At 46.2% G+C, this 119,584-nt stretch overlaps 1 protein-coding gene across 6 annotated transcripts; it reads left to right on the plus strand.

The window, feature by feature from the left end:
• Window positions 1–49,626: 49,626 nt before the first annotated feature.
• JCAD (junctional cadherin 5 associated) lies at window positions 49,627–116,195 on the plus strand. Of its 6 annotated transcripts, XM_056336610.1 has the most exons (5): window positions 83,278–83,337; window positions 83,963–84,023; window positions 96,066–96,424; window positions 102,988–106,646; window positions 110,651–116,195. In XM_056336610.1, exons 3-5 carry the CDS (start codon window positions 96,126–96,128, stop codon window positions 110,683–110,685), a joined length of 3,993 nt encoding a protein of 1,330 aa, XP_056192585.1. In that variant the 5' UTR covers window positions 83,278–83,337; window positions 83,963–84,023; window positions 96,066–96,125; the 3' UTR covers window positions 110,686–116,195. The 6 variants fall into 6 exon arrangements, with proteins under 6 accessions (XP_056192582.1, XP_056192581.1, XP_056192580.1 ...); XM_056336605.1 differs by lacking the exon at window positions 110,651–116,195 and having other exon boundaries at window positions 83,276–83,337; window positions 102,988–107,105; XM_056336607.1 differs by lacking the exons at window positions 83,278–83,337; window positions 83,963–84,023; window positions 110,651–116,195 and adding an exon at window positions 49,627–49,749 and having other exon boundaries at window positions 102,988–107,105.
• The last annotated feature ends 3,389 nt before the right edge of the window (window positions 116,196–119,584 follow it).

The following is a 119,584-nucleotide window of genomic DNA, read 5'->3' on the forward strand; positions in this document are numbered from 1 at the left end:
AGAAATTACTGTAACACAGATTATCATACAGATGCAACATTGATGTTTACTGGTTTTGTTTTCAGTATTTTTAGATTCTTTAATGTTGCAGTGGTATATGATTTTGTGTAGGCTTTCTTTCTAATGTTTTCTGAACAGTTTAAAAGTGTGTTTTCTCTTTTCCCTGAGCTATTGTTTGTTGGAAGTACTGTGAGCAGTAATGCATACTTCCCAAATACTTGTAAAAACAAGGCAAGGAAAAGTACTGTCCAGCAGTTCGCAGACTAAAGGGTTAGACCTTGAGATCAATTCCATATTAGTTTATTCAGAGTTTAAAATAATACTCATATGTGTCCATTTCTGATTCATAATTGTTTTCTCAAATAATGACTCACATAGTCAGTATCTTGGTCACAGGTATTAATTCTTGTATTAACTTCTTCAGGATTGAGCCTTGAATTTCAAACTTAGTTTTCTACCTAAATCCTGGTGCTAGTGTGTGAACTTCTTTTTAGAGGTTGATACGAAGTTTATTGTAGCTTGTTACTGGTGCTAAGCCAAAGGCTTTGATAGCAAGCTTGGCCCAGATGCTGTAAGGAGCCTATTGCTACCTTAATCTTTACAGAACCTAGAGATGTATTCTATGCTGCTTCTCCAGCAATAGACTTTGAAGCTTTTTGAGGATTAGGGCAGTACTCGAGTACTTGTGAGTTTTCTTTTTTCCAGCTAAACAAAATGGGTAGTACTGCGGTGCAGTGAGTTATCAGGGACAGAAGCATATAGCAGAATGGTGGCAGTGTGTATGTACTTGCATTATGTTCCCAGTGACATAGATAGGAAACATAAGAATTTTGACACAGATGCAGGATGCTTGTAGTCAAATAGCAATAAACTTTGTAGTTTGGTTGTACAGTTGAGCCACACTGAACCACATGATTCATTTGTAAATGGGTACAGGCGTTCAAGCTGCTCAGTGTTCCTTAAAAGGCAGGGCAGAACATGGTTGCTGTACATGCAGCGCCTTTCAGCGTCACTTTTCTGTTTAGGCTGCCTGTCCCTTTTGGGAGTAGTTCTGAACCCTTGTTAGGCTGCAGGCCAACTTCTGAAAAGAAAAGAAGGAGTCCAAAAGCAGGGTTGTAGCAATGGAAATGCACAGCTGATTGTTTCAGATGTCTGCCTGTCCACGGAGCTGGAGACCAGCTGCTGAGTGAAGCCTAGAGGATTCAAGGAGCAGCTATCGTTGATGATATCGATAAGCCCAATGGGCAGCTTTCATAGAGGAGGCTGCTAGCTGGGGCTGGAGGGCTGACTGAAAGCTTTCCCGGAGCACGAGCTGAGAGAAGAGCTGCGTGACACTGGTGGAACTGAAGCTACCTGTGGAAGAGAACCAGACAGAGGAGAGGAGGACCAAGATTTGAGGGGGTATAGTTAGCAAATCAAGAGAGATGGTGTGATTATAATTTCCTGAAGGCAGCAGCCTTATCGTATTGAAGATGGTTAGAAGCAATCAATATGGTTCTGTCAGTAAAAACAAGGGTTGGATATTTGTCAAGAAAGGACTATGGTGGTGGTCTGTATTTTAGAGGGAGTTCATAAGGTCCAAAACCATGAAAACAATGTCTCTGAAAGAATGAGGCAGTAAGTTTTAGTTACTCCTCAAACTTGGCACTGGTATGCTATATTGTAGGGTAGAACTACTGGGGAGGCCACGTGTAAGGAACATCAGTGAATTAAAAGCATTTTGGCCTGTCTGCCCCTTCCCCTCACTGGGAATACTTTTTAATAACAGTCTCACATTCCCTGGTTCTTAAGTGGTTGGGGAAACTGAAAACATGTAGAACTTCCTTGCCCTGAGAAAATGCTCTTTGAGACAATAACTTCAGGTTAACATTTGTTGCCAGGGATTATCTTCCCCCCTGCCCCCGCCCCCCCCCCCCCCCCGATGTTTGTTGTTCACAAGAGTTGCAGGAATGGGTTCTGCTGCAACTGCAATTGCTCCATCATTCCTCCAGCTTCCTGGAAAACTGCAGCTTCGGTCTACAGTTGGCTGCTGGGTCAGTACCTGTGTGTGATGCTCATAGCTAAGACGCAGTCACAAAACAGACTTCTTGGCTGGTAGCAGGTGCTCTCTTTCTCTGCCTCAATTTCAGATCTACAGTTCCTTCTTGGGATTGTGTCCTTTAGGCGTCGGATCACAGTATGATTCAGGTTGGGAGTGACTTCTGGACCTAGTCCAGCTGCTGCCTCAAGTGGAATCAACTGTCAGATTAGACAAGGTTCCTCAGAGCTTTACCTAGTCAGGCCTTGAAAATCTCCAATGATGGAAACCACACAGCCTCTCTGGACAACTTGTTCCAGTGCTTGGCTGTCTTCATCACCCTGGGAGCTGGTCTGCAATACCCTCCCATATCCTTGTCACTGGCTTCTTTCCCGATGCTCGCCCGGACTCTCAATCAGACTGGCATCCATCACAAATGTTCAAGCTGCTCCTTCATGTAAAGAGCCTGCCCAGTCTTCCTTTCTTCCTTCCTGTCTTCCCTGAAGGGGTGGTACCCATCCATCACAGTGCTCCCACCATCATATCTGCTATTCCAACAGTGCTGTAGTAACAGCATGAGGAGCTCTAGTTCCTTCTTGTTCCTCAGGCCGCCCCGTGTTTGTATCTGTACATTTGAGGTGGGTACCTGTTGATCCTTTTTATTCATGAGGTCCCTCTTGGTTCCCATCACCCTGTATCCTTTGATTTCAGTCCGTGTTCATTGCTGCATCCCTTAACTGTGGGTTAAAGTTGTCCTCCCTTACTGTTCCTGGAAGCCTTGATATGGCCACTGCTCTTACCCAGCTTATGAAGTCCCCTGGTGCATCTGCAGAGAAGCACACAACACCATGCAGACACTCGTGTGGGTGTGGAGCAGGGTTCTGCTGCCCAGCAGAGCTTGTCAGCTTGGGTTTGGCACGTTGCTGGTGCTGTGTTACTTGTGGGTCCACAGCAGGCAGGCTCCCAGCGTAGCTGTAGTCCATGGTCATGCTGGGTCTGTGGTCATTGAGGAAGCGTGTTCTTAAAACAGCATGTCCTTGTTCTTGCAAATTTATTTCCAAGTTTAATTTCATTTATACTCTCTGGGGGGTATAGGCTATGTTTTTACTTGACACAATCTTGTACCTTTGGAAAAAGGAAAGATGGACAAAGAACCTTTATGTAAATAATTCTGCCAACATGCTAGTTAAAGGTCCATGCCAAGTTCAACTGTAGCAAGTTTAGGATTTCCCATCTGGGCTGCTTTGGAGATCCAATCAATCAACAATTAGGAAGTTTTTCAAAGTGAAATCATCTTGCTCACAGGAAAGCTCTCTCATCCAAATGCTTTGTCTTAGCACAAAATTATCACCAAGGTTCTCTTCTAGAACAAAATTCCTTTTAATGTCACAGGTAATTTGGGGTCAGCTTGTTTGAAACAAGGGTTAGGATTTATACAAGGCTAACCTGTGCCTGGAGATAAAATCTCTTCCTCTATAAATCCTCTCAGTTGAAAGTCTTGATTCACTGCTTTTGCAGACCTGTTTCTCATACTTTCTTCAAGTAGAGGTTGGTTTGCTTATTTTGCAGGACCCTCCTGCTTCTTTTCCCCCTCCCCATTGTCTTTTCATCAAATCTCTGATCTGATCTGTAAAAAACAGTGTGTCATTTGGCCCATAGTGTTTTGTGGAGCAGTAGTGAATACAGCTGTATTCATAAAACAGGTATTTTTTAAAACATGGCTCTCATATTGCAATGTAACTTCTTCCAACTGCTTTATTTCTGGTATAGTTTGCTTCTCCATACTATCTTTTCCATGGCTTATAGAAGGATCAGTTAGCTGGGCTTCATGGGCCTCACCTACACTGTTCACATATTTTTTGGAAGTCTGTTCATTTAAGAGACTTAACACGGTCTGTAGTATTAGAAAGCAGAAGTTCCCTGCAACATTTTTGGTAGACACTTTACCCTTCAAAATTATTTCTGGTTTTGCCTGTTGTTATGGGGAAGATGATGTTCAATTTGTTTCACAGAAAGACTTCAGAGATAGGTTTTTGTTCCCATGCTTAGCTCTCTTGTGCATACAGATTTGTAGTCAATGTAAACAGTGCAGCCCCGTACAGGAATTTTGCATGGAACAGCTCCCAGAATATGTCTTCTAGGTATTATCCTTGCAGCCCAAGGGGAGAGGTAAAAGCCCCATGAATTACCAAGGCATAGCCTCCCAATTGTATTGCTGACTCCAGAGGATGGAACAATTCCCGTTATTCCGCATTGCTTTTTCTCATGCTGGACACAGGCAAAACTCTACTTTCCTGCAGAGAAAAGGTACGTATTGTTAGGTTGAAAAGCAGTGTTACTTAAATTCTGACTATTTACATCTTAAGTTTGATTTTCTAAAGTCCTTATCTAGGAACTATTGCTAGAGACTTTCGGAGTGAGAGAAAGAACTGGGAGAATACATAAAGGCTTCATATTTCGAGTAATTAGAGAAATGGTAGTTACTATTAGATTAATTATAAAAAATAATTACATAGTGGAAAGTAATACATGTAACAATTCAGCAATAACAAGGAACACTGCCTTACCTCTTGGAACCAATTTTCCTCCCCTAATTTTCTGTAGTCCTCCCAGTGGTGCACTACTTTTATAAAAGAATGGGCTTTGAGAAATTGTACAGAATGGAGATTAAAATATCCGATAGATGGGAAGGTGAGTGAGTATTTAGCCATCGCAGTAAATAAAAAAAAGCGTTATTGACTCCACCATAAAATGAGATTCAGAGATTTCGTGACTCCAAAAATACAATATAGAGAACTGTTCTGTGGATCTTTAGGTGATTCATACTTCCTTTTGAAAATTATCTTTGGACACCTATCAAAAGAGGGTTTGCTGTAATTGCTTGATATCTGAGCTTGCAAAGTAAGATCTCATTTGAAATGACCATGATCTGTTTTCTTGAGACACAAAAGACCTTAGCTATTACAGTTCTGCACTAAAATCCATGTTTAAGAGGGTTTGCATTGCAGTTGGTTTAGAAACATGGAATGTTATAATTTTCAGTTATCCTAAAAATGCACATGCTTACAGATAGCAACAGACTTTCACACTTCTACTTGGGCTGTATGATTTTAGTTCCCTTTTTTCACTGTAGACAATACTTTCAATCTTTGAAACATTTTGCAGCAATTAATTTTATATTTCTTCTAGAAGATAAATAATAAAGTCAAAGATCTCTTCTGTATTTGTTCAGTAAGTTGCTGTTCCATTGTGCTGCTGAAGTCTTTGATGAGATAAAGAATGGCGTATCTGGAGCTTTCCTTCCTCAGATGCAGGCGGAGGTTTGTTGCATACCGAAATGAGGATGCATTTCATAGAGCAGTGTTTTTGAACTCTGAACCCCTCTGTGTCCAGGGAACTACGTCTGAAGAACTCACCAAAAAAAGCAAGAAAAAAACCCTTAAAAAGCCAATCTAATGGTCAGCCAGCTTCAATTCACCCAACAGAGGTTTTTAAATTTGGGGATTTTTTCCAAACAAAATAGAGGTCATACCAAATGCTGTTGAGTCATGGTTGGAGATGCAGCATTTCTTGCATTCCGGCATCACTTTATGATTAATAATCTGTTTAAGTAAGTGGTAGTCTGTGAAGAGTATGTCTCTGTTGCTTACAAAACATGGTTTCTAATGAAAAGAGCAGAAGTAATATCTTGGATGTCTGACAAACTCTGAAAGATATTTCTTAATGAGGGGAGAAGAAACGTTTTCTAGCAGGATATCTAAAGTTCCTGAACCCTGCCCTGGCAAAAAACTTGCCTTTTACCCTTATAAATTATAAAGGGGGAATATGGGTGTCTCAGTTTGTCATGATCTAATTTTATCCCACATGTATAGGGTTACAAGTATGTGGCAGTTAGGCATAAGCAATAGGATTTTATGCTCCAAATGCTGTTGGGAGAGAAGCCTGAACATCACATAGGTTAATACAGGCTTGATTCAGACACCTGGTCCAAATCTCCTACACTGTTCTAGACCCCACCCACTGTGGCAGCAGAAGACTATAAATAATAACTACTGCCAGCTGCTTGCTCCCAGTGGGGATGCCTTCCCCTGGAGTTAATCTTTCTGATTCAGTTGCCAAGTTGACCCAGGGACTTCTGAAGCCTGAGAAGGCAAAGAACAGTTTGTCATCCCCATGCCCCATTCCTAGCAAGATTTTTTTCTCCTCCTGACTCCAGTAACAGCAGGACACAACCCTAAAATTCCTCTCGGATACAGAAAGAGAGGACAATGGTGTTGTAGCATGGCCATTTCTGTTCCTCAGATTTATGCAATTTATATAGTTGCAAGGGGATGGACATTTTTATCTAGCATCTGTATTTTGTTTTTCAAAAAAGATTGATGAAAAGATATTTTTTTCTCCCCCTGGAGTTTAATAAGCTAGAGCTTTCAGAGTTGTGCTTCACTTCCTCCCGTGTTTGTCCTGGCAAAGAGCAAAATTTAGAGCTGAGCCTTTTTCTGCTGAGTGTTTTTCTTTTCCGTGATAAACACAAAATATGCCATTGGTGTCATAAGAGCAGTAGGTGCGGGATTCAACTGATGCTTCCCAGCAGAAAGCTCTCCATCTTGCCAGGCCATTGAGGAGACGTGACAATGATTCATTTCAGTGATAACGCTGCAGGAACACAAGTCCAATTGTTTGCTTTGTAGGTCAGAATGGGGGGTGTTGGCATCTCTGTTCGCAGACTTTACAAAGAAGTCTGGGAATGGAAAGCATGGCCAGAAAAACCCTATTCTGATACTACTTAAATTGTTCCCCTGGCAGAGGTAGGCTATAAACAGCTTGCTGTCAAATACTTGCTGTCTAGCTGGCATAGCTGGACACTGTCTATATGAGGAGGTTTAATTTTTCAGATTTAACAGCTCATTTACTCTTTACCCAAGCTCTGCGATTGAAGTCTTGGTCTGTGTCAAGGAGAAGGCCCTTGGAAATAGTCAGGCTGCTCCAGTGTGAGTTCCTGACAGCAGCTCATGTTCATGTAGATATGTCATGTACTTCAGAGCCAGGGGAAATTGCCAGGTAACTTGGTTAACTCAGGGCTTTTCTTGCAGCCCTGTGTCTTCTAATATCTGTAATAGTACTTCAGACACTTGTTCACCGGTGTGTTTGGGTTTTGCCTGTTAGTCAGCATGGGCTTTGCAAACTGGCAGGAGATGAAGTTCTTGGGGACATAATTTTGTGTAACACATTACAATATTTTATTGCACATCATGACGACCTGTCTTATTGTGGGAGTCTACCAGCTCTCACCTGATGTCTCTTCCTTCCAGGAAAGCCTCTGCTTACTGACGAAGAAGAACCAAGATTTCATCTCTCTCCCTGTGTGAGTACTCCAAGGGAGGGACCTGGGCCTGTCTCTTTGGCAGGTTTGGACAGTAACACGCACCCTTCGGAGGATGGTGTGTCTCTGCACGTGCCCATGCAAACACCTCAAGCTCTAGTTTCCAAGTTTGTCCCTCTGGTCCTCCATTGCTGTTATGTAGAGAAAACAGCAGCACTACAGCTAATACTGCTCTGTAGCTAGGAGAAGCTGAGGCACGTGTTGTGCCTTCCTGTTTTGGGGAGAGTAACTCTTTCCCAAATGATGCATCTCCTTGAAACTGACTGTTAGCTGCTTCTCACACCAGTGAGTGGGAGAAATGTGCAATGCCTTACAGCATGGATCAAATATATATTATGGCAAACATTACAGCCAAAACCATATTTTTTTACGTTCCACACCACACACATTCAAGGAGAAATTTATTCTCTTTGTCCTATATCTTGAGAGCTGAATAGATTTTTGAAGGAGTTGGAGACAGTGTTCCAAGATCAGATCATGTACCCTTTTTTTTTTTCCTCTGGAAAGAAGGAAATAAATCCTGATGGCTGGACATGATGTTGTCTAATGATCATACTTTTTCTTGGCATGTTTATTAGCACAATGTGGACTCTGATGAGACTGTTTTCTTCCTTCCATCAGTCCTAACCATTTATAGCAATTCTTTTCTCTGGGGTTCAGTTAACTTACGAAAATGTCTCATACAGGAAAGATACCAAGTCAGGTGATTATAATAAGTTTGGAATAAAGATATGTGCAATCAAAGATTTTAAGTTGCAGCACAATTCAGAAGTGGAGTGGGTGGTAATTGATGTTTTAATTTCAGCCTCATCATGAGAATGTGATTTAATATTTTTTTTTTTCTTGCTGGTGAGGCTTAATTTAAAAAAAAAAAAAAACCAGGGAAATTTTGTCTACCTGCCTAAAGGTCAGATTTCTCTTCTAGTAGGGCTAAAGCTCTCTCCAGTATTTGTATAAGTAGCTTAATGGCTTTCAACAGAAGTCACTAGCTGAGGATCTTCATTGTTCTTGATTATGAATAAAGGCATAGAGAATAATAATGGAATGGGATTTTGATTTCTGCTGCTGCACTGTTACATGAAATGCATGCAAGCACAGAGCAGAACACCACGTTCTGACATAGAGAAGCATCTGTATGTAAATGCAACATGAATTTTCAAAGGGCTCCAGTGTTGAATCCCAAATCTTTTCCGCATCTTTAAAAAATCGCTGAAAAATCAATTGCACAACAGTTTATGCTGGGAAGAAGAAACGGAGCATAAAGCATCACACTGTGATGAATGGCCAGTAGGTCTGGTGAGCCAGCCGACCATTCCAGTCCAGTCTTTGTTCCTGTAAATGAGCCAGTGTGTATCTGGAAGAATGGGAAGTCGTCTGGAAACTTGATCCAACTGATCCAACAAATAGCTCAGTTGACACTGTGATAAAAGCATAGCTGACTATTTCAAATGTTCAAATAATGGTGATGTTTCTAATTAAAGAAGATATTATAACCTTCTTTAACACTGCCACTCCTGTTTGTTGCTGAAAGAAGTAGCAAAAAAGGAGTATGCATCATGAGCTACACTCTAATCCTCCCATTTAAATATCTGTAAGGCCAGAACAAGGAGTAGCATAATAGTATGAAAAAACATCTTTTAATAAGACTTTACCACACATGTTTTGACTGTTAGGCTTAAAGATTGTATTTAGATTTGGATGGTGTAATAATTTCTGCTATGTTAGGCTATTTTTATATGCATCTATTTAATGCATCAATTTGAAAAAAAAAAAAACCCAACCACAACCTACTTTTAAAAAGTGGGTTTGGTCTGAGTCCAATAAAAATTAAGAGAAATGAGGTCCCTGTTGATTTTCTTTGTTGGCACTAAGGATGTAGCTGAGAAGGTCTCCACTCCTCACCACCCCACCCCCACCCCCCAAAGTTCAAGGCTGGATTTCTCAATTGTTCATTAAAGTTTTCTTGTTCTTCCCTCACAGTTCTAAGGCATTTTACACACATCTATAAGCACAGGCTTAGCACCAGCCAAGACAAGAAAATGTTGGAGACTGTTAGATTTCCCTGTGCCTCTGGAAAGAGCCTTGTGTGTTGCCTTCCTGAGAGTTCTGGCTGTAGCTGCTGGAAGGCAGCAGCTTTGTCCTTTCTGCTGAGGTTTGCACACCCTTTAGCTGAGGTTTGCACACCCTTTAGCTGAGGTTTGCACACCCTTGCAGCTGCCACTGCCACCCAGGGAGCTGCCCTGCCCTTGTTCCTGCTCCTGCATTGCCCTCTGGTGTGGGCACACGCGTTGGCCTGGCCAGGCAGTGATCACCCCTGGGAGAGGAGCCATAGAAGTGACCCAGACACAGCCCACAGCCCCCCTGCTCCTCTGCCTGATTAACGAGCACAGGCTTGGGTTTTGTTTGCTTTTATGAGCTCTTGCAGCCTGTCAGCAGTAAATAGCAGACTGGTTTCTAATAACTTCTGTTCTCATTATGTTTTAATCAGAAAAAGACTGACGTGGGCTTTATTCCCAAGGCAGCCGCTCCCGCCATGGCTGTCCCGTGCCTCATGTCCACACAGCGTCCTGTGACGCAGAGAGCTTCTCGCAGGCCTGGCCTCAGCAAGCTGCACTCCTCCTTGGGAAATCCCCCTGCATAAGCCCATCCTTCTTGTGCAATAGCATGGACCTTGCAGCTTTCGCTTTCCTAGCTGTAGAAGAGGTAATGTGGAAAGCGCTGTCCTTATCCAGCCTGACTTCGGAGCTGGGAGCCGTTATGCTTCGATGCTTGAACAAGCTGCAGCTCTGGCTGAGGAATTTCAAAATGTCTTGTGCTCTATCAGGAAGTTTTAGGGTACATGCCGTCTCACAGAGACCTTCTCAGCATCCTCCCCTGCTGCCCCTCCCTGGGGGACCCCCTGGGCAGCACAATTTGCCAGATCATCTGAAGTCCCTAGGGATGGGGCAGCTGGCTGCTTTTCTTTCTGTTGGCAGAGAAAATCACCCCCAACTTTCCGACAAGACAGAGAGGAAACTTTGATTGCTGTAATGCTACTGGGTTTTGCTCCAGCTCCAAAACCCTGGGCAAAGTGCTCCATTTCTTCCGGGAAATGGAAATTCTGGCCCTGGGAAGTGAATAAACGTTAACATGGGAAGGGTCTGGCTCCCTCCTTTGCCCGTCTCCCCCGCAAAGTCCATGAGTGTGTTTCTATGCTGCTCAACCCTGTTAGGGATACATGCAAAACACATTTTTCTCTCAGTGTATCAATGGAAGGAGAAGTCCTTTCCTACATGGACAGTGTGAAAAGTGTGCCAATCCTGTTTTCTTCCTTTTAAGACATTTACATAGCTTGAAGAAATTTCATTTGTATTTCAAAACCAGTGAGCAAAGGCAGGCAGGTTGGTGCTGTCAGCACATGGTTTGACTCTGTACTGAACCAAGCTTAAGAGAACTGCACACCTGTGATACCGAAAAATTGGAGACAAAACTCGCTAATACCTGGTCTGGAGTGTTAGAAAGCAGGCAAATCTAAGATAAATAACAATGCAGGCATAGACTCGAACCAAGAGTCTAATTCAAGTACCCATGTTGCTCACCCAAACGCAGGCACAGACTCAGACAAGAGTCTGATTCAGGTGCCTGTGGCACAAACAAGAGTCAATTCAGGTGCTTCTGTCACAAATGAGAGTCTAACTGGTGTACCCATGTCACCCATGTGAACACAGGGACAGACTCAAACCAACAAGAGCCTAATTCAGGTGCCTGTGTTGCCCACACAAACACAGGTACAGACTGTCGAATTCAGAGATGGATCCAACCCACCCTGCAAGGCATCTTACAACACCAGGAACACATCCTGACATGGATAGGACTTCAAATCAAAATTAAAAATCAAAAGAATGCCTTTACCTTACCGGTGAGGTTCCACTCATGAGACCGGCGGAGCTGGGGTGGGGATGTCCCCGAGAAATCCTCTTGGTGCCGGCTGGATGTCCTGTGATCCCATACTCAGTCCAAGCTCAGAAGCAGGATCCCATTCTCATTGCCAATTTGATACCAAAAATTCAGAGACAAAACTCTCTAATACCTGGTTTGGAGTGTGAGAAAGCAGGCACGCTTTATTTTTGGTGCCAAATGCACGGAGGATAAGTTCCGCCCAAATGTGCTGACTTTGTTCACTGTTTATTTTTATATGGCCAATCTATACAGACTAATGACATTTCTGAGAAACTATTAGCATATTCATTACAGCTGCAAGAACTACTTATCACATCTACACTCTTACTGCACATGTGGTCTAATGGGTCAGGGGTCCTCTGACGGTGGTTGTTTGGGACATCTTCATTCTTTCTTCATCCTCTTCTCCAACTTCTTCTTATTATCCTTTTGACAACCTTTTCTTCTGGCCCTCTTTCAACACTCTTGGCTTATGTCTTGTTTTCAGACCGGTTCTTATCTACTTGGTAGCTAAACATGCAGCATTCTACTCTTAGCTAAACTACACAGTACCGCCTTGTACAGCTCAGCCATGCCATGGACACATAGTTGCAACATTTACAGTTAAGCACATTGGTAAGATTCCTCTGGTATCACCTGAAAGCAGGCACGGCTGATGGACCCAGTCTGAGGACTGACTTGCTATGAGCAGCTGGGTTTCAAAACAGCTGGCAGTGATTTTCTCATCACCCACTTCAGTTCAAAACAGGAGACATTTTTCCGTCATGGAAAATGGTTGCTCTGTGAGTGTGCCGTGGGATAGCCCACAAGAGAAAATCCCTCTGCCTTTCAGAGAGGCTCTTTTTCCCATCCAGTGAGACTTGAGGGGGCGGTTTGTGAGGCTGTGGTGTGTAAATGTGAAGCTTAATCTCGGTAAGTAATTAGCTTCACACTGGAGAAGCACAGGCCATTTACCACCCATCTGAAACATCAGTGCTTGACAAGCTGGAGCCCCACTCCGCTCTGGGATGAGGTCCTCAGGGTCCTCAGCAGTTCACTCCTTCTCCGTGCCATGGCTCCGCTGCCCTGTGTGCCCGTGCCGGTGCTGCACGTGTTCCCTGCACGTGGTGTGTGCACTAGCAAGCGCCCACGCCAGCATGTCAGCTGTCTCTGCTGCCCTTTGCCATCCAGCCTGTGCTGGCAGCACCACTGCAAGCCCCCACTGTCCCTACATACCTGCCACTCGTTTTCTGGGAGCCTGGCAGGGAGGTAGGGATACACCAAATGGTCAGGGGCATCCGTGGCTTCCTCTGTGGTTTGGGGCAGGGCATCCTGCAGCCCACGGCAGGCACTGCCCTGCGACCCCCTGTGATTCTCTGTCTTTTGCTTCATGCTTTTCATGATGCTAAAAGCACACAAGTCGGGGCCTGAGCTGTGTGCCATCCCCCGCTCCTCTGGCCTGCTCACACCTGCCTGAACCTGACCCTCCTTCTCTCCCTCATGCTGGGAAAAACCCTGGCTAGGTTCTTTATTGAAATAAATAATTCCTGCCCTCGGTCTACTTTCTCTTTCACCTATCAGCTTATTTAGTGCTGGACTGCTGCATCACTTAAACCTTGCTGGTATTAAGTCCGTCGTGGACAAATGTTATCCCTCTTCTGCATGTTCAACAGCTGGGAGACGGGCAGATCCTCAGGGTCAGAAGACAGTGAAACACCACCTCCTGTCTTGATTTTGAGTTTATTCCCAGCATTAATAGAAAAAAAAATTATCTGCATTGCATTTAACCGTAACCAGTCCTTTTCGATGGCAAAGGTAATGGGTTGGAAAGCTCGCTGTCCTGCAGTTTGTAGGGGCAACCATGTGGACTTGGCCTTGCAGTAGCCTGCAGTAATGCTATGAGAGATTGGGTGGTCTGCTCTCAGGAGCAGTAACTCAGTGGGAGGGGAGATGCTGTAGATCATAATTTTGGATGACTTCAGTACAGCACAGAAGACTAAACTTCACACTGCTGTTCCTTGTCAGAAAACATTTACTGCTTAGCTGAACCACAGCCGAGCCTCCTCATCGCTGCTCCATGAAGTCACATGTGGCACCACGCAGTGCAGGCTGTCCTGCTGTCAGGGTACACGGCACTGTACCAGCTGAGGTGCAAGTGGTTGACCAAGCCGAGCACATCTCCCCACTGGGGCATGTGCTCCCAGCCAAGCAACGACTGTGTCAATGCGCTTTACTGGAGGGTGTTTAGAAATGTTCCACCAGAGCGCTTGGAAAACTTGGAAAAGCAAAGAAAGTGTCTGGCTCTGCCAGCAAAAACATCTCCTAAACAGAGAAGATAAATTATTTTTTCTGTGTGGTAGGTTCACTTTCCAAAAAGACAAATGCCACTGATAGCAGCGGGAGGGATAACAGAGGCAGCTCGTATAAGGAGGTGATTTCTTTCAGCATGAAATTATGCATCTGTTCTGCCTGCCACAGATCTCACGGCATCAGCCCTCCCTCCCTCCGCTCATCTCCTCTCTCTCAGTGTGATGCTGCAAGCTGCTGTGCAAGAATTAGGTATTTTTAACATGGAATAGCTGATTCTGCAGGAACACACGTCAAAGGCACCAAAGCACTCCTTGCAAGCTCTGAACTAACCTGCCTGGCCTTCTCTCCTGAGGCTGGAGCATGAGGCCATTGATTAGAAAGGGCTTTGCTGAAGTCCCAGGTGAGGTGCAAAACCTTTCCCATCCCTCCACAGATTCCTCTAAAACTGAATCTGGGGAAAAAAAGGTTCCAGAAGCTGTGTTCATACCTCTGTAAGCATGAACCAGAATAATGATATTATTTGTTCTGTGGTATTTTCCTACAAAATTCTCATTTTTCCAGGGTAATTCTTTCAAGTTCTGTCAGGTACATGTGGTAGCTACATTGTTTAATCCCTGTGGAGATCTATAGATTTTTCTGTTTGGACTGAGAACTGGTAAAGTCTGGCCTATCAGATGCTTCTTGCCAACAAAAAGCTCATCTGCCATTCACTAAAAGATCCTTCTATCAATGACTGAATGAAGAGATAAAAATCATAACAACTTAAAGCTGGGTAACATCAGAATCACAGACTGATAGGGCTGGATAATATTGGCAGGGACCTCTGATGATCATCCAGTCCAGGCTCCTGCTCAAAGCAGGGTCAGCTAGAGCAGGTTGCCCAAGACCAGGTCCAGTTGATGTTGAATGTCTTCAAGGATGGAGCCTTCACTACCTCTCTGGGCAACCTGCTCCAGTGTTTGACCACTCTCACAGTAAAGCAGTATTTTTCTTGTGTTTAAATATAATTTCTTGCATTTCAGCTTATGCCCATTGCCTCTTGTCCTGTCACTGGGAACCACCGAAAAGAACCTGGCTCCATCTCCCTTAAAGCCTCCCATCAGGTCTTTATACATAATGGTGAGATCACCACTCTTCTTCTCCAGGCTGAACAGTCCCAGATCTCTCATCTTACCCCTCTTTAAGAGAAGCTTCAGTTCTTTAATCGTCATCATAATCACCCTTCATTGGACTCTCTCCATGGTGTCCATGTCTCTTGTACTGAGGAGTCCAGAACTGGACACGGCACTCCAGGTGTAGCCTCACTGGTGCTGAGCAGAGGGGAAGGATCACCTCCCTCCACCTGATGTAATGCTTTATCTAATGCAGCCCAGGATACCATTGGTCTTCTTTGCTGAAGTTTTTTGGCAAATCTTTTTGGGGAGGAACATTTGCTTTCTTCCAGTCTTCAGGAATGTCTCCTGATTGCCATGACCTCTCAAAGATTATAGAGAGTAGCCTTGCAATGACATTGGCCAGCCCCTCAGCACTTGCGGGTGCCTCCCATGAGGTCCCATGGGCCTGGGTATGTCCAATTTGTTTAAACCTTCCCTAACCTGACCACTTCCACTGAGACTAAGTCTTTCTTGCTCCAGATTTTCCCCCTGGTCTCAGGGGACTCAATAACATCCTATAGCAAGGATACAATTTTCTGTTAATTCTCTGCAGTGCTCACAGCATATTCATTTTTCCCCCCATTCGGTTCTGTAGCATTCTTCAGAAAAAAAAAATTACCTCAACAGCAATGTTTCCATGTAATTATAACCTCTATATGTCTACCTTCCTTCCCTCCCTTTTCCTCCCACTCATCTCCAGCACCTTATTTCTAAATTTTCTTCCTTTCTCAGTGCTTGCAGGAGGAGATGGGCTTTGGAGCATGTCTGTGGACTCACATTTCCCGCTCTGAGGAGCACAAGGGTTGCACACTTAAACCCCTGTGGTGTATGCTTGAAAATTTCAGCTTCATTTTGCTGAAGGAGAGCTCTAGTGAAAGTTTTCCATTAACCTTATCCCAGCCCCAGTGCTAACATCACCAAATCCCCAGCAAGGGGTACCATTGCTGCATCTTTGCAGTGAAAATATGAAATGATTCTGTTTAAACATACAATTTTCTATCCAGAGTGTGCCTTAGAATACTGCAGACTTTCCCTGAAAGATTAATGATGTTAAAAAGTGCTAACAGCAGGCGAGAACAGCTTTTAGCTGCACAGCCATCAGAGGTGTCACAGGCTGCTGAGCTGCTGCCCTCTGAGGCTGGGTGCCCTTGTGCCGGCTGCCCCATACATGGGATGGCATGGCATGGGAGTCCACCTGCCCTACCACAGTGAGCCCAGCATGAGTTGATCGTGCTCCCTACAAACCTTGGGCAGGCTCGGGGAAGAGTTCCCGGCAGTTGCTGTCAAGCATGCCGGTCCTCACGCTTCCATGGAGCAGGCATACTCTGAAATGACAGGTTTTTTCCAAAGTGCTTGTCTGCCTTTTATGTGTGCCTCCTCAAGCAGAAGAACACTCTCTGCATTAATACACCACTGCAGCTTTTTCAGAAATATCGGCCTGGCCTTTGCCTGTCTGTCTGCAGAGCCTCTCGGCTGGCTGGTGGGAAGGATGAGCCCCCCTCCCCATTTCTCTCTGCATGTGCCCAAGTCACCCCAGCAACCTGCCTTGGCCCCAGCCTGCTCCCCATCTTCCCATCAGGTCTGGGTGCCAAAAGCTGCCTCTCTGCCCCATGCTGACACTTTTTTCCTTCTCAGCTCTTTCAGTGAGACCGGATCCTTCCATAGTTTCAGCCATGGTGTGACAGTTGGATTTTGGACACTGCTAGCTGGAAAGATTTTCTGTCCAAGAAAATATTAAGCACTGTTCCAGGACAAAAAAAAAGGAGAAAAAATTTAGCAACTTATACCCCCATGCTGGGAGATCCGTTGACCGTGAGCATGGAGAGCCAGGCTTCACCTCCCGCTTGTTCCTACACTCCCAGACTGTGGTTGCAAGTCCAGAGCAGGCTGCATTTGGCACGAACCAGATGTCTAAAGCCAAGTACACAGTCAACCTGATGGGCACACTGAATCCCCTAAACAGGCAGAAGCATGGGTCTCTGATTTCAAGCCCATGCCCCTGTAGTTTTAGATTCTTCTTAAATGTTTTCAATTACATCCCCTGTTCTGGAGCATACAGTTTTAACTTGGAGAGCGAGAAGGTCCTACCTATAGGCTTGGCAAGAAAATGAGATGCATCCTGTAAGGGTGGGGTGTTTTTTTCTGTGTGTAACAGAAAATTAATTACATGGTGTCATTCTCTGTTAATCTGTGTATGACCAGAGTGATTTCTACAGAATCCAGTGGGTTAACCTCACTGCCAAGGCCTGCCCTGCTATGCAAACTGCCCAGCAGGGCACCAGAAACTGTTGTGAGGGCACTGGTGGGGCAGAAACCAAATGGACTATGAAAATATCTGCTCCTGGAGGAGCCATAGGCAGGAAAACCTCACCACAGTGAGCCGGGTGGCTCCGGGGCTGGATCCACGCACAGCCTCTGTTCTGCCTCTGACAGGACGAAGAAGAAGCACTGCAGCTATCGTTTGTGCTCTGAGGTTGATCATGTCTGACTTTCTGCAACCACACTCAATGGACAGAGATGATTAGAGTAAATTCCAGTGGTCTTTGGCTCTCCCCAGTGCTGGGATGCTGATAAGCAGTGACAGTTGCACGACTGCTGTCCTTTTCCATGGTGGATATCAGGGATGTAAGGGCAGAGACGAGGTGGTATGTGCCACTTCTTGAAGCCCAGTTCTGGGAAGCTTTTGGCCCTGAACATCCTCACTGCCATATAAGAGAAATAAGAATTACATTGGAAGGTGCCTGGAAAAGCAAAATACTTGTGTGGATCTATAGACACATATATCGATATTTTTATCTGTATTTCTCCAAGGAGATGTGACAGATTTGTTGTTTGCTTTCAGGAGGTGGAGGAAAGGTCAGAGTGGACACCTTACCTGGCTGCACCAGGAGCCAGGTAATGCTGTGTTTGCTCTGTGATCACTCTTTTTGGACCTGTGTCACCAGAGCCAATATGCCCATGGTAATACATATTCCCCCAGCTCTGGCCTCCCAGATTTTCTATCCATGCAATCACTTCTCTTACCTAATGGTACAGCACAAATCATGATCACACCCATAATCATACACCATTCTTCTGGAGCCCAGTGGGAAATAATCACAAACAATTCATAAATGCAATAAAAACATGGAAGCCTGCAAACAGTTCCAAAATCAATGAGTCCACACGTGCCTGAACAGCTTGTGAAGGATGCTGTGGGCACACTGGTGTGCCTGCACATGTGCCTGCTGCCAGAGGGCTGGCTGGAGACCAGGCACGTGCTGCTGCAAGGTGAACGAAGGCGTCCAAGTGGTGCTGTCAGCACAGTGGTATTGGGGCTGAGGTAACCCACCGCAGGTGATGTCAGTGCTGGCAGCAGAAAGGAAGCTACCTGACATCTTTGGAGTTTGTTTACAAAGCCTTAGTCTCAGTTGGTGGCAGCCATGCTGACATGGCCAGCAGGAAGGTGGTTATATTTCAGGCTTCAGAAAAAAACAAAAAAGCCATTTTCCTGTCTTCCAAGACACTGACATGTATAAGCACTGTGTTTGCAGGAGGTGCTCTGTCTCTTCAGGGGGAAAGAGCTTTTAGTGAAGCAGCTTCTCATCTTGCATCAGTGCCATATGGGACACTGAGCAGCAAAAGGCCAGTAGGAAACCCAAATGAAGGACAGCACATTTTGCTTTGAAACTTCAACTGGTTACAGAGAGAAAAGTTTCAATATAAGGTCGAGCGCATCCAGATTTGGCAGTGGAAACTGCCCAGTGGAGTTTTAGCTGCTTTACATATTTAAGACCAGATGTGAAGCTGAAGTTCTGTTGCTGGGCATTTCTCACCTGTTCTTTGCCATGGGATGTTTCATATGTTTTATACCCCAGTGCACTTCCCCTCGCATTGCTATAATCCTGAAACATTTAACTTAAACCTTCATTCTGTAGAAATGGAGAAAGAAAATGTATCACTTGTCTTCCATCACCCTCTACTGTCTCCCCTATCTCTCCTCTCACACATAAAGTTATTATCCCAAAGGTGGTTCTGGGTTCTCTCTTGGTCTTTGTCATGCATGAGGTGGAGGTTTGGTGCTGAATGTTCTGCTAGAAGAGACTGTGGTCATTGCTACTGTCTACTTCAGCTGTGCCAATGCAACTGCTTTTTGGGGCTATGTGCATAAACTATGTCACTGGAAAGGTTTGGGTCAAGAAATAGCAAACCAAAGTGGGGAAGCTGCATCTATTCAATATACGTTCTCAAGCAAAGCAAATAGTTTACTGTTCTTACCCGTTTTACGGAAGTGAACTAACTGTCTGCTGGCAAGCGAGGTGTGACACCGGGCTAGCTGTGGCCAGCAGCTGTGCAGCCCCTGGGCACGGAGGCTCCATGCTGGAGGCCACTGGGACCCCCGGGAAGGTCTTGGGATAGGAACTGACTGTGCTGATGGTCGCACCCTTGCTCCAAATGTGTAATAAGCTGCTGAGCCAGTACGTACTGGGACCCACATGCTAGCTAATGAGGGATGGGTTTGGGGGTCACCAGCACCAAAAAACTCACTGGCAACAGTGTTGCAAAATGTGCCACCACTGGTGTGGCAAAATACAGAATAAAACCATGAAAATAAATACCCCAAAAGGAGCAGGGGCATTATAGGGTCTCACAGTTCCTCTCCCCGTTGCTCCTTTCAACATGCCTCGTTTACAGCCTGGGACCCTGTGCCATATCCTCCACTCGGCTTCTTTCTTGTGTGTCACCAAGGGGTGCTGTGCCTTGCCACACCATCAGCCACAGTCACAGCAGTGCCTTTATGTTGCCTCTTTCTTTGCCCTGCTCTCAGCTTCTCTTCTAACATTAACAGCTACATGATCCCACCGAAAAAAAGAACAAAAAAATATTATAATTTCCAGCAGCCGGTAAGCTGGCATATTTCTAGTTATAACAAAAAAGTGACCAAAGCCTGATTTGTACCGATAACTTCCTTTAGTTAGGCCAAAAAATGTGACTATTTCAAAGCTGATTTAAGTTTCTCACTGAGGTCCAGAACCTTAATCTCTCCTACTGTTTTCTCCCATCTACCTTGTGTGCAAAGCGAGGAATTAGGGTCAGAGGTGGAAGTCAGAAGGAAGAAGGATCAATTGTTCCTATTGCAAAAGTAAACAGGAGTAAGTGCTTAATTGTTTCTGTATTTTTTAATGAAGTGGGTTTTTCAGGCTGGTGCAAAGAGCTGTCAGTGTGGAGCAGCACAGTCTGAAACCAAATCAAGTCACGTCCTCCTCCCCTCTTCAGGTACTTGTTTTTCTCGTCATTGGTCCAGGGTGAGGACAAGGTCTTCCAGTGCTCTGAGCCTCTGTGCAGAAGAGGACTGCAAGAAACCCACTTCTCAGTGGATCAAAACGGTGATATACAGCCTCAGACTGGGACAGGTCTGGAGAAATGTCAGGAAATCCTGCTGGGTCACCTTCTGAGTGCAGCAGGGCAATGCAACTGTACGATCAGCTCAGAAAACCTTGTGCTGCCTTCGCATCTGTCACCAGCATCAAGGGACCATGGGACAGGGCTCTGACCGCCCGACAGCCCTTGAAGGCTGCAGAAGAAAAACAAGCTCATGCAAAAATAAGACCAAACAAGCTCCTGATGCTTTGTTTCCAATAGGTTTGTGTTTTGTGCTTGCCCTGGGAAAGTGTGCTCTCTTATGCCTTACTTTCCAAAGTGGGTGGGCTTCACCTGCAAAGAAAAAGAGGGTTATCCTAGGAGCCTCACTCCATTTTCAGCATCAAACATGGTCTATATGCCCTGGTCCCAGTGCCAGCCAGGCTCCATGGGGGCGTCTGGATGGAAGCAAAGCACACAGCTTTGAACCACACACCAGTGCCTGGTGCTCTCACTGTCTGCAGCAGCTGAGCACCATGGAAAGCATCACCCATTTTGGAAGAAGCCCTCATTGGAAATAAAGCCACAGGCTGGGCTCCTGGCTACCTGCATGTTTATATGTCTTTCCGTCACACCCAGCCTGCCCAGGAATTTCCCCTCCAGTGGGATTTTTAACTGCTTTCTGCTTGCCCTCCTGCACATGTGCTGTTTATTTTAGCCCTAGCACGTGTCCTTCAGGAACTTGTGTTCAGGTAACTGCGGGACTTCAATCTGATTTCTAGCAGACTGGCTGTGTTTGGCAGGAACAGACCCTGTTGCCCAACCCAGCCCTCTTCTTCAGCCTCTCCCAGAGACGCTGGAAGGTGCAGTTCCCCCAAAGAGAAGGATGTTTCATGCTCTGGGACTGAACTGAGCTGTTGTGGTGATGAATGATATTCCTGTACTTGAGATGGCCTTGTGAATGGTGAGACGGAGAAGGGCTGGATGAGTTTCCAGAGGCTGGCTGTCCTGTATGTCCTACAGATGATTTTTTTTTCCCTTCCTATTTTTTTCCCAAGGTTTCATGTGTTTTGATACACAAATATAACCAGGATGCTGAGGGATTAACAAGGATCAGAAAGGCTTTCATGACTGTTGGTGATTTGGGCTGTTATATTTCTTCTGCATTTCTCAGAGCCACTGGAAGGCTGCCGTGCTCCTGTATGGGACGTAACGGGTATTGTATAAACCCAGGCTGCTACACTGCAGGTTAACTGTGAGCAGAGGAGAGATGAAGAAAAGAGTTTAGCTTGGGCAAGAGGCACACCCTCTATTTTGGCAAGAAGCAGTTCAAATTCTTACTCTGATTTACGCTAGTTTATAGAAAAGGCAGTACTGAGCTCTTAAAGCATGTGGTAGTATTTAACTGTATAAAACTTGGAATCAGCTTCAAGTACTGCATGTGGGGAGATCAAAGCTAATACACTATACATTTTATATAGGGAATATCTGTGATGAAGAAACAAATTCATCTTAGTGATAGCCAACAGGGAGACCCTAGTTCAAAAACAAAGGCTGGTGTGGCAACATTCCTCTGTTCACTTGATTTACAGGGAGATTGTTTATTAGAGTCACTATTTTAATATAAACTCTGCAAAGGCTTGTGTATGTTGCATGAAGGCACTCCTGCTCTCGAGCTGAGGCGTGCGGCAGCAGACGGACTGGGGCTCGCTGGACCCATGGTGCTGGGGGCAGCAGCCCTGCCCTCCCTGCCAGGGAAGGGATGGGGGCTGTGCCTTTCCTCTCAGGCAGCAACATGGAAAATACTTTCCTCCTGGTGTAGTCAGGCTGATATAACTGCTTCTGGCCATGTTTTTCCAAAAGGGGAAGAGGGAGAAGAAAACCTTCTCTTGGCTGTTTTTTTGCTCAGCTGATGACCAGTGGCCTAGCCCCATCTCCATAGGAACTGAAGGTCACCTGCAATGCCTGCCCTCGGGAGCCTTCGGAAGGCCATGGTCCTTCTGCACCCCTTGACACTGCTGCTGACATTCCAGCCATTGCCACAGAGGGCCCTTCACTGCAGAGGGTGGCAGCTGTGCCTTTTGCCATCCTCTTCTGAGACCTTCCCTCTCCCCCTCCCCACTTGCTCGCTCTCACCTTGTGCAGTTCAGCTTGTATGTCCTGGTTATTTATGTGAAGCAGGCTCTCCAGAACTGCCCCGCGTGGTTATTTTAGTCATTTCCTCGAGCAAGTTCCTGTGATTGTTGGGCTGGCATTGTGTGAGTCACCGCCATGCTTCCTCCCACCCTCCCTCCCAGCTGGGAAAAGCCTCCTCCTGCTAATTTTCCTTTGTTAACCAAAGCATCCTGAAGTAATTACACCTTTAACAGCACAAAGGCCATGCTTGGCTATGGCAGCCCCCTGCCTTGCAGGTGCCTGCGCCTGCACCAGAGCAGCCTGGTGAAGCAGCGTGGTGTGGACAGGAGAAGCCAGCTGGGCTAACCTGCCCCTTCGCTCCCTGCCTGCTGCTCCATGCGGTCACTCAGTGCCCTGGGGTCTGTCTCAGCTAGGAGTAAAGCCAAATTTCAACCAGAGAGGGACCCAGATCTATGACTTCACTCCTGCTCTTGTGAGTGCAGCCTCAAGCCTGCCAGGGAATGAACGTCCAGCTGCAGTGACCTTCCTCATGGCCTCTCCTGCTCAGAGGACACCTGCACATTGCACCCAGCATCTGCTAGCCCTGGCATGCGCAGTGGTGTGTTTCTAAAACCAGCTGAGACTGTCTGCTTTAGTAGATATGAGGCACAACAAACTATGCAGCGCAGAGCCACAAGTCTCTGTGAACAGAAAGCCATTTTGGTGACCGGGGTGCTAGGTGCTGGCTGTCACCACTCTGTGATGGAGAGCAGGGCTGGCAGGAGCTGCTGCAGCATGCCACATGTGCACAGGGCAGCAAGAGGCTGCACTGTGCATCTGGGCACCACATGGCCCTGAGAAACCACAGCGCACACCTGGCCAGGCACGCTGGCTTGGCTCCCCTGCAAATGAGCTGCTAGCGTGTAAGCACTGAAAGCATCCAAAACATATGCAGGGCAGGTATCTAAATATATGTGATGGGCAAGTGTTAAGAATCTGAAAGAAACCACCCAGCATATTTCTTTAGAGTTCGTCATGTTCCTTTTCATCAGTTTGTTTTGCTTTGGGCTTTTTGATGTTGTCATCCAAAATAAAAAAAAAGCATTTTTTCCCCACTAAGCACCAGACTGGTATGTGATTAGCATTTCTGCCCCCACAAGAGTGGAAAACATTGGTAAGCTGGAGTCCAGCAATTCCTTCCTTTTATTTGATGGGGGCATAATGTTTTTCACCTTTGTGCTGTGCTGGAAAGACTAATCCTCAGGGCTGCTGCTTGCACACCAGCCTTGCCCTCCTTCACAGAAGTCTAGCATTGTGCTTGTAGGACCGTTACCTCTGGCCTGTGATCCCCACCGGAGGTGCCTAAGGGCACCCCGCCACCCCAGTGTTGCTGCCTTGTGCTTTGTGGGTGAGATGCAGCAAGACAGAGCCAGCAGCCCCACAGCAGCCAGGCAGGGGAAGGCATGGACCACGAGCACGCTTTCCTTACGGCCACCCAGGTGGTCGCTTTTCTGAAGCTGTCCCTGAAAAACTGGGGACCATACATGGGTTTTATACAGTTCCTCCTTTATACAGGAGTAAATCTGGCATTTCTCCCCCATTACTAGCTGAGGACATTGGCTTGGCTGATGTTATTTCTGCTGCTTGTTGGGTTTGCTTTTCAGTAACCAGTGACAGGTTTCCCACTGGGAAGATACTAAAATCATCACCCAGTTGCAGGGGATAATTATAATTTCTGCTGGAATGACCCTGATATTTCTTATTAGCACCAGCGGTATGTGTGGAAACCTGCACTTTGGAGGCAGCAGATGGCGAAAAGGTCCCCTGAGAGTACTGGGAGAGAAAGAAGGCTGGGCTGCCACCAGCAGAAGCATCTGCCAGCTCTGTGCCTGGGTAATGTGATCCTGGGCATCACTAACGTGAGGTTTTTCTAGCACGTGGAGACATGGCAGAAGGTGGGGAGAGAAGGAGAGGAAAGGAGTTTAGAAGGAAAGCTCAAAAAAGGTGACCTGTGAGCAAAATCCTATGACTTCTGTTCGTGGCTTCACTCAGGATGCACTGATCCAGTAGCAATGCAGGAGGGAAGTCCAAGCTGGTGTCATCTGGGGGGATGCCATGAACCATGGGTTGGGCTTTGCCTGTCCTTCAAAGTCTCACAGGACAGGGCCATGAAGGACAATTGGTTTAGGTCTGAAGGAGGGTGCATGGTCTATTCTTACTGCATTCTTTTCAATGCATATGCAAGGGTCCAGATTTCCTCTCCTGAACACTGCGTCATTACCCCGTAAGGAACACAGGGCCACCCTGTACATATGAAAAGGCAGGTGGCCCATCCAAATTACTTCATTAATCTCTGGAGACATCAGTTGTCCCTCCACTAGACAGCTGCAAGGAAGCTGTTGGCTCTGAGCCTGGTGCAACAGAGCAGCAACAAAAGAGTAATACACCCAGGCCTTTCCTTCCCTTGTCATTTCTCAGAGCAGCTGGGATCTTACTTCCTAAAAAAACCAAACCCAAATCAAAAAATCACCTGAAGCTTATCAAAATCAGGAGACTGGGAGAGTTGAAAGTGCCTCCTCACTGCTGTTTGGGGTTGTGCTACACCTGGGGGCTATCCCACTTTGGAATTTGTTTCTCTAAAGCCTTTTGGGATGGTTGTTGTTGGAATAGACTGCTGTGGGGCCCCAGAAACACCCTCCTGTATTTTAGTGCCACACAGGTCCGGCTGATCCTTGCTGAATTGCTCTCTGCTGCCTTTCAGTAGGGCTACTGGGCTGTCACAACAGCAAGAGCATTAAGGAGTGCATTTCCTTCTGAATTTAGTAGGTTTGAAAACCCTGAAAACTCTGGGATTTGAGGTGAAGAGGCTGATGAGCTGCAAAATGTTTGTTTTACTCTCAGTCCTGCTTCCTCTGACACTTGAAACAGCAGGAGAGACAGTGAAGGATTCATTCCCTTCGTATCCCCTATGCCCACAACTGTGTATCCTTGTCTTCTCTGAGGGCTACGAAGAACAGGATCCTGAAGGTATTTTTTTCAAATATGAACTTTTCCAGTGCAGCCAACAGTTAGCATGAGTTAAAGACCAAAAGATGCAAGAATCTGAGAAGTCAGATCCCAGGCTTGCCTCACACAAAGCTCTAGTTTTGTGCAGATCTGCATCTACTACCCAGGTCAGTAGAGTAGGCATCTTAACTACTCAGGTAGTTATATTAACTGTAAGACTGGAGCGTCTCACAATGCTGAAAGTGGTTCTCACATGAGCTCCCTTCTACAGACAGGAGTGGAAAAATCATAAGGGAAGAGGGTCAAATGAATGTTTGCAGTAAAGTGGGGTCTCCTGAGTTCCTGATTGCCACCAAAACAAGACCTTAACAGTGCTGCACGTGTTACCACTGGGATGCTCAGGGCTGATTTAGACCCCTTACAACCTCTGTGCAATCTGAAATGGGTATGCCTGCTCTGCTTTAAAGCCAGCCCTTTAAGCTTTAAGATGTCCTGGCACTGGCACAGGGATGCTCCAACTGACCTAATTCTACTGATCTTCCTCATCTATAACCTCCACGGTCCATTGACTACAGGGATCTCTGGGTTTCTCATTAGCAGTTAGAAAGTAGTTTTATGCTCTTGTTCATTCATTACAAAACATAGAGAAAAATCTTCCAGAAGGTTATCCTTCTGCGCAGGTCAGGGCTGCAGTCCACGGACAAACATGCTTCTGCTGCAAACTCATCCCTTTTTCCTAATAAAGGTGCAGCCAAGGGAACTGGATTCAGACCTACGGTACTCACATAGAAAACTCCCTGTGTTGACATCTTATTTTTTATGCAAGCTGCTCAGACTTAGGCTTTCTTTAGTCTTTGGTTCTGTAAGCACATAGTCCTGAACTACTATTGCATCTCTCATTGCATTTTTGGGCGGTGGAGCTGGCTTTCACAGGTTGGCACTAGAGATTTTACTGATGTGGGTGATAGCACAGGGGCTCTGGGCTGTTCTGGCACCCCACCCTCACTATTAATCGAGGCGATGCTTTCCAGACTCCTTTGCACCAGCTCGGGTGAGGCTGTGCAGCTGTGGGGGGAGCAGGCAGTGTTTCCTCCAGCCTCCACCCAGAGCCCTTCTCCCCGGCCATCCCAAACAAGCCATCCCAGACTTCCAGGTTTACTCAGGGAGAAGGAGGTGCAGCGTGAGGATCCTGCTATCTCTCTGCAAGGGAGTGAACGCCCTAGCGTCAGCGAGATAAGAAACAGGGCTGAGGTTACCATGAAACTGCCTCTCCCAGCAGCTAGCGGGCAGTGGAGGTTGTATCCCATTTCTGGGACAACGCTGTTCCCAGCACGTCCACATCCGTGCTCTTCTTTTGATGTCCCATGGCCACCCACAGGCAGGGTCTCTGCTGGGGACCCTCACCCACTGGGTGCCAGTGCTGTGCCAGACACCACGTTGCAGAGCCCACGAGGGGGTGGCGAACAGCCGCACCGCACTACACTGAAGATACCCTGCGGGACATTTCCCATTCTTCATACACTATGGTGCTTCCCTTGCTGTTTCTTAAGGGGGGTGGGGGGCACAACTATCAATTAAGCCTAGGATTTCACGAATACCTTCTTGAAGGCTTTTGGTGAAGATCAAGTGTAGTTTAACATTAAATATTTAATGTTTTAATGTGTCCTCTGAAAAGGGATTTGATCTTTACATATGAAAAAGGGATGAGACTTAAAGACTAAACAGATCTTTCTAATATCAAGCTTCAGTGACTCAGAATAACAATGCAAGCAGCAGTGACTGAAAAATTTACATGTTGGGGATTAGGCACCGTGATTAGGCATCAGGGACAGAGCACAGGTCTGGGGAAGTTGTGCCGTATTGAGGGTGTCACTGGGGGAGTCACAGAGGTACCTGGGAGGAGGGGGCATGAGGCTGGAGAAACACTGACAGCCAAAAGGAGAGGGGCAGGAAAACAGTGACAGTACACATGAGGAAGGGTTGTGTAGCAGTTAGTTGTGGTGGCCTGATACTCTCCCAGTTGGCTGTCTAACAAACAACCCATCCTATTACACTACTACGGTATGTCTCTGTAAGCACTGAAGCCCAGGATTCTTCCCAAAGGACTCTGAGGAGTCCCTCCTGCCAGACACTGGATCAAAACCACTGCCTCTGCCCCAGGTAGTATATTCAAACAGAAGACTTCGTGCCATAAGTACGTATGTTTATACACACACAGGTGCATGCAAGTTAAAAAAGAGAATTTGTGAAATGTGTTTCTCAAGCAGACCAAAAGAATATTTCAAATTGCAGAAGAAAGGGAAAATCACAACAAAAATCTTTCATGCACAGTGTGTTAAAATTAAGGGTTAAAACGGAGGGATGCCCCCACTGCCACAAACCCTTCTCTTTTTCTGCTTTTAAGCAAGAAAGCTGTGAGACGAAGACAGCTCATGTTAAAGCCAGCAGTTTGTTTCTTTATAGCTCTCTGTGAAGGCTTAACTAACATGATGTGGCAGTGACATGAGGTACAACACAGAGCCCTGCCTTGGTAGAGACCAGCCAGACACGGCCAGAGCTGTGAGGAGGCTGCACTTCGCTGTTGCCCTGGCTCAAGCATATTTTTCACTTCAGTCTTTCCTAAACAATGCACCTATAGTGCTCAGTCTGGAAAAAAATGCTTGTCTGACCTTCTGTGAAGTTGTTTTCAGCCTTTTTCCCAGTCTAGCTCTGTGCCATTCTTGTGTCTGATTGAGCAGTAGCTACCTACATGGGAAAAAGTCGGTGGTGGCTCAGTCAGGAAAATAAGCATTCCCCAGCCTTTCCACAACATCCCCATTTCAATTATGTCCCATTTTGTTCTTTGGAGCAAAACCCTGAATGATTTCAGTCATTTCCCTTTCAAAATAATTGCTTTCCTGGCACAGCCTTGGACAGTCCAAGCAAAGAAATATTTTTCTTTCTAGCAGCCCCAGTGAAGGAGTGGCAGATACTGCAAATGGAGCCGTGGTGAGCTCAGCATTACTAATGCCTATCAGATCTAGTTCTCATCACTGTAGTGCGGCAACTTGCAAACCTTAGAAAAAATGTACTAAAGCTGGTGAAACCTGTCCTCGGTTTGCCATTTAGATCTGCCGAATACAGAATCAGAAGAGACTGTTATAAACATTTACTCTGACTTCCCAGGCAACTCAGGCCAGAGCTTCCCTGAATTAGTTTGACTTCAAACTAGAGCATTTCTGTTTAAAAATGCATTATAGGAAAATGTCTGGGTTTTGAAAATCCACCCCAGCCTGTGCTAAACCATTTCTGTTGGGTTGATGTCATTCCTAAAACACCTTCTTTTTGATCTAAACCCCCCATGCTCTGACAGCCAGCTCCAGATTTTGCTGCATTTTGTGTTCCAGATTGATGAGATTTTCATTCTCTTTAGCACCACTTACAGTGGGCTTCACCTTGCCTTCCTTTGGATAGCTGCAGTGGGGACATCTCCAGCAGAGCAAGTCACCACAGGCTCTTTATACTCAGTTGAGGGAAACAGATATTTTAAGAATGCAATCTTTGTCACCAGTTTTAGACCTCTGCTTCAGAAGAAGGGGAATTGCACCCCTAAAGTGTTTATTTCTCTGCATTGACTTCAAAGGGACTCTAAAGAATAAGCTTAGATACATCTGTGCTTAGTCAGATGAGACCCACCCAAGCAAGCGGTGATCCCAGCCCTCTGAACTCATCTCTGACAAAATCCAAGACCACACTGAAAGCCTCAAACACTGTTTTACAAAGCAGAGTTATCACTTCTTCCAGTTACACCCATTGTCCTTCCTCAAGCCTTTACAGTTTCCCAAATCCTTCCTGCAGCAGTTGCTACTATGATTCACAAGGTCCCACCACATCTCACTAGCACAGCAGCCCAAGCTAGGGAGCAAGCTCCCTACCCATGACAAGGGTGCAGCAGCAGCAGCATTCTTTGAGAGTTTATTTTTACTGCCTTGCCCGTGTCCGTGGGGAGCTCCAGGGTCTATTTAGCAGCTCCATGTTTGCAATGAGGCTGCCACCTAAATACGCACGACCTGCTCCCAGGGCATGGCACGTCTCTTCTTCCCTTGCAAGACAGCTCTGCTACACTACCCCAACCAACTCATCCAAAACACTGTGATGTGTCGAAGACATGGAATAGAAAGGGAGATGTTGTTGACTCAAGGCCAGAACGGAGTTTCCTCAGCCCTGAGCAGAGATTAACCAGTGTGAAAGACAGTGTCTGCAGGAAAACGCTGTCTTCCTGCCAGCAGCGCGGGTGCACATCTGGCTTCCTCCTCCATGAGATGCCCCACGGCAGAGCAGGCGGCTCCGCAGCTGCAGCCATGCCAGCGCCAGCTCCGGCCACCCTGCTCCTGCCCTGGGGACAGGCACTTGAGCCACTGGGCAGTGGTAGTGCATCCCTCCCTCCCTGCTTCCCCTGGACTGCTGTTTCCCTCTCCGCTTTATTCCAGGTCTTCCTCTTGGAGAGGCTTTTTCCTGGATACCCCTCGCCTGCACCGTTTATGTGTACTTTCAGCTCATCCAAAAGTGCCTGTTCCTTCCCAGGCCTTTCCCCAGGACACTGCAGACAAGAAGCAATCAAACAGACCAACTGAGACCAAAACAAGAGGGTTCATTTTAATTCCCCTCATCAGCTCTTGGGACATTTTGCTGCTTCTGCAGATTCAGAGCAATCCTTGCTTACTGTGGGGCCGTGTCTGGGTCTTTACTCAGTGCCTAGGGTGTCTGCCATTCCCCTGGCAGCTAAGGGGAGGAAGAGTTTTCCTCTTCTTTCCCAAGCAGGAGTACCTGCCTACACCTTAGCTCAGCCTGCACGCCAACATACAGTTCCTAAATGAGGGACTGGAATTGCCGCCACTACAAAGCAGCCAAGCAACGTGCAGAGCAGGAAGAAGCACAAAACAGACAATAAATGCTCCGTAAGTGGATGGTTTGCATATTTGAGAAGATCACCTGGAGATATTGTTGACACCCCAGGCTCTGGGCAGCTTCAGGCACTTCAGAGCCAAGAGCGCAGATCCACTTGAGACATAGCTGCTTTATGAGCCTAGAAAAGCCAGCCCTGTCCCTACCAGTCCTGTTCCCTCCATCCCTGTTTCCCCAGCCCTGTTCCCCCACACCATGCCTCCTCCAGCCCCGTCCTTTCCTGAGGTGTACCCTCAGCCCTGTCCCCTCCAGACCCAACCTCCAGCACAGCCAATACCCCCGATATTCAGAAAACCTCTAATGTCTGTTAGGTCTTCTCACCCATGCCCATGTGGGCAGGGAGAAACTTTGATATGTTTGCAAATTCATATTGCTTCAAAAGTAGTAGTGGGTTATATGAATATTAATACAAGGAATATTACTGTCACAGAACTGCTGGGCTATTTTTCTTCCTGGCCTTGTTTTGACAGTGTCCCTATGCTTCTGTTGAACCTTTCCCCCATCAGTTTTACTACCATTTCATCCCATACTGACATCAACTGTGTCTTAGCTTTTGCTTTTACACAGTTCATCAATAGCAGAAAATTCCCTTAAGAAGAAAACAAAACCTTCATTGTCTGCAAGTATTTGCTGCTATTTTATTCTGTATATTCTTCATCATTGATCCCTGGGAAGGTGGGTTGTTTTGTTTTAAAAACATATCTATTGAGGTAAAGTTAAAAGGAAATAAAACAACCTACTGGACAAAACTCTTGAAGGCAATAAAGGGTTCACAACCAGTGATGCTCCTTTTCTTGCTAAGAAAAGCCCCACCAGTGGAACAGCAGTTGAACACAAGTGTGGGGAAATGCGTTTCCCCAGTCATCTTCTCGTAATACAGATCTTGTAGGTCTGAGCCTTTAGTCTTCCAATCATTTCCTTGTGTGTGTAATTAGCATTGATTCTGGAATACAAATCAGTCCTTGAGAAGGATAGTATCTGCTAAGTAAATTGCATTGTTATGTACAAGTCTATTATGCACATCTTTGAGAAAGACAAACCTTAAGGCTTCATGTATGTTTGTATAAAGACATCATACCTCCTTGAATAAATGGGGAGAGTATTGATAGTGAAGCTGTTACTAGAATACAACCATTTAAAAAAAATCCATCTTTGCTCTGATACATGGAGCAGAACATGCACACGCTCATTGCAGGCACCAAGGCACCAAGACAAGGCAGATGGTTTTGGTGAGGGCTGTAAAGAGTGGCGCAGACAGAAAAGAGTGGGTCTGGTGAATTAAGAGCAAACATCAAATAGAAGTATGGGTAATGTTCCTTTGCAAGAAGTGCCTCCACCTGTCTCTGAGGCAGAGTCCCCAGAGGTGAAGAAAACTCATTTTTCCATTGAACTGCATATATTGAAGGGCCATTCAAATCCATCCCAATTGTCAATGACATTTTCTTTTCACATAACCCAAGCTAATATAATGCAGCAGCCTTAGACCGAATCCAAACCAAGAACATAGTCAGGTCACTTATACTACTTCAGTTTGTGATTGCCCTTGTAAGCCCTTCATGAAATAAGACAACTGTATCTCAGGTAGCTTGTAGATGACAATGCATGCTGATTTCATGGCCTACTAAATGGATTATCTAGAAATCCCATCAGCATATAGAGTGCAAGAGCACATTATTACTCTGTCCATGCAATCATTGGGGTGGGTAAAGCTCGTTAGGCACTGACCCTTCATTGGGGCTTAAGGCTGTTCCCTGCACACCAGCCTTTATCTTCTTCCATCCAGAGTGACCCACAGTGGCACATTCCCCAAGAGACCCCATGCCCAACATGACCAGCTCAGGGTGGTGGTTGCCAGCCCACAGGCAGTGGATCCGTGAGCCCTGTGGCCACTCTGACAGGGAAATCTGGATTTCTGCAGCTTGGCATACATGCAGCACTGATGCCAGGGGGCTTAGGGAAAGAAAGTCAGGATCTTTGATTTAAAGCTCTTAAGATCAATTGTTCTCTAATTAATTGCCTATTTAATAATAATAATAATTACTGAACTCTTATCTATTATTTTCTTTAGTAGAACTGAAAGCTCAGTGCAGAAAAGGTCACTATTCCCATTTTACATGAGTTGAAAGTGAGGCAGAGATAGGTGCATTGCCTTCCCCAATACCACACATCAGTTTACTGGTAGATTGGGAATAAAACCTCAGTTTTCCAAGCCTTGGTCCAAGCTGGAGCTGCCAGGTTTCTTGATGGAGTTTCCTGAGTGCCCATGACTGCTTCATGCCTTTCCCATTGAAGCTTTTCTGGAAACTGGAGGAAACCACTTTTGGGCCAGGATTCACATACTTCAGTTCAAGGTCACACTGAAAATCAGCTACTAGATAAGGATTTTCTCCAGGGGAGCTGATGGACTGTCTCTCATGGCAGTACACAGAGCAAAGCCAGCTCTCTGGATGGTTCAAAGGCCTTCTGAGGGACATGTTTCCTATTCCGAAATGGACTTCACCTCTTTCTCTCTCTTCTTTCCCTGTGTGTGCCCTGTACCACTACCCAAAACCAAACCACCACACACATTGTCCCCTTGTGCTGTGGTAGCATTGTTTCCACACACCCCTCCCCACATTTTATTTCAAGATCCACCTTCTTTCTGCAGCCTCTTGACTCTTTCCCTGGCTCTTTTGTATGAATTGGTTGTGTATCCTCATGTATGTGTTCTGCAACACCTCTCCAGCTGGTGTTTATGTTCACCCTGAGCCACAGGCAGGGGGTGGATTTAGGAGAAACGCTCTGCTCCGTCCACCTGTGCAGCATAAGAGGAGACATTTGGTGAACGGTTGTCTCACCCCTTGTACACTATTTCTGTATCACTCAATATTGCCAGCTTTAATGTGGGTATTAGGGGTTTTGTGGAGTTTGTGTAAGGACAGCAAGTCCTCTAGGAAGCCTGTTACTAGAGATTCAAGGATCATTAACTGTAAAGGTATATTTGGGTGGGTGTTTGTTCAAACTGAGATTTCAAGTATTTCTCAGATTTGATCAGCTGAATTCTTATTTCATAGAGAAAAAAAATTACTTAAAATTCACTCTCCAGTGAAATACTGCTTGCATCCTCTCTATCAATGAGTGAGCTCCTGCATATCTGATTGCCAGAACAAAGTTTTTTGAAAAATCTCCTTCAGGCAAGGCTGTAGTTTCCTGAAATATAACAGGTTTAAGTAACCGTTTTCTAGCTGGATATGCCTCAATTTGCCTTGCCTATCTAACTAGAAAGGAGAGATGAAGAACAGCTTTAAAAAGATGGGAGAAAGTGAAGTGTTTCTGTATTAGTTATTAGCAGGTCAGAGGCTTTTCCTAAGGAAACCTGCCCATTTAAACACAAAACTGAGAGCCACAGAGTTTTTTCCTCCCTCTTCCCTGCAGAGAGCGAAGTGAAATCTAGGCATTATGGCAAAATGTTTTCAATTTTTTGTACTGGCTTTACATAAGTAGCTTTTTCTCCTCCATGTCAGTACACTTGACAGCCGTTAAATACCACTTTTGTCAAAACAGGCCCTTGCCCCTTCAGCCCTTATCCCGGTAAAACTGCCAGTTCCCAGCTAAAATCATGATTCCTATGCTACAAGTGAGCTGCTGGTGTCTGTGGTCCCTGCATACGGGCTGGCAGTGAAGCCCCAGCGGGCTGCCGGGGATAGCACACCATGGCCAGTCTGCCCAGCCCAGCCAGGGCATCCTGAGCTCCCTCCTAACACATGCCCCATCTTGCTCTTGTGCTTAAGAAAGTTTATTAAAAAACTATTTTTTTATTTTTTATAATTTTAATTTAATTTTAAATTAAGAAAAAAAAAACTATTAAAAAGCTATTTCAGACTCTTCGAGTGCCTGAAGACGACTACCAAAATAACTCTCCCCTCTGTTAGAGCACCCAGTGCCTCTAACAGAGTGGCACTGCATGCTGCAGGAGAAATGAACCTTCAGCAAGATTAGCTCCTAACCGATAGGTTCAGAAAAACATATTGAAAGTATCAGTGATGAATAAAGTTGCTTTCACTATCCGACATCTTCTGAACACTTTGCAAATGAACCTTCAACCACTGTCTGAGATACTTAAGGACCCCTTGCATGTTGGGTCCCTCCCAGGGACTGAAGGGTCCCCAGCATGTCCCAGGGGAGACCCCCTATCCAGAGGTCAACATGGGTAATCTGGGGTCAGGCCTCAAACCTTAGGGTTAGAGCCCACGTTCATCTACAACAAGGACACAAGCACTGCCCTCGTTTGAATGTAACATTTAGTGAGGAAAGGAGTGGAGGCAGATAGGTGCTCACCTGCCCTGGGGCTGGCAGCACATTTCAGCTGACTGAACTTCTGGCTGCTCCACCAAACTCACTTTTGACCCCACCAGGCTTTGGCATGGTCTGGTGTCCACCCAAAGGAGGATATGCACCAGGAGGAGATGGCTCTTTGTCCCACAGGCCTGGCTTTCTGAGGCTGAGATCAAACAATTCCCACCACTCATTAGCAGGGCTTAGCCATGGTGACCCTCCTCCTGCCCAGGCAAGGAGTACGAATGAGCTATGAGTAACCAGGTGACCACCATCAGCTGCTGCTGCTGCTCTCTTGCATTGCTGCCAGCAGGACTTAGACCCCAGCAGAGCTGTGGCGTCTCTGGGCAGAGGAGCACTAAGGACACCTGCTGTCCACCGCTGTCCTTCAGCTAATGAGTAAAGACAAATTAAAGCACATTATATTTAGGAGAGTGCCTGCCAATATGCAGATATGGAGTGTCCTCGTGGTGCGAAGGGGCCCTGTAAACTACATGAGACAGCCCCTCTCCGGTGTCTTCTGCATTTCTGGCGTTGCTGCAGTCTCCTCCATGTGCCGTGGAGGAGTAGGTGACCCTGCTCCCATGGGTACGTGCCAACTTCGTGGCACCAGCCCTCCTTCCAAAATTGCCTCTCCAGGGGGTGAGATTACCAGCCTAGCTGGAAAGAGCTTTTCTATCTCCAAAAGCCCTGTCAAGAGCATACATGTGTAATTTGGCCATTACACAAATAGCAAAAAGAAAATGTTGCTTACTTTCTGCACCATTTTGCCCTGGTGTCCTTTCTCTGTTATTTTGTTCTTTTTCCTCACTGCAGTCATTTAAACAATTTCCAGTCTCACATTGAAGTGAAGTCATTTTAAGACGGCTTCCTCCTGTTTAAATTAGGGGAGGAAAGAAAGGGAAAAGAAAATATTTCTTGCTTTGCTGTCAGCCTTCCAATATGAGCAAGTAACAACTATGTTCAGTGGTGCTAAGTCCTTTCACTGCTCTGGCATAAGCACCTTGCCTATGGAGGTACTGTCACACTGCAAATCTGAGATACAGACTTGCAAGGCAGTCCCATGAATCTAGCTGCCAGGCCAAAAATATCTACCTGCTCTTCTTTCAGCAAAGTTATGGTGGTGGTTATAAGCTTTCAAACACAGTATTTTCATTATATTGGTTATTTTCCAATCATATGTTGAAATATATTGGTAGTTTAAAAGGCTGATATTGGTAAGAGGAATTATACTTTTCAAAATCATTACTCTCTATTAAAGATCAATAAATAAAATATTCAAGGAAACATATTAGTTCTTCAATGAGGGACAACAGCCACCAAAACAGAAACAACCACCCTGCAGTATAGCTGCAGCAGCAGAAACTAACCAGGACCCACTCCTCAAAGGGCTGGAGACCCAGAGGAGAGGATGTCCCAGGGGTGCCCAACACCTCTTTGTTCATTAGCTACAGATGTGACCAGTGGGGCAACTTGTATTTTTAGACCCCTTCCTCTGGCTGATCAGCCTTGCCATATCTGCTTCTAAACTGGCAAAACTTCTTGGGTCAAATTTCTGGGTTTGTTGTTTTTTTTTTTTAAATATCACTGCTAATTGACTGCTCTAGGAGATGGGGGAGATAAAGGACTTAAACAGATTATGATCCAAGTATGCAGGAAAGGGTAAGGATAGCTTTACGGCTAATGCACTGGGCGAAGGCTTGGGGAGCCCAGCTCATCTGGGGGCATGGGCACAGTCCCTCGGCATGACTTTGAACCAGTCATTTGCTCTTCTCTTATCTCACCTGCAAGATGGCGAGGACATGTTCATCAGTGTTTGAGAAGTTCACAGAGGCTGGGGTAATGAACACCACTCGGGAATGGAGGCTGAAAGGGGACATGATACTTCCCAGTTCTGGCTTTTGGGACACTCGTTCCAGCCTTTCCTCCCCCGGGAGGACTCTGAGGATCTCTGTGAGCAGTGGGAGATGCTGGGGAGCCGTGATGCTGTGGCTGGATTTAAGCTGCCTGGCCAGGGAGAGGCGCAGTGAAAGCACAGCATCCCAGAGCATGGGACCAGCTGTCTCCATCCATAGCTCCAAGCACTCCCACAGCAACTAATCAGTGTTGTTTATTAGTGCTGTGTTCCTCTAGCTGGACACACTGCAGATTGCTTCTGTTATGTCCCTCCCTACTTCCCCAGGAGAAGACCTGGAAGGAAATATGCCTTGCAGTGTGCCCTGCAGGTCAGCTAATCCTGCTCCTGTGGGACCGGAGTGGAGGACTGAGCTTCAAACAAGGAAACCTTGTGCAAAAAAGCATCTGTGCAAGGGAATTATTAAGAGTTTTCTCTTCTCTGCAGTGAGGTACTTCTTGCTGGCTAATAAGACCAGCCTCACTAGGGCTGCTGAAGCTGTGGAAGCTAAGAGTGATGTAGCAACATCCCCTTGCCGGCACAGCCTGAGCCGGAGCTGGTGGTGTGAAACCTCTGTGAACCCTGGATGAGCCGCTCCTGGTCCACACCACAGCCTCCCCAGTGGGGCTGCTAGTTCACAAGGCAGATTTGCCTTCACACCATGCAGCTAGGAGCCCAGCAGACACCGTTCAACATAGATGCCCAGCAAGGAGCCTGGTGAGAAACATGTCAGCAGTGCACCACAAGCACCATGCTGCTCCAGAGATGAACACCACATCAACGGCAACATCTGCTTACACTGCATCTACTGCTGGCTTGTCTCTACAGTGACCACTGAGCATGCAGAAGCAAATGCTCCAGGGGAAAATTAAAGAGCATTTTGGTTTTGTCTGGCTGTAATGGGCAAAAGAGGATCCATCGTACATGCTCCTGTATCAGAGATTACTCTCACAGGAGAGAGGATGGGACCTCAGCTGTGCCTAAGGCAGGACTGGTATTCAGGAGACTTCTCCACGGGGCTTGGGTGAGTGCAAGCTCTCCATCTCTCTCGGGAAGCTCGTGCTTCAGCAGCCTCCTGTGCCATGCCCACTGCCCTCACCAGGGGGGCTCCTGCCCAGTTCAAAGCCGTGCTCCTGCTGCACCCCTCACCCCTCATGCTACACTCCTGGTGCAGGCACCCTCGGCTCAGCCCGTGCACACCCCTTCCAGCACAGCCAGGCCAGCAGCGGGCTGCCAGGCTAGCCTGATGCTTATTTATGATCAATATATTGTGTTAATTGTAGTTCACAGAAGAAGTGCATGTGGCCTGTGGCTCAGAGAGCTTCCCAACAGGCAGGTGAAGGTCTCAGAAGGGAGAGAGCACCTCACAAGTGAGGTGCAAGCTAAGGGGTGAGCTAAAAGACATCACCCAACAGCTTTTTAATTTGCCACCTGGATTCTGAGTTTCGCATTCTTGAGCTTTTCTCCTCAAACAAGACAGCTAGTAACATTTTCCTTGAATAAACTTAGGTGTTTTTGCATAATCAGATTATTCCAGGAACTGGAGCCTTGAAGAAAAGCCAGAGCCTGTTACACGAGGTGTGAACACAGAATCCCCCGAGTATCACAGTGCTGTCACTTGGATAGATGGGAAGTACAGTTTGCAGGGAGAGGGTTATCCTTCATTTTTAAGATTTGCATTTTAATCCAGTTAGCTTCTTGAAAATTTAGCAGCCTCTCCCAAATTTTCTCAGAGCCTCAAGGGACTGGTGGTGGGAGAGAAATGCAGGAGGAGGAGAACACACCAGAACAGCATAAGGATGCAGCAGACAGAGAAGGCGAGCTGTGAAAAGAGCAGGGTCACTGGAAGGACAGTGCTTGGGTCTTGGCTGTGGCAGGGAGTCTAATTTGATGCTAAATTCTGTGAACCCTAGGTTTTTGCTGGTGGTTTTGAGCAAGCATCGGTAAGACCACCAACACCAGACCTATCACCTGAATTATTCTGCTGTGAACTCCTGGGGTAGCAGTGTCAGATGAATCAGGCACAGGTCAAGAGTTGCTCTCTGAGTTGTCAATCTGACAAGGACCCACAGTGTGTCTTAAAGCCAGCAATTTAACCTCCCATGTTTTCTGTTTCTTTATCTGCAAAATGGAGCAAACAGTATTTCACTCAAAAAGCATGAAACTTGTGTATGTGTGGCATATTGAAAAGGAGTGTTATGAATAATCATGTATCTGCAGATGCATAGGAAATGAAGTCAAACAAAACACTCTGGTCTTTGGTTTCCTAAATTCAGAAATAATTTTTATCCTCAGATCGATGCAGGCAACACTATGTTGCCTTTCTTTAGGAGGCATGAAGGGTCAGTAAAAAGTAGGTTGGGACTCTGAGTGTCTAATTCATGCAATTTTTTCTCTGCCATTTTGCTTAGTTGAGCTTAAATGGGAAAAGAAGGAGTGGGTTTGTTTTCAGGCAGCTTGGTTTGCATGGGACTTTATCGATTAATTAACTTCTTTACCACAACAGCTGATGTGGACTTGCTACAGTCATATTCATGGCACTGCCTGGGTTTGCTAATGCACAGATTTTTGCTATCTTAATGTACCAATGCTGGCTGCAGTTCATTGTTAAGGCTTCTCTTGGATCCGTTTCCTTGTGAAAGCTACGCCAACCTCCAGTGCATAAATAGTGTGTCAGTGCAGCGCATTGTGAGGACTAGATCCGGTTGGGTATTTTCCCACTGAATATTTTTTTTCCATCTGAAAATGCCAGTTGGTCAAAATGGGAATGTTCTGCAGGAACGTGTCAATTTTGACAGATTGCTAGAGCCTGGGGAGTTAAAACCCATCAGTTTTGCCATGGGGGCTACAAAGCCGCTTGGCACCACAGGGCCCCAGATCTCCACAGCAGCTTGCGCAGTTGCAGGGCCGCAAACAGGAGCTGATTTTGCCTGAGGGCTCCCTCCCTGCTTTCCTCCGAGCAGCCCTCCTAGGGGAGCTGGGCTCATGCTGGCAAACCAGGCAGGAACCTCTGCTTCCTCACGACAGAGCTTTCCTAAGCTTTTTCAAATCTCATGAGTTTTCCCAGAGTGGGAGACTGTGTTTCTGCCCTGCTTCAAAATAAGAAGCCTTTAAAAAACTCTGTTTATAGACTTTCTGTCATTCTGGAATACCAACACACAGATGCATTGGAATAATCGCTGGTTAGCTGCTTTGCTTCTGAGTATTGATAACAAGTGCAACCATATCTCCTTCAAATGAAGGTGTAAACAAAAAGGAAAATAAAAAAATTAATGAGATCAAGGAGACAAACTTGATTAATAATGGAAAATGCTGCATGGGCCTGAATTTTGACAGCACACCGCCTTGCCTTCCTCTCTCCTGCTGCCTTTGGGCTGCTGCTTGCTCACATCTGGGCAGCGGAGCCACCAAGCAGCGGCAGGGCACAGCAGCCTGGCTTTGTGCCCAGAGAGCCAGTCATGCTCTGAGAAGAAATCGCCTGTGATATGTCACTCATGTCCTCGTGTGGCTGTGGACAGGGCAGAGTGTTTCTTTTTGCCCCATCTGCAAATGGGGATCAGGATTCTGGCTAGGTCTGCTGCCAACCCTGCTGTGACAGCGTCACATCTTCTGGAGCCTGGCCTAATTCATTTAATTTGAGCTGCCAAGTAGTTCTCAGAGGGTAAGAGCTTCAAAATGCTCCTGTCTTAAATAGATTTGAAGAGATTAGCTAAAAGTGAAAGACTCTGTATCCAGGCCTCTCCCTACATACAGCCCAACACAGTCTGATACTGCTTTTCTGTAGTGATACAAAATGCATTGCAAAGGGGGTGGTAAAGAAAGAGACCCATGCTTCAAAACTGACCAGCCTCAAACTCAGGAGAACCCGTGTGAGGGCATAATGCATGCAACTAAGATATTTGCACCTTGGTTTTACTCAGGTGATTTTTCCCACTCCTGTCTTCATAGTCTTCTATGACATTAATGGCAATTAAGCACTGACAGCTTGCATTGCAGCGGCAGCGAGGGGGCTAGCACGGGGCTGTGGCTCCGTACTCTGCAAAGACATGTCATGTAGATGCAGCCTCTCATCTTTTTGGAATGCTTTTGCCGTACTGAACCAAGCAGTGCCCAGAATAAGACTTGTGGCCTCCTGTGAGCTTCTGACTTGCTGTGGGCAGGTGGGAACAGCAGGCCAGGAGACAAGGCTGACCCTGACTCCATCAGCAGCTGCTTCATTGCAGGGTCCCCAGGAGCTAGTGCAGGTGCACCCACAGCACAGTCTGCAGAGCAGGCAAAGCTGCCCATAATGTGCCAAATGCCCTGCCTTTAGAGGAAGCCATTGGCACTTATAACTTTCCACAAGGCTCTCAAGATTTCAAAAATATCGCAGTCAGCCCTGCAAGCTGTGTCTGTGAAGGATGAGCTGGGAGCTCATCTGCCAGTCTCTGCTTCATTCTCCTTAATTTTACCATGTTTTCCTGTCATTTTTTGGTGGGAAAGGTTGCTGTGAGCTCTTTGGTCTTAGTGCAAATCTGAGTCTGATTATCAGAACTTTGCCAAAAATATCCTTGGTTTTTCTCCATTTCCTCTAAACATTTTGCACTGCCAATTAATGGAGGACCTACATCGACAGTGTGAGGCTTTATTTCCTGGAATACAGACAGGTAGGAATGAGCTTTAATCTGCTAGGGGCAGTGTATAATTTGAGTGCAACTACCTTTGTAGCTTAGCTTGTGAGTAAGCTTCCATAGCTCAGAGGAACAGTTCCAGCAGCTGCAAAATCATATGCTAAACATCAGCTTCAGAAAAAGCTCAAGCAGAATTATTGTGGCCATAAAACTGAGGAACATTCTGTTTTCTCTGACCTTAAGCTCAGCTTCTTTACACTTCCTGGGAAATCCTGGTGTTTTGCTCCTTCTGGTACTCACTCTAGAGAGAGCACACTCGTCCTTATTCATCTTTGTCATGAAAAACCTGCAAAGGATTTACATTGCCTTTCCCAGAAAACGTGCCTTCCAATCCTCCAAGTGTACAAAGCAGAAATAGGTCCCAAACACCCAGGATCTTACAAGAGAAAACAGATGAAAGTCCATCAAAGAGGAATCTAACATGGTGTTTTATTTCCCTTTCTAGCGTCCTCCCTCTGTGCAGTTTGCTGCTTTAAATTAAATTCCTCTTCCCAGCAGTGTGTGTTTGTGTAACAGGGGCAGGTAGGTGTGTGTCAGAGGTTCATGCGTGGCCGTGCTAGAATTTTTGGGACACCTCACATCAGAAAGGTCTCACCACCAGGAACTAATGGTTGGAATAGAAAAGCCAGACAAAGGGCTCTGAGGAAAGATGGTTTCTTTCAACATGCAGATGGGAATGAGGCAGAGAGGTGGAGGGATAGAGTTTCTTAAGAACTCGGGGCTGCCAAGCACGGGCAGATTTTCAGAAGAGCTGAGCTCCCATTTACTAAGTAAAATAATGGGCTAATTCTTCCAAAGAACTCCGGACAAGGGGAAATGAGCTCTTCTGGGGATCTTGCCTTATATAGTTATTGTAATGACTTGGTCTTAGTGCCAAGTGTATGAAAATCCATCACAAAGTGACTTGCCAAAGTGATACAGGGAGCCTGTGATGCATCTGGGGATCAAATCGTGATCTCTGAGAGAAAGTACATTATTCAGGCCTCTTGTCTGGAAAGCTCAAGGTTTAGCTTTGGCTTGGCTGTCTTGCTTTAGACAGAAAAAAAAAAAAATAGCTCAAAGCAGATCTTGCAGTTCCTTAGGAGCCTTTTGTGTGTTTCCCCAGGGAGCTCTAGCGAAGGACCTGATCTCCCTGTGAGGAGCTGTCCTCAGGGCTGGTATGACTGGGATGAGGCAGAGACAACCCCACCTCATCCTGCCCACCCTGAGCAGCGCAAAGGGCTTCAGGGCTCAGCAGGATTTTAGCTCTTCCATGCACACTTCATAATTTTTGAACAAATTCCTCCAGGGCTGCTGGGCATGATGAAGGCTTGGAGAATGCCTGTGAGCAGGCTGGTGAAGCATCTTTCCTGAGTCTTATAATATCATATGCACGATACCTTTTCTTACAAAAAACAAAGCCAAAACTTAAATGATGCTCTGCAAACAGTGTGAGGGGTCAGCATTGGTGTGGTGCCATACTTTCTGCGTTTTAGTTCTGACTTACCTTTTTATTCAGTAGGATCTCTAGCACAACAGACAGGCTTTCACACTGCAGCCTGGACAGCCACTTGGCTAATTGTAACAGAAACAATTACAAGTAAGTAGCTGAAGGCAAGGTGTGGGAACAGAGGTTTTCTTAGAGATGCAGGCTGCAGTGCTGGATGCATTAAAAAGAGACTCACTCCCCTCCCAGCTGCCTAGATGCCTCCTGCCTTGCTGAAATCATCAAGAATTGTCACATGAAAATAGCCACGGAGCCACAGAGGCCAAAGGATAGGACTCCAGTTCGTGTCAGACCCATCATTACTTTCATTAGCAGCAATTACTACTCCTGGAGGAGCAGCCATCCGGCTGGACTTGCTTTCTTCCTAGTGGCTGGCTCTGCATTTTGCTTTCAAGGCATAAAGTGACAAGCCGTAACCACTACCAGACATCAGCAGTGCGATGGCATCTTCCACTAACATGGCTCATTTCATTGTCTGTGACACAGGGACCCGCCAGAGGTCTTTGGGCTCCTGCAGTCAGAGGTGTGAGGAAAAAGAGGAACCACTTTTGTTACCTAACAATAACCATCACGTGCTTTGCCTGAATATCAACATTTTCTGAAGTTCAGCAAAGAGCTCTGCTAACTCTGTTTTCCTCATTAGCCTCTTTTTTCAGCACCTCTGAGGTTCCTGCTCCAAACCCCTGGTTTCCTTTCCTCTCAGCCTGCTGTTTCTCCATTTTCTCCATAATGTGCCTTGACACCTCCGGCTGAACAAGGACCTCTGTTATTTGCTCCTATCCAATTAAATGCATCCTCTAAACCAGGAGCTTTATCCTACCACCTTGCAGCTAAACATGTTTGTGGGAAAGAAGCCTGTGGGCTGTGGGGAGCATTGTGGTGACCATCTTTTTCTTTTGAGTCACCAGAAGTGCTGCACACCAGCCTCCTGAAGCACACCATGCTCTTATGCTACTTCTATTCATGCTTTTGGTATGTAGAAGACAGCCAGGCAATACGTTGCTCCAAGTCTGGTTTTACAATCAGGATCCTAAATATACACACCATCACTGTGGGCGCGATGGCACGGTCCATGCAGAGGTGAGGCATTGCTGCTGTGGGAGCACATACAGCCCTCCCCTGTGTGCTGGGCTGACCCTGGCTGGACGCCTGGTGCCCACCCAAGCCGCTCTGTCCCTCCCTCCTCAGCTGGGCAGGGGAGAGAAAACACGATGAAAGGCTCACGGGTCGAGACAAGGACAGGGAGGGCACTCAGCAATTACCTTCATGGGCAAAACAGACTTGACTTGGGGAAATTAGTTTATTACCAATCAAATCAGAGTAGGATAATGAGAAATACAACCAAAACTTAAAAACACCTTCCCCCTACCCCTTCATTCTTCCTGGGCTCAACTTCACTCCTGAATTTTCTATCTCTATTCCCTGCAGTAGCGCAGGGGGACAGGAATGGGGGTTGCATCCCATGTCTCTGCTGCTCCTTCCTCCTCAGGGAGAGGGCTCCTCACACTCTTACGCTGCTCCAGTGTGGAGTCCTTCCCATGGGAGGCAGCCCTCCAGAAACTTCTCCAACATAGGCCCTTCCCATGGGCTGCAGTTCTTCTAGTAGCTTCTCGTAGAAACCACCTCTGCAGCTCCCCTGCTACCAAAACCTTGCCACGTAAACCCAACACAGCCTGTATTGTGAAGGAGTTCAGAGAGGAGCGCAAGAGTGGGAGAGCCCTCCAGCTGCCCCAGTTTGGCTTGGTCCTTCCTGGGCCTAGATGAGCACTGCCATGGTGGCTTCTACTGCATGTGCAGAGAAGCTCATGCTTAGGAGGGTGCAAGATAAGACAGAGGGGTTCAAAGAGGCATTTCTTACAAAGTAAAGCAGGAGCTGACACTCCTAAAACTACCTGATGCACCTGAAAATGCCTTTGGTTTGGGTATCAGTATGTAACACATTGTTAAAGATACATGTACCTGACTGCAAGAACGTGACTCCTTTGCTGATGCAGTGAAAACCCTTAATCTCAAAAATCAGAACTCAGTTGCCTTCATTCTTGATCGTGAATGTCACAATAAGTAATCTTCCTTTCTGCAATAGAGATGAGTATATAGACATTGCAGGAGACGCAAAGAGCTCCTCCTGTGACAACAGAGCTTTCTAATAATGAAAGTTCTCCAAGGCAGAAATTTCAGTTTATAGCAGTCACATATCTAGTGCAAATGGTCCCTGCTGACAGATTAGCCTGACTGTTGGGATTTAATATGCTTGAGGACCTCAGAAGGCACCTTATAAGAAAGGCATATGCAGTAGTAGCAATCACATATGCCCATCTAGTGGGACTAGGGGAGAAGATACCATCTAGAGCGGAAGGTCTCACTGGGCAACTTCTCTGTTGCCGGGCAAAACTGGCTCTTCTCTAGAACTATTTTCAGTCTTGTGCCCAGCGAAACTCAGCTGTCTATACAGACTGGTTTTCAGCTGTCTAGCTCATCCAAAAGCCTCCTTCAGGAAACACATGTTCTTCCTTATAAGATCCAGGCAGATTTTCTTGTTCTATCTCATACTCACTGCAAGTCAGAAAAGGCTGGGAGATGCGATGTAGAAGAGGGGCAGAAAAACAGACAGGGTAAAAAAGTTTAAATAAGACATAATAAGATCACAATACCCCTTTCTAACTTATAATAAAACACTTCTAACTAAACAGGAATTTTCCAATCAGATCTGTTAACTGAAATCCTCCCACCAAAAGTTTTCTGAGATCCACCAGTGCAGGGTAAGAAGAGCCTGCACCATTGCAGTTAGTTCATATTATACTTCAGGTTTTGCCCAGCATTCATGTACTAACATTCAACACAACTTCAGAGGTTTCCACTATGTGAAACAAAGTTGATGGTTGAGGCAATGATAGGCTGTGACACTTAAATATTCCTCCACAAGTACTCGTTCCAGAAGGAGATTGATTTGAATTTGTTCATCATGCCAGAGCCACGGCAAAGCCTGAGGATCTGGCTGTGGTGCTCAGCCCACCCCAGCATGTCCCTGCTCTTGTTCAGCAGACCCAGATCTCCTGGGCACAGGCTGGGGGTTACGCCCGCTCCATGTCCTCTGGACCTGCCACCTCTCCATGAGTTCCTGGGGCTGCCTGCATCAAGCAGTGTCCCACATACGGGGGACAGAGTCGTAATGCCTTTAACTGGGAGGTGCTTCTTGCTGGGTTGGCTGCAACTTCCTCATGGTAGGGAGAAGACCTGCTGGGTTTGGAGAGGGGAAGCAATGCCCACGTAGGGTCAATGGCTGCCAGCGCCTCTCCTGTGATGGCCAACAATGCCTGAATCCCACAGACCAGGCACCCACCTGTTTTGTTTTGGGCTTGTCACTGAGAGCTGCACGCACCTAATTTAAAGGGAAACTCTTTGGTGGAGTTCCCTGGGTTAATTTGCAATTAACTGTAAGCTCATTTGGGTTTATCTCACCACGTCATTTGGTGGTTTATGTTCACCGATGGCTGCAGTTGACATAATATTAGAAGTAAATAGAACAGAAACAAGCACTGCAGTCCAAAAAGAAAATAATTAAAGACACATAAGCTTAAATTTTAACAACTACCACAATTTTGTGTCTTATGGGACTTGATTTTGGGAGGGGCTTGTTCAGGGCCTCAGTTCCTAGAGTACTTTGATTAAAGAAAACATTTGCTTTCTTTTACAACAGAATTAAGTACCAGATGTCAAAACTGCAGAGCAAAAGTGTGAAAATGTGGTCTGCTACAATTCCCAATGGGCTTTTTTCCCAAAAGCTTGTATTCTCCAGATCAGTCATGGTTTTGTGTAGATCCTAATGGAAGATCTTCTAACAGTGGGGATTGGCAATATCACTTCTAGGAGTGGTTCCCTAACTCAAAAGAAATAGAAACTTTTTATCTCTAACCCTCAGTTGATGTCATAAAAAAGGGAGAAAAATTGCAAAATAGATGGATAACTATTCAGGTTCCTTTAACATGTAATTTCCCATCAACAACGTCTATTATGAATTCTTGGTCCCATTATCTTGGAAGGAGAGGCCAGTGTGGGAGTTGCTGCTGCTGCGAAATGGTACTTCATTGTACAGTTCATTGTGCTTCACATTTCCTTTCATTTGTTGCTCGATTTATCTAAGCGCTGACTGAAATGCAAAATCGAATCCTTAAATAGTCCTAGCATGGGCTTTGTTTTATTCTGCAGGCTTTAGCAGAAGGCAGGGGAGCACCACAGCCTACAGACCTCAGCTCAGCATGATTATGGTGGAGAAATATCCAGCATCACAGAGAGGGTGCTGAAAGCGAATGTTCCTCTCACAGACCAAGAATAATTTGTTGCTTGGGAAACAGCCATTCCAGCTAAGATCCTTAATGTTAGGGTTGGATGAAGAGAGAAAGAGCTCTAGGAAACTATGCAGAGCTGACTTTGTTTCAGAGGCAGTGGGCAGGTTTGTGGTCTGCACTGCAGCAGGAGGACATGTCGGGCAGGGAGCAGGTCTGAGCTGCCCCAAGGCACAAAAGGAAAGTAACAAACTTCATCAATAGGCAGGTGTTCAACTTCCAAGTGCCGGCTGCTGTGCCGGAGCCTAAATCTGGCAAAGGCTTCCAACAGAATAATTTTATTTTCTTTTTGATAAAAAATGAAGACTTGAAGGAACCGGTTTGTAAATTTGTGTCCAATTTGTTGACTTGTCTAGGAGGAGAAAGGAAACGAACGCTAAATCCGTCCCTCTGTTACTACTTATCTCCGCATCCCAAAGAAATAGCAGCAATGTGGAATGCTGAAATGTCTTGCCTTGACATTTTAGAAATTAAACTCTTTGTTCCTGTTATGTTTGTTTTTAAATTGCTGTTTCTTTGTAAACTGGATAAAGTGTGACCTGAGAGATAAACTAGAAACCCAAACCATGCGTTCAAATGCTTTCACTTAATTCAAAATTATTTTTGCTTTCTCTCCTTCCGTTTTGTTGGTTTTTTTAGTTTCTCTGGGAAAATGTGCTCTTTTCAGGTCAACCTGCAGCACAGCTTCTGCTGGCCTCTCTTCCTCCTGCTGTTTCCTATCAAGCCAGCTAAACAAAAGTGAAAAATACACCGCTCTGCAGCACAGAAATTTCCTTTGTGCATGCAAATATCCTCCATCCAGGTGAAGGAGGGAGCACAAGAGAAGGAGACAGGTTGTTTTCTTCCTAAAGTCGTGTCTGGCAGCTTGCAATGTTGGTGCGCAGATCTGATGCTTGTCATACCAATATCTCTGCAAACTAGGAGACCTGGGGTCTTCCAGCTGGACCCCTACCCCCCAGGAGTGCTCTAGCAACACCTGCCCCTGCCCCAGGAGCATTCTCATGCCTGCTGTCCTTGTGGCGTCCCATACAAGGATGAGGTAGAACCTGTATCTGGGGAACATCAGTGGGGTTCATCTTACAGCAGTTACAGCAATGCTGAAGAAAGCCAGCTGGGGTGGAGTGAGCTGCTCAAGTGGTGGAAGGAAAAGTTGGTTGATGGGCCAGAGGCACGGTGGTGGGAGGTGTGGGGACATTCTGCTTCTAGCTCAGGTGCACATCCCTGCCCGTGATACAGATGCTTGGTATCCCAGTGGTCTACCCAGCAAAAGCCCAAGCTCAGGTGAGTCAGACTGAGCCAAGCATCCAGGTGGAACTCAGAGAGCTCAGCCTGAGCTCTGGGAAGGAGGCTAACATCCCTGGAGATGCTCCAGTCCATTCTGAGAACCTGAGGGCTGAGCTGGGCAACAGGCTTTTAACCATGCTGGCAGTTACAGATACCAGTCCTGTGCATCACCACAAACTCTGTACCTGGGTGACCCGGTAAGATAATGCCCAGTGCTCCTGGCCAGCACCCCAGGAGCCAGGCACAGGCTGTGACAACCCAGCCAGCTGCCAGCTCCTGCTGGAGGCTGGATGCTCCGCTGCCTCTCCTGCAGGACACCGTCCTCTGTGCCAGGGTGGGAGGTCCGCCTGCGGTTTTCAGATGGGATGATTATGTCTGCAAAGCACTCGGGAATGCTTTGGGATGAAGAGCGTTATGTAAGTGTAAGATAATGCTATTTATAGAGCCAGGTTTTATTCAAAATGGAATTAAACTTGTCTTCCTGAAGCCTCTGCTGTCAAAGACAAATTGGAATTTGTCCCCTTTCCTCTGGTGTTTTGCATCCAAATTGTTTTCCTCGGTTCAGTCCAAAGTTTAAGAATGTGTTTTATTTACAAATCATACCTCTCAGAAAGTTAATAGATCTCTCTTCTGTCAGCTGTGAGGTGGCTCTGGAAGCCTGGACTGTAGCCATGCTTTGCAACCACAGCAGCTGTGGCACAGAAGTGCCATAAACTAGGAAATGAAGGCAGAGTTTGGATTAGACAACACAAACCCCAAACCAGTGTCCTGGGCACGATATTTTGCCTGCATTTAACAATCCCCATAGCGATCCATGAGTGGCAGGGAGGGTATTAAGCTTACATCCCTGATGGAGATGGCATTTGTTCAGTGGGCTAATGTCTGTGCTCCTGCAGAACTGCAGACCTCGTGGCCTTTTAAAATCTTGCCTTATTACCTTAAAGAGCTTTATTTGGTCTTTTGAAATATTAGATTCAAATCCTTCATATCTGTACTTTTTACAAGCCATGAAAACCCAGATTGCTAGGATGCCTGCTGAAATCCATGCTAACAGGTGTTAGGAATATTGTTTTACAAGGTACGGCACCTTACATAGGTTAGTTTGCGCAATTCATCTGCTGCCCCTCACTTGCCATAGTATCTAGCATGAAATTCCACACATGCCTTTTATTTAGGAAAGAACACAAAAGTATGTTATCTTATTCCTCTGGAATTTTCCACAGTTATTTAGTCTGTTAGTTTAAGCATAATTGGTTAGCGGGCTCTTGAAATTTATATCTTAGCAGTACTTATTTACATCAGGCTTAAAGTAGTTCGTTTCAGTTGAGGTAAATGTGAAGCATTAGATTGCAAACGTACCTAATCCATCTCTCCTCCCCCATGACTAGAAATCCTGTGGTTAAAATAACACAGCCTCTATTCAGAGCACAAACTTAGAGCTGCTAGTGGGAGCAGGCTTGGGATTTAAACAACTCTCAGCAGATGAGTCTGTTCAAGGGTCTCTCTTGGGTTTGCTTTTCATCCTACTTCTGATCCATGAGAGGAAACCAGGCATTCTCCTCTGGGCATGCAAGGTAAAGATTTTCTGCATTCTGTATATGGTTGCATGTTCTTGTAAAGGAGTGTATAAATGTGATTTCAGAAATGCCGTTGCAAATGCAATTGTAAAAATATTGTTGCTTATAGAGCAAGAAGTGTTTGGCAAATGGCTTCACAATCTTTAACTGTTAATCTGGTCTTGTGGCTATTTCTGTATGACAGTGAAATGATGAAATGATAATCTTGCACAGAGGAGCAAACAGCAGTGATTCTCTGTCACACATTAGAGAGGCTGAGCATGTAGGCAATGTAGGAAATAAACCCAGTACTATTGCAGTCAAGCCAGATGAAAGCAAAACTGGCATTTTGTTGACTCTCAGGTATAGTCCCTCCTGGGTTTGTCCAGCTGCTGTAATCCCCGTGTGGGAGGCTGGGGCTGTGCCGCAGGATGGCACCGAGTCTGTTTACAGAGTATATGCTAATGCTGTTCCAGCATGACTTACAGTAAAGGCAGAGCGGTGCTTTCAGAAATGTTTCGATGTGGCATGCCAGATAATTAACTGCCTTTATTTGCTCTTATTGCTTTCCAAGTCACAGGGGATGTAGGAAAGCATCATCTTTTCCTTGAATCCTTATTTTATTTGAAATCCAGGAAACAAGCGTGATGTCTGTGCTGATGTCCAGGGAACTGTACTCCCAGTGCCGGAGTCTGTTAACTCTCCCAGCCCCAATGCTCTTGCTTTTCCTCGTGCTGTGATTCACAGGGGATCCCGAGTACCAGATCGGTCCTCCCACACCATGGTGTTCAAACACAGCAGGTCATGCTGCTGCATAACACAGGAACACCATTACTCAGATTTTTGCTTAATTTAAAAATACACTGCCCCTCCCTCCCCCGAGGCATGGGGCAGGGGGTGTGTGGTGGCGGGAGCACTTATAATGTCCCTCCATCAAGACAGCACTGAATGAACACTGCTCCAGGTGATACCTTGCCAGTGCTGGAGAAAGCCTTGTCTCCCACCCCAAGATGTTCCTTTTCCTCTTCTTTCCACTTCCCCTTCCCTTCCCTGAGTAAGACAGGATGGTTTCACAGTGTCCTGCCTGCAATAACTGGCCTCCCCTGGTCCCCGCTGTCCCACAGCCGTGTCACTTTGCTAGCACGCACTCCACTCCTCTGCTCCTCCAGAGAAGAGGAGGACCCTGCTTGGCACGCCAGGTCCCTCGCAGCGCAGAGCTGTCAGGCTGCAGGGAAGCCTCTTGGCTAGCAAATGTGCCCTCGTCCCCTGAGCCAACAATGCTGCTTTGTCCTGGAGGAAGAAATGCAGCTTTATCACTTGAGTGCCCAGCGCAGGGAGGGCAAGCAGGGCTGTAAGGAACACAAACACAGTTTTTCATGATACTCATGTACAGTGCGCCGTAGCAGAGAGGCAGCTCGGAGGAGAGAGAATACGCGCAGAACAAAGAAATGTGGTCAGGCAGTAACTATAAAATTTCAATATAGAAAGTGGAGCTGATGTCATTTTAATGTCCCGAGCAGTGCCAAGAATTCTAAGCTCTGTATCAAGATTCAGTGCAAATCCCCCACAAACTCACAATTTGTTCTTGTGGAAAAATGAACTTTTATGGAAAATATGTATGGGAACCTGCCAGAGGAGTGTGTTGCTTTATTTCTTTTATTAATTTTGAATGCATTAGTTCAGAGAGCAATCCCATTTTATCATCAGCTGCCTCTATCCAAGAAGCTGAAGCTCACATGCAAATACTGGAGGCGAGGGAACTATGGGTTTTTGTTTGATCAGTTGTTAGATGGGAAGAGCTCTTTGAGTAGGAAGGGGTGTGGGAAGCCTCAGTGGGATGACTGAGTTAAAGTTTTTTACCAGTGACATATCTGAATCGTGATAAGACACACTTGAATGGAACAGCATCATCAGCTATTATAACTCTGAATAGATCAAAGGTGGGATTGCTTGCAGCTCCTATGATTAAGTTTACTTATATGTGTCCTGCTATAAGACTGTATTTGCAGTTGCTTATAACTTTGCCAGGCTTGAACCGTTTAGACTGAGTTCTTCCAACTTGATTGTCTGCCTTGGGCTAAGTTCTTTTCTGGAAAATTTCAGCCAAAACTCTCCAGCCATTTCCAAGAATGAGCGTAGGGAAAAAGGCATTGTTGTCCAACTGGAAAAAAAAGAAAGGAAGAAACAGGAGGGGGGAACCTGGTGATCCTTTCTGTGGGTAGTTCTTATCCCTCTGCGCTTTGGAGCAGAGATCTGAAATTTGGCAGCTTTGTGTTAGGACTGCAATATTATTTTTTTTTCTTTACTTTGTAGATCTCCTCCAGTTTGGCTTAGTGATAGACTTTGAAGGGAAAAAATAGCAACTTATTAGGGATGTGCTAGGGCTGAGAAGTCAAAATCTGCTGAGCTTCCTTCCCACATGAGCGAGATCAGCCCAGCATCCTGGCAGCTCCCAGTACTGACCCTAGTGCTCCTGGACACAGTTGGTGCTACCAAGTTACTGCTGCTCCTGCTGCCTCCCCACAGCTTTGCAGGGTCTGGACTACCCTTCTGCTCTTTCTAGGAGCAAGATGAAACTGGTCTTTCCTCGTAATGCTGCTTAAGGCAGAGGGGTGGGGCAATGGAAATGCAGGCAGGGAACACCGCTTTTGACACCTTCCCTGCACAGCCAGGAGGCATCCAGGGGCCCTGGGGATGCTGGGCTAAGGGAAGGTATGGTACTGAGATGCTAAAGCTGAAGGATAGCATGGGACTGGGATGGGGAGTACATGGTACAAGTGAGGAGTCAGGGGCTCAGGAGGTTCAGGAACAGGGTGGGGAGATGTATGTCAAGGTGTGAGCCATAGGGAGAGCCCAGACATGCCAGAGCCTGACATGAAACCTGAGCTGCCCCATCCATGGTCCTCTTAGGGGGTATGAGTGCTGCTTTGCAGAACTGGCTTCAGTCCCGCTCTCCCTGCGGTCTTTCGTGGCGGGTCTCTCTGAGGCTTTCCCTAGCCTGCAGTCATCAGCTGTGGGGTTGCCCCGCTGTCTGCATGTGCCGTAAGACCCTGTTAATGAAGTATGCTCCTGGCGTGGCACCCAATGGGAGCTCTGCCTTGAGGATGTCCAGCACCGCCTGATACTGAACACCCTTGCACAGCCCCAGCCCCAGCTATATCTATTTGTTGACCACACTTGGTCTCAGCTCATGACTTTGAAGCACTGTGCTGTGGTGCTGTGAATCCTGCAAGGGTGGGTATGGGCATAGGTCTTGCTGCAGGGAAGACCCACTGCTTTGATGGGGACAGCTGGGATGGGTGACCAAGCCAGACACCTGAAAAACTGGTGGTTGATGTGATCAGCCTGGTTGCTTGCATGCCTGTCTCTTCCCTGTTTCTGTTTTGTTCAAGTGGCTAAAGCACCACCACACCCCTTACATAGGTACCAGAGACACTTGTGAAACACCCAGTAAACTTTGCCAGTGTTCAGAAAATCAGTAATTTCTATTCAGAGGAGGACTTGGGTAGCAAATAAAGCCTAGGATCACACTGAACACTAAAGATGAAACAAAATTCTACATCTTCTCCAGTGAAGACAGTCCATCCTGTACCATAGGATAAAGCTGATACCTCTGGCAAAGCACTGTGTGATCATTTAATTAGCAAGTGTATCATAACACATAGCACAAGGGAGGCCTAATTCTGGCATCTCTTGCCTCATGGGTTTTTCAGTCTTAGCAGTTTTCTTAGAGCCTATTTTTGTATGCAATATATATGCAGCATTTGCAGACAGATGGTGAAATCTCAGTGTTTCCGTTTTGCCACTTGACGTGATTGCCACATTGCAAGATGGGGAGCTGCAGGCTGCTTGTTTCTGCCCCTGCTGACGTGGCAGGGAGAGGTGGTTTCCTTCACTTCTTTTATGGCCATGGGTTACGAAGCACCCTGTACAGCCTCTCCCACAAATCTAGGCAATAGAGTGTCATCATCTCCGTCAGCTCCCGGGAGCCTCATGCACACCCCAGAGCTCAGCTGTAGACGATGTAGAAGCAAAGGCCAGAAGAACAGGAGCTGACAATGTGAGAAGACCAGAGCTGCTTACAGACAGCTACTGAGAGATGAAGGAGTTCTAAGAGGCTGTGAGACAGTGTGGGCCAGGATTGCAGGCAGGGCTTGCTGCAAACGGGCATCCTCGCCTTTGTCAAGGACGTCACAAGAAGGAGTCTTAAGCAGGGGGTTGCAGAAGAAGTGAAACAGAAAAGGAAAAGGAGTGGCGGATGCTTACGGGCTTCTGCTCTGAGTGTCATGGAAAAAAGAGAAGAAAGTACGTGTATGGACACTGTGGCAAACAGTGCCCTAAACTTTGGTGCTGGATGAGAGCAGATGGATGAAGTGGAGACTTACAGTCAAAGGACCAGAGATCCTTATTGGGGATGTCCTTGTGGAAGTTGTCACAAAAGAAATAAATCTGGGAAGCTGTTGGTGTTACAACGTCGATGTGATGTTTACAAGCAACATCACGAATGAAGCAGTCAGGTCTGTGAATAAGGTTTCTTGCACAGCTCTGGAAGAGCTGGTGTCCTAATCTGCAACCCTGGCTGGTCCCACCAGCTCCTTTTGCTGCACACAGCCCAGGGAAAGTGTGAGATCATCTTATGAGTGCTAACCAAAATCTTCATTGCTTTTTGAATAGCTTGACCTGCTTGAGACCCAGACCTTGCTCCTACCCCACCTCTATTCCCAGCCAGCTACTGGCTATATTCCATCATGGTCTCCCTGCAGTTTTGGTCTGAATTAAACCAGTATGTGTGACATGCCTAGTTCAACAATCACAACACTGTGCCTTGGGACTTAGCCTTTGCTGGAAACTAAAGTACATGCGATTAATTCTGCAGCTCCTCAATGAACAAAATGGAGCTTTTGTGTAATTCCTATTTCTCATTTGTTCCCAAATGGTCATGAATCAAGAATTATTTTGTTTTGGAAATTAATGTTTTTTTTCCAAATGATCTGCTTTGACCTGCTCTGCAGATCCCCATGTCTCCACAGATTGTGTGGGCCAGGTTTTCTGTCCTGAGCCATGCCAGGGTCTTGGGTTTCTACAGGTGGTTGGTTGTACGGTGACACTGAGGTCCTCAAATCCTGTGCCTGGAGAGAACTAGATTGATCCCAACACTAACAGACGCTTACTGCCTTCCCACGGTCGCACCCCAGATGTAAATTTGTCTTTGTGTTATTCTGCTGTCCAGTGACATGTGATGGGGCGTGAAACATCAAAGGATTTTTTTTCATAAATGGGTGCACAGATTTTGTCTCCTGCCAAGATACAGCCATGGATGAGTACTCTTGTAGCAGCCATCTTGATAATCCGAACAGTGTTCTCCTGTATAAATAATGTCCTACTTCTTACAGGGAATCTGCCATGTCTTCAGATGTGTCCATGAAATATGTGTCACCTTTACAGAATACTCCAATTTTAAGGACACTTTGGAAAAGTGATTTGTTTGGTGGTCTGTTGGCTTGTGACTTAAATTCAGAAAAGGAATGAATACACAGTTGTATCAGAAAAGAAAAACTCATTTCTGATAAGGTAAAAGCCTTACCTTTTTCAAAAGAAGCAGACTAGCACAGGGTGATGAAAATGAATGTTTCAGCCTTTTGCACTGGTGAAGACCATTTGGAAAACTCCTACCAAGACATAAATTCAAGTTTCCTCCCCAGAGGCGAGTGTCATGGGGTCCCCTAAGTCCCCTAAGTCTATCAATTCATTTATAACACCTTTGTGAATCCCACAGTCCAACTCTATGTATTAGATTTATGACACACACAGGTTCCTAATAACCTCAAACTCATTGAGGGTTTTTTAACTGCTTACAGCCTTTTAGCATGTTTTCAGTTTTTTGGGTTTTTTTAGATGTCTTGTCCCTCAGCAGTGAATTTACCTTGTTTTCTCTTCTTTTCTGCTACTGCCGGCTGGATGTTTATGCCCTTGGCATTTTCTACCTGCAGGGCAGAAAGCACCTCCTTGTACCAAACCTCTGACTGCACGGCACTGAGCTTCGGCTGTGCCAGGCTCACCGCACAAGGTGACTCCAGCTCTGTAGCTACAGGGCTCAAGAAACTCTCACCTGAGTTGTCATCCCTGAGCCTCAACCAAACCAAGCAGGCTTTTAAAGTGAACCTGTGTTGAAATGTGCCACCCTCTAGTATCAAGGCTGTGATTGTGTGTCTGTTGAACCGTTGTGCCCTCCTCCTTGGGCACACAGTCCTGCTGCTGCGTGTCGGGTCGCTAGCTGCCAGGCAGGGTATCGCTTGTGGAGCTAAACCCTATACTTCTACCCCCTGCCATCTCATCAGGCAAAATGTCAGTGGAGCTTGCAGAATGGCTTTCTCACACAGCACATCCACTGCCGGGACTGCCAGGGTTTGTACCCCTGCTGCACTTTAGCACCAGGCAGAAATGACGATGTCAATAACGTATCTTGGAGAAGCAATCAAATGAAATTACTTTCTCCTTCTTCACCGCTTTTGTTCTTAATGGTTTGCTTTGGCCTCTTGCATATGTGTAATCAAATGCTGCTGCTTTCCATATGCTACAGCTCGCTGTGTTTAAGTTGAGAGGATTCTCCCTTAAATATTTATTTAAACAATAGCACCCCTTCAGCTCTTTATAAATTGCTGTACAAAACTGCCCTTTGTAAAAGACCCCATCCATGTTTTTAAGATTTATTTGAACTGTTTTCTTGCCTCACTGCTGTGCTGTGGGACAGTACCCTACTTCCCAGGGTTGCAGATCCCACAGCTCAGAAAGCTGGTGGCTGCTCCACAGAGCTTACAGACCCAGCCTCAAATTGTGCCAGCAGCTCCCAGAGTCGCAGGGGAGAGTTTCAGCAGTCATATTGGTTTTGTCCCAGGAACTCAATGACCCTGTAACTTCCAGGAATAAGCTCCATCCAGAAAAGCTTCAGGAAAGCTGCTCTGAGAGTTGTCTCTTTCTACTGTTATCCACATACGATGTCTGAGGCTGGAAACACAGGGATGCCAACCCTCCGCAGTTCTCGCCAGCCAAGGGAGTGGAGGCTGCTGATACCTTTCAACAGTATTTAAACTATAACTTCAGAACCTGTAGTTCTGGGCATTTTCTGAGCAAAAGAACTTCAAGGCACATAAAAGAAGCTCCGTACCATTCAGTTGGAGTCCACAAATCTATAGAAGGACTCACCATCCAAAATAAAAAGATTTTTATATTGTACATGAAAGAGAGGATTCAAACTCTTCACTTAGCAGGCCATTTATTTGTATTTAATTTTAGCTGAAGGCATATTTTCACCACAGTATTGGTTGTATTAATGCTAGCTGTTAAAAAGTTTGCCCAAAGTTGTCAGTGTTGAAGAATAAGTGGCAAAGAGCTACAGGCCTTCTGCATTTCTAATTCCACATTATTCCAGCATCTTGATGAATCAGACACTGGCAAACTCTCTATAGTCAACATGAGTTTGGGTAGAAATTAGATTACTCACCCGCTACAGTAAGTGCAAAGGAGATAATACATTATGCTGTTCCTTAGCTATAATTGAGGCTCATCTCCCCATTCTAGGCTCTGTGTGGGTTTAATCACGGGAGCTAAACAGGGAGGAAGTACCAGAGCTTCTCTGAATCACTTTTATTCTTTGTCAGTAATTACATCGAGGCATATTTCCATGGAGACTGAGAGTGGTGCCATCAGCCTGCTGTCCCTCAGGTCCCCCTGAAACCTTCACTTGCTTTGCTAAATGCAGCGTGTCTCTGGATGGTCCCTTGGGAGGTAGAGGCAGGCTGCGTTTTGCTCAAGATCCTTCTTGTTCTGAGTGCAGATTTCAACTGACTACATTAAAAGATAGATCCTTTTGAGAGCAAATGCTATTGGTGAACCTGGGGGATCAATTAGCCTTTTCTGGTGGCTGAGGATTATTGCAGAAACAGTTTTGAACATCAGGAGGGCATTGAGTATTACTTTCCTCCCACGGTGAATGCAATATTTGGAAAGTCTGCCTCAGACATCCTTTTCCTTTTTCCAGTCTGAACTGGAAAGACCTCCTTGTACTTTTCTCTCCATCAGACAAGGCCATCGTCAGCAATATAGATGTAGTATCACCGTTCAATAATTTCAAATCAATACTTCATTACTTTGGTCTGTTCAGAGGAAGCACATTTTTCGCTGCATGGGTATATGGAGCCTTTATCCAGCTCGCATCCACTCAGTCCTCTTGTGTCAGTGTTAGGGTCAATTCCTTCCTTTTAATTTCCTCCCATTCTTCACTCACAGCATCTGGAGTAGACCTTTGACAGTGAATGTGTCTGAAAGAGTGTTTCCAGAATGAAGTTCTTAAATATTTTTTTTTTAATTTCTTGCCTCTACTAGTCAATCTGAACAGCTGCTTGGTAGCAAGAAAGGGTTCTTTCTTCCTCTCCTTCCAAGCTTTTGCCTTTCAGCTGTAGCTTTTGCATAGCTCCTGCATTGTACATGGCTGCATTTGGCCCATCATTCCCATTTCGTGGGAACTTCTGAACGATGTACCTTTGTCTTTGTACACAATCGGGTCAGAAAGTCAAATTGCAGAAAATTTGAGGGAGCTGCATGGTCCTGAAAATGCTGTTTCAGCAGACATGTCCAGGTCACTTAGTTCCAGGAACAAAATATTTTGATGGTTCAGAGCTGAAATAACTTGTTTCCAGTTTGAGCAGAACAACAGGACTGCTGACTTCTCTCAGCTTGACATTAATCTGTGCCCTCTCTTATCTGCTTTGGCGTCTCGTGGGGGCTTGTGCTTATCAGCAGTAGCTATGGCTCACCAGTTGGGCTGCATGCACCCATGAACCACAGCAATCACACTCCTCTGTCCTTCCACTGGAGGTGGGAACACCTCTTCCACCAAGGAACAGGCTTTTGTTGTGATCTTGCACACTTGTAGTGGAAAGTATTCACCCAGAAAAAGGACTTCAGTGATGTCACCCAAAGCACTGCAGCAGAAATCCCATCTCCTCCTGGAAGCCCCTGGAGTCCTGAGAGAAGACACTGAAAAGGGAAAGACTGAGGAAACCCACCCATGTACCGTGACCTGAAGCTGTGCCAGAAGAAGCAAGGCCACTCATTTCACTTTACTCATGCAGGGGCTGGAGCTGCCTCCTGGACGTGGTGAGACTGCCTTCCCAACCTCCATCCTCCCAGATCTGGAGAAGAGGCTTGAAGCGTGATGCCCCACATCTGCACTGGCTGTCCTACCCACAAAGCCAGCCATTGCCTTCTGTCCATTAAGTGCTGGAGGGCTGTGGACAGGACAGGCACGGGACAAGAGCAGAACCAGGCACTGTGACCACTGTACAGGGCACCCCTGCAGAGGTCCCTGACATTTGCACGGCCAAGGTAAGCTCAAAGAAGCATTGATTTAATTCAGCCATGTTTGTGTGACTGCATGAGCACTGAAACAGTGTGAGTCCATATGATTAACTGTTGTTATTTATTAAGTATATTACTGCCCAGTGCTGGACCTGAACTCTCCAAAACGAAGCCCAGTATATACAATCAGTCTTGCCTCTCTCCAAACAGGGCCCAGCATCAATCATGACACTGTAAATTGTTTACACTGAACTGCAGACACCATAACTTATTAAATAACTCTCTTGTCAGTCAGATAAGTAAATATTTCGAAAGACTCTGAACACCCGGGCAAGCTCCAGCTTCCCAGCCCAGCTCCAAATGGATCCAAGTTAACAGGGGACCAGATTTGCCTTGCCTTTGATGTCCCTGCTCCAAATCGGGTCGAGAAGGGCTCTGAAAACAAGTTTCCCTAAGGGAGGCTAGTGCAGTTTTAAAGATGCTCAACTTTCTGTAGAGGTAACGGGAGGAAGAAAACCACGTAAAGTGTTTGCAAAGAAACTGTCTTCCTGAAGCTGTAAATGTGAACTTTTGGGAGTCAGAGCCTCCTCTTCCTTCTCCGCTTAACCCAGACAAACGAGGTGGATGTCAGCAAACCTCTGCTGCAGAAAGGATGGAGCGTTCACTCCCTGGGCTGTAGCTAGAGACTGCAGTGGTGCATCTCTCACACTGTTGGTGAAACAGGTGGTGGTAGCACCTTCACACAACTGCCTTGTGGTGCAGGCAGCAGTTTCACGGGCTTTGCACGTGGGAAAGGGAAAGGTGTTGGCATTGATTCCCACACCTCCATTGCCTGCCCGTGGTAAGGCACTGTGCTTTTGAAAGCACGCCATTTCACAGCTAACTGCTTCTGAAACATTCAGCTCTGTTTTGTTTAGGATGTTGTTTTACAAGATATTTCTTTCCAATCATTTCCAACAATTATTTGGGATCTCTTTCCTTTTGAGTTCACCGAGTTGTACCAGTTCACCACCTCCTCAAAAGGGATCGTGTTACAGGCAGGAATGCAGAGTTGAAAGGGCCTGAGTCTTTGCAACAGGAATTTGTTTTGGAAGCCAGCGAGTTGGAAGGAGTGGAAATGGGCAGCCCACCAAGGGCTTCGACAGGATTATCCCACCCTTTCAGCAGGCCACAGCCGGGGCAACCCATGGGCTGAGGCTGAGCCCGCTTCCAGGGGAGGCAGGGACAGACAGGCCACTCTTACCAGCAGTTTTATACAGCACAAGATCTGGTCCTGTTGTTTGATACCTCATCTGAAAAATCTCCTTGGGCATGGACCTCACTAAGGTGGCAGCCACCATGCGTGCTGGAAACCTTCGCGTGGGTGCAGCCGGCTGCACTCTGCTGCTGCCGGGTGGCAGGCGTGCTGAGGGGGCAGTTTTCCATGCAGAAGCCCATCAAAGGCCATGCACAAAGTTCATTATCAGCTGAAAACTCATTGACTTGAGGCTAACCTGATGCTGAGCCACTGGCTCAACTGCATGTTTGACGTTTATTCATTTGGCACCTGACCAGGACCTCCTTTCCTGAATTCCTTCAATGAGATTTTAATTCTTCGCCTTTTTAGTTACTTTGGTACCCCCTGCTGCTGGTGCATCTGGGCAGTTTTCTTAAAATGTATGTTTCCATGCGCTGTGTGCATTACTTATTTAATGTCAGAGGCATGTGTGAGGCTCTCCATGTTTGCAAGAAGACAGGGTTTTCATCCCAAGACTAAATCAAATGCTGCCAAAACAACGCAGTACAGACATAAATAAAACATATGTCATAGAGACAAAATGTCCCTGGTTCTCATCTCCTTAAATATCTATTTGTGTTTGTGCACAAGCATAATTATTGGCACTCCTACCTCAATGTATTCAGTACAAAATGATGATTAATTGAGAAAAGAAGTTAAAAAAAAATAATAGTAATTTCCTCCTGAGGTAGCACAAGTGGGTAGATGCAGAGGGGAGATGGGAAAAGGGTACAGAAGTAACATTGATCTGGTGGCACACACACCAATGTGAAATAGAGCCAATACAGTCAATATGTTCATGTCCCACAGGTGCAGAGAGATTTCACACATTGGAGTAAATGTTTCCTAATTCCTAGACACACATGATAAAAAAGGACAGTGCACAGAAGGAAACATATTCAGGGAACCTGCCAGAAAGAAAGGTGCTATTTTTTAAAAGAGAACTGGAAACACTCCAGCTCTGGATCCAGACCCAGCTCTAGCCTCCAGCCATGAATACCAACGCATACTAACGCTGCACCGTGCAAGCTGCCACCACTGTTACGGGCTACATCCCTGTACTGCATTGTTTACATGGCTGTCAGTGAATGGGGTGTCCCAGTGTGCTGTATGCACCTGTGGATGTTACAGGAGGAATATTCTCCCAGCACCTGGAGCCCTAAAGCCCCAGGACTCCCATACTGTGCAGGACCCTGCAGCTCAGATAGCCCATCACTGGCATGTCCCCTCTCCCATGCTGGGGAAAGGGATAATCCATCTTTTCCATCACCCACTGCCTTCCCCTGGATGCATACCCTGCTGGCTTCTTTATGAGTTGGTGATAAGTTGGTCACTGGTACATGAGGCTTTTGTGTAAGCTAAAGGTAGAACGCAGCTGCCTCTCTGTCACTGTTCCTATTGACCAGCACCTACAAAGGGAAGTTTGCAATGGTGGTAGATTTGCCCTTAACTAAGTGCATTTCTTTTCTTATCTCCATTGTAACATGTCACTGTTTTTTCAACCATTAGTGATTTTTTCCCCCCTCTTAACATTGTCTCTGATTTCTGTGTCACGAGGGGGAGTATTGTCAGATCGCATTCTCGTGATGGGAGAGGCAGAAAATCCGTTCTGTATATCATGTGCCCTTGGCTCCCAACACCACAAAGGATTTCTTCAAGCCCTGCTCATTATCTCGTTTTATACTTTAAAAGAAAAGCTAAAATGCTGGTGACAAATGGCCTCGTTTATCACATTTAATTGACTGACTGTTCTTTTAAGCCTCTGAAATACACACTTTGGGACAAAGCACTGGAAAAAGAACATGCCATTTACCCTGGTCTGCTGCCAGGTCACATTAAAAAATGTTCAGGAGGTGTTTGCTAGACCAGTACATGGAGTACACTTTCTCCAGCAGTGTGTCTCTGACTGTATGTGTTGCTCTTCGAAAAGGAGATTGAGCAATTGCTTCAGAGGTACTTTTTATCTTTTTCTAATTGCACTAACAACTTTACTAGGAACTTGTGGATGTGCAGCACAAGACCTATTCACTCTGGAGAGGACAGGACTTGGCAAAAGGTGCAAGGGTCCATGAAGTGGAAACATAGCCATTCTGGAGGTGCCCAGCTATATGCACAGCTTTTACCATGGTGAGGTTGCCAATATTGATTACAGTAACAGAACTGAGTAGCATGCACTGAAAGGGAGCACCTCGCTTCTAACTCCTGCTTCCCAGCCCCTCGCATGTTTTGCCTTGCCACAGCAGAGCCCCTGCCCCATTTGAAGCCCTGCCTGGGCCAGCCCATGTGTGGCTCTTTGGGACACCAAGACTGGGGTACAAAGCTTTCCCACAGCAGGGCCCACGCTCTGAGTAGCTGCTCCGCCTTCTCTCTCCTTGGTGCTGTGCAGCCTGCAGCTCCCACAGCTCCCACTCTGCAGGTGCTACCTGCTGTGCCACCCCAGGCTTCACCTGTGGGGTATGTGGGTGCACTCTCACCCCAGCACCTTTTCCTCCTGGTTTCTACCAGCCTTGTCATCCCTTACATGAGCAAGCAGAAATGGGGTTGGAGTGAAACTGCTATGGGAAGGGTGAAGCCATTAGGGGTGAAGGGTGAAGTTGTATGTGGAAGGTGTCAATAATTCCACGTTTTCTAGGGGACTGCCTAGAATGGGACCCTGGAGGTCTCCCTTCATCCCAGAACTAACCTGCATGTTGACTTACAGCTGAGGCAATGGCAAAATAGACCAATGTGCTTGTTGCAGTTGCAGCAGGGCTGCGCTGGCTGTGGGTTGCAGGAATGACAAACTGGAGATAGGGACTGAAAAGCCCTAAGATGCAGTCTGGGAGGGATGAATGCACAGCTCTTCCCAGCATCCCTGAGCCAGGCTGGTGCTGGCTGCCTGGGCTGCTGCTGGCTCTGAGGACCTGCGGCTGTGATGGGTCACAGGCTGACTAAGTACCTATAATATCTTACTGTTGGGAAAAAAAATCCCCCAAACTCCACTGTGGAGTATATAAATAGAAATACAGCATGCAAGACACCTCCTTTCCATCTGTTCAGCTCCCCCTGTTAGTGTGAGACTTCACCTAGAGATTTTTTTTTATGGATGGGGATGCTATTCCTCAGGAAAGGTGTATTCAGGTATGTGCAGGAAGGTAGGCTAAAGAAACTGGGTTTGAATAAAGAACAGATGTCTGAAGGGAGAAATAATAGCTTTCAGACACATAAGGGGCTGAGCAAAATGGAAGTAAATAACTGCTCTCTGTCCCGGCTGTAGACAGCAGCCACATGCTGCAGTTTCAGGGAGGGTGTGTACTGCCTCTGGCTGGGAGGGAGTTAAGAAAGAGTTAGACAGATTTGAGAAATGTTGCTAACAGTAAGAGTAGTAAAACGCTGAAATACTTTGTCTCAAGAGACTGTGGAGGTTCTGTTATTAGAGGTTTTTAAGAACAGGTTATCCAGACATCTGTAAGGACTGGCTTAGGCATGGGGTGAAGGGATGGACTGGAGCCAGTCCGAGTCCCCAGGGACCCTTCTGCATGCCATTTTCATCATATTAATGTAAACACATGAGACTCCTCTTATAAAGTACTAAAAACGTAACCCCGGTTTCTAAACAACCCCCCAAAAAGGTTTCAGTCTCGACTGAGCCTGTGTCCAGTTTGAAGATGGAAAGCTTATGACTCCTTTCCCACCCCACCCTTAGACAAACCTGCTGCAAAGGGGCCACTGAACCCCAAAGTCACAGAAAATTTCTCCCCCCTCCTGTCCTCTGCTGCCCTGGGAGACCCAAGCTGGAAAGGGCAGCGGCAGGACCCTTGCCCTGAACGTCACCAGAGTCCAGTGCCCGAGGAGAGCTGGTCCCACATTCCTGCTCCTCCCCATGGCAGCACACACAGGGCACCCCAAAGCCCAGTGCCACCCCCCATGGCTGCTCATCCCCAGGGGGACCCAGTCCCTTCCCAGCCCCAGCCACCCCATGCTGCCCACTGCAGGACTCAGCATCACATCCTAAGTAAAAGATTGACACCAATCCCACTGCCCTGATTAGCAGACCATCTAATCCCCGTGATGTCAGCAGGGTTTTGCGTGGCAGGATTTGGCCCACTGCCCTTGTGCAGGTGCTGCTGAAGGGCTTTAGGTTTCATTTCCCTGTCTTCTGGCTGGTAGCGGGCGGGAGGAGGCTGCGGCATGAGCCTGCAGTAGGAGCCTGTGCTGGGGTTTTAGCCACCCAGCAAAATTCACAGCCAAGTTTTGTTTATCTTGGTGGGAAAATGGGACAGAAGGGTGTTTCCTGAAAAATGCAGAAAAATCCCACCATGCAGATCCTCTTTAACTACACAACATATATATGCATATATGTATGCATTTGATTATATCAATGTCTATAAATATATATATTGCATTTCTACTGCTTTCATGCTTCCTACAAGCACAGTTTCTGGGGCTAACACAAGGTAACGTGTGGCAAGGGGAGGAAAAGGAGAGACAGAAGGAGAGGAAACTGCTGCCGGACACAGAGGCTCTCCTCTAACCTCCATTTTTTACACTGATGGAATGTACCCAGAGACTGTTTCTACTATTTAAGGAAAAAGGTTCCTATACAAAATCCTGTGGTTTTGAAGTGATCCTTTTATAGGCATAAAGAGATTTTTCCACATCCCTCTATTTGATTTCTTTTTTTACTCAGACCTGGCTACTCAAGTAGATACTTGCAGAATATCATGCACTGGAATCAGACACTTGGTTCCTATTCTTGGTACTGGAGATCAAATATCTCACCAGTTTACCACATAAAACCACAGGGATGCAAAATGAAGTCAGTTTAGCTGTAGGGCAGTGCAAGAGAGAGTTGAATTTGGTCCTGTACCCATCCTGAGGGATTCTGAGCTGGCAATGCCCCATCACAGACTTGAATCTACTGTATGTTCTGCAATGGCATCGCCATAGTCATCTCATGCTTCTCAAGAGTAGCGAACAACGGCATCTGTAATCTCATTTGGAAATAAGATTAACTGTATGTTAACATTGAGTTAATAACATGATTTTTTAGGGTGTGTAGCCTAAACAGCAGTTGGATGCAATGCACAACCTGCCCCTCGCGCGGGGACCTGAACGCTCATCTGTCCCAGAAGTGGGAGATGTGGCATTCATGTCCGTTTGGGCCCAGAAAACAGTCAGCACACCCTGCCTCCTGGACAGTGAGTTGTCAGCAGCGGTGTGGGATGGGGAGGTGACGGGTGCCTGGGCTGTGGTTGTGAATGCTCTTGCAGGAAGACTTAGCCAGATAGCATGCATCACGTGTGGGGTCTCAGGTGTGAGACATCCAGCCCAAGAGCAGATGAAGAGAGGAAGCAAAGCAAATCTTAGGGAGTAAGCCCACAGACACCTGAGAGCTTCCCAAGTCCCTCTTCATGCATCAATGTCCCTGGGAGCATCTGGGTACAAGTGCAAAGCTGTGGACCTGAAAGCAGGGTTACACAGCTCAGTGCTTCATGAGGACCAATACAATCTTTAATTTATTACTCCAGACCATAGTCATATACTGTGCTGGAGGTAGCTTTTCTGTACAAAAGTATGAAACAAGGGGTGTACAGAGCCTCAGTAACCGCTCAGTGCCAGATGTCTATTATCTCATCACATACATATGCTGCACAGCGATGCCGGCAGTAATACTTTCCTTCACTACCACAGAGACATGCCTGGTACCACCAGTTTGCACCGACATAAATAACAACCTGTCCAAGCATCTTCCCAACAAGAGCTGGAGGAGGGGGGAGCGACATATGTTCCAGATGGAAATACAGCCAGAGGTTGTGCCCTCGGTAACTTCAAGTTGTATAATTTTATCTCAATGCCACCTGAGTGGGAGTGATTCCTCCACAAACTGCATCGTATTTGCCTGCTTGCACACTTACTTTTTTATGAAAGTAGGAGGGCTGGTAATAGGGATGGTGACAAAACTACTGCAGAGCAGCTGAGACCCCCCAGTATATCAAAAAAAACATTAACTTGCTACATGGTTCCCCCTTGACAGATGAGGCATGTACTCTGCTTTAAAGTCATGCAAATCTCTGACTTCTGAAGAATAAATCCTAATTTACTCCCACACTGAATGAGTGGAAAATGCTGAAGTTGGATTTTGGATCAGTGGTACGGGTCTCAACTCTCCAGGTTTTGTGGACTCTCAACTTGAAATCATCTTTTAACTGCATATTGGGCCACCATGGAAAATTGTGTGATCCAGCTATGTTTCCAGCTCATCTAGAAGGAATGATTAAGGACAGGCTGAAGAGATATTGACAGAACGGGGATGGAGAACTAAGTGATGCCTGCCCACAGAGGGACAAACTCATAGCACTCTCCCAAATTGTGGGTGGTCTATTGCGCATCATTCTAGTCAATGAGAACATTACACTCATACATGCAAACCTAATTTGAAAAACCATTATTCAAACTGAACAATGAATGTATTGTAACCTCATCATTCGCACACACTGAGCCTCAGCCATCCGTTTTTCTCCAGTACATAGTAGCCTCTTCAAAATCCTGCAATTTGATTTAAAAAAAAAAGAATGCCGTGGGCGTAAAGTTAGCTTAGAAGTACACAGACCACTGATGACTCTGTTCTCATCCACACAGAGCATAAGGCAACCAGATGATTTATTTTTATTGGCACTGCAGGCAGATAAGCTTCCACTATTATGAAGGAGAGAAGTGCTGGCTGGCCCGGGCTGTCAGTCAGAGCACGCCCAGCAGAAAGACTACAACCCCCAATTCAATAATTACAACCTCCTCAAGGACATATTGCGGAGGCAGGCCAAGATCCCTGCTTCTCCCATTGCACGCAGAAATAACCAGGAGTGGTTCTAGTCAATGAAGGACTGGGACTGTTGTTGATTTTTGTAAATGTTGTAGCATGTCATGGGACATCACAGCTACGCTGCAACTGAGTCAAAATGTCAAACTTAAAATAAGAACTAAACACTGAGGCTGAAAAATAGAAATCCTCTATAAAGGTGTTGAGACCTGGTGCCACAAACCCCCCTCCCAGACTTTGGCAAGGCAAGGGCAAGGTAGAAGCTCTGCTTGGAGAGCTGCAGTCCTGGGGGCTCACCAGCTCCCAGGGAGGCTCATCAGCTTCTCCTTCTCTCAGGCAGGCTCAGCTCCATGTGCCCCCCCTGACAGTGCTTGTCAAACCTCTTTGCAACTCCCCACAGCCTGGCCTGCTGCCCACCTTGACTGCCTCACTGCTGTGCTTCACCTCCCGCCTGCCACGGGCAGGGAGAGCAGCCTGACACTGTCCTCATTTTCCCCCTGCGACCACTTCAGCAGGGCTTTCCAGTGTGCGGAGCTCACCGTAACACATCTTTTCCCTTTGGCTGTAGCTCTCCTGGTTTCTACAAAACAAACATTTCGTCATCACCTGGATCTGGAATTAAGTGGACAAACTTTTGATGGATATTCCCACTCTTGTTGGATTGTGGCTCCAGATCCTACCCTTCCCTTGAAGGAGACCTTGATTATCATGCAAATGACATTTCCACCCCATTCCTCTGAGATCTCAAGTGGGAAATGAAATTTTTTAAAATTAAAAATTGCTAGAGAATTCTAGCAAGTAAAATGACTATAAATACAAAGGGATGATCAGGCATGAACATCAATGATATTAACGGCCCTGCAGAATTGCTCCATAGCTTTAAATTTCAGTGTTGCAGGTCTGTGTGCCTCCACAATTGTACTCACACTTCTTAGACAGTAGCATCATATTTTGTATCCCCTTCAGCTGAGGATGAAACAAGGTAGCTCTCCTGCAGCTTCAAGGCCAACAATGAAAAAATCGTAAAGAGTAAATCATAGCTCTATATACACATGCATGTTTTGGGCATGTCTGACAGCATCTGCAGTGGGGAGAGGAACTAGTTGAAGTTTTGTGACTTAAAAACGTTCTTCCCAAAATAAGGGGCTTTGTCATTGTTTTCTTAAGTCACTTGTTGCAGGAAAATGTTGCTTTTGAACAAGTTTTTCTCCAATGGGTTTAAAAAACAATATCTGTACTTGAAGTTTCCAATTTCTGAAAAACAAAATACCTTGAGACATTTGAATTTCATTTGTCAGTGTCTGGTACCAGGTACCTAACAACTTGAAAAAATCAAGGAGAGTTGTTCCTGTTTGTTGTTTTCCCCTTGTTTGTCCCTCTGCCTTTACCCCCAAAGCCTTTGCAGTTGTCCAGGTGCCTCCTGCCTTTCCTGCATGCCTTGCTGAAGCAGTTCACCGGAGGGGCACCAGGAGCACAACACCAGCGACCCTCTGGCACAGCCTGCATTTTGGAGAGGGATGAGCATCCTCCCGTGCCAGCTGTGCAGGGGAGCAGCTGCACCCTGGATCACCCATGGGCACTGATGGGCCTCCCCAGCTCAGCCCCTTCAGGGGGTGCTGTGTCCAAGGGCTGCTTCTACATTCTTTCTCATCCCTGTTTTGTAGCCAGAGCTTAGCAAAGGTCTGAGTTTCCTTTAGCTGGCAGCTGGGCGTGCTTGGTGCTTTCTGCTGCTGGTATTGAAGATCAGGCCTCAGAGGGCAATGTGCTTCCCACGATGAAATCTCGTTGGAAATAGTAAAGATCTGAGGGCTCCCTCAGCCAGAAAATCAGATCCGGCTTACCTGAATGTCAGGTCATCTGGGCTGGAGTTAATAAACAGCTCGGGACAGAAATGGACAAATAGTGATGGATTTGCTCGTAGGAGCCTGTGAGGTTGCTTTTCTGCAGGGTATGGCTCTTCATGATGCCCTGGCCACTGCTTTATGGCTCCTGCTGCCCTCCCCAGCAGCCAGCACTTGCCTGGGCAAAGGGCAGCTGGTGCTGGGGACGGATCCATCTCACTGTAAGTCCCAAGCCCATGGGGACTTCATGGCCTTGAAACATCTCCCCATCAGGACTGGGAGAAAGTGGTTGGCAGTCACATGCTGCCAGAGGCAGATGGACAGACCACAACCTCACCAGCCTCCTCTTGGTGGGAAATGCAGCTAAAACATCTAACTGGTTATTTGTACCTGCAGTCAGCAGGCCAGGTCCCGCTGCTGCTGGGCTGCCAAGTACTGGGGACAGCAAACTGTCTTGTGCTCCCAGGGTCATCCTACCCACATCCCTAACCACATGGGCAAAGTCCTTACTTCTGCCTCCACCCCAGAAATGTCTGTAGAGGTGGGAAAAGGTGGATTCTGCTAGGAAACCTTGGCATATGGTAGCTCTGAATATGCCAAACTGCTCGAAGAGACAAGTCCCTTCTCTGACTGTATGCCCACCTCCCCAGAGAACCTCACACATCTGCTTTCCCTGGGCGCGTGCTGCCCAGTACGGGGTCTGAGCACCCCCATGCTGAGCTCAGGGTTTCTTTCTCACATGGGAGAAGGGAGCGGACCCCCACACGTGTTGTGGGTTAGTTCTAGGACTGCCTGCGCAGGCAGGGCTGTGCCCAAACTGTCAGGAAGCCATGCAGTGAGAATACCTCGCTTTGAAAGAGGGGACAGGGACAAAGGCGAAAAATGCAGAAAACACGCTGAAAATATGCCTCCTGGTTACCATGGCTGTAATCCTCCTCCTAACCCCGCACTGCCACAGCTGAAAGAAAAAGAGTAGCTGGTTCAAGGCAGCCAGGAGCTCTGCCACGGGGATGCCGAGGATACATGGGGAGGTGGCAGCTGTTGTGAGGTGCTCCTCCTGACAGGCACTCGTTAGGGCAGTGCTCCTTCCCATGAATGTTTCAGGGCCCTGGCATGCCTGGATTTGGACCCTTTCTGCTGCCAAGGCATGAGTCCCCCCAAAGCAGGGACCCCCCAGCTGCACCCTCCACCCCGCTCCTTTTGGGCATCACACAATGAAGCAGGTGCATTGGGAAGGGACCTCTGGAGGTCACCGTGGGACTCAGGTCACCAGCCCTTATTCTGTTTGCCCACCTCCTTCTAGTCAAAGATGAGATTGTTCCCTTCAGCTGCCAGGGGCTGAAAAAAATATGACTCAGATCTGATTTTGTACCACTGCAGTTGGATTTTCTGTCCTGTGCAGAGGAAACAATGAAAGGTGAAATCCCTGTAGGGAAAGATTTGCGAGATTCTGTGGGAAACTGGTATTACAGATAATTGTTTCCTGCTGAGGGGATCTAACAGAACTTTGCAGAAAAGCTGCCCTTTTCAGCAATATCCACTGCAGTGTACCTAAGCACACAAGTCTCTCTCTAACATAAATATGCTCCACTGCATGTTTTCCTGCTGCACCTGAAATCTAGTATTGGTTAATTCCACCAGGATTTCCTTTCAAAGACACACACCATAGTGTAAATGATAAACTTGTCAAATCGCAAATGAGGAGAAATGGTGGGTGCTTTGGCCTCTGGAGCACAAAGACTTGGATCCTTAATGGAAGCTGTTGAGACTTACCTGTTGAAAATGTGTAGGGAAAATTTATTGACTATCAGAACAAAATCTTCCCTCTTAAGCAGACTCATACTGCCAGAAGGCACCAACCTTATTTCACAACATTTGGGTGAGCATAAAAAAGACACTTACGAGCAGCTCCTTTTTTGTATCTGGTTCCCAGTATTTTGAGAATATGTCCTTTATTTCTCCCTGTTGAAGGTACCCTGTTACAGTAAGTCATCATTAATAGATTAATAAATATGACAGTTGATGTAATACTAGCTTTTACCATTTGTATACATTCATGGATATGTTTGTACGCATCAAAAAAATATCCATTTTTTTCTGTAAGCCAAGACACCTTTGGCAAGCTACTCTGAGCTGCAATAGTGTTAACAGTTGTTGGGAGAGTGAGTCCTCAGACAAGCTCCCCTCTTCACTCTTCCACTGAACTTACCAGAGTCGACTAATGGCACATGCTGGATTGGATATTGCTGTCCACTGCACGAAGCTCCCTTGCTCAGCTGCCTCTGACAGCTCTGAACTTGAAGCAACAGAGACTTGACCAAGACAAAAGAAAGCTTCTGCTTACAATTATTACGACAAGAACAAAACCAAGAGCAGTGTGACTGTTTTATTAATAGCGTGCTTTGCTGCTCCCAACATTTGCAAAATCTGTGTATCTGGCTCTCCAAGAATATTACTACTTGGACCTATTTCATATGAATTGTGAAGGATGAAGACATTCCTGAAAGCTCACTTGCCAGCTCTGCTGCTCTGCCAGCGCCAGTAATTTGAGAAGGAAGCATGGTCCCTTCGAAACATGGATCGGAGCATGGCTGGAGGACGGGGCCCAACCAGATGCATATGCATGGACAGATTTACAGAAGATTCATTTTCCATCTTACAGTAGCCCTCAGTCTTCCCTCTTCTGCTGCTCTTTCCTGCTGAGGATGCATGTAGGCAGAGAAGACACCAAATCTCATCTTTGAAATAATTTCAGAAACATGCCTCCTCCTGAAGAGGAGCCAGCAACAGAAGGTTGGAGCTGGAAGGAGCTCAGATCTCATGTTTTCCTTACATGTCTCAGTAATAGCTTTATGAAAAATTGAAGCATTTTTGCAGGACTGAAAGGTGCTGATGGTACCTGGTTTAACATGATAAACCTTGCTTGCCATCCCAAATCTACTGGCTATCAGATCAGCTCATCTGTTATGTTGGTGTAGTGGCTGCCTGACATCATCAGGAGTGAATGTGTTACATCGATTAAGCCTTTTACAGTCCAGCATGGATTTAGGTAAACTGCAGTAACTGAAGGGCTTAATGAGAAAAACAGCTTGCACGTGTAGAGCCCTACCTGAGACATATATTTGAAAAGTACAAGTATCTGTTACACGGACCTCTAACTGCTTTATCAGACAAGAGGAGAAAACTGGCAAAGCTTAATGTTCTCATGGCAAGACACATGAATGCAGTTGAAAGATGCCTGTCAGATCACCCAAACAGACGGCCAGGCGGTGGGAAGGGGTGTTTCCACCCCAGCTAATGAGTTCCCTGCACACGTGTCTCAGCTCATCATTGGTACCCCAAGAACTTCCTGGGAAGTAATTGGCTTTTTTGGGAGTAAGGTGAATATAAGGTGTAGTAGAAAAGAAACTACACTCTCTGGTGCTCCCTGTAAATCACTGGACTTCAATAACCAGATTTCTGTAACTATTTTGAACTCTTGTCTTGAGCAAAGGGGCACATGAACAGGTATACTCTGCAATGTAGTAGAAGAGAAACTTTACGCCGTGTTAGTAATGAGTTTAAGCTGTTCTCATGCAGCTTTATTGATGGGTGGCAGCATGAGTGGCTCTGAGCCTGGCATCCCATGACCCACCCAGCTTCCACACACACAGCAGCTGCCAGACTGTGGAGTCCACCTGGCTCCACCAGTCCCTGTCAGACCATCAGTAGCAAGGGCAGCGGAAGCGGGAACATCTGTTTTCTGTGATACGTATGTCCATCGCTTCTACCCTGGACCCTTCTTAGAGAGTGGGAGGAGTGCTACATGGGGGAAAATGTGCTCAAGCCAGGCTAGTGGTAGCCTCTTCCCTCATCAGCATCAAGTCATCCTTGTGCTATAGTCATCGCGACTCTGGCTGCAGAGAGCCAGCCAGCAGCAACCCCTCCATGGTGGTTATACCAAGGAGGAAGAGCAGCACCAGACACAGTCTGAGCAAGAGCACCTGCAGCTGCTGAATTCAGAGCCCAGGGCACAGTCACAGAGCATCTGAGTGATGCCAAACACAGCCACCTTTCCTGCAGGGCTGGATGGCAGAGAGGCGGGAGGCAGGCTCTGGCAGCCAAGCCCAGCTAAGCTGGAAGCACCTAAAGTCACCCCATTGTGGAAGTCTGGGTTTTTTAAGAGACTCTGGGAAGGGGCATACAAAAGGGGGAACCTAAGTCCTTAGGCAGCTGTGAATGGCTGTCTTGGATTTAGGCACCTAAGTGCTTTTTTGGACTTCATCCCAAACACTTCATTGAGTGAGTGTTGCATTAACAACAGCCCAGTCGGAGGATAAGCAGCAACAGAAATGCTCCAAGCTGCTCTTTCAGTGCATCCTAGGATGTGAACAAATGATCACTGCAGAAACAGCTGTACTGGGTTATGGTGTCATTACCCCTAGCTGTTTCCTTCATCATTTCTACAAGGAAACAACCCCTAGCAGAACTTTCCTCACTGGCTTCGCTGCAAAGCCATCAGCCTAGTGCACTCCAGAAACCTAGCCAGGCTAGTACCACTGGGTTGGTGTGGAAAGGGATTCGCATCTCTCACTATCCCTGCATCTGACACTGTTAAAGAGGAAGATGGCTCCTGGCGGGTAGAGGAGGACAGCATCTTAAAGCAGTATTGTTATTTCTGTGATGATTATTTGCCTTTCCTTAAATATGGAGTGGCCACTTGTAAGGACCTGAGCTATGCACTGAGCTTTGCAACTCACTTTTCAGCTTCTTTTCTGAGATGGTTTGTGGTACTGCTCATGACCACTAAGCTCATGTTGAACAGAAGGCAAACCGAGGCTCTTCTAGAAATGATGGGAATTAAGGGGTAAGGCTGTGTGTGCCATTTTTCACTTAGGCGAGCGTACTCTGACTTGGGAGGATACACAGTCTCAGGTGAACGCTGCCTGCAGGGCACAACAAAAGGCAGAGCTGAAGTAAGAAGACTCATTTCTATTTTAACTTTCTCCTTGGAGCGGATGCAGCTTGGCTTCTCTGATGTTGCCTGGCTGGCTATAAGCTGCATGTGCAGGGGAGGTTTAACCTCCTTTCAAACCACAGTTCATTCGGAGGCTGGCTGGCTGCTTTTCTCCCAGAGCCTTCCCCAGGACAGGCAAGGCACTCAGAACAGTTTGAATGAAGGATCTCCTCCTAGGTTCAAGTCTTCCTGAGGTGAAAGCAGGTCTTGTGAGGCCCCACCCCATCTGGACAGAGGGGTGTGGGACCCCCAGAGCAGGGACTTTCCTGTGAGGATGGCTGGGCTTAGGCAGGGTAGCAATATGATTAAAGAGTGCATGGTATAAATGTGTCGCAGCATCCTGGTCTTTAAACTGCCTGCCTCCTAAGGAGAGCCTGCACGGCACTTCTGCATCACAGCGCTGCAATATGTCCAAATATCAAGGGTGAAGCTTGAGCCAGTGAAAGAAAAGATGGGATAAATTAAGGCTTCCATGGTGGCTGTTCCTGATCCAAAGCACAGAAAATACGACAAGGTACAGGTGTAATTTCCACTGGTGAGTCAGGGGCTGCATAAATTGCATAAAAGGTGGCCTCAGAACAAGATAACCTAGTAAAATGCATATGGATGCCTTCTGATTAATCTGAATGAAGCTTTGCCTAAAAACAGTCTCCTATTATTTTGATGCTTGGTTCCATTTTCTCTCTGGTCCTGGAATGAAGGAAGGAAACGGAAGAATTCAACTTTACAAGAAAAGCATTTTAGTATGAAGAAAAGCTTTTTAGTATGAGAGCTTTAATTTTTCTACCTTCCAAGCAGGATTTCTTTGTAACACCAGTATCAACTTCTTCAAGATAATTAAAATATTTCAATGACTTTCAAACCCAAATACAGTCCCTGCAGACCTGCAAACCTTTATGGTGCAGGCTGACATTCTGGTGTTGGTGCTGTAATCCTTTGCATAGCTGCTCTAACTTAAAAGGTTATTGAGCAAAACTGTGTTTCTCTAATGCTGCTCAGATAACCTCTTGGCAAAAGTACTCTTCCAAAAAAGTGTCTGCCCTCCAATCCCTCCACAAGCAATTCCAATGGAGAACAGGTCAGAAATGGGGATGACAGCAGTATCTGCAGAAGTGCATAACCTGCTGTAAATTAATCTGAGAGCAAGTAAGAGTTAAATTCAAGACTAAAATGTATGTGCATAAGGCAAGTTTATTACTGTGGGGCTAAAGACACAACCCCACTCACTCCTCTAAACCTGTCCACCAGTGGGTGTGGGGGAAGGAAAGAAGCTTGGCAAGCATGACTCTGTGCAACAGGGATGCTCTGCACAGCTATATTTTTCTTTTTTTGAATCCCCACTTGAAGCAGAGGAGTATCTGTACCACCCCCACAGATAACAGCACGCTCCCTGTGTGATTTCATAGCTTTAAGTCAGGCATTTGGAAAAGATTTTTTCTATGAAGAATGGATTTGAGTCATAATCCCTTGACCCCCTGGCCCATTCAAGACGGCCGTGACATGTCATTGCTCTCTGATAATGATTCTCCACACTGCCTCTGCCTCCTCCCGTGGCGGTGAGCGGGGGGCGGGTGCACGTCCCTGGCCTTACTCCAGAGCTCTGGGATCTGTGTAATCTCCAGTGTCAAGATGTGTTTGGATACGGAAAGCCGCGACACTCTGGTATGTATCAGATAGATAACAGGAGCATCCCTTCGCCCGAGGAGACAGATGCCTGGTGCTGGGTGTTGAGCCGCTGAGGGCCTGTCCCTCTGTGGGCTTTCTGCCTGCTCTTTAACCCTGGATGACAGCCACATCTTCAAGGGGCTATTCTTTGGAGGATAAACATAGTATTTCTGGTTCAAAAATTACAAGCCATTCTCACATTTTTTCTCTTTAACAGAGAAGGACTGTAATCTCAGCTTTTTGGGTGAGGCTTTTGGTGGGAACGCGCTGGCATGAAGGGGTCTTGCAAACTCTTGTTGCACTTTTTGAGTACTCCTGTTACAGACAAGACTTTCTTCATGCTCTGCCCTTGCTACCGGGCTCAACTTCTCTCATGAAAAAACTCAAACAACCTACTATAGATAGTTGTCTTCCCTTGATTTCATAAAACCACCTCATGCAGACCTACGGGAGGGAGGGAGTGTGTCAGAAAGGACAGCGCTGCCTTCTGAAACATACGATTTAAAAATCAATGTTACCACAGAAAAAGCCAAAATTGGTGAGTTAAACTTGAATAGCTATTACTTCAGTCTTTATGGAACTAATAAGAAATACGCTACAGAGCATTTATAAAAGCAGCTTTTTTACTGTGTGCTGTGGTCGGTTTTGTATTAAAACGCACCATTTCAGTGATGGTCCCTTCTCCCTTGTGTGAACCTGCGCTCCGTGGGGAAGGGCTTGCTGTAGAGGCTCCAGCACTAGCAGCACCCAAAGCCACACCGTTCAAAGCATGGTCAGCGCTGTGGGAAGGGTGGTCACTCAAAGGCATTTATCTCCTGCTTCTGAAGACAAGCAAGAGGACTATCATGCCAATAGCTGGCCCACAGCCTAGAGCTGCCGGCCTGACTGCCTGCCCCGCTGCGTGCCGCTGCCTGCGTGCACAGGTCCCTCAGCATCTCTGTGCCTCTCTAAACGGCAGCGACCAAGGCTGGGGGAAGGGGGTAACCTGCTCCAGGGCAGGTTTCCTTCACTTTCCCAGTAATTATGGTCTGGCCAAAGCTTGGAAGAGTGTAATCCCTCTAAGCTCTATTTCTTCATATTTACTGCTGTAATGTATAGGTTCTTTTGCCATTGGTATATGTTTTTGATTGTTCCTTACAAACCTCAGGGCTTCAGTTGTATCGTACAGCAGTGACTTTCACAGCCTACTTGTATCAGTGAAAATAAATAAGAATCCTTTTATCAGTACTGTATTTGCCATCTTACAGGGAATTTTTTATACATATACATTCAGGAAAGGGAGGAGACATTCCCAAACCACCTCTCCTGTTTCTACATTACTTCACATACCTTTATCACCCTGGCCTCGTGCACCTCCTCCCCCAGGTGCCCTGCTATTTCAGATGCTATTCTCTCAGATAAAGCTGCTCAGCCTACTCTGTGTGTGTGCAGATTAAATCTTCTATATTGCTAAGCATATGTTTGCAGCTGTTTTGAAGATGAAGTTGCTTTCCTTTTTTTTCAGAGTAGATTTGCAATTGGTTTCATGAAAAGGGCAAAGATTTTTTTTAGCTAATGCCTGTGGGCAACCTAAATTTGTTCTTATCCTTCACTGTAACTCCAACAGGTCAGTGTCTGAACTTGCCAAGTACATCTGGAGTCACAGTTGGGTGGTACTGAGCTGTAGCGAGAAATTTGGTGGGAGGACAGGGTGCATCCTCCTGCTTGACTAGACCTGATATCACAGCTATCAGGCATGACCTGATGGGCCTGCTGAGTGTTGGCTGGGAGTCACTGAGCACTCACAGGTAATGGCAAAGTGGGCATTTCCCTGGAGATCATCAACATCTTGTGGTAATACATGACATCTGACCAGGGCCTGCTCTTCTTTTACCTTATTTGAAGTGTGTTTTCTACCAGCACTAGTCCACACAGTGATGTTAATGAGACCCACAGCTCTTGCTAACCCCTGCTTTTTGAATAGAGAAATCAGGCTAAAACCTTGCCTGTGCTTGGAAAAAGACCTTTTCCCAGCTGCACACCTCTCAGCCGTGACCCCACCTCCCAGTGTCTGAGACTTCACTCCCTAATGAGTGAAGCCCACATCACTAGCAGGAATGACAACGTGGCAGTCACAGCTCAGCCTCCAGAGGTACCCTCCTGGAGATCAATGGGGCTACAATATCTGTGCTGTACTGCTTGTGTACCCTTGTACATAATGCATCAAATCTATATTACTTAATAAAGTCAATGTAGGGATTAGCCTTCTTTAGAGTGGCAAGCATCCAAATTTTAAACTAGGAAAATAGGATAGATCCAACATCAATATGCTCTGCTACTGGGCAACTATTCCTCTTTCATCTTCCCCTACCTTTGGGGATGACTCTCTCCCTCCCCAGGCTCGACACCTTGCTGGGAGGCCAGCTAGGGCTCCTAACCCTTCTAGAGAGCTTTTCAACGGAGCGACTGTACAAATATTTTGGTCAGGAAACTCTCCTGAAAAATGAGGCCTAACTGTTCTGTTCCTCAGCTGGGTGACGGGGCTAATTACTGTGATAACTTCCCATCTCTCTCCTGGGTGTTATGATGAGAAACTCATTAATATTTGCTGAGCATCCTGAGCCAAGTCCTTGAGTGAAAGAGCTGTAAGGATTATTTTAACAATATTTAGCACTTCAAAAGTTTTGGAAGCACTACTTAATTTTCCCAAACGTAAACCAGCTAAATTCTGATGGCTAATTTGTGTGCCACACCTCTTAGCCTTTTTGGCAGTCTTCACAATGTTCGGGAACACACAGGGTATGGGTGTACACTTCCTCTGTGGTAACTAGTCTTATTTTTTAGCGCTTTTTTCTCATTTTTTCCTCCCTCCAGCACACATTCACATGTCATACTTTAGGACTCTGAGGTATATCCAGCAGACGTGATAGCTGAGTCTTTACATCTAAAGGAAAATATTCTCCATCAGTGCACCATTACTCCTCCCCATCAGCCTGTGGTCCAACACCTTGCACAGACACCGATTGTTGTGTATTAAATTGTCCTTGCAGAATGGTCACCACCCGGCACCGTGAACTATTTCCCTCTATTCAATACACACCCATCCCATCTGCTTCTTTGGGATGCTTAGGAAGTGATAAAGTAGTTCAAGAACTGAATCCCCAAATACCAGGTCAAAATACAGCCAAAGAAGCACCAAAGAACTGGCAAATGAAAACGCCCCCTCTCCCCAGCAATGCTTAGTGTTTCCCTTGATGTAGCAATAAAATATCTGAAGCTCCTCTGTTCCAAACTAAAAAGAGGTGCCAATTCTATAAACAGGTGATTACTGGCAGGATGGGTAATGTGACATGTTTTCTTGCAAAAGGGTAATAGCTGTTTTGTTTATGACTAGCATCTGTTCTAAGAAAGTTTAATATATCATGGCTGTAACATGCCATATAGGACGGACAAGAGGAAAAAATAAGCATGGATTTAATAGCACATCTGTGGCTAGTTAGTTATGGTAAACTTCAGGTATGTGGTGATTTCAGTGTATGTTCCTAAATACATTCCCGGCAACTGGATCTAAGACAAAAACTGTTACAGTCTTTCAGGGAATAATTAATGCACCTAGTCACTTCAAACCACACCAAATTATGAAGAAATCTGATTGATTTCAATGTAAAAACTGCTAATGTAGGATCACCGCTGGAAATGAGGCTCCAAGCCTTGCAACAACCTGTGTAGGAATGGCAAGAAAGCTTTGGCCCCGAGCAGCAACACTGACAATGGGATGTAAAACATAAACAGTGGACTCAGGGAGGTTTTGAGGCCAGAAAGAATTATAAAAGCATAAAGGAGTAATAACTTGCACTGAGCAGAGCAGGACTTCCCAGTCACTCATCACAGCAATGGCACGCAGCAGTGCTGCTGCTGAAGAGCTGGCTGGTGTGCAGCATGCCTGTGTGTTTTTCCTTTTCCCTTCCCTGTGCATTAATTCATCTGTATTTCTCCCATCTGGCCTGTCTCTCATGTTTGTGTGTTCCTGTTTTCCACGATTTGTGTCCATAACGGCCACTCACGCAGACTTGCAGGCGCTGCGCCGTGTCTCCCGAGGAGCTGGGCCCTGGCGTTCCCTTCTTGCCCAGGCACACAGTCTCGCTCTACCGTGTCCTGTGGGAGGCTGATCTGAACCTGACCGCTGTGGCACAGGGAACGGCTCTACTGCTTGCTGGGTTTGTGCAGCCCCTCTGTGCTCCTGTCCAGATACCCACCTTTGCCTCATACAGCCACCACCAGCTTTTCATTCATGGCTTCTTTGCCCTTCTCCTTGCTCCCTGCAAGCCATGCAAAGCAGTGGGGCAATAACAGCTCTCTGTTGTCCCGTCATGTCCCCCTGCCCCATCACACTGATTTTCACCCACCTCAGGAGTCCTCTGTAGCAGACCAGAGGCTTTATCACTCTTTTCTCTTCTCCAAACCCCATCTGTACATTCCTCTCACAGCCATATGTAGTTCTTCCAGACTTTTTGAGGCTGAAGCTCTGAACTGAAGAATGTGTGACTATGGTCCCTTTCTCAGAAAGAGCCAGGAGAGGGAGATCTCAGGTGGCTGCAGGACTGTGGGCTTTGCAGGGGAGCAATCAATGCTCTATCAATTGTGAACTTTTACTCTGACCATCAAAAAGCAAAATCGTTTTCCTGCCGCCTCTGTTTTTCTTCATCTTTGCCCTTCTCCTGGCAGTCACAGTCTGCATGGCAGTAGCTACCTGAGACCACAACCCCATTTACCTGGACACTGAGTTAAGGCAAAACCAGAAGCAACATCTGCCCAAAGACTTTGCCTTCTAACAGGCAGAGGACAAGACACAGCAGGAGCAAAGGGAGTCCCTAAAAGCCTTGCTGCCGCTGAGGAGCACAGCACTCAGGCTTCCCAAACAACAGACTGATGGCTTCATGCACTACACCAGCCCCCTGGGCAATCCTGCTTGGACACAACTTGGGGCTGCCAGCTGACATCGGTCATTGTGAATCCAGCCCAGGACATCCCTCAGATTGTCTCAAAAATCAGGCAATTTGCTTTCTGGTGTCTGACTGTGGAGCTGTGTTCAGCTTGGGTTTTCAGGCTTTGCTCTTTAACAGGAGAGCTAGAAGCACAGGTGGCAGTTTTCTTTTTTTAGGAGGAAAGCTCTGTTTCTCAACTCAAGGTCTTTTGACTTCCCTCAGGGGAAATCTTCAGTGACTGCAGGTCTCCAAACAAATTTGCAGAAGTGCCTTCTTCCAAGGGCTGTACCTCCCTTTGCAGCCTATGAAGTGTTCTCAGAAGAGGTGTAACAAAAAATACCCCCAGGTGCAGAGAGGCAGCTCTGAGGTGTGCTGTCCTCTATGCTTTTATTGTACTCTCTGCAGGCTGTGACCTCCTGAAGACAAAAAGTTGTCCCTTCCCTTCACCTTGACGTTGTTCAGTAAATGATCCAGATTTCCTTTGCTGGAGTGGCAGCTCCAGCCTGTGCCGTCCCTCTTCCCAAACCCTAAAGCCAGTGCCGCAGCAACTTCCCCAACAGCAAACTGAGAGCTCCAGCAGCAAGGACCTGCTCAGTGCGGTGCATTGTAACTGCCCAACAGAGAGAAAAAACTTTTTGGCTCAGGAAGGAGGGCTGTAAACAGGACTCTTTCCTACAACCAAGGAGAGAAAACAGCTTAGAGCTGCAGCCATGCAGATGAGAAAATCATCCTGGAATTTTTTTCATACAAGACAGTAGAGACAGGTATTTAAAAAACCCACAACTCCCAATTTGCCTGTCAGACTCAAGATATTAAAATAATAAACTAACTTGTGCCAGCACGGTTTCCTTGATGGAAACCCATGTTATCATCACACCCACAAGGAGCTGCTCTGTGACAAACCCTAAACTTTCTACCGATTCACTGTGTCAGGTACAAGGCTTTACCATGGGAAAATATGGGAGTTTCCCAACCAGCAAAGCCATGGAGAACTCTGCAGGTGCCCTGCAGGGACAGGGTGTAAGGTGTCTGCACGGGGTCCTGCTGGAGGTCCCCTTGCCACCAGTGGCATTGCTCTTGGTGGATGGTTCATTTGTCAGCAGCTGCAGGCTCAGAGCTTCACTGCTGGAAGACAAAAGGAGATGTCCATAGTAAAGCAGGTCAATGACAATTACTCCCAGCACCCTACAAAATCGGGGCACCAGGAAACCTGTATATGGTTCTGGGCTCTCCTGCAGACTTCTTTGTGACCTTGGACTCATCACGTAACTTCACTGCCCTTGTTTTCCCGCTATTAAGTAGAGCACGTACTGAACAGGACTCAATTTATGAACATGTGTAAAGCACTGCCTAGGGTAAAAGTCAATTAAGACATAGTCAGCAGCTGATGGACGCAAGCAATTACTGAAGTAAATGATTCACAAACACACTTTTTCAAGAGTGTCATTAAACCAAAACAGATTTGCAAATCATTCACCTGTTTCTAGAGGCTGAATAAATCACAGGGAGGGGAGACATGGGGAAGCAGCCACCCAGCAAGGCTTCAAAAATGTTTGCAGATGTCATAGAGAAAACCATGGAGAGGACAAGCCCTTTAGGCACGCAACTGGGTGCCAGCGGGCACAGCGAGTTTCAAAAGGGTATCCTCTGGTCCCTCTCCATCCTTGATGGACTCCAGTCTTCCCTTCTGCAGATTTTCCTTGTGCTGAGCAATTTGATGTCTGTCTTCTCAGCTGAGCCATGGACTGAGCTCAGCTGCAGCGAGAGAGAGGAGGAGGTAGGTGCCTGTTCAACTTTACATATAAAACAACCTGCCTCATGTAAGGGCATATTGCTGGCAGACCTGGCGCTGCCGGGGCAGGCTCCTGGCTCAGGCCCTTCTGGGTTACCTCTCTGGAAGGATGCAGTGCCTCTGGACACGTCCTCGACTCGGCTTTGCTGTGAAGCGCCCAGGGAACAGACTCTGTGACGGGTGGGCTTTGGTCCCTGAAGCTAACCAGGGCTCGCCTTTTTTAGCTTGCAAGTGCCTCACCCACGCTTCACCGATAGTGCAGGACATCAGCTCCCCAGCGCACAAGGCAACGTGTTTACAGGGATGGGTTCAAGGAGGATCGGTGGATCCCGGGCTGGGAAGCCAGCGTGTAACGCCTGCGAGGGCTGCTGCCTGCGAGGGCTGCTGCCTGCGAGGGCTGCTGCCTGCGAGGGCTGCTGCCTGCGGCTTGCTAAGGGCAAAGCAGCGCTTCCCCGTGCCGTGAGCACGGCTCCGCGGGTGGGGATCTGATGCGCTGCTGCCCCGGGAGCCGCCCCGGCCCCACGGTGCTGGGGACCCTGCGGAGCGACGCGGGCACCGTGCCGCGGCCACCCGGGCCGTGCCAGGGCTGCTCTGCGCGGGGCCGGGGCGGGTGCAGCGGGAAAGCAAAACCAAAAAAACAGGGCAAAAAATGAACAAAAAAAATTCAAAAAGGGGAGGCGGGGGGGAGGCAGGGAAAACCTATTCTGCAACGTCTCCCCGGTGGAGCGACCAGCGCTACCCGGCCGGGATGCGCCGAGCCCGCGGGCGGGGCGGGGGGGCGGGACGGGACGGGACGGGACTGGGGGGGCGGGACCGGCCCCCGCCCCGCCGCGGGCTGGCGCCTCCCGGCTGCCGCGGCCGCTGAGCGCGGCGGCCCCAGCCGCCACCGAGGGTCCTGCGGCGGCCGCCCGGAGAGGTGAGTGCCGGCGGGGCGCGGCGGGGGCAGCGGGCTGCCGGCGGGGCGGCGGGCGGGCGGCGGGGCTCGGCGGTGTCCCGGGGCGGGCGGCAGATGCGCGGCACCGGGGGGTTCCCATCGCCGCTCCGTGCGCTTTGCACCTGCTCGCTGCTCTCGCCCCCGTCGCCCATCGCTCCCGAGGGCTCTCCGGGCCGTCCCCAGCCCCGCGCAGGGCCCGCTCCCCTGGGGACCCCTGGGCGGCCGCCCGGGCAGGGTGGTGGCTGCCGCTCCCGGGAGCCGCTCACCTTCACTGCCGCTGCCGCCCACCGCCGTGTGGCACCGGGGTCGGGAACACCAGCTGCCGCCCCTCCTGGTATTTATTCTCATTCTGGGATTTACAGAGTGGTCAAGTAGATCTTGTGGGTTATTTCCTTTTTCGTGGTTGTTTGAAGCCGTGTACTGTTGCAAAGGAGACAAACAAAAAAAAAAGCACCGTTATGTCAGAAGGAGATCTGTGCTGTTATGTCACTTCATAATTGCCTCAGAATTACAAATTATGGCCTTAGTCTGCTGCTGGATCTGTGCCAAAGGACTCTTGCATCTATTAAGGGTTTTGAATTTTTTTTTTCCCTTTCTTTTTTGTCAGGAGTCGAGAATAATGGCTTTTTAGTGGCCCGGACCCTACATGTTAAGTTACTCCAGCATCTGTAAGTGAAAATGCAATGTAACTGTTCTGAGTAGTCAGTCTGATCCACACAGTCAAGTCATTAAATCTTGGTTAGTGACAATGAGAATTGTGTCCTGCCGAAAAGTATTCAGCTATATTTCTTTGCATGGGCTGAAGCATTTTCTCTTTGTTGCTTTGGAAGTTCGAATTCTGCCCAGAAACACTGTTGCTGTTTGTGGGTAACAGACACATGGAAAATAGCAACTTTCCAGCTTCATATAAAGAATATCAGACTAACGACAGAGAAGGGCTCTGCAGTTCAGAGATGCAGCCACTGTGAGAGCCCCGAACTTGTGCCAGTGCTTAGTTTGTAATCACAGAGGCTAGATCTGCCCTACCCTGCTATGCTCTTGCAGTCCTACCACTCACCATGGTACCACTTGGAGGAAAAAAATTGTGATCCTGCTAGCTATCCCCTTTGCCAAGGATGCAAAGTCCACGGGAGGTCAAGGTGGGCTTCTGCCATGGGGTACAGAAGCTGGGCAGGGCTGTCTCTCCTGAGGCAGGATGCTCTCCTAAGCAGTGCCATCGGGGCATGTCATAATACCAACTAAAATACCAATTTAGTGTGTTGTTTCAAAGGCTGGGCCCACTTCTGCATCCTCCATTCCTATGGTAATGTTCAGGATTTCTCCATGCTGCAACATGTATTTGCCAGCTCTTGGAAAAGACGGATTGTTCCGTCTGCCGGGCTGTGTGTATCAAGTGGCATATTACAGTAGTATATTGTTCTTTAGATGCATAATTTCACTGGCCTCTTATGACCTAAAAAGCACACAGAAAATAAACAAGGGCATATTGTTCAGTGGGAAGGATGCAGAAAATTCTTCTGCCTTAGCTGTTAGTCAGGGAAAGATTACATTTAAGTGTTTCTCCTGACTGTCAGAGAAATGCCATGGCACATGTGAGCTTGGGTTTTGCCAAGCAGGCTTTATTTCTGAACTTCTCAGTCACCTTGGAATTAGTTACGAGTGCGTAGCAAAGTCCTGCCCAAATCTCCTCTTCTAATTAATTTGGCCAGAGGCCATCCTAATTAACCTTGAGGGAGTTCAGGGGTGGGAGAGCTTGGTATGAAGCAATTGTTTTCTTCTAATTTGCTGTTCACAATGTGTTGACCAAGCCACGAGCTGCATCTCTAAAATCCTCTGGGTCTCTTGCTGAAGCCATTACACTGGTTTATTTGTTTTTTAACAGATGTTGTTTTGCACTTCTTGAGTGGAAAGGGTTATCTCACTTTCTGCAACCTTGTTATTGTGCTTTGTTTCAAGAGCTAGTGGTCTCAGGCTTGCTGGGGAAGCTTACTCACCAGTTCCAGCTATGAAGGAAGGGGTTGGTCAGCCTTTCAGCCGTCTTGCTGTGATCTTAAGGTCTCCGTGTGAACTGGTGGCATCTTTTCACATCTACCTAGAGATAACTCCGAGTTCTCTTGGTACTGGCAGTGCTTGTAGAAAAGCAAAATCAGCAGCAGCCTGTTTGTCGCCCAAGTGTATTACAGTTAGGCTATTAATAGCATCTGTCAGCCATAACTTGGACCATCTCAAATGATGGGGCAAGGGAAGGGGTTTTGAAATCTGAGCTAGTCAAAAAAAAAAACGAAAAAAAACTATAAAGGCTGAGTTCTGCTTTTTGAAAGTGCTGAGGGCACCCTGCAAGTCCCCATGTGTGTGACAAAGGGGGAAAAATTAACAGGCATTTCTGAAATTTTAGGATGGTCCCTCTTTCCCTGTCACGATGATGGCTGCTCACCTTGTTGGGTCAGGGGGCTGATCCGTGCTCAGAAGCTGGGTCACCTTTCTTTCGTCAGCCTGGGTTTACCTTATGGGTAGGCAGCACTACCCAGCACATGCAGTGCCTCAGCAGCACGGTGGCACTCGCATGTAGGCTTCTCGAGCATCTGTCTTATTTTTTTCTGCACTAATGCATATAAATGCTACTTTGGCATTTATTTTCTGGTAGAGCAAGGGGCTGGGGGGGAAATCCTGCTGAGACTACAAGGCAGGACACACAGATGCAAGAAAGGAAGATCAAAGGCATCTATAATACAGGAAGAAGCAGAGGGTCAATCCAGAAGAAAGGGCATTTGATTATACATACAAGGGTAATATAAAAGGGATAACAACACAGGAGAGGATGGTAGTGTCTGAAAATGAGTAAACAAACAGATGTGTCAGACTATGCTGAGAATTTATTTACTCCAGCAGACACAATCCTTATCTCTTTGAAAGAGGAGAAGACCACACCAACCTTGGAACGCCTCCACTCCCAGCCACGGTTGTGAGCGGGAGAGCGGGAGAAAGTGTTTGTTTATGGATCTCTCCTCCGTGATCCTGGCCTGATGGGCTGGCCTGTCCTGCTGTGATTAGTAGGATGTTAATGTGTGTAATCCTTTTGATCACGGAGCCCTGGCTCTATAAGTCATGTCACTGTCACCTCAGAGAAGTTCAACTATGTGATAGATCCTTTATTAAAAATTTGTACTTTGAAAGATTTAATACGGTTCTTGTTGAGATCCTTTTTTTTTTTTTTTTTTTTTGGTTTGTACAGATGGAGAGCTTTTCTGTTAAAAAAAATGCAAACAATACTAATGATCCATGTAGTCCCAGCATTGGAGTACCTTATTAGCACTTTGCCCATAGGTATTTTAGCTGAGATGATCAGCTCTTAACATTTTGATTTTAAGGTATGAGCAACGAATGTGATCCCATGTGCTTTGTTCCACCAGAGTGGATTTTTCCATACTGAAGTGTTGTAAACAGCATAGAAACATTTGTCGCAGTCCTAAAAAATACTGTCTTCTGCAGTTCCTTTTTGGGAGGGAAAGAGTTGGCTAATTATGCTTTGTTTAATAAATGTACTATTTTTTTCTCCTGTTGTGACAAACAAAAGCTGTCATTTAAGGAAATACACCATATGCTGCCAATTGGTGTAAGGACTGGTTATATCTGGAGCACAGAGTAGCAGTGAGTGCTCTTTAACAATTGCTCCTTCTCTGAAAAATATCTGGGCTGTTTTCAGTGGAGTAACGTGCTGCTCTGTCATCGGTGAAGCAAGCTGTTGATATTTTGAAAACCAGCTAATATGAACAGTGGTATCTGTGCGTGCACGGATGTTTCCTCTCTCCTTTTATGCATTTGCTTCTATTTGGATGCTTATGAGCCTCAGCAAATCAGTGCTCAGTCAGGGCTGGGTTGGTCCATGGCATATTTAAAAATCAACCGTATTTCAGATGCAAACTCCCATCCATGAAGTCAGACACGTATTTCAGCATTGTGTGAACCCAGTGCTCAAACACCCACATTACTTAAATCAAAACAAAAAATCTAGCGCTCTACCATTTTTTCTTCATAAATCTGAGAAGGCAAACTTTGAAATACAACCTGAAACCTCCTAACAAACAGGCTGGCAGTGCCTGGAGAGCAGCTGTCACTCATTAAGGTCTCCCCCAGGAGATGCTCTGCACTCTCTCTCATGCCACAGCGGGTTTGCTGATGCATCTGCACTGGTGAGATACAAGACAGGAATAACTACCTACTGAGAGTTAAATAAACTCTTTAAGACTTTCTCCTCTTCTCCTCCCCACTTCCTAATTTTATGGGAGACACGTCATATCATTAATTTATTCTCTGGCACAGTTCCTCAGTGATTCCAGTGAGGACTTTTTGCTCAAGGAATGCAAAGAGGATGTGAGCTGTAATTTTCACTCTGTGTGAATCTCTGTGTTAGAGAAAAAATGTGAACACTCCTGCCCACAGGTAATGAGGGTTAAACACAAAAGCCCCCAGATTTATTTTTAATTTCTGTGATATGAATGGGAGAGACTGACCTGGGAAGACATGTGAGGCCAACATAAATTTGGCTTATCTTCCAGTAATGACTTTGGCACGTCTTTGTCCCATCTAGTCAGCAGAGATGATTATGCATTTAGCACTAGCAGATTTGTAGCCCTCAGTATGGTGTTGGCTGTAATGGGAACTTTCTTGAAGCTTTGCCTGGTGCATGTCTGTGATCTGATATGGGTCCTTTGGTCAGGACCCCGTTCTCATGCCTCTACTCTGCTCATTTACTGCCTCTTCTCTGCTTGGGATCCCTCAACATGTAGTGTGTCTCCGTCTCCTTACCCCTCCCATGCCTGGAGGAGAAGCAAAGTTTCTGTTTGGACTGAGTGGTCCTTGCCACCTCCCCAGGCCTGCCTGCCCTTGGCACCCCCTGACTCTTCCCTTCAATGCAGACGATGTCAGGGAAGGTGGGGGTAAGGCAGGTCATTGGTGGCATTTTGTGATAAAGTGATTGTTCTACTTTAGACTGTTGTAGCAGGGGAAAAAGCCACACTTAATTCGAGTGAGGTGGCTATTTGTAAGACTGGGAATCTTACAAATAAGAGGAGTTTTGCTTTTCTTGGAAATGTGTGGGGTATGCCAACAAAACAATACTGTTTTGGGGGGGAGGGAGAGGAGGAATGTCAAAATGTTTAGTTTCCATCCCAAATCCCTTTGTTCTGAGGCAGGATCTGCTGCACCTCCACCATTCCTGATAGATCTTCATTTAGCCTATCCTTGAAAACCTGTATTGATGGAGATTTGTAGCCTCCCAGCGTAACCAGTGGTTAACTATCATCATGGCTAGACAGTTCTTCCTAATATCTAACCTAAATCTCCCTTGCTGTATGCTAAACCAGTACCTTCAGTTTTCCACATGCACAGGGAGCAGGACGGGATTATCACTGCCTTTTAGCAACCTGGCATATTTAAAACTTGTTATCATCTGTCATTCTCTCACCCTCATTTCTCCTCCCTTTTCCTTCAGCTAAACAAGCCCACTTCTTGTACCTTCTTCTCCAGGGGTCACACTCCCTAAACTTTTTTATCATTCTTGTGAGGAAGTGGCAGGGAGCAGCATCTTGCTTGAGGTAGGGCCCAAAACTGGGTATAGGGCTGAGAGGAGTAAAGAGCTTGATACATGATGCTCCTCTTAGTATACCTCTAAGCATATTCACCTGTGTGTACCAAGCCCTGCACTACTCATGATGTCTTCTCTCTTTGCGGCTCCAGTCCCCTGGAGAATCTTTTGCCATACCACTCCATTTTGCACATTTGCATTGCATCCTTCTTCTTCAACGTGGTGCTTTACTCCTGCCTGTATTTATCTCAGTCATTCATTTCAGACTGAGTCTCTAATTTATTAAGATGTTATTCTAATTGCAATCCCTGAAAATGCTTGCAGCACTCCCTACAGATTTGTAATTGTAATCTTTATTTTAATTTACAAGGCATTAATGGAAATACCGGATAGAGCAAGACCCCAGGCACAGGCTTTATGTGTCTTTTCAGGTCGACATTGAATTTACTAACTATCCCTTGAACACAAATTCCAAACATTTGTATACCCACCTAGAGTAAATTATACCTAAATTGTATTCACCTGGTTTGCATATAAGACTATCACATGCATCCATCAAAAACTTTCCTCATTCCAGCGTGCGACTTCTACTGTTTTTTCCTCCTTGGTCAGTATGCTCCCAACTTGTCACAGAAGAAAATTAAACTGATTTCATCAAAAAGAAAGTTAAATTGATTAGACTTAATTTGTTCTTGACAAGTCTGTGTTTTCTGATTTTTCCTAACTTTATCATGTGGGAGTGGATGCAGCTGCAGTGTGGGGTGGGAAGCAAGGGGATGGAAACACCACTGCTCCTCGTGGATCGCACACTTGTTCCTCCCGCTCCGTGATAAATCAACACCTGTTATAAGTATTTGCAAGGGGGTTGAATAATAATTTGTCTGAGTCGGTATCAAAGCCAGGCTGTTTGTTCTACGATACCTCAGATCTGTCTCCTTGCCCCTTTTGTTTGAAGTTAGATAATATGTTTGCCCTTCACCCATCCTTTGAGAATTTCTAGGAGGAATTTACTCATGGCTTGGAGGCTGCCCGGGCTAGTTCCCTACTGCTTCTTTACTCCTAGCCCACGCTTAATTAAGCCCTGCCGAGCTGAATACATCCAACTTACATTAATATTCTCTAATTCTCTCTTTTTCTTGTGTTCTAGGCTATCTTTGCATTAAATATCTAATATTTGATCATAGTGAACATTATTGTTGAAGGCTCTTCAAGCACATAAATTTTATCTTTCCAATGGAGCGTGTGTCTGGAAGCCAGTGAATGTGGTGGTGGTTGTTTCTGCAGTGGAGGGCAGGGGATGGCATGCTGGGGCAACTGCACGCACAGCACCCCAGCAGCCTGTTGTTTACAGTCCCATCTGACTTTATTGTCCCAAAAGAGATGAAATGATCAAGGTAAAAGCCTCATTTAATGTGTTTATTTCTTATGAGCTGTCTCATATGCACATATGCAAAACCAGAGTGAGAAAACAGGAGCAATTACAATGACCAAAGACTTATTCTTCTGGGGTGTAGCTGAGGGTTATATTTAGACTGAGAGAGTAGTACCATCTAGTATTAAAACTGCTACTACAAGAGCCTGTTTTCCATTGCTGTAGTCTGTCGGGCTTTTATCATTTGATCTGAGACTTTCAGGTTGTGTCTCTCTCTCAGGCTAAATTTATTCTAATATTGTCAGCTAAACCAATTCAACCATTTCCAAGAAAAACTAGGGGGGAGGAGGGAGGAGAGAAGGAATGTTGTTTTGCCCACATTAAAAAGGGGAAAGAAAAGAAATCCTCCAGCTGTTTGACTGAGAGCTGCAGTGCCATCATGTTCAGGAACAGGATCTATGGTGACAAGGCTCAGAGAAATCTGCGCATGTTCTCGGCAGGCTCGTCTCTCTTTCTAGCTCCTCCGTTTTCTGAAGATTTTCCCCTCCCATCCATCAGCACCCCCCAGCCTCTCGTGCTGAGCAGCCCACTTGTGACCCAGCCCTGCACAGAGATGGCGCTTGTGCCCTAACCACTCCAACGGATGGACGAGCAGAGCACGCCTGCATGCCCCCGGCGTGGTGCCCCCTGCCCAGGGCTGCAGTGGTGGAGATGGATTGTCCCCCTAATGATGGCTCCTGCTTTTTCCAGGTACCGGTGAGACAGGGTCTCAGATCTGGGAGCAGAGACAAGGCACAAAGGTCCTTCTGCTGGAAATGCAGATGGGACAGAAGCTGGTCATCAGGAGGAGAAGGAGGAAATCGGGGTGATGGCTGCGAACCAAGGACTGGTCGGGAGAAGCTGCAAGGGGTGCAGGATGGCAGGGCGGGCTGGCTAGCCATGGTGGTGGGCTGTGTGGGAAGAGCGGCTAGACTGGTGGGGCCAGGAGATGTGAAGGCAGGGAAGAGATGCTGGGAGGTGGCAGGAAGGACAGGTGGGTGTGGGAAGTGGAAAATGAAGGCACCAGGGTGCATGGTGGTGAGGTGTTAACAGGGGTGGGAGGGATACAGGGCTGCCTGGACAAAAGTGTTGGTGCTGGATTAGATTGGCAGGGGGATAGAGGAAAGTGCGGTAGGCAGATTACTGCAACCAGTTTTTTTGGCTCGTCCCATGTCTTCACTGTGTGGACAGCTGACTTGCCACAGTTAGGTTGATGTGCAGAGGCACTATGTTCTTGCAGCAGTTGCTTTGGACATACCTAGTTCATTTTTAAGACTAAATGCTATAAAAAATCAAGTTGTAGGCACTTCAGACTGGGAGCCTAGAATGGAGAGGCTTGTTTTCACTTTAGTCTGCCTGCATAAATACTTTTGTCTGGCACAGGTCTGATATGAAATGGGAATAATGTCACCCAGACACAAGCGAAGATAAGCTAGTTTAATGTGTGACCCACCTAGATAATACACTTTGTAATTCAGATGCCTGTCTTCAGTGCAGTGTTTGGGTAGCTGCTGTAGATAAAGCCCAGGAAGACTAGCATCACCTAGCCTGCACATCAATGAGGCAGGAGTCCTGCAGAATTCAGTAGCCTGAAGTCATGTAATTACAGACCACAATTGTGCATCCAAGCAGGGTGCCTTGATTTTTGCGATTCATGATGTTTGTATGCTTCATTTTGCAATATGAATCATGTTCCTTTGATGTTTTCTTTTCTGTAAAGTTGTACCGAATCGCTTACAAAACCATCCTAAATAGTTCTGCAGAGGTGGGCAGGGCAAATCCTGTGCAAGAACTTCAGGAGTGGTATTCAAACGGTTAAAGGGTTGCCACCTTCCATTTTATCTCAAGCAACAGAGGGCAGGAGAGATGCAACAGAGAGCAGCCAGGGCCAAACTCTCTGTCACTGCTGGTATCCCACCCAATATGTGGATGCTGTGCCAGGACGCTCTCTGGAACCAGGGCTAAAGGAAGGAGCATGCTGATGGGCTGCCCAAAACACCAAGCAGGGGTGTTTCAATGGCATGTAAGTCATTTCAGAGCATGGAGGTATGAGCTGCTTCTGCCACTGCTGCAAGTGTTGGCATTCATCATTGCTGGTACTGGTCATCGTACAGGTGGTGGTGGTATCACCAGAATAATAAGGCTTGGGAACCCTGCCACTGAAAAAAAACCTGCAGGTAAAGGCTGACCATCAACAGAAACCAGTGTATTTCCCGCACTGAGAATGGGCTCTAGAAGCAGCTGCAAGGAAACTCAAAAACCAGCTTTCTCCAGGGTGACTTTCAGGAGTGCTTTTGGTTTTTCTTGGGGCCAGTGATGAGATCCTCACTCTTGGACGGAGCACCCCGACAAGGTGCTCTGATGATGTTTCCATCTGGTGGTCCCATTGTGTCCTGTTCGCTGAGGCTGCAGGTCCCCATTGTGTCTGCGTACGAGGGGGCCGATGCTGATTTCCGTCATTCACGCTTGTTTCTTTGCATCCCAGAGTGCTGCTGAGAAGTTTCCAGAGAAAAGCTTGGCCCCTGTTTACAGTGTAATGTAGAGTTGTACCGGCTGCCGGGGACAAGTCGGAAACGCTGGCAAGATAGCAGGCATCCTCAGGAAGCTAACCCTATCAGAAAGCACTGATGTCATTGGCAAACAAAACAAATGAGTGCTGGAAAAACAAACTGTTTTCCAGCGTTGTTGATCTTCCCTCAAATTAGAAGCTCTGCACAGCCTTTACTCTGTGGCCGAGCCTGACAGATTATTTACAAGACAGCACTGAAGCAATGGTTTGGTTACTCCTGCCAATCCAATTCCTTTGATTTTATTTTTCAGATTTATTTATTTAAGGGCGGGTGGGAAGAGCATCCCAGCAACTGCAACCAGGTTTTGCAAAGCTGGCCAGCATCCTTGTGGACATAGGGTGCTGACACGGTTGCTATCCTGCAGGCTTTGCTCGGGCAGAGCCCCTGGGTCCCCTGCCCCTGGCCCAGCCCAATGTTGGGGGGACGGTACCCCCCATGGCTTCTGTGCAGCCCTTCGAAGCACGTGTCCTGACAGTGTCCCACCTGTGGCCACTGCTCCTGGGAGCTCGTGCCGTGGGCGTGGAGCATTTCTCCATGTGGTGGGTCTTAGGAGAGCTTGTTGGGGGGTTTGGTGCCGAGGGCACCGTGGTGGGCAGAGGCTGTTGCAGGCTTCTCCGCCTTTTTTGTTCCCATTGTAGAGCTGTGGTGGGCATGGTGATAGCATCCCACTCCCAGCCAGGCCTTCCCACCACCCTTCCACATGTGATGATGAATTTGCAGAGTGGGAGCAAACAGTCACACCAGTTCCTCATGGTGCATTTCCACCCCGTTGCTCCTCACCACTGGTGCCAAAAGGAGGATCAGAGTAAACCCCATGGGCTGGAGGTTTCTTGCCCGCTCGCTTTTGCCTCTCTGCTGGCACCGTAGCCGCAGCAGGCGGCAGAGAGGGGGTTAAGCTGCACTCCAAGCCAGCCTGACAATAATAGCAGGAAAAGCACATTTCTTCCTTGCACCTGCTAGTGCTCCAATGGGCTTTCTGCTGTTTATGGTAGTCACATTGGATCTTTCTCTTGTTAGAATCTGAACAGCTCTAGCAGCCAGCTGTTCACCTTGCTCTGCTTGTACCTGGCTCCTTCCACAGTCCAGGGCAGCAGGTGGATGGAAAATCAGCCTTTTAGGTCAGCGTTCAAAAATAACCCATGAAGCCTTCCCTTCCTTCCAAGAGGGAAGGGTCCCGCTCCTCCCTGCTTTCTGCCTGCTTGTACTTACTGCTGGCTCGCTTACTCAGAGCACTTACTGGGAATTTGGAGCCCTGTTCTAGCAAGGGATACTCCTGAAGTATCTTCGGCACAGAGCTTTATTTCTCTGTTTTTAAAGGGTGTGTAGTGTTACATGTGTAAAAAGGGAAGAGATTCATTAAGTTCTAGAGACAAACCGGTTTAAGTGCTCAGCAGGCTCTCAGGCTGAAAAGCCACTTCTGCAATGTTTCAGGTTACCAGTTAAACTGGGGCTCCGCATAAAAATTGTGCATGTTTTTCCACACTGTGGGCTGCCCTCAGGCAAGTGCTGTGGCCGCCGTAGGCAGTGCAGGGCAGAGGCGGCTGGAGGGTCCTTGCGAGCCCAGGAGCCACACACCAGGTTGGCCCGGAGTGGCCAGCCAGACCGGCTCTGCAGTCTGCAGAGCATCTAGGAGACAGGGCGGGAGCAGAAAATGGATGGGGTGCTGGATAGGCAAAAAGTGGCCATAATATGTGAAGTGCTACACCGCAGAAACGGGTTTATATTCTAAGCTAACCCATCAGCTTCTGTGTATTCTGTAGCCTGAGAGATGTAGTGCTAATAAATGCCATCTTGGTAGTTGCTCCATCTCAAATAAATTATTGTAAACAGCAGTGAACAGTTCTCCTTTTCTTCTTGCCCAAGAAGAGCGTTAGAGACCAGTGTATGAAATGGACTGACTTGTCATGATCTCTGCAGCGATGATCTGCTTTTGAGTAGCTGCCAGTGCTGGGCTTCTGTCCCTCCGGTAGACCTGCTGCTGCTAAGGACACACGGCACTCACCAGGCAGGTTAAATGAACTCTTCATGCAGGGAAAGTCATCTTCAATGTTCTATGTTTTACATAACTATGTTTAAATTCTCCTTTATCAACCTTTTTTAAAAAAAAAATTCTTTCTTCTGGTAACACAGTTCAAGCAAGGAGGAATGTATCAGAATAGGTCCATTGTGATGCACAACCTACAGAATCGGTCATTACCTTCCACTCATTTTAAAATTCTGGAAGAATGGCTATTCTGTAATTGCCATAATAAGCTGCGAGAGTGGTATAGACAACAGAGATTGTTTCTGGCCAGCTAATTGAGTTTGCTGAATCTTTGCTCTAGTCGGCGCAGAATTGAGGGCTGTCACTGGGAAGAAAAATCTTGACTGTCCTGTGTCTTGGAAATCTTTGAGACATAATAGACATGGGCATCTCAGGTTGTTTCCAGTCATTTTACACAGTGGAACTGTGCTGTAAAAATAGAGTGTACTCGAAATCTTAAGTTTTGTGTTATTCTAGTTGACGTTTACTGATTTCCAGCAGGGCAACACAGGCCAAAAAGAAAGTAATCTGTAAAAATGACTGTTTAGCTGGGGTATTGCATGATATTACCTGGGTTTCTCATGTGGTTGTATAATTCATTTTTGTTCTCATGCATATTTCATCCTTGTTCATGTGAACATTTTTTCTTAATGGGAATATGCAGAGCTGCAGGGAGAGGCATATTGCCCTGTAATCCACCCCCTCTTCCTGCAGCAACTTAAAACATAATACAGAACACACCTCTCTATGACTGGAGAAAAATTGTTTTTTAAGGAAATGCCTGGCTCAGATGGTGGGCTTAGCTCTGGTGCAGAGATTTTTTGAGATCACTTAGTGAAATCTGAAAGCTGCAATCACCAGTGAATTCTTCAGTGAAATGGACTGAGTCAGCAGCAGTGTGGCATCTGCTACTTGGCTGAGTGCATGGAGGTGTATTGTCTAGGGAAGGTCACCACATGATTCATCAGCATCTGCATGCACTTTGCTTCATCTATTTTATTATAAGGGTGGAAGACTGAGGCCAGGGGATGAGACTTTTAGCTTCAGCAGCCTATTATCTGATCAAAGATACCTTTCCTTGTTTAAAGCAGCCTTCTGTTTGTTTTTGGTTTTGTTTTCCAGTGATGGGTCCTGCTGGAAAGAGCTTTGTGATGGCACAGCTGTGAGTGAAACCAGCACAACATGTTCAGTGTGGAAGACCTCCTGATTTCTCATGGATACAAATTGTCAAAAAATCCCCCTGTTTCCTATGAGAACAGGTATGATGGATACCGGCATGTAATCACAGGGAACAGATCTGCTCAAAGAACGCTGAACGGGTTTGAAGCAGAATCGAGAGCTGGGGCTTACAGCAAGAAACCTCTGGTGAAAACCAACTCAAGCAGCACTGAAAGCAGCCATGGGAGCCAAGGGAGGCAAGCAGGTCCTGGTTACCACCATGACCTTCAGGGTTTGTCCACTTTTCATACTTCAGAAGGGGGGTAAGTTTCAGCATCATGCCATGGCTTTGCTTTCTTTTCCTTTTGGTCCTGACAGATAACTAAGCATGACCTTAACCCTTGACACCATCTTCCTGTGATCCTTTCCGGCTTCCATACTAGTGACCATTTCCATGCACTGCAAGTCCCAAGTCCACATGAAGCAGTGGCACATCCATTCACCTTCTGCTAGAGCAAGGCCTTTGAGAATACTGGGGTGATAAGAAGTGGCCAGGTCTGGGGTTGTTTCATTTACTGATGTGGTCTGCATCAGAAAGGCCTTTCTGATGGGCTCAGTCCAAGTACAGTGAAAAAGGGGGGAAAAGTTTTTTCTCTTCCATTTTAAAAACCTGAACCCAGCTTCTTCTGCCACATACACACCCTGGTTTTTGCTGTAGATTCAGCCTATGCAGCTCTTGGCGGGTGCTCCTACATGCACTGAGGACTTCCTTGGTTTTATAAGGCCACTCTGCTGGAGTAAACATGAGAAGGTGCCTGTGCTCCAAGCCAGTGGAAGCTCTTGTCGTCACTCCATAAAACGCGCTTGGGTTGCTTGACATAGAGTACGTGCGTGCTGCGGCTGGGGCAGGCTGGGCAGGAAGAGCTGTGTGTACACACCACCGCTCGGCCATTGTTCTGCAGCTATTTGAGTGCTGCGGATGAACAAAGGAAAGGGGCTAGAGCAGGACTGGAAGCCAGCCCAAGCGTGACAACTGTTTGCGAGGAAAAGCCCCTTCCTCCTGCCAAGTGGGCTTGAAACTGAAAGCAGGGCGAAACACTGTCGCCTTGGGAGCTTGTCCTCTTATGAAGACTTTCAGCACCGTGTGGCAAAGGCATGTGTCCCCTGGCTGCTGGCCTCGTCTGCTCTTTGCCTTCTTATCCCTTCCCCTTGCAAGCCTGTTTGCCTGGAGCAGGAACAGCTCCTGGCTGCCAGCTAGGATAATGGGTAGGAAGAGATGCGAGCCCTGTAAAGCAAGTCCCACCTGTGGTGAAGGTCCCCAGGTGGAACCATCCCTTCTGGAGAAGGAAGGAGATGACACAGGTTTAAAGGTAATAAGGAATGCCCTTTATGGTGTGTTTTGGATGAAGTAAACTGGATGGCAATAAAGTGAAGAAAGATACTGAAAAAGAACGAAAGGGAAAGAGGTTTTAAAGCAGGGGAAGATGGTGTGCAGGGGTGCCAAGGAAGCTGGCGCTTGACCTTGGAGCTGAGTTTACAGTGTGGGGAAAACCTGGTGTGAAGAAGACGTGGCTGTGCAAGGCTGGAAGCTACCGCAGTGCTGCTGCTCCCACAACCTGTAAGGCAGAGCCTGTGTGGGTGCACGGCGGTGTGGGAGGGCTGCTGCCTCCCTGCCTTGCGCTCCTCCCGGTGCAACCATGGGGGCTCGTGTGTCTGCCCCCAGTCTCAGGCGTGGCAGAGGTACCTGTAACTGCTGGTCTTGGCTAAATACAAAATAATGCTCTCTGACAGTTTAAATGTCTCTTTCTAACATCTCAAAATAAAAGGGGTGGAACCTGTCAGTCGACAGGGTAGTTAAATGTTATATCCTGGTTTTAAGAAGTGGCTTTTCCACATAAAGTAGGGAACACAGCGCTGGAAATGGCTTTGTCTCATAAACCCAAAAATCTTTTCTTACTGTTATTGTTACAGCAAACTGATTCCCAGTGAGCCTACTAGGAGCTCTTACAAGGCACTAACAGCTATGAACAAGGGAAAATCTTTATATCAGCCATCCCTATCTTGCCATCCCTGAGTGTGCAAAGTACCTCTGGTGCAAAGCACAACACTGCCACTGCCCTGCTGCTACAGGAGGGGAGGAGCAAGGTCTCTGGGCCAGATCCAGGAAAGCTGTCTGGAGCTTCAGTACAGCAAGCAGCACCTGTGTTTCAGTTGCTGAGCTGCAGGGTGACAGTCCCCTGGAGATCCACTCCCCTGCCCTGGGAAAGCATCCGAGGCATGGGGCTGCCATGCAAGTGTGAGCTGTTTTAAAACTGATGGCCCAGTTTGGAGTGTTCTGGTCTGTTACCGGTGGGTCAGTGAACTCCACCACAGATTTTGACATCACTGTCTGGTTTCTGGATCATTGTGGGAAATAGGTTCCTGGTTCTCAGGCTGGGAAAGGACTGCATACTGCGATCTGGGGACCATTTGGGCCCAAAGAGGGGACAACCACCCAGCAAGGTCCAGCACGAAGATGCTGCTCTTTGGGCATCGCAGGCTTCCTGCAGCCATCTCCTGACACTGCCTTCCCAGTGCAGCACAGTAGCAGGAGAGGGTCAGAAGAAGCAGTATGTGTCCCAACTACCTTCTCAGACGTTGAACACCTCCATGGCAATTCAGAGCATGACTCGGGCTCCTCAGCCAAGGGTTACCTACACCACACTCTCACTCAGACCACTGATGTAGAAGAGCTAGTCACCTTCCAAACAGCACAGGAATGATGTTGCCCACCTTGTTGCTGCCTTTGCAGACAGGCTTGCAGGACTCAGGGTTTTTCATCATGTCACGGGATGATGCTGTTGTCTCCACTCATTAGGTTCTGCTGATCAAACCTTGCCTCATAGGAAGGCCTCATAGCAACTGCATGTGGGCACATCACACCACCCACTGCTGCTGCTTGGAAAGGAGGAGTGACACCCCGGTGGAGCGGGGAAGTGATGTTTTTCTCCATCCTGTTGTTCTTCAGGCAAAGTGTGGGGGAGCAGGTGGTGGGAGGGCTGCCCTGGCTGTCCTTGCTTAACTAAGCATTAGGAGGCTGCACAGTAAAGGTTTGGAAGAGGAGAAGCAGCAAAGGAAATGGAAAAGCAAAGAAATGACCCTATGGATAGACATGAGAGGGTTCACAGATGGAGAACTCCCTCCTGATTCTCTTCTGAATGGAGAGAAGAGGCACTTTGCTTAGCTGTTTACGTGGGAGGAACTATGTTGGTAGCTAGCAAATTTAGAGATAAATTGATAACATCATTAATGTGATCATCTGCTGGAAAAATTAGAAAAGTGTACTAGTGGTTCCCAGTGCTGGGGCTCAGAAGAGTGTATGCGAGGATAGGATCCCAAAATAGAACAGAAGTTGTCAGTGTCCAGGACAGCTCTCTGAATTTTTTTCCCTCTTGCTTCCAAATCCTGGAAATTTCTTAACAGTGCCTCCTTGTTGGGTGTGAAGTCTGTCCTGGTGCCTGCAGCTTGCACAACTGAGCTACCGGCTGCCTAACACCTACCACTTGCATGCTGGTAGCCAGAAATGGAGAGAAATGCCCTAGGTAGCCCTGCAGTGGCCTCATTCTGCTGAGTTTTGACTGTGAAGCCTGTGCCACACTCCTTCACTTCTGGACCCTTGCGTGCGTCATGAGATGTCCTGCTGGTTCAGTGTCACCCTAAGGGAACCGGGCAGCTTCAATGCACTGCTCTGAGAGTGGCAGCCCAGTGAAATGTGGTCATGCAGCCAGTGCAAGGTGGACTGATAGCCTCATTTTTTGTAAAGGCCTGTGCAACAAAGGCCTGTGATATTTGTTAGAAGCAAGCCTGTTAGAAAAGAGTTCATAATGCTAAAGTCTACCTCTTTGGTCCCATGGGACCACTCTGCCTCTGGCACTTAAATCTTCCCGTGATTTAAGTTGGTCCCGTGAGACGGCTCCATCCTTGGCACCCTCCCAGCTGTGAAGCATGAATGCTGTGTGCATTTCTTTGTGTGTCAGTACTGGTGCATCATGGAGCAAGACAGAATTGCATAGTGGCACAGAGACTAGCTGCTGCTAAGAGGGACTGTGCAGTCCCTTCATTGAAACTGTGTCACAGATGCAAAGACTGCAGCATGAGTGGTATTTTCCATCCAGAGATGTAGCATTGCTGAGGCTGTAGCAAAACATTTTGAACTTGGCGTGACTCCTGGATGCTTCCCCTTCCCACCACTTCATTGATTGCAAGACCCAAAAGTGTCATATGTCCTGGAAGGGGGCACTCACTGCTGCAGCTGTGGCCACGAGCAGCGTGGTCGTGCTGTGCTGCCCCAGTGCCTGCTGCCTGCAAGTGTGCAGGAGCTGCTCTCCATCCTTGGGAACAGAGGAGTCTTCAGGCTGGAGCCAAGCTGGCGGGTGCTTGGGGAGACACTCCTTCCCGCTGTGCCGTGCAGTGCCATCCGTGCCAAAGGTTTACAGGGCCCACGATACAGGCTGTGTAACCACCTGTAGCACCTGAGCCAGGAGCTGGAGAGACTGATGTTGTCCATCTTGTGAATAGATCATAGAGAAGATCAGATTTAAGATGCTCTAAATACCTTTTTAAATGTCTTTTCTACACTTGCATTGCAACGATGACGTAGTGTAGTTCACAGTGGTTTGCATCATGTTCCAAAGTTCATTACTGGGGCCCAGTTATTAATCTTTTAATCTTTAAAAACAAATTTAATCTTTTAAACAGCTTTTAATAAATGGAGGGACATCCTTTCTGTAAGTGAAGCTGTCCTAGTTTAGGGCTAATTTACTTTAATGAATGTTTGAGCTTGGGGTTTGTTTGTTTCTAAAAAAGCAAACTAACCAAAACTCTTCTGGTTTAGTGGTTTCCTAGGAAAGAGACGAGTAATGCTTCCTTCCCCATTCCTGAATTCCTATTAAATCCTTTAAACAGCCAGCCCATTCCACCCTGTGCTGTTAGTTGCAATTTTTGCAAATCTCAGTATTATTGTCTACCACACCTCCTTCCCCCAGTTCCCCCAATGCTTTTATATTTGTGTTGATAAGAATTTGGGTTTACTTTGTGGGGTTTTTTTAATGGTGAATTCAGCTTTGCAACAACAGTTCTGGAAATTTGAAGATCAAGATTTTTAGATGCTTTTCTAGAAGACACTGAAGCAGGAATCATTTCAGGGAAGTCTGATGGCCTGCGTTAAGCAAGATGTCAAACTAAATAATCGTAACCGTCTCTTCTGATCTCAGAATCTATGACCCTGTACTTCCTGCAATTTCTGTAGACCCTTTTATGATGATGGACAAAATCAAACAGAAAGAGTAATCGGTCCATTCCCTCCTCACTATTGCTAGATAGACCCTGTTTCTCACCTCATTTTGTAAACACAGACACAAAAGGTGCCATAGCAGCAGGGGGATGAGATAAAAAGGTAGGTTTGATAATCTCAGAAGAAGGCAGCATTTGCTCAGCTCTATGTTTCCACATGCAGAGAGGCATGGAAATGTTCATTGTTACTGCTATCAACTTTCCAATATAGGAGGTGTCCTGTTATATCTCACTGATTAATGAAGACGTCTGTTACTTCCTGGGGTTCAGCAATCGAACTGTACTTTGTGCTTCAGAGGCAGAACATTTTGTTCAGATGTTAAGTCTTAATCCAGTTGAATTAATATGAACAAGATGTCCCTTGTCCCAGTTTGGTTTTTAAACTTTTATAATCATAGGATGAAGTTAATATACATAAAAGAAAATTGCTGTGGATCTTAATTTTCATTCCAAATTTTGAATTGTTTTATATTTTCACAAACTACTATTTCAATAGATCATTGTTTTTAGTAAAAAAGAGCTAGATGACACTGTTTATATACCTTGGGGTGGAGGAAAGAAAAAGAAATTCTTGGGTTCTATCTACATACTTGTCCTATTTCTGTCAATTTTGATTTTTCTTTCCAGTCTTATGCTGGTGGCAGGCACATAGTGTAAAGGCAGTTATATTGTTGGACACCTTAGGTACAAGAATAGCAGAATACAGTTCAAGTAGGAGATTAATTATTTATGTAGAAGGGTACCAATTTTGTTCCACAGTAATATATAAAACAGTTTACACTCTGTTCAGAACACACTAAGAACCTATTCTGTTCATGTAAATCTGTGTTCTGGATTTCTAATCTGCAATAAAATGTTTTTTTATATATTCCAGTAATAGATTGCTGGAGCTCATCCCTCTGTTATTTAAGAATTTTATACCTCTTTTGAGGTATTTTAAATTTTAAATATTGGTTCCATCTAATCAGAACTGTGCTGATACATCACCATTGTTGTGGCATGTGTCACTTAATCCAAAACACTTTGAAGAAATTTGTTCGCTCGGAAAGATGAACAAGAATCAGTGCTGGAAATGACAAGTTTAATTTCAGCTCATATACTAGAATATATCTTATGAAATAGCCCTCTGTCTGTTCTCCCTGCCTCTGCTTTTTGGATTCCTATTAAACTTGCGTACCACAGTAGTCCCCTTGACATCTATAGGTTTTGATATAGCAGAGTGCAGAAATAAGTTCAGCACAATCATTTCTGGTTTTCTGGTGTCCGTCGAGGAGGGCTGTGCGTGTTCGCACAGTATGTAACTGTGTTCATTTGTTTCTCTTTCTAACAGCTCTGCATAGCTAACAACATGCCAGCAGAACATCAGTCCCTTCCTTTACTCATGTTAATGACTGACTTAAATCCTCTCATTAAAATAATAAAGTCATCTGGTTGCAAATAGATTACACAAACCCCATTGGCATAACTCATCATTTGACCTCCTAATGGCCTTACCCATAAGAGAAAGAAAGGAGCACCTGTGCAAACTGCCTGTGACGCTGTGTTTCTTTTTCAGGGTTTATGACAGGCCTCAATTAGCATGGTCTTCCCAACCTAAGACTGACAAAGATCTCACCTACTGGAGAAGACGGGGACAGGACTTCAGTGTGCTATTGGGCTATTCCCAGAAAGCCAGCGTGGAAATGAAAGGCCTGGCTGCAGCGCCGGGGGCACCCCGGCACCCCAAGGAAAGTCAGCTGAAGGTGGGGATGGGTGCAGGGTATGTCAGAAGAAGCGGCTTGCAGGAGAGCTGCGAAGTGCCCAGCGACTGCAAATGGCAAAGTCTGGGAATGGAAAGCTGGAACCAGCCAAAAAAGGTAGGGAGGCAAATGTCCGAGGGTGACAGGGAGAAGCTGCTTCAAGAGTTGTATTCACTGACCCTGGGAGGAGACAATGTACTGAGTGCCCACAACAAGGGGAAATCGCAGTCATTGCCGAGGGTCCTTTCACCTGAGAGCATGAGGTGTGTGGAAATGCCCTCCCTGACCAACAGTAACAACTCACTCAGCATAACTAAAACCCCCTCCTACCCCCCAAACAGACTGAGTGTGGAACCAGCTAAGCACCATGAACCAGGAGGCCATTTCCATCCCCTGGTGAAACCCAAGTATGGGAGACCTCTGAAGCCTCCATCCTATGAATTGCAGCGGCAGACTAGGGCGTCTGTAGAAACTGTGGGTTTCCAGGACCACTACCAGAAAGATGAACCTATCTCCTACTTAGCCAAAGTTAATGAGCCAAGGCAAGATGCTTGCATTCAAGACTCTGGTTTGGAGCCCCCGGTCTATGTACCTCCTCCTTCTTACAAATCCCCACCTCACCAAAACACGACCCCACATCCCCTCAATGAAGTGCCTAACACTGACACGTATGCCAGCAGCGATCAGCAGGGTCCTGCAGAGCGGGTTGTCCCCTGCCAACGACCAGCCATGAATACTTCTGAAACTGGAGGTGACCCTTGCAAAGACAACCATCTTCCTCATGGGAAGCAAAGCCATGCAAGGCGCCCTGCCGACTACCTGCGTTCTGTTCAGTATATTCCCTTTGATGATCCTCGGATACGACATATTAAAATTGCACCACCCGAAGGTCTGCAGGACAATGCTAAATACACTGAAAATGCATGTAGTCCCAGTTCTGGTGCTTCGCAAGACAGAGATCTTGAAATACAGTACAACAGTGCCTTTTTGGATGCATCAAACTTGTCCAGTTCTGCAAAGGGAGAAAGAACTTCCAACAGCTCCACCCATTGCAACAGATGGTTGGCACCATCCATCCGAGATCAAGAAAATTGTGCCTTGCTGGACCAAAGAGACAGTTGTAGCACAACTAATCACAGCCCCCGTAACAAAGCCAGTGCAGAGTACACAAAAGGCAAACTTTCTGTAAGAAATTCACATATGGACAGCACCTGTGAAACTGTTACAAAAGTGAAAAAGTTTGAACCTGGAACTGGGATGCAGAGCAAAAAAAGTTCAAAGAAAAAAATGAATGAAACTATATTTTGTTTGGTCTCTATCCCAGTTAAATCAGAATCCAATCTGCCAGATACAGATAGGAACAACAACATAACCCAGAGCCCTGATAAGAATGGGTTTGATAACAATGGGGCTTTGCAAGAACAAAGTCTTTTAAGTATGTCTTCAACAGACTTGGAGTTACAAGCGCTTACAGGAAGCATGACCAATAAAAATGAGTTACAAAAACAAGAGCTGTGGAGACCAGAGGAGTTCAAACAAATGAATGACCTCAGATTTATTCAGCCTACAAAACACAGAGAGCTCAAATACTCTGGCTCCTGGCCAGGTGATCAGTACAAAGACCAGCAGACACAGACCACTTTTGCCGAAGAACCTAAAAGCCCACAGTTTTTCCATGGTACAAAGCCTGGGGAGCCCAATAGTAACAAACTGCTGTCTCCAAAGCTCCTAGGATGTACAGCATCCACGATAGGGTCAAAACAGACAGGGTTACCTTCTGATGAGAGAAGCTGCAGGCAGAGTGCTTGTGGTATAAAGGGTCAGATGTACTTCAGCCAGTCTAGCAACAGTGCATTTTCCAGGACTGCCACCTTGGTCTTTCAGGCCCCTTCCCCAAAAGCCCACCAGAGCCAGGCCGTGCCTGCCCAGGAGAGGGAAACCAGCCTTCTTTCCAAGGGAGATGTAGTTAAAGGAGAAGCTGGCACTCCCTGCAACAGTAAAGAGCTGTTTGGGCAGTTCCTGTTGAAGCCTGTAAGTCGCCGTCCCTGGGATGCAATAAGTGAGCTAGAAAGTTTTAACAAGGAGCTGCAAGGGCAGGAGGAGAGCACAAGCAGTGAAGAAGATTTGGAAAGTGCTGCGACTTCTCCACAGGCAGATACCCTTATGCAGAGGAGGGCAGCCAGAAATGAGAAGTCAAACCAGGAACCAAAACACAGTGGGAAACTGGAAATGGTTGTACCAGAGGTGCCTGTATTTAAGTCAGGAAGAGTTAAAAGTAAGTCTGAAAGTTGGAGTGTGGGGACAGAGCATGGTGGTGAGCTGGACTGCATTGGCTCTCAAGGCTCCTCACAGCCAGAAGGGAGCAGTGAAGGAGTCAGGCCAGCAGATGGAAGTCTGATAACAGAAATGAAGATGGGGGAAGCCAAGAGCAGAACAAGCAAGCAGTCAGTTCACGTGGGCCCTGTCGAGAGAGTTTTGTCCAGTAGCCCAAGCACTTCGTGTCACAGTAATCCTTTCAATAACCCCGTCTTGCAGGAGATGAGCAAAGACCAAAATTACCTAGATTTTGTTAAACTGAGCAAAGGTGCAACTCCAACGAATGATACGGTATTAGAGAGAGGCTCTGTAGTATGCTTGTCACTAACAAAGAGGAGCCAAGGGCACTCTGAGCCGGATTTGAGGTCAGTGGGACTTGATGTAGCCCCAGGATCTGGTGCTAACAATTCTGATCACTCTTCAAATGCAAATGCAGTGGAAATCCCTGTGAATGAGTCATTGCAGGCAAGAGCTGCAAGAATTTTAGGTATAGATATAGCAGTGGAGTCTCTCCTTCCGGATGACCATGCTGGGCCCTGTACAGGTACTAGCCCTGCAAATGGTGCCCAGGACACTGGGTCATCAGTGGGGATGAGCACAGTAAGTGACAAAGAAGGAAAAAAAGAGAGTTCTTATGAAGGCAGACGGAAGTGTGGCTGGACAGAGAGCACTCTCTTTGTCAGAGCAGGAGGCCAGCCTTTATACCCTGATGAATGCCTGACCACTCACCAGGAAGCCAGCACTAAAACACTTGTAACTGAGCAAGTTCTTGAACAACCTGCAAGTCCCAGCCAAGGTGAGGACCAAAACTTGGTTTGCAAGTCAGCTGTGTATCAGCATTCAGAAAAGAGAGTGAGAAGCACCTCAAAAGTGATAGAGACGCTCCAAGGCAAGCTCACTTCTCCACCTAGTCGGACTGCCATGGATCGCTTAGTGCGAATGAAAGAAGTTGACTCTGTGTCCCGGATGAGACGTCTGAGCATTAAGAGTGCAGACTCGGGAGAGGAGGTGGATGAGGAGAAACTGTCAAGGGCACAAGAGGAGAGAGGAAGCAAACTGACAAGCTCAGGGGCGGTTTCCAAGCGTGTTATCTCTCTCAGTGAAAATGGATATTTAGGTGGAATGGACAAGAAGAAGATCAACAAAGATTTTTCTTTAGGTAAGACCCTATTATGGGAGATCCAGATGGGTACTATTTCCTTATGTAATGGGCATGACTAGTTTGCTTATACCCACATAATGCTGCTCAAATAGTATCAAGCTGTAGGTGGTACTACCTCCATCTGGTTGCCACCCCCTTTGCTCTCCTTGTGGAAGAGATACATGAGTGTTCTCTGATCCCATTTTAGGAAGAGTTACTGTAAAACTCACTTGTGATACTGAAACTCATTCACAGAGACTGGAGCTCTCCCTGAGGTCTTATCTCTGTCTTATTGTTTCAGGGAATGGCCAGCTTCAAACAGCAGAATCCAAAGACAGTCACACTAGTGCCAGTGTTTGGAAACACGTGGTGATTTTATCATAGCCTTTCCTTGAATACGCATTTTTCCCCTCTCTAGTACTTAAGTAGACACATACTATATTGGAGTTCAGAAGAAACTAAAAAATCTGATGTTCTTCTGTGAAGCCTCTGGGAAATGGCTGCATTAAGGCTGCATCTCTCTCTCTCATGAATATTTTCCAGATCATATGTTGAGAATAACTGTTACCCGCTCCGCAGGTTTAATGGAAAGTTGACTTTTTCAGTGAACACCTTTTTTTTTGGTGTTCCTCATCTCAAAAGCATATAAACTTGTGCAGTCTGTATGCATCCCCAAAGTAACATGAGCTGTTTTCTCTCCGAAACAGTTTTCATAAGGCATTGGATAGAACAACTGAAAAACAGTTGTTGCCATAGATCTGTGTAAAGGGATCAATCTCCCAGGCCACCTGTCTAGTCCATTAAATTAATTGGAGTGGACAAATGTATGGTGTGAAAGTTGTTAGATTAATATTAGTCTCCTCTTTCCTTTTCCATCCTCTCTGTAACAACTGACACTCTACCTTGAAATCTGCACAGGTTATTCATTAAACCTCATTGATATAAATCTGTTCACAGTTTTCCAGTACAGAGGGACTGAAATTAAATGGAGCATACTTTAAAGTGGATTTATGTATTTCCATCTAAAGAGAAGTATTTGTGTGAGTTCTAAGTATTGACTCGTGCAGTCTTGCAGCCTTTCCCTTCATGTTTTTTTTCACGTATCCCACAGCTCTGTGTCACTTTCTGCTCTGAACTGTATTTCTCTAGACCAGATTTTCCAAACAGGCTAATTCAGCTTCCTTGTACCCATCAGGTCTCATATGCCCCACATGCACTTCATATGCTTTCCTCCCTTGGGGTTTCTGCTGGAGTGAAGAAAATAACTGTTGTGGTGACATGACTTCAGGGATGTATCAAAACAGATTGTGTGTGTTTTATTGGAGAGTTATTCTGCAGTAAATTAGGTCTAAATTTATCCCTCTTGCTGACAATGCCAGGCTTGTATTCTGCAGTGCATTCCCATTGCAGCAGTTCCATCGCAGATGGAACAGCCCTTCTCACATCTGGATAGCATGGCTGTCCCTTCCTGCTGCACACATCCATTACCGCAGGGTAACACACACATGGGGTGGTCAGGCATCTCTGCCACTGGCCTCTTCCCATCCAGAGAGACCCTGATTTGTTGATGGCCGCAGGATCTTCACCTTACCTTAATGGGGCAGGACTGAAGATTCATGTTTGTAGAACGGCCTGGCATTGTGTCTTCCTCTGTTAACTCTCACTCCAACTTCCAGACTAGCTCACTGGTACCACTGAAAGCCAAAATGAGATTTAATCCTGGAAAACCATTGCATTTGTTGCTTTTGAAGGGTAAATATTGCTAAAGGCTATTTGATTTGGAGTGAGGTAGGGTGATGTTAGTCTTACCAGTTGCAGACTGGGCCCATGACAGAGGCTAGAGCCCTTAGCAGGAGCAGGCTTTCACATGTATGATGCAGCCTGGCAGGCGAACAGTCATCTCAGAATAACAGCTTTGTCAAAACTGTGTGCAAGAAGCTCATCTTACTATGCAAATACTGCCATTAGAAGAACATCTCCAAATGTTCCCAAATGCACTGGATGTCTTTTCTCCTTTGCTGTGTGAAGACTGCTTCCATGAGGCTGCTGATCTGGCTTTGTTTCTGTAAAGAGCATTTCAAATGAGCTTAACCAAATGTTGAATAAACATTTCTGTATCAGTGCTAGAACTCCAGTGTTTGTCCCCTGAGAAGGGTGACATAGCCTGGCAGTCTGGCCCTTTTGTGTCCTTGGTTTAAGTGCTGAGGGTGTGGGTAAGCTTTCAAGGAATAAACTGAGCCATGCAGGGGGTTCGTATCTTGTGACCTGGTTTTCTCCTCCCGTCCCCTGCCACTCCCTGAAACAGTGAGCACCTGCAATTTTGTGGGGAGTTCTATTAATGTGAATGTGTCTGGCCTTAGGAAAATCAGGTTTCTGAAATGTAAATCCATTTTTATTCTTAAGTCAGCCTCACACAGAACAATTCTGAATTTTTGTATGTTCTAGCAGTTTAGATGGCAAAATGTTTGCAATCTAAGAAATGTTTCTGCTTTAGAGGCATCTTCCCACACCATCAGTGCATTAAGCTTAGAAAGATGCAATGCTATCCTGGAGTGCACTAGCCCTCAAAAACTTTTTTCCCCTTGATTGTTTTGCATTCAAGTGGTGTCTGTTCTTCAAGTTTGGAAATACCAGAAGAGGCTTAATAGTGATAAGCAGTTCTGAAAACACAAGTGTTGCTGGCACAGACTCCTTTCTTGGCTGGCCTAGCAATTTGAGGAGAGTGGGCAACAGAAGCGATAAAGGATCCTGCACAGGAGTGTCCACCCACTGAGGCCAAATCCAGAAGTTCTTTCATAGCCAGTTCCCCTTTGATATGAGTCTGGATGCAGCAGACGGACACTTGCACACAGGAGTGAAAATTTCCCTCTGAGGATTTTTATGCTTGTTTGACTGAAAATGTTCACTCACATCATCATAGAAGTCCTGAGGGCGAACGTTTTATTTCAAAGTGTGATATGCAACTATTTTCATGCTCAACTGTCTAAATGTGAGTGCTGTGGGAGTACAGCCTACAAGAGGGACGTTTAAGGTTAGCAGAGATACTCAGATTGCGTAAGAGCAGCAAGTAGCACACCATAGCACAGGCTGTGGTGCCAGTTCGTCCAGGCCCCTGTGTGCCTACAGACTCCTCTGCAGGTAGCCCTGGTTGCTCCACACCATGACCATGCATCCGAAGGAGCCTAGGGTAAGTCAGATGTGTGCATAATGGCACAGGGCAGGCAGATCTCACAAGGCAGAGCCCTTTCCACACAATCCTATCCCAGAGTCACAAGGGTGAATGAAAAGGTTTGTAACTGCTCACTTCATGGCCAACATTGGGATAAATCCAATTAAAAAAATCTGACAGAAGAGCATCCTTGAGGATTCAGGAAAAGAAAAACAACATGTAGTCTGTCCTGTGAACTGACAAGAGGTAGGCTGAAATGGATAACAGTGTTAGTAAGCCAGTCCAGTGCCTTAGTGAATAATGTTCAAAACGTGAGCTGCGGTTTTGCAAACTGAAGCAAGACAATCTAACCATAGTGATATAACACAGCTGTGCTTTCCTGTATTCTGTTGAATTAATCTGAAACCAAGGTTTTGCAATTGAATTAAAAGACCCTGATGACTGGATGGCATCATCACTTCTTCAGCCAGCCTTAAACATGCTGCTAGGAAACTTAAAGCATTTATTTATCCTTAATGTTCAGTACAAGGAGGGCAAATCTTTGGTCTTTCTCTCCCTGTCAAAGCATCTGAAAACTAGAAGTGATCACTTAGCATTCAGTGTGCCTGTTCCTACCTACCCAAGGCTTCCAGAATTCTATTTCCATGCATTTGATCCAAGTTGTTTCTGAATTAACACTGGTGTAAATACAGAATTTGGGTCAGGAATGTAGTATGTATCTTTAAGGTTGTAAGTCCACTATTAGCTTCTTTTTAAAATAAAAACTAGAGAAAAGATGTCTCATTTCATCAACTAGCAATGTTAAATAGATTTCACACTTTATTAATAGTGTTATCTTGGGCTTTTTTTTCAGATACGTATGACCCCACCAAAGTTGAAAAGGTGTGAGATGAAAGAAGAGAGAATGGAGAGATTTCTGCTCTACTAAGAATGTTTCACTGATTATTTTTTTTTTCTGGGTGCTTTTTCTGTGTTTTTTGTTCTTTGATGCTTGGAAATTGCCTCTATTTGTGGTGTTCATGGTGTACTGATAATGCCTTTACCACTGCCACTAGGAATTAGCTATTTGTATCTGAAACTATTGCGGAGACCACAGAAAATCTGACTTCTACATTGGAACCATCTGGCTTTTTAGTGTTAAGACTTAATACCTACCATTGGCAAGAAGTTTTTATCTGAACTCTATTTCAGTCTTTAGCGGGGACGATGAAATGCATGAAGTGAGGCTTTTGAGCTTTCTCTTTTGTATAAATGTAAACGTGGGAGATTAATGAAATGATTTTTAAAAGAATGTGAATTTATAAGCTAAACTTCTAGGTATCTACAGTCTAAACTTTGTTTAACTTAAGGGATTTTTGGCCATAAGTAGAAAGTGCTGCTGCACTACATGGGGGACAAAATGCAAGAGAATGGTAGCGAAGACTGATTGTGAAGTTATTTCTGACTTCCAGAGCTAGAATTTACTCAGATTAAATAATTACTTGCCACCTAGAGAAAAGCAAAACCCCCAAAGCTTCTAAAAGATGGAAGACTTTTGTAGTACAGTGTACAGAACGTGTAATTATAGTAGCTGGCAACTAGTGTTTCAAACCAATGCAAAGTATACCACTGGCTGTTTTGCACTCAGTATTACCTATTTTTGTTTTGCTGTTTAGAAATTCTTTATATGAAAGAATAGTAGCTGGTTTAAAATAGCCCATTTTAACAAAGTAACTATATTTCTTGTTACAGAATACTATCTATTTTTCTACGATGTAAACAATTGCTAACAAGTGGCAAGTATAAAGAAGTATTGTTATGGTTATTATTATTATTATTATTATTATTATAATATTTTAAGAAGACTTATCCCTCTGAGTGAAGGTGCCCCTAGGAGATTTCACTTGTATATCTTAATGCACACAATGTATTGCCACATACTCAGTAGTGCTACCTTATTTTGTTCTGAAAAGAGTCATCTATGTATGTATGTATGTACTACAGGGTTAATGTCTGTTTTTCTCCACTCAACCCTCAGATCATTCTTCTTGGAGCCACTTTCTGAAGCACAGCTGAGAACTGTCTGGGCTGGTGTTGTTGCCATTACATTCCAGTGATGGTGATTAACAAAAAGTGGGTTGGGGTCTTTGTCCCGGTGTCTCTTCGTGGCTTAGATAAAATTCCTAGTTTCTTTCTTTTAATCTGTTCCCTTTTACAGATTATGGGTTTGGATTAGGCCAGTGTATAAAAATAAACAAAACTGGGTTTAATTCTTCCCTGAAGTCAACTGATGTTCCTGGGGAGGAGTTCAGGTGTCTTCTTGACAGCATTTAAATACCTGACTTTAAGTATATTTTATCTGCACACACAAATGCATGAGTTAAAGAATTTATAATAAAGCCTATACATTCTGCTCTTTGATACCGAATTAACCTGCATAGTATCTGTGTCTTTAAAGCCTTTATGTCCACTCCTGTGTGTTTTTTTGTAAGTACCTATGTACTAATATTCTTCTGATGACTTGTTCATGTACTTCACTTCTCTATTCTACTGGCCTTTTCTGGTTTTTAGCATAATTTTATTTTTTAAATTCTTCCAATTTCTTGAAATATTTTTTTCCTAAGTCTGTAATTTGGAAAGAACGACAGGGAAAAACACTCATCCTGTGTTTTGGCAGCAAGAATTTCTTGTCTGTAACACATGATTCTGTTACATATGGACTATTTAAAGCTTGTTTGAAAAGAAAATGTGGTGTATAATTCATTTTATTAACTCTTGTGCATGCTGTGTAGCTATACATGTTGAAAAACTGTTTCCACCAGTCTTGCTATATCCACCTTTCTTCATCACCATCTAGGGCATCTGGGGGCTAGCAAATAGCTACAAAACATGTTTCACCCTCCCCAATTCTACCCATAAAAAACTAGTTCTGAAATAGAACTACTTCAGCTCTTATCATCCCACTTACTCGTAAAGCTGAAATGCCTAACAATAACTTGAAAGTTTTAATTTATCCTTGATTTCTAAAGAACTATAAATTGTCTATTGAACCACCACCTTCAGTTCGTGCCTCTGTGGAGTAAGTTTCCCATGCAATCCATTTTCTTCTGATGGGGAGGAGGTTAATTGATTATGCAACATGTCTGTTTCATCAGTCATGTCAAGTAATTACTTTTCCAATGCACATAAACAGCCAAGATAGAAAGAAAGAAAGGAAAGAAAGAAAGAAAGAAAGAAAGAAAAGAAAAAGCAGCAATATTGTGGGGAAGGTTTTATTGGCCAAGAATGAGAAATTAAAACCTAGAAAGTTAGTAAGCTTTGTTTTGCAGTAGTGTGTGACTGACCAGTGGATGAAAGACTGAAGTTAGTACTGCTTTAAAAATGGTGTATTCCTCTAACAACACTGGTTGTTCTGTTTGATACTATGATACAGACAACTAAGAAGTACACGGAGTACAGCTTTGTGAACGATCGTGCTTCAGTGTTTCTACAGTACCTGCGCCATAATTAAAATGTCAGCTACGGAATGGGCTGGATGGTACCATAGTCGAACACCCTTCCAGATACCTTTTGGCAGTTGTGAACAGCAATTAACAGTAAGCTCTTTTTACACCAGATGTAGTTAAAAAAACAGTAGATGGTGACTTTCAGTGCCTGTCTCAATGGGTGCATAAAAATGTCATGGCAACAGCTGTCACTGGTAATGGCAACGGCAGGAGCCCAGGGCTGAGCGGATGCCGAGGAGGAAGATGTGGCGGTGTGAGGAGGAGGATGTGGCAGAGTTTCCAGTGCCTCCTGCAACGCGATCGTGTGACTGCAGAGCCGCAGTGAAGAACTGTGCGTTTACCTTTGTTCTCAGGAGGAAGAGCAAAGCTAGAACCTCACAAATCACATTGTTACAAGCTGCTGTGTATCCAGCTTGTGCTGTTGTTGCACCGCTGCTGCTGGGGATAATGGGGTTGGATGGCAAGTTATCAAAGGGCTTCCTTAGGAAGATACTGGTTTCATGGGCGTTCCCAGAAATTCGTGCAAAAACCCCGTGCCTGGCTTATACATTTCTAAAATGTTTAATGGGAGACCCCTCGGGAGACGGATAGCTAAATAGGGCCTGCCACCTCCTTCTATTTACCCAGCTGAAACCCAGAATGGACGGTCAGCCCACGGGGCAGGGGCAGTGGCAGCAGCTGGCGGCAGCGCTGAGGTTTCTTCCTTCCTGGAAGATTTCCAGGAAGCTTCCTGGAAGATAAACGACGAACACAAAGTTTCAGGCTCTTCTGTCCGAGGAAGAAGAGTCACTCAGAGCCTGGGGGCTCCCGACCGGTCCGAGCGCAGCCCCGGCGGGGGCGGTGGGGCGGGCCAGCCCCGGGGGTGCGGCCGTTCCAAGGCGAAGCGCTCCCTCGTGCGGCTCCCTCGGCGGCAGCCGCAGGTCTGTTCCCGTCAGGAATCGCTGCTGTCGACCCCGCTCCAGCCTCGTCGCTGGAGGCACTTTGAACTGGGCAGAAGCGCGGTCTGGGCAGCTCCTCAGCGCGAGTTTCAAACGCCACTGCCGTCGCAGCTGAACAGGGTGGGAGGGGGAAGGCAACGGCGGGAAATCCCGGCGAACGACTCAAGACCGGTAACGGAAACGCCTGGCCATATGCCTGGCTTAAGCATCCCCTGTCAGCTACTGGCTCAAGAAGCCTTCCCCAGGCATAAGAAGGGCTGCTGCATTTCATACCGCAGGTTCTACAGCAGGTCGGTCTTCACTGCGACTGTATCAGGTATCGAAGCCATTGAGCTTCCTCGACTCGCTTTGTGATGTTGGGAGCAAATAGTCCATACACTGAAACACCCGATAGCTCTCGAAAAACATGAAGGACAGCACATGCTTAAAGTGCTAAGGTGACAGAATTAATCTGTCACCTTTAGAAAATTACCAGTCCCATCAAGCTTATTTACATATAAATATTGGCATTTAGTAAAATATTTCTGTTTGTTTAATATCATAAATCAATATTAATATCTAGGGTCAACATTCTGTTGCCTTTGCCACATGGACACCCAGCTGATTGTAGTTTTATAACACTCGGCCTTCTCTTTGGGTTAAAAAGCTGATATTTCCTTCACTGCCCCTTTTCAAACTAGTGAAGTGATTGGCAGAAAAGCAGAAGTGAAATATTCTTGCATTTTAAACGACAGAAGTTCTTGCAGTTGCAAAGTGGGCACTTTTGTCCACGTTCAAGATCTGATAGAAACAAGCGAATGTGAGAAGTGAATCTTTACTTGGCAGGAACCCTCAGCACAAAGAAGAGAGACAAAACCATGTTAAAAGGAATGGAAAGGATTGACAGCTTGTCAGCCTTTTGAATGTTTTCTGTAAAGCTGTCATTTTGGAGGACATTGGTATTCTCTTGGTTGAGGATCAAACAATCCCCTAATTTCCCTCTGCTGGCAATAAGCCACAATGCTGCCATCCTAATTTAGTGGAGTGAGATATAATTACAAGTGAAGACTACAAAGTTTAAACTCCTATTCTTCTGCATAATCCAAATAAAATATCAAGCTGAAGATTTCATGAGATGATGACTATATCATTGAATGTATTAGAAAAGTTGAGAAATTCTGATTTAATTCTTATTCAAACTTGCGCGAAAATGCTCACTGCACCTCCCCCTGGGACTAAACAAAAGCTGTTTACCATCAACTCTATTTTTAAAGAAAAAAATGTTTCAAACAAAGAAAAAGGGAAATCCTGATATCAATAGCAAAACCCAAAACCGCAATGCTACCTCCCACCCATGCTGAAAAATATGCTTGCAATATGGCTTGCAGAGCTGCACAGCAGGGAGAGGGTGAAGGGAACTTAGTTCAGAATTGACCGACACATGGCTGAGATTAGAAATAAAAATGAAATTTCCCAGCCAAGAGAAACTGCAATAACACACAGATTATAAAATGAAGGAGGAACTTTCCACCCTCAACAGCAGCAATCTCAGCCTTCTTTCAAGCTCTGGACCAGCAGAGAAAATAATCAGAACCATTCCAAAAGCCATTCCTAACCTGGAAGGAAAACAAGGAGATATATGTGTTAGACAGTAGTATATCAGTATCCTTGTGTCTTTGTCCTTATACAATGCAGATAATTCTCCACGCTGACTTTCATGATACTGTGGCTTATCTCCAAAACTAATACTATGTCACTGCCATGGTTTCCTGCTCTAACTAGCCCAAGGGCTGATTTAGAGGGATAAAAAGAGATAAAATAGGGGTAAGCAATTACAATACTATTTATATATCAGAAGGTTAATGTGTTTTAAGAATTTCCTTTGTATTTTTTTCTGCACAATGCAAATACTGTGTTTCTGGGTTTATGTGTAAACTGGAGGGGTGCTGTTATTCAGGAGAAAACATTCTCCAAATAAAGATTTTGCATGGATACACTCCTCTGTGATGCTGATGTTGTTATCATGGGGCAAAATGGAGCATGTGCTCTGATCTTTGCATTGCCTTCAAGAAAGATAAATGTATTGGTGAAGTGCTAAAAGGCTGCAGTATTCTCCAGGAGACTGCTACTTCAAAACCTGATGTATTGACTAGCCTGTTACAACATCAGGTAAAGAAATTGTGTTTACTTGAAAGAATTACTTTCCACATGCGCACTTTCTCAGAGCAGCACAGACTATAGGTCACTCCTTTCCAAGTTGTGTTCTGTCTGTTTGCTACCTTTAGGGTATGTTCTGCCTTTGTGTGAGAGTGGATTCCTCCCCTACTGCCTGGCAACCAGCCATCTGTGCTGGGCAAACCTACAGCGCCAGAGCATTTTCCACTCCATGTGAGTATTTTCCACTCCCTTTGCACAAGTTGATATGGCACTGGGATAGTTTACTTTGGCTACATTGCACTAAAGAATGGCATGCTCTGTATCTGTGCTGATAGGACTTCAAGAGAGCTAAGTTATCAAGTTAATATTAAAAAATATATTTTTATTTTTTTCAGACAAAAGTGTAGGCTAGGGACCAAATTGTCCTGTTACCCTGAGACCCAATGCTTCAAAGTAAGGGATTGGCCATGTGTGGGAGAACCTACACAAACAGCCCAGTAGAAAAGGTGAAGGCATGAGAGCACAGACCTTTCTGAGCTTGTTCCCACCCACCCGCACTCATCTTCTCTGCAAAGAGGCGGGCAGCTGTACCAAGGCTGATGTTGGCCCACACCAGCAGGGAGACATCTCTCACTTTTGCTCTTGGATGTTACCTGGCCATCACTCCCACAATGTGCATCAGGCAGGCAGAAGTCCTGCTGTCTGCCACCAGACAGGAACAGAGGCTGGTTAACATAGTGTATGCTCCCTTCAGGCCAATCTGTAGGTTCTCAGGCCAACCCTGGCCTGCAAAGCAAATCAGTAGGAAAATGTAGTGGCAACTAAGGGTGAGCGGATGCTGCTGCACCTTCGCTTAAAAGGTTTCTCACTAAGTCAACCAAAACCCCTCCAGCTTCAGGGCTCCCTTTTACCCCCTCTCCAGCACTAGCTGGAGAGCCAGCAGCTCACTCACTCTTTGCTACACCAGCCCCCACAAATGCCTGACCCTTGGCTAACTGAATAAGACCCTTAGCTCTTATCTTACTCTACCCACACCTCATCATCTTTATCTTTCCCACTGACATCTATCTTACAGCCCTGGAGCATGTCCGACCTTTTCTGGGTAACAACGGTATGCATGCTCAGGTTCAATTAAAGCTATCTCTGTCTGTCCTGCTCTGAATCTTCCCATTCTTTGGGAGAAGAAAAACAGCACCCTGGGAATCCCTTTGCACCATTTATCCAGTGAGGTGCTAACACCAGCCTGCAGTAGTGTCATACCTCAGGGTATGATGCAGAAAGGAAGGAAGCCAAATCCCTCCATTTACCCCTTAAAATAAGAACACTTCTTGTAACAATAATTGAGATAACAGCAAATGTTTGCAAAAAACAACAGGAAAAAAAATCCCTTAAATTTATTTGAGGTGCTATACTGCTGCTCTGCAGCACTGTACTTCAAAAGCTAGCTGTAGCTTGCTTTGCCATTGATTTAACAGCCAGGCCTTGGGATGGGCTGGCTGAACAGATATTGTCCTAACTGGGAGCTTCAGCTTCTCCTCTTGCCCTTTCCCCACTTCATTTAGCCTGCAGAGTATTTAGGCTCTCCTTCCATCTACTGCCCCAGGTACAGCCTTTGGCCCTGGCTTCACTGTAGTAGCAACAACAGACAGTAATCTGAAACCCGCTGAGCAAACAGCATGGTGACCTAGCCAGCTTGCGTCATGTGAAGTGGCAGGGTTATGACATTTTGTGGGCAGGAAGGCTTGTCATTTGTCCCAGTTTCTCATTATTATTGTAGCATAATGTTTAGAGTATAAAGGAAGTCCTCTGCTCTCCCAGTGGTGGGTCACACTATAAATACCCCAGATGGCACAGGACAAGGAGGGCTGTAAAACTCAGGATGTGGGTCACAGGATGGCTGTCTGCTTGCTGTCTGAGAGTACACGATAATAAACTCTCACAAAGAACTCTGATAACGCCACATGAAAGGAGTATAAACACCGTGGAGGAGATCTCTGGCTGTTGTAAAATGTCACTGCTCTCTTCACTTCATGATATGCTGCTTTTCTCATTTCCTTCCCTTCTCAGCCTCCTCTTGAGTGCCTGAGGCTGAAGAGTATCCACAAAACTTTTTTTTCCTTCTGCATGACTTTTCAGCTCTTACTCCGTCTCAGTGCAGACACACCTCCATGTTTCTGCAAGACTCTCCTTACCCTAAGCAGCTCTCATACAATTTGGTCACTTCAGTCAAAGGTCCCCTGAAGGATATCAGCACCATGACAAAAATACAGGGCCCTTTCTCCTGTCCCCAAGAATCACAGCAACTGCAGGGAGGTGAGTCAGGACAGTCAAACAGAGGCCAAGCAGCTCCTGGGCCAGTTTTTAAACAGAAACATTCCTTATGTAAAATTCATCCTTTATTCCCCTGAAGAAGTGAAAACCAAAATTCATTAATGTTGTCAGCTCTTGTAATAAGGGGATGTTCATGGAGAACATTGTGCCTTTTATCACTGTGTACTTTGCATTTTTATTATCAAATGATTATTGCCTATGGTGCTGGTGTTTTAATAACCTCTGGATAAAGATTTTGATAACAGATTTAGAAAGAGGATTTGAGGGGCGTGGGAAAAATGAAACAATTGTGGATACATTTTAAACCTTCTGAAATAGTTTGTTAAAACCCCCTTTCCCCCAAAAAAATGTAATTTTTCTTTTTTCTATCTGATCACCTCCGTATTCCCCTCATGCCCAATTTTCATACAACAACCACCAAATTTTGGTGTGCACACAGTTCTACAGAACGGAGCATCTATTCCACCTGAAGTTATAATTCAGTGGTTGCTAAATGTTGCTGACTGCATTTGTATCTGTACAGTTTTGTTGACTGCTTAGAAATTATACTGCTTTAGCTATGTGAGCGAAGCAGTAGAGTTTTGTAATATAGGTCCACATTTCACCCAGACAGGGTTGAGAGGTATAACTCATGCCTCCTAAGGCAAAGGAGATTTATTTCTCTTTTATTCTCCTTCCCCCTGAGATAGGAACTGCCCTCTACTGCTGAATCAGCAGGATATGCCCTGTGACACAGACTAGCTGGCTGAAGAGCTGTTAATGGGTCCGAAAACCATATCCTACGCCAGCCTCCCTCCATGCAGCCTGCGCGGGAGAGGCAGGGAGCCGAGCAAGCAGCATGGGAGAGGGAAGCGGAGACCCCTGGTACACACAGCTGTTATCTGTGATAAGCTGCAT

This window comes from Falco biarmicus, chromosome 4 (genome assembly GCF_023638135.1).
Source record: "Falco biarmicus isolate bFalBia1 chromosome 4, bFalBia1.pri, whole genome shotgun sequence".
Taxonomy (NCBI): Eukaryota; Metazoa; Chordata; class Aves; order Falconiformes; family Falconidae; genus Falco; species Falco biarmicus.

What these genes read in the sequence shown, in the direction of transcription:
- JCAD (XM_056336607.1), top strand. Translation starts at nt 96,126, where the DNA reads ATGTTCAGTGTGGAAGACCTCCTGATTTCTCATGGATACAAATTGTCA. An exon ending in TTTCATACTTCAGAAGGGGG is followed by an intron (nt 96,425 to 102,987) that starts GTAAGTTTCAGC and finishes TTTCTTTTTCAG; the next exon opens with GGTTTATGACAGGCCTCAAT.